The sequence below is a fragment of the Ornithodoros turicata genome, chromosome 1 (assembly GCF_037126465.1).
Source record: "Ornithodoros turicata isolate Travis chromosome 1, ASM3712646v1, whole genome shotgun sequence".
Classification (NCBI taxonomy): Eukaryota; Metazoa; Arthropoda; class Arachnida; order Ixodida; family Argasidae; genus Ornithodoros; species Ornithodoros turicata.
The window spans coordinates 105,173,873-105,295,768 of NC_088201.1; the positions used below are offsets into that span (position 1 = coordinate 105,173,873).

The 121,896-nt window shown below is 45.1% G+C and overlaps 2 protein-coding genes across 7 annotated transcripts; both read right to left on the reverse strand.

Moving 5' to 3' along the window:
* Nucleotides 1-20,511: 20,511 nt before the first annotated feature.
* Nucleotides 20,512-60,897, reverse strand: LOC135367364 (uncharacterized). Its single transcript, XM_064600589.1, has 7 exons — nucleotides 60,760-60,897; nucleotides 50,087-50,227; nucleotides 49,949-50,005; nucleotides 45,629-45,753; nucleotides 42,814-42,958; nucleotides 42,645-42,738; nucleotides 20,512-20,749 (listed from the first exon to the last, which is right to left on the reverse strand). Exons 1-7 carry the CDS (start codon nucleotides 60,845-60,847, stop codon nucleotides 20,716-20,718), a joined length of 684 nt encoding a protein of 227 aa, XP_064456659.1. The 5' UTR covers nucleotides 60,848-60,897; the 3' UTR covers nucleotides 20,512-20,715.
* Nucleotides 60,898-70,249: 9,352 nt separating this feature from the next.
* Nucleotides 70,250-118,106, reverse strand: LOC135378534 (zinc finger protein 501-like). 6 transcript variants are annotated; one of them, XM_064611587.1, is made up of 6 exons: nucleotides 117,981-118,106; nucleotides 111,578-111,643; nucleotides 111,382-111,495; nucleotides 95,615-95,656; nucleotides 90,428-90,502; nucleotides 89,208-89,990 (listed from the first exon to the last, which is right to left on the reverse strand). In XM_064611587.1, the coding sequence occupies exons 3-6, from the start codon at nucleotides 111,485-111,487 to the stop codon at nucleotides 89,281-89,283; spliced, it is 933 nt and encodes a 310-aa protein (XP_064467657.1). In that variant the 5' UTR covers nucleotides 111,488-111,495; nucleotides 111,578-111,643; nucleotides 117,981-118,106; the 3' UTR covers nucleotides 89,208-89,280. The 6 variants fall into 6 exon arrangements, with proteins under 6 accessions (XP_064467655.1, XP_064467654.1, XP_064467657.1 ...); XM_064611586.1 differs by having other exon boundaries at nucleotides 89,208-89,993; XM_064611589.1 differs by lacking the exon at nucleotides 95,615-95,656.
* Between the last annotated feature and the right edge of the window lie 3,790 nt (nucleotides 118,107-121,896).

Here is a 121,896-nt window from a genome sequence, read left to right on the forward strand (position 1 = left end):
CCGTCCTGGATAAAAGCTTGGTGCAGTACCGATGCCTTTTGAAAAGGCAAGTAAGTGTTGTTAAGTTTCAACACCGTTCTCGTCACAGATTTGGCATACACAGCATAAACATTTGTCAGGCGCGTCTTAGCACCAACACCTGCATAGAGAATGTTATAAGCTACAACGTTAAGAATAAGTTATTAAACGAATCGCCAATCCCAACTGGGTCAAGTCTCACCTGAAAATCTCACCTTGCACCTCAAACAAGCGCTGAGTATTGTTGTGTCATCTTGCACAATTGTGACGTCGGGAACAAGTGACGTCACGGAGAAACCGGATCTGGGTCAACCGTAGGATTAAATTATCTAAAGCCTGAAAGCTTTCACCCTCTCTGTTTTACGTGGATGATAAACGCGTGGAGCACAATCGAATGGAGTCGCAATCCGAATACCCTCCGGAGGTCCGGAATGTCGTGTTAAGAAGCCATACCAGTCGGGGAGCAACTCCGATTCACGATTTTCCCGATTCTAGATGGCGCCACGCTCGTCCTTATCACGCCGTTCGCCACCGACTCACGAAATAATCCCCATTGTGCATGGTTGACCTCGCGAGTTTAAGGCGGCCCGCGCCGTCTGCGCTGTTTGTCGAGTGGTAAAGTGTCGGACTTTGCCACGAAAGGTCCGTAGTTCGATTCGAGACATTCACGTCTTTTTGCTTGTCTCCTATTGCTACATGAGTACTTTTTTTTTTCTTATATATTCATGCTACAATTATTGTTTTCACAAGTCACTACCGCCTGTACTGACTGATTATCGAATTTTTAGTTGCTCTTCGTATTGTTTTACTAGTGCATACTTACTGTATGCCGCCGTACAAGTGTGATCGGATAGTACGGATGCCGGTATCTCGGAGGCTCTCAATTGGATCTACCAGCGGCTGTAAATTAGGCTATAAACATTGCCTACACACAGCGCTTACAATGCCAGTCTGGAAAATCTGCTCGAAACGGTATTCCTTTTTTTTTCTGCACTCGCTTACATAATAATAAGAATAATAATAATTAATAATAATAATAATTTTACTCAAGAAAGCAAACTACAAATATAATAAAACAGGCCCGTCTAAGCGGAAAAGCTTGTGGCACTGGGCCTGAAGCAGTCAGCGGCATACAGTTTGACAGTACATGAACATATAAAGGTACTACATCCCATGATAAAGTTGCCGTAGCGCTTTTTGTAGTTTGTACTTCGATTCCAAAGAAAAACTGTCGAAGGGGAGCACATTAAAGATACGAGAGAAATAGCATTGCCTGCGACAAAGTCCATATTTTGTGTGTGAGAAATGCACAACAGGGCAGCATTCGCTAACCGGGGTCCTATATGAGGGGTCCCGAAAATGCTTTTACAACATGCAATTTACCTTGATAATAACTCTATTATTCATGCAAAACTGACATTTTGATATGTATATTTCTGGTAAGTAAGCATTATCAAATATCTGAATTCATTTACAAGGCGTTTGTGCAAAAGACTTTTCAAAATTTCCGTCGTAGAACAGACTTCTAATTATTACCCGAAAACTTCAGTAACATATTTGAAAGGCTCCTTTCCTCCATGTTCTCCTTTCTTTTTCTTTCACTTTATACCCGCTCAGAAAAATGATGTCAGTCGACAATCCCAGTGACAGGGGACTCCCTTTCTTCCGGTGTCCGAGTTTGCAAAACCGTACAAAGGGGGTGAAGGGCGATAAAGGCTTGGGGTTGACACACTGAAACCAACCAAAAAAGATATGGGAAGGTCGAGCGGCAAGGCCTTGCAGCGGGAGTCGCGATATTCCCAACACAGTATTTTTTTTCTTTTTCTTTTTTTCCTGAACGCCAAGAGGAACGATTCCACAAAAAATAAAAGGACACATTGTAGAAAAATAACTATGGTCACCTGACAACATAACAGGTTCTTGTTTGAGTGTGGCAAAAAAGTACAGTTCGGCCTCCTTATTATGTGGGGCAGAATAATATATGCCTTCTTTTCTTTTTTAAGAATAATTTCTGAAGCGTAAATTTTTACTGCAGATTTCGTTGTGTTGGATGCTGAGGTCTCAGTTAATTCAATCTAAACTTGAAAACGTGAAATTCGTTCGTGGAAAAGCTGAAGAACGGGACACCATGAGAGCCAAATTTATGCGTATTTTAGGAAAGGGAAATTTTCTATTTCCAAAGTGCTGTCCGTTGACAATACAAAAAACCATCAGCTGTACACCTAACATTTTATTAATATGCGCGTTGCTCCACACATGCGCATTGCTTAGAACTCAGTTGATGTTGCTGTTGACGAAAAAAATAATAAGGAGAAATAGGAAACTCAGTAACATGCCTCATACTCTAACGACCCTCGTTTTGTGGTTGTACCAATATAGCAGCTGTCTATGAACCAATCAATGTCAATCCGTATTACAGGTCACTTCTTTTTATTTAGTTATTTTTTTCCTATTCAAAGAAGTACCCGTGAGGTACCGCGTTAGCATCGTAACAGCTCGTTGTGTATGGTTTTCTGTTGGATGTAAAAGGTCGTTGTGTGTACTGACTTATGGATGTATCGGCCAGAAATGGAAGTAAAGTCTCGTTGGATGTAACGGTCGTTCGTGTGTAAGAGCAGGGTGGATGTAACGACTCGTTTTCGGAAGTAAGAGCATGATGGACGTAACGGCGCGTTGGATGTAGTGGCACGGAATCGCTCTAACCTAGGTTCCCACCGGGGACGATTTTTCCGTATCCCGGAAATTACAGGAGCGCCGTTGTGAACAGCTGAGGAAACGGATCATAGCCGATCAAGTGCTATCACATTATTTGTTTAAATTGGGAGACGGGATTTTTTAAATTAACATGCATGCTAATGCACAGTAAAACCACTGAACAAGGAACATAAATGCGGCTACACCATCCCATTCAGTGGTCATTCACTGGAGTGCTCACCCGGTGTCTCTCTGGCCTTTCCATTTTCAGCCTTCTGACAGTTCGGCGTTATGATTTTTTGGTCTTTTGGCTGTCGGCCTTCTGATAGTTCGGCGTCATGATTTTCGGCCTTTTGATAGGCTCAATCAGCCTAAATAAATGCATTGCATTTAGCAACACCTATTCAAAAAAATGAAAAAAAGGGAGAAGAAGGAAGCTCCTAAAACCCCTTGGACTCCATCTTTATGTATAAATGAACAAGATAAAATCAAAGGAACTTGACGCGCGACGAGGTCTCGGAGCATGATTTCCGTCTCATAATTGCGCTGATTATTACACGGAAACTTCAGTACTATATTTTTAGACACTGCTTGGGTTTCACAGGGTACTTCACATTACATTTACACCAGACCTTTCGTTCAGCGTAGACACTAGTTCAGCGGAGAATCCCCAGTGACCCGGAGCTTTTCCTTATCTTCCTCAGAAGGCCTCCCTTTGTGCGCCGTGCAAAGACAGACGGGTACAGGTTTTGGGTCATCCAACGTGCAACTAGCAAGGATTGTCGAAAGATGGAAAATCCAGGGAACCGGTCTCGAAAGATTGGCCGTATCTCAAAATAACGTGATCGAAGTCCCCGTTGCAAAATAAATTACTGTAAATAAATGTTATCTGGCTGTTTCTGCGTGGAAACTGCAAAAGCCCACTTAGACTAACCTGAACATGAAAATGCAAACACCGAACTTTTACTAACCTAATAATTAACTAACTAACGTGCTGTTCCGTCGCGTCCGTTTCATTTATCCCGTATTTGTTAATTTTATTTATTTATTTATTTATGTATTTTTGGAATAGCAAGCCGACGTCCCGTTTGGCTGACCTTTAGCCCGTTTTTTTTTTTTCTTTTCGTCTAATAAATATATCCCCCTCCCCCGTCGCTGTCGTTGGTTGTCGTTGGTTTTCCTTGCTACGCGAATGTGAATTTGGGTTCCGGAAAAGACTGTTGCTCATTGCGTGCGCGGAAATAATTGTGCAGCTGCCGCTTGATCGATTTTTCTTACTGGTTCACGTGGAGCGTTCATGAAAAAAAAAAGAAAAAGAAAATAATAAAGATAAAAATAAAAATATATTGATCAATAAAAGAAAGAAAGAGAAACAACAAATAAAGCTGCAGTTCTAAGTACCGTTATCCTAAGAAACATTTATCTGTGTGTAATCCGCTTGCTGGCTGTTTCAACATTACGAACATTACAGGGCAGTCCTGTTGAACGTTACTGGAATGTTTGTGAAGTCGGCCTTCCACTAACCGTAAATACGAGAGATTCTCGTTAGCCTTATGAGACAGTTGACTGAGTAAGCACAAACCCGAAACGGCAAGATCGAGCAAATTGACGTTTCATGTCAAGCTAACAAACTCATCTCACTTCTCTATGGGCACCGTGCACTAGCGAGAGGACGCTGCGGTCGCTTGATCGACAGCGCCACCCGTGGCGATTTCGCGCGTAACGGTCTGGTACTGACGCCGTAGTATCGGCGCCTTCGCGTATGTAGCTTTGGTGCGTACGGGTATTTTCCCGAATTTTATATATCGGCTTTGGGGCTTTCGACTCATTAACCCGTGAGACTACTTGTGTGGAAGTGGTTTGTCACGTAAAATGTATGCGATGGGGAAGCCTTTTGCACGTGGAACATTATGTGTCTATGCACAATGTGTGACACAGTGTGTAACGCAGACACGCGTGTAGTATTCGTGGCCCGTATTTACGTGAAGTTAAGTGCATTTATCCGCAAGGGACTACCAATTATAGACTACACATCAGAGACTAGCTACGTCCAGTACCTGCGCTATGAGGACGGAAATCTCGCACTGAAGAATTCACAATAATACAATCAACAACAAATTGTAATATACATTACGAAGATAGCGAGAAAAAAAAAACGTTCTCGTTTCTTTCTTATGCATAATCCGTTAACGTGATGATGCACTGTGAGGATAAGTTTCTTAGTCAAATTATTCCCAATCTTGCATCGCTCAAGTCCGGGGATTCCCTTTTAGCCCTTTGTGCCTGCATTTGATGCACAGTCATAGTAATAAAAATCAATCAGTCAATCAAGATTGTTTCAGGATATAAATAAGGCGTGTTTTTGTTTGAAACTGGATGTGTAATGATAATAATGTTTTATTAGTGCTAAACAACGACCACAGCGGCCTTAGTATAGGTGAACATAGCGCATCAGACACATTGTCGCAAATTGCAACATAGAAGCAGCCAGAAATATCACGCAAAAGAAACACAAAACATAAACTATTGTTGCTAAAGGTTGCTGTTCGACAAACGCATGATTACTTTTGTGTGTGTTTGCGTGTGTGTGCGCGGACGAATAGGAAGGAGCAAAGAACCACTTGTAAACCGAGATCACAAGATTTGGCAACGATAATAAGATCATAGGGACAGAATGCACCTACATAAAATGATGACGGCTTGCGAAACGCAGCTCGGGGAGGACAAATAACTCCCTGTGTTCGCATGCAAGCTTTATATTGAAGGAAGACGAGGTCCAAATCCAGTCTTCGCCGACACGCCGCAAAATCAGGGTCCGAGTAAAAGAGATAAATACTGTACGACATATGGCAGACACTAATTTTAGCCAAGCTCCACGATGTTCATTGGTCATTCATTGGTGTATTTCGCAACTTTTTCACGTCAGTTACTGTGCTATAAGTCCGCATCGTGATGCTCAACTGGTCATTGACAAATATACTAAATGCAAGGAATAAGTTGTTTGAAACAACGGATTTGAGCGGCACGTTGGGTGGATTGCCGTGAAAGCGCTCTCTCAAATACGTGATCGGCGGGACGATACAGCGAGAAGGACGAAAACTTTACGGCAAGTTGCCTCTCTTTCACAGTAACTTGGTTGTCGTGGCAGATTACCACATAGAATTAGTTTCCATTTTGTCTTCTCCTTTGACTTTCTATGCAGGCAGCTTCAAATCGCTCTTTTCGAACGGCGAAACTAGCACAGCACTGCTAGACGCTGCTGGCTGGTACCAGGGCATTACGCCGCGTTTCCCCGCGAGGGGCCGCTGCCGTCGATAGAAAACTCTAGCGCACGGTGCCCATAAGCGCACCGAAAAAAGAAGAGGTTTATTGGTCTCGGTGGTCTCTTACACGGGCCGCGACAACGCTGGCTCGTCTACCCAACGTTCCCACCCCCCTCGAAAATGCTGGCTGACGATAATCCCTTTACGAGCAGCTAAGTAAGCTTTTGTTCTGGTCTCCAAGGCCATGCTCTAAGTCCGCTGTCCATGAAAGTAAAGAGGAGAGAGGGAGCATTACAGTGCGCTTGCGCGCCGCATGGTCAGCGGATGGATACGGTCAAAATGTTCCGCGCGGTTTTTCCTGTGCTACGGCTAGAGGGCGACACAGAATGACGCGGTTTACGGGGCTTTGAGACGGTATTTATCCGTACTCACTTTTCATGCTTTTTTATAAAAACGGAAAGTGGTAGACATATAAATTTGATGTCTATCGATTCCTGAAATAATTCCAGAGAAAGTAAATGGAAAGTTTTTTCGAAATGGCTATAGAAGTTTAATAAAACCTGTTCAAAGAGGGAGGAGAAAAACTGTGTATTTTTTCGCATTCGTGACGTCGCCGTAAAATAGATACGACATATATGAGAAATCCTGTAGCGTAAATAGTTTCATCTCCTCTTCCTCTTTATGATGAAAGCACCCGCGTCAAAATTTGCGCGGCCGTTACCGAGAGAAAGCATAAAAACTGTTCCATAGGAAATACATTGGGATTGAGAGCTGGTATGCCCTCTTAAAGGGAATCCACAACCAGCGCCATATATTGAATGCGGAGATCAATATCGCCTCTCGGCACCCCAAAATCACGGCGCATGCGTATAAACCGTTGCGGAAAAGGACCCCAAGCAGCACAATGTACCGAAAGTCGAGTGCAATAGGGGTGGACGGTATGTGTCTTATCAATGTTCTTCAGTTGCGAGAGCGTGTTCAAGGCCTTCCACCTACCCGTCCACCCCTATTGCACTCGACTTTCAGTACATTGTGCTGCTTGGGTCCGTTTGTACTTGACTACGGTTACTGATGTGAATTCGTCAGTGCGAGCGTTCCAACCTCATATTGCAGGTACTGGACGTAGCTGGTCTCTGGTTTCTAGTCAATAATTGGTAGCCCCTTCCGGTAGTACCTTCCGCAATTAACTTCCAGCAACTTTTACAAATACTACACGCTTGCTGTGCTAGACGCTGTGCCTTTTATGTTCAATCTGGTAAAACTTCTACTCTGAGACGTGTTACGTGTTCCCCATTGCGCAGCGGATGCCCTTTCTAAAAATCCCTTCCACAGAAGTGCTCTCACGGGTTAATAGGGTCAAAGCCGTCATTCGAGAAATCATCGTTAGGAATGCTCTATTGGGAACTAGTCTGCCCCGAACCCTACTGGCTCCACACGACACAGGCGAGAAATCCTAAGCATCCACAGCCGGAAGGGGAGCCGAAGCTCCACACAACACAGGCGGGAAAAACTTAGCCTCCACAGCCGGAAGGGGAGTTTACCTCTTTCCCGACTTCCACAGCCGAGGGAAGATAGAAGTCCTCACACAAGGCGGGAAGCGGTGCTAGAGAGGCAGAGTGACAAGAGGCCGAGACAGTTTCCAGAGATCCAACAAACGACCCCCGGCAGTGGCCCAGGACGCTGCTTATATAGGTCCAGAGCATGGTCCTGTGCCACTGCGGAGGCTACACTTTATTCAACTAAATATATACAAAACAAACACTTCGGGAGTGAGTGCGTGCCGGAAGGTGGTTTCGCGTTACAGTTACGAAAGGAGGAGAAAGTCGTTGGCGGGAAAGGCGAAAGTTGAACAAAGAGTTAGGCAATAATATTGGCAAACAGTTATATAGTAAGTCATGATAGTGGAATTGTCTGAATATGTGGTTATTGAAATTGTACTTTTAAAAAGGTGCTCAAAAATACCACACAAGTATAAGTATAAATTTAGTATGGCACGACAGCCACACGGACCTGCACGCACCGTAAACTCCACACACGATGGTGTGGATACCCGTGGGGCAAAGCCTCCCAGCTCATTTTGGCCAAGGTTGATACCGTTACATCCACAGTGTGAGGCCAGTGATTGTCACAAAGAAGAGCGACCCTTTCGGACAACATCCGAGGCCTTTTCTTGCAAACTGCATTTCGCATGGCGCCCTTCCTCAACGTGTAGCACAGTACGGATCACGTGAGATGATGTGGGTTGTCATCCATGGGATGTCATCATGGGTTGTCATCCATGTGGACTTCTGTATTCTTCTTCACGGGCCGTTTGTCCCAGAAGATACTTCCCATGCAATCCCCAGCAGACGGTTGCATCTTGCTTTTCATTTGCGGCGGGGAAGCCTTATGTCGCCATTCCCAGCTGCTTCCTTTTGCCTCTGAGGCAAAATGATGCATCCAGGTTTCATCACATGTGACGATTGATTGTAAAATTGGACCTCCACGAATTGAAACCAGTTCAGCAGCTCCTCAGAGACTGCCATGCACTCTCCCTTCTGGTCACAAGTGAGGTGTCAGGGAACCCATCTCGCACAGACTTTGCAGAACAGTAAGTACTCGTAAGTGATTGTCTCCACACTGCTGACACTAACGAACTGTTACTGGCCAGTTCTTGATGATGACTTGCTCAATGCCTGCGATGTTCACTTGTGTGAATACGGAAGGGATAGAGAAGGGGACGAAGAAAAATACAATAGCTTCCTGTGGGACCTGACCGTAACGACGGTGCGCCAGGTCGTAATTGTCTGTCGTCATTCATATGGGCGTCATTCCGGGCGTATGAGGCTTACATGTTTGTGTCGTCCTTAAGTGTGGTCTGCCTCGGCCAAATCTCGTTGTTTACGTCATTCATATGTCGCTGCAGAACCCTACGACGATCTATTTGGCTCTTTACCATCCTAAATTATTATGCGTGTCTGTAAATACGTCTCATATTCATTAAACGTTTGTATTTGTTGCAACTCCGGCTGCCGCATCATTATTTCAAGAGTTTGGCGGAAGAAGATGTCTTGGAGTGAGCCGCGCCCGCCCACCTTCCTCCCCCGCTTGGCGACCTAGGACGTTCCTTTTCTTCATTCCCGCCTCACATGGCGCAGTTCACAGGATCGGCAGCCTTTGGAGTCAAGTCTTCATAGTTCAAAGGCAAGATCGATCGTTTTTCAGCGCAGTCCATGACCTTTGTCAGCGGAGGCGTCGTCAGTTTTCATTACACTTGTTGAGGCACAGTACAAGGATGTCAGACAGCTCCATCAGCTTGTGTGCCTGAACCGTAGACTTCTTTATCATCGTTTAGTTCTGAACGTTTTCAAAGCAACCGCCTGGATTCGTCTTCCAGTAACCAACAGTCGCTGCAACGTTGTCAAAGTCAGCCATTACCCCGTCCATTAAAGTCACTAGCGTTCTCTCTCACAAGACTAGTGTCCTGATCGCGTGTTTCAGTCTCGGCAGTCATCATTTCGAATGTATGTTTTTTGCACTTTATTTAGCGGTGTAGAGTAGGAAATTAGAATAAAGAACAGTAAAAGGAATAGGAGTAGAGTATCCGGCACATCCGCGGGTTCGGATTCACTGCTATATATAAACCCATTTATTTAATTATCCATGCAAGTTGCGTACACTCTTACTACTTCGCTTTTCACTCTTTTTTTTTTACGTATACTTAAGGCAGAAAGTTAAAATAAAGTATACCGAGACATTGTTAGTTCTAACATTAAAACCGCGAGCTAGTTTATGCGTTCGTATCACTGTTCTTATTTGGTCGGCCCTACTATCACCTTTTTGTATAAATTCGCTCAATAAGAAGAGCCCCCCGTTCCGGTCGCTTGGTTCACGTTCAAGTACCAGAGTGCACTGTCCGTTTGTCCGTGTGTGTGTGTATAGTTTCCTACGACTGCCTCAATGGTCCGCACCCAGAGGGGTGTACTGCTCCAAAGGCCCATTGATCAGTCGTAGGTGTATAACTGTATATTTGTCTCCGTAATTACCTGTTTCGCCAGTTTTTTTAGTACTCTTAACACTCGTTTATTATACAGTAAGTCTTGTAAATTATTTTGGGTAAACTTACCCGTTAATCGTTTTATTTTACCGCAGTACTCCTTGGATTCGACGCATTCAAACACACAGAGCATATTCCCAACCTCGACAGCATTCCATTTTATTTCAAATCTTCTCAACTATGCCGGGAAAATTACGTGTCCACTAAACCACAGTCTAGTATAATGATGTGTTCGTGTGAATGTCTCGAAGTCTCACAGGTGTGGAATCCATAGTTTCAGCGAGGAGTCCACCTTCGAGCCCTGCACCATCCGCGGATATAAGCGGATATCCACGGATATCCGCAAGATACTTGCGGATTCGGATGAGAATTTAGCACTCTCGGACGCGGTTGGCTCGAGGTCGGATGCGAAGGCAGCGGATCGGTAGCGGACCGGGTGCGGATAAACCACGTGCTGTAATTTTCCATCAGCAATTTTTCGTACTGCGCGCCGACAGCGAGCGCATGCTCGGGTTAACCTTTGACCATGGACGGCCAAGACGGGAGAGGAGGCATTCTGGCGTCTCGAACCGCGCGAGCACCGGCGAGGTAGGGTTCCACACGTTCCAGAAGTCTCTACAAATCGCGTTTGTTGAAAGGTTCACCTTTGCTTGTTGTCGTGAGTCCTTCCGTGACAGCATGGAGGTGACATTTGTGACCTCATGAACGAAAAAGGTGATGTCGTAGAAGGCTTCGTTGCATGCAAGCGATGTAAGAAAGTGTACCCTACAACAGTCACAAGACAGGCACCACCAACTTGAGAAACCATACGTGCGTTTCAGGCACCCAGCTGTCTGTTAAAGCAATGTTTTCAGCAAGGTACGCAACAGTAATTCCCAGTGAACTAAAGGAAAGGTCGACACAGCAATGTGCGCAGCAATGTGCGCAGCAATGTGTAATGGACTTGTGCCCTTTCAAGGTTGTCAGAGGTGACGGATTTCTGAACCTTGCACAGTTCCTTATAGACGTTGGCGTACGTTTTGGTAAGGCAGACGCCAGGTCGCTCCTTCCACATCCAACTACTGTTTCAAGGCACCTCAAGACGAGGAGTGACGAAACACGGGCAAGGGTTAAAACCGAAGTCGTGAATGCAGTGGACTGAGCAGGGGCTGGCGTCACCCTAGACTTCTGGACCAACGACTACAGGGAGGTCAGCTACCTGCGTTTCACGATTCATTACGTCAAAGAAGAAAGCCTAGTCGAGAGGGTCCTGTGCACAGCCGAATTCGACAGAGAATCAAAGAAAACCGCGGAGAATGTGAGATCTGCAATTTACGAAGCGTTGCAGGTGTACGATCTACGCGACAGAGTTGATCGCATAGTCTTCGTAACGGACAGGGGAGCAAACATTGTGGCGGCGTTAAAATTTCATACCCGACTTGACTGTGTGGCCCACGTGCTAAGCACCGTATTGGAGCACTCAACACGCGTGACAACGCAAAGCGAAAACCAAGAGGTACACGACGTTATTTCAGCTTGCCGTCTTCTCGTCGCGTTCTTCGAGCGCTCTCGCCTTCAGTCCTCCCTAAGACTTCTCTTAAAGCAGATGTGGAGACACGATGGAACAGCAAGTACTACATGTTTCGCAGTATCCTTGATCAGTGGGATCACATATGTTCCCTCCAAGGCAAGAATGAGATGAATAGGATGACCGATATTGATAGAAGCACCCTAAAATCGCTAACGGGCTTCCTTTTGCCGTTCAAAGAGGCCAGTGACGAGATGGAAGGCTCTTCAAAACCAACACTGCATCTTGTGCTGCCATGGCGACAGCGCCTTCTTAACCACCTGGAGCCAGATACAGCGGACAACGACTTCCTCCTACTCCTGAAGCACTGAGCATTGAGCAACTGCCTTCCTCCGGAAGAAGCTAGAAATTTATATGCTTCACAAAGTCGCCGCCTTCCTTCACCCGCGCCGGAAAGGCCTTCGTTCTCTTCTTCAAGAAGATGAAGTGGAAGCTGTGCACAATGAAGTCAGGAAGATGGTAGCCACAATCAAGTCCCAGCGAACCAAAGAAGCAGAGCCCACTTCAACCATCACGGAGCCTGAAGGGGAAGATATGCCAGGTCCGTCTCAGAAGCGGCGTCGACATCCCTACTCGCTATCGGACTTTGGCGATTCCGATGCAGAGGATGTGCTGGACGAAGTGGACGACTACTTAAAAATGAAAGCCACTTTAAAGGACTTCGACCTGCTAGGGTGGTGGAAGAATGCATCGTGTCAGGTCCCCTGCTTGTCCAGAGTAGCCTTGTTTGTGCATTCAATAGCGTCATCGAGCGCCCTTCTGAACGGGATTTCTCGCTTGCTGGTTTCGTTGTCCAAGGGCGAAGGAGCAGCCTAAAGCCGTCATCAGTCGACAACATCCCCTTCTTGCACAGCAATCTACACAAATGATCACTGATAACTTTCTGCACTAAGATAGTGCTGGTTATACTCAAATCTACTGTACTCAAAGTTCAAAGCCGTCTGTACTCAATGCCAATAAATGTTATATCCGGAATTATACCAACACACTTCCGGCCGTCTTTACGCGTCCTTCAAAACGTGCGGATTTTACGGATCGGATGCGGTGGCGCGTTATGCTCAGCAGATAGGATGCGGATGTAAACTGTTGTGTATGCTGCGGATGCGGATAACGTGTGCGGATGCCAAAAATCTCATCCAGGGCTATAGTCCACCTCCTAGTGCTCCCATTGCCAATCACATTTTGCTTCTTTTAGTAATTGCTTCTTGATACTCTTTTCTTTTTTTTTTTTTTTTTTTGCTGTACACGATTGGGTTTCCCCGTCTCCTAGGGGCTCCTGTTTGCCAGTCGATCTGCGAGATGGTTTCCAGTTATCCCAGTGTAGGACGGAATGTAAGCTAACCTTAGGTTTATTACTTTTTGCAGCTCTCATAGTCTTGCCTGCAGATGTCGTACCCTAGAGCTCCCGTGAGATGCGTTATTTAATGTCATTAATACGACAAGCTGCCCGCAGAGATAGTAATTCGCTTACCCAGCATGTCCGTTCCAATCCTTTCTGACGCTTTATCCATTGGGCGTGAGGACATATGGTGGCAGCCCCTGACCCCCTGACGTTCAAAAGTAGGATCACATGCTCCATCCCCGTTGCTGTTGCTATTTCATATGTGTCAGTTAATCGTGAATTTTGTCTGCATTGTCACAGAACCATCGCGCTTGCTCTAACTATACGGCTCGATTATTTGTCACTCAACTCCTGTATGCACCGTTTTATTTTGCATATATAGATTTTTAAAATGTTAAACGCAGCACAGCATTAAATTTCGATGTTGGTTGAAAACGCGGTTTCTCTCCTGCATTTAGACAATCTAATAAGACATGCATGTTGAACATTAGAGGAACCTCATCGTGAGCTTGTCACAGAATATTTGTTCCCCAAAGGCAGTACAGGAGTGAGCACTGACATACACATTGTGCAGCCATTCGAATTAGACGAAGTGGAAATATCGCAAGAAGGAAAACTGAAGCAGTCTGCCAAAACCGCATCAAAGTTTTAATTCAGCCTACAAGTGCCCTGATCGTTACTAAGCGTCTTATAAGCATGCCTACCATCAGCAAGAAAATTGTTTCTTGGCTTACTTTATTTTTATTTTTCATTCCTTTCACAACTGAGTGTGTGTGCCATCTCGCGACCCTATTCACAGCTCCAGCTGCATGGATGAACCAGTCCAGAAGCAGACTCGATCGTTGAGTGGCAAAAACTGCTTATCGTGGCAAGAAAACGTTAAAATACGCGACTTGGGCACCAGGCAACCAGCAGAATAAGAAAGAACATCGAAATAGCCAGGCTAAATGCGCGAGCTGTGCATTCCGCTCGCATGTACTATAATACCCATAATCTTTGTAAAATCTCAGATGGTTCGACGTTCCCCTTCACGAGAAGCTTGATTATGCGTAGCCCGTCTCAATGATAGCTGCCTCTGCTTCGCCGCTGACCTCATGAGGGTCGCATTTTGTCCTCCGAAAGTTTCACTGAATTACATTCACTCACTGATTTTTTTCTCAAGTAAAAGTCTCGGTCAACCTTGAATGACCCTTGTATATGTACAAACTCCGGTTGCACCTCTACAGTTGGTGAAAATGGGCGGTGGACAGTCGGAGAAGATTAGCTGTGCCGGCTATATGGCAGAACCAGCAAAAGCTATCCATACTCCTCGACCAGCTGATCAGCTGCACTGTGGTCCCCAATGGAACAGACAATCAAATCAACCGCGACCATTCGCGACTACTCGCCGGGTTCCGCAATAAGTGAACAGTGCAGCAGCTGCGAACTCATTCGTGAACCAAGCTCTGTGTGATGTTGTGACTGGAATTTGTCGTTTGTGTTTTGTGAGCACGTACAACTTGTATCAAGTCGCGTCTGCGTTAGCCCGGCCCTTTACATCATTTGCCCATTGTAGGGACAATTATCGGAAATTGACTGACGTTTCAACAGCAGTTTTAGCAAGAAAAGGCCGACAGCGTTTTATTTTTGCAGGAAAAAATTGTGTTACGTACTTGAGAAACCGCATACTGCTATGGGACAAGTTTTACGTACGATTTACCAATGTGCAACACCGTCGACGATATTATGGAACGACGAGCGACGTAAAACGAAATACAGATCACATTTTAAACTTTTTGTGGGATTCTGTACATGTTCCAGGAGCTTTCTTTGAATCACACACTCCCTTGTCATGCTGCATCATGTGGCACGCTACAAACTAGTGCATTTCATGTCTAACATCTGGATATTGTTTGTAATGAGCACCGTAGCACAAAAACATGCACACGAAAGCTCCAGAAGCCATGTGGTTGCACATTATGGCGACGCAAAAGAAATACCAGAGCCTCGACTGCCTCTTACCTTTACAGTTAGAGACACATTACCAAACCATTCGCAAAGGGCAGTCTTACAGGGCCCATGTAACTTGCCTTCATGGAAGTTAAGCGCTAGCATACCCACTGCACATGAAGCACAATTATATATGCTTGGACATCTATCTAATCTTCTGAACCATATGTGTGGATGCATACGAAATTATGTGCATGCTGTACCTTCCTAGCCCTACATGTGGACATGAATAACAGTGAATATATGTGAAGTAGCAAAAAACAATGCTAGACTACCATCATTGTGCCCCTTTAATTTTTCCACATTTATGTCTGGTGAACAATGAATATCTCACTAGAAAAGACGACATTTGTGTATTGTTTGGCAAGCAAATAAATCTCTCTATTTACATTTTTCCTCAATCAACAATGTTGGGGCCCTGCTGCAAATATAAATGTCAACAAGGAACGTACTTACAAATTATTCCTATGTATTCAAATGTAGATATGACAATTCTCTTTTTGTACCTCAGCACAGTACAGTTTCAAAATTAACACACTGCACAGCATCAGCAATCTTAAAATATCTCAGGAGGGGAATCACATAAGGCTCCAATAATAGGCTCTGCAATCAAAGTGCGAAAAGACAAAGTAGCAAGAAAAATCTGAATAATCGGTTGGCATTGTGATGTGTACTACTATGTACAGTGGAACATGTTGAATGAACATGTGAATGGAACATGTTACCTCATTGCATTGCCTCCATGTGAGCACTAGGACAGGGAGCTTTCCAGGTTGCTGTTTCTGTTTTTCTATGCTCTTCTTTTTTTCTTCTTTTTTTTTTTCAATAGCAAACGTGGCCATAGTGAAACACAAGCAGCCAAGGACGAGATGAGACAGCTACAATGCGACCGCTAGCTCTCAACTGATATATTTATTAGCAGACTCTGGAATATACACATATATGTTGCAAAACAAATTTAACCAACAGAATAACACACAAGAAAAAGGGGTTATATATATCTTCCCCCTCTCCTCATTCTATTTCACAGGCAGCTCTAGTATGATTCTGAGTGTGCCCGTGCGTCCCTTTTGAGATAACGTATCTCGGACAGAAGCAAATCCAACCACGGTCTGCTTACACATGCAACTGTCTTGGATTTCTCTAACCACTTTTTGTTTAAACGCAGCCTTGACCTCTGTGTTCTGGAAATTTAGGCAGCATCCAGAGTCCCTGCAATGTGTTGCCAAGTTTCTCGAGGGCATCAAGAGTCTGTCCTTGGCTGCCTATGTTTCACTATGGCTCTCAGATGCAAACTACCCCATTTCAACACAGTAGGAAACAGATTTGTCAACAGCGTCTGTTGATTGCACTGTACATACCCCCCATATAAAGGATCATAGTGGATACTACATCTAGTGCAATAATGTCAGGAACACAAGAAAGCTAGATTTGAAACCACTCTTATGTCATAGTAGTATTTGTGTGAAGCTGTGCAATTCCTGTCCTGCAAATAATTTAAACCATAGGTTTCATCTGCCAGCATGATGATCCCCTGAAAAGCAATTCTCACTTGGCTGGAACTACCGGTCCTGAAACCTATCCCTGACATGTGTAGAATCAGGGAGGAAAACCAAGGGCAGCAGTGGAAAAGACAAACACACACGAGCTATGTTCTCACTGTGTAACAGCTGCTCTAGCTACTAAAATGAACATGTTCCAAATTAATATAACATGGCTTGACACAATACGCCGGCGAAAGCTAAGAAATAAAATTAGTAGTAAAATGTACAATACATAAACACTTGCCACAACATGACAGTTACCTTCCAGCATTCATGTGCTGCCATTCAACCCACTTAAAGGAAGTACTGAACGATATGATAGCATTACATGCTCGTGTGACAGAACTTCAACAAGATTACATAGCACAAGATAAAAGTAGAGTGAACATAATGTGCAGATTTCCATTTACGCATAATGGCCGCAGCAGTAATGCATGAAGGCCACTGCTAAGTTGTGTTGAGAAACACCACTTTCTGTTTGCCATGTCTAAATGAAACGTACCTGACCAATTCCAAAGTAACTGTTCTGAGTCTGGAACACACAAAGAGAAAAACAGAACACACACCGCAACATTAACAGATAGGAAAATGAGCTGTGGCGAGCTCCACCTTGGGACAAAGTCAGCAAGTAATTCACCGAAAGTCAATGAGTGCCTGAAATTCTATAACATCCCTGACTGGTAGCAGGACAGTCCACCTTCAATTCCTGGTGCTAGCACTGACTGGCTTTTTCATGAATTATTTGTTGAAGTTTCCATGTGCCTGAGAACATCAACTATTCATCAACCACTGCATCCTCTTGAGGTGATGAGGGTTTGTCATCCCAAAGACATCCCTTTCTTGCATATGTCCTTACGGTTGCTCACCACTGCAGAAAAAAAGAAAAATGATTTAATGACAAGAAATGAATAGTCATGTGTACTTTATAATGATTGTGCACAACAGAAAGAAGACTTTTGCACAGAAGGCTGTACTTCTTCAGGTCTAGCATGAAGTTATGAAATTGCAGAATATATAAGACATGTTGTAAGGTAGAGAGCAAGTAGAGCGAGGGTTGGTACAAATATAAATATAAAAATACAAACATAGTATAATAAAATAAAAGAGGGTATGACGCCATTAGTTTTAAACAGACAAGAGATGAGTTGTGTAGCACAATACATGAATGACCACGGCGGCCAGATAAGTATTTGGCACAAAAGGCGTTCACGAGTGAGACATTCAGGGAAACAGTGCTACAGTGTCTTGTCAACTCATCCCTTGCCAGCTGGAGTTGTACCCCCTTTTTATTTTATAATATATGTTTGTATATTTATTTTTATGTCTGTACCAACCCTTGCTCTCTACCTTACAACATGTTTTATATATTCTGGGATTTTGTAACTTCACATTAGAAATTAACAAGAGCAGCCTTGTGCACGAAAGTCTCGTCTCATTAAAATTTACATGCCCTCAACAGTCTTCTTTCTGTTGCGAATCTCTATCGCAGGATACCTGCACATTGTTGTTCTATGTACTGTTACTTTGCAGGAAGATTATGGACTTCGGGTAAAAAGACTACACAGCACTGCTCAAGTATTTTTGCCTATCGAACAGTATGTATGTATGCAGTATGCACACAGTATTTGTGCAGTGGACCCACTAAAAATGTAATGAATGTGGCATTGCCCACGGTAATGCACCAAGTTCAACACAATTACTGTAGAATCCAGGTATTTTAGCTTACATGCCAATCCAGAACCACATCCAGTGTGAAGTTGTGACAAATAAATAGTTCCCATTTTTCCTAGCTCTCAGAACGGTGACAGTGAATTAATAAGAGTAGACAATGTTAACATGAATTCTGGGCTATTCTTCAATCAAACATTCACAGATAGTAAAAGCACCTTCCTCAATGGACGATGATGACAGTGAAAATCCTAAAAAGTTATCAGAGACGACATCAGCTTTTGCATGTTAGAAAGGATTGTATGTCCAACAGTAATCCAGCTAACAGTAACAAAAATGTGCAAAAGACAAATTAACTGAACAAATATAACATACCTTCTATATCAGACAGTGAAGCTTGTATCACCCCATCCACAGGAACCAGTGTCCAGACAGCAAAAGTGCTTGAACTGGGAGATAGCAAATAATCGGAATGGCGACCTTTGTTTTCCACCCTGAAAGCACAGGTTGTAACGTTGAGGGCAGATTTAAGAGTGGTGTCAAGATGTCTGCATGAGGGCGCTCATGAAAAACGGAACATAGGTGAATACTCAAATTAAAACATCACCTTGTCATACCTGTTGGTGGCAGCTAGACTGCAACTAACGTGTCAGCAATTTCTTCATGCACCAGATGCAAGCCAAATCCTGCTTCATTTCCGCCTTCAGCGTGCACCTGTGGTAATTCACAAGTTAGATTATGAATACTGTTGTGTTGTTAGTCGTGGCTATATCAGAGTAAGTGCAGTAGGACAGCTGCACAATCGATTCATGAAGCTTGCTATTTTTATATCTGAACCTCGACTTACCTTTCCGCTCTCGTTCTTTGTCTTCATCCTCCGTGGCACGTTCAAAATTTGTGTGTCGGGCATCTCAGATTTTCATCAGACGATTTCGTGCCCAGATTCCAAATTGCCTCTGGAGTCGCGCGTAACCTATGATAACATTCGTGCACGAAATCCTTGGAGTGGAACTTAGCAGGCACCGCTGTCAGCCAAGAGCTTCGCACTGCTTGGTCTTTTGGCAGCTTATAATAGGTAACACTTGAATGCTCCGATGAATTGTTCTAACAGCATAGCACTGTCGCATTCTCGACAACTTCGCCGTGGCATATCACATATCACACCGCTCCAGCCCATAAAAGGGCAAGGTCAGAACAAGGAAGTGCACTTTCCAAACGACGCTGTGGCAAAAAAATATTCACATGCTTTGTTTCCGTCTTAGCAATAACATAACAGCTGTTCACTTATGTACGATGCACAGAGGACGAAACGAAAGAAGCCAAGCGGCTAAGCCAAGAGTCCGTGCCTAGCCAAAGACAGATAAACCGAGAGCAGTGACGTAGGTGCGCCCGTGCACAGGGTTTGCAGACGCTCTGACGGGCGGGCGCGGGAACTAAAAAAAATTTTTCTAAGAAACTACGAACAGTTGGACCAAGATATTTCACACACATATTCAGTGATTGCTAATGAATACACAGCGCGAATATCGCTCAGGTCTGCGGCACTTCAAAATCGGCATATCTGACCTTTGAAGTTGGAAGTCACTGGACCCCACCCACCCCCTTGATCAGCACCTAAGGGCAAGACTCCAGTCCCCGGAATCAACGTGCAACCAAGCCAGCGAAGGGGGGATCTCAACATGGGAGCCGCCATGATCGATACATTAGGGGGCGTACGTTGGCGACAACGTGTCTCCATATTATGCCACCCAGTTCTGCCGCGAGCAACGAGGGAGATACTGCAGCCTACATCATTGTCTGCCAGACCAGGGGGATCTCAGGCAGGCAGGTGAACATTGATGAAAGAAGTCTGCAGAGCTTTTGTGTAACAATAAGCTGCCTTAATTCTTTAACAAGGAAGTTGTATGCAACATTTTTTGATAAAGAAGGAAGGAAACGTAGTAAAGGTTGGAACAATAGTGTATAAAACACGCCAGCGGCGTCCTTTTTCTTCGGTCCTTTTTCCTAGCAGCTGCCAGAAGCGGGTGAGTTCACTGTTTCGGAGGTGTGGAAGTGTTCGGTGATAGCGACACACAGTAGTAGTTCCGGTGTCGCTTGTGTGTGTGTCTGTGAACAAAGGTAGCGCTGTGTGTCGCTAACAGCATACCCTTCCACCCCTCCGAAACATGAACTCACCCGTTGCAGGCAGCCGCTAGGGTGTCGTACCGAAGAAAAAGCTCGACGCTCGTGTGCGCCGTGGACTTTTGTCCTAACCTGTAAACCATGAACCATAGCGGGTTTATTGCAAGGGCATGTGCTGATGGCACTACTCTACATTTTGTTTCTGGTTGTTGTAGGTGTGCATGTAATAAGTTGACATCAACAGATGGGAAAAGTATGACTAACAGTGATATAGTGATAATCTTTTATTTGCCTTGTCAGTTCAAAGCAGTTAGCATTCAGTTAAAAGCACGAAGCTAAAAGCAGTCAGTTAAAAAGGATGAAGCATAAGAAGGTGCATTCTGCAGCACGTTGGCAATTCTTCATTTGGTCTGGCAGCAGCGTAGTGCACCTTGTTACTATGAATATGGCCACCTCTTCAATCCCATTTGCTACTACTGTTGACTACGTTGGGTGGTGCAGCTTCCCCTTCAAAAAGAGATCGGATAAATTAATTTTGTCTACACAGAGAACACATTAAAATGGAACTCGGCTTGTTTTGCTGCGTCGTGCAAATAGTTGCACACAATTTGACACAAAAGTGCAATATATTTTGCAGTAATTTTGTACAGCTACGTACACAGCAATGACAAGGAGATGAACTAATCTGTAACTATTAACTTGCCCATGTCACACGGGGCAAATTGAATGGCATTCCCAGCGAATGACAAAAACAGCTTTATTGTGAGATGATGAATGGGGACTTTCATCGCCAGCGAATGACATTCGCCCCGAATGTCATGCGTTTGTATTGCATCGAGCTACATGAAGAAAAATAATGTCATTTGCAAATGACGTCACTGTCGACGATGGAAACACCAAGGCCAAACACGTGAAGCTATAAATAGGGGTGCATTCGATATGTTTATCTTTCTATTTCTCAAGACCTTAGATTATTTCACAAAATCGTTACATTTTGGACGACACTCGGGATACAAAGTACCACAAGCCAAGAGAAGTAAGAAGCCTATCTGGAGGACGTTTCGTAACAAGGCGACGAGGAACAAGGGCGGTCCTCTGATCGTTAAACCTTTCTTGCTTGATGTCAAAAGTTATTAATTTGTGATAAAATATTGGAGTACAGCTTTTCATCCCTGTTTAATTTCTCATGACGAGGGTACGCAGTCTGTGCAAGAGGGAAAAGCAAATGAGTTTGTCGAACACATTCGCTGGGCGAAAGCACGGTCACTCAATACTCTTTCTGGTCAGGAAACTCGCGCGAGAACTTCAGTTCGGCGCCCGAGCGGCGAGTGGTGGCGCGGCGATCGTTCGGGGGGAGACTTTCGTGTCCGCCGGTGCCTGCGCGTATGGCTTGCAGAGTGTTTCTATGGGTGTTTGGAAGTGTACACTTTTTCTGCTTGCGTTTTGAGTGCGTAAGCAAAGGTTCTTTTTTAAATATCCTTGAAGTTTACTGCAATCTTCGCACTCTGTTCGTATGTAAGAATGATCTAGACATATAAAGGAGACTTCGCCTGATTCGAACGTGCAGCATTTCGTGATGGCTATATGTTCTTCATGGAAGGGGAGCCTTAACTTGACGAGGACTGAATTAAAGTTTTTGTTGTTTTTTTTGTAAAAAACAGATGACTTGGTCTACGGGAAACATTCGCTAATAGCCTTATTGTAGATGTACTGCGATGAGCGTGGTTTGTTGAGCTTCTTCAAGTTGTTCACTGTGTGACATGAGTAGCATCAAACACTAAGAACCGTAAAATTTTCAAATATACATCATTCAACATGATATTTATACAATAACTTGGCTTGGCGGTACAACTTGGGGGGAAAGATGTAATGCCAAGTCGGCTTAGTAAACGAAGTCCGCTCATACCTATTAGTTTTTGCTGCACCGGAAGCAGACAGAGGGAGGGGTGACGTTTTTCTCATTTTATCTATTCATTTTTCCTTTTTTTTTTCTTTCTGTAATGCTTCTGCAAGGCGTCAAAAGCTTCTGTGGACCATAAACTACAGACTCTAGAGCCAATTCATGACCGTGTATAGTGCTAAAAATATAGTTTCCTTCATCCTGAATTTGAAGAGAAAGGCTAACACAAGAGATTTTGTCTCCATCCCCCTGCTTATCTCTTCATTTTTATTTATTTTATTTTATTTTACCTTTCTTTATTATTTTTTTTGTTACCAGATACCACCTGTTGTCCTCGTAAACGTAGTGTTTGGGCAATCAAAAAAATTTTCTTCTGACCTCCCAAGTAAAACTCCATTACACATTTTAAATAGTTTGTTCAGTGAAATGTCCTGGAACTGACCTGACTCATATGCCGAGGCTATCTACAACGCGATGATAGTGTAGCCGTTGAGTTTGACATCTGAATCTTGCCAGTCAAATTCTATAGTCTGAAAGCGATATCAGGCACCACTTCAGCAAGAGCAAATTCTATCGTGCTAATTTAATAACCCGGCTTGAATCCTGTTGGAATCGGCAAAGGAACATATCGTGTCCTCCGTACAGAGTATTCGTCCAAACTACATTCAGGAGGCACCAATCATTGTACATGCTTGTTTTGTTCTGATCTCTCACAACATGTTTTCCCATCATCTCATCCCAAAGTGTGTAAAAATTGCACTCTACGATACGTTAAACCTTGTGCATGGCACTGCACCACATCAAAAAACAATATAAGCTATTTCCTTGCCGAAAACGATCGAGGCATAAGATTTGCAGCATGTGTATCCCTCGGCTCTCATACCGCCAGATATCATTTTAGGCGATTAAAATACAGGATTTCTATACGTACTTCTGACGTCTTATCTGTCTGCGCTGAAATAGAATCACCTCGTCATTTTATCTCTGTTCAAGTTACAACAAACTGCTATGGGGAAAACAAAAAAAATCACGCGTTTGGAAAGTTTCGCCCTGACGCAATAACTACGGAAAGCGTCATTAGCTTACAATATATCACTGGATTGAGTGACTGTGCAACAAAATGCAATAATATGTTTCTCGACCACCATGGAGAGCCCCGAGTGAGAGGAAAAGTAAAATTTTCCGTGTCAAAGAAAGACAGCAACGTAAGTTGCAATATACGCAGCAAATCTGTAAATTTACGTTCACTGAACTAAAATGTGCCGGCTCAAATCATGAATCGTTTCGAGAATTAATTATTTCTGCTATGAACACGAAATGAACTTTAAAAAGTAGCTCATCAAATATTCTCTGAAAACACGCAATGCTGCGGAAACGTCGTCTGCTCCACGAGGGTGTCTCCCCCCGAACGACGCGATCGCCCCAAGCGGGAGCAATTGTCCCTAAGTGACCTAGTCTATTGTATTCGAGCGGAGTTTCCTGACCAGAAAGAGTATTGAAGGACCATGGCGAAAGCAATTCGCATGTACTCTAAATAAGTTTCACGGTGTGACACGGGACGAATGCCGTCATTTACTGGGAGTGACACACAGTTTGCCGTGTGACAGCGGTATAAGACTGGTTCAAGCCAGAGGTGAGCACTGAAATTGAAGCACGGGTTTTGGAGATGTTGTCATAAAGTACGATAAAATCCATATGCAATTAATGTTCCCCATTTGCAGGATGAAGGAAATGCCAGGAAAAGGCGACTGTCGGGAACACTCTTTATTATAGCGTGCATTTCCCTTCTTGCCACTTCAAGTTAACCCATCTGCTTCCGAGGCCAGTGATCAGCCAAAACGCAAGAAGACTGCGATTTGCCTGTCTGCAGGAAATTGCTCCATTTGAGTGCTTGTCTATAGATAGTGACACTGAAAACGCTCCTTGTGTATAGCTTATTGCAGGACATTTTTGATACCAGATGACCATCTAGTATTTAGAAGGATATTTACGCGGGACAACGATAGCCTTGCGTCGACTGTAGCACAATTGGTAGAGGATACCACTCACAGAGCCCATGGCTAGGGATAATTCATGGAACACTGCCTGCGACCAATCAGAATGAGGTGTAGAAGTCTTCCCATTCGATCGCTTGGTTTGGTTTCAAAGCTCAATAGGTGCAGTGTGTGAACACAGGCAAACAAGAAGCATAACTTGTGTACCAACGATACACAATGTTCATAAAAATCTGTGATCGTTTACTGCACACAGTTAACATAAAACGGGCTGTGACAGATCATCCCAGATAAACATAAAAGTCGTAAATGTACTCTGTCGGCAACAGATGTTGTTCAAACCGCAACAAAAGTAGAGTACCTGGGTCTCATAATCACATCTAACGTTAATTGAGAGAGCCACATTGAATATATGTGTGCTAGGGCATTCAATTCAGGCATTCCACAATCGTGTGAAACCCTCACAAACTTAAAAGCATATAAAAAATTTAAAGAATTCAGCATTCATCAGCCCACTTCATAACAAGTTATCGTCCTACACCATCCATCAAACAAATGATTAAAGGGGCCGTAAACAGGTACAAAAGGTGCACATTTCTTTGTGTTATATTATTGGAACTTAGTCAGTGAAAACTCCTTGCAATTACTAACGCTCAAAAACAAAAGGCGCTTGCATACGGATGAAATATTCACTGCACTCTTTCGCATTTTAGCTCCGCCCCGCGCTCTAACTTTACGTCATTTTGACGTAGCGCTTTCCCCACCAATTACGATTGAGTGTTCCACGTACGATTTTATTTCAAATGCGGAATTGGACTAGATGAACGTGAATCCTCTTCTATTCAAAATCTAAACAGTTACAGCCTCAAACTGAGAAAGAAATGCGTTTAATTTAGGTATCATACGCACACTACGTTTTCTGGGCAGTAGCACGCAGCACACCACCTGCGCGAATGAACATCCGGGACTACAGTTCCGGAATCTTAGGTAGGTGCGCGATGGAACATCTTCGTCATCTTCGAATGGTTCCGACAACTGGGCTGCCGTACTTTGGTTTGATACACGCGGCATTGCGTCACCAGCTCGCGTGGTACAGTGGATAGCGTGCTGGCCATGTCACGTCGTGACTGGGAGGAACCCGGGTTCGAATCGCGTCATGTGATGGCAGCCCAGCTGTTGACGTTTGCGCCAGCCGGAGATGCTGAAGTTGTCATGACGTTGAATTTCGGAGCCACGGAGCGCAAAACGTCGTTTCACAGCAACAAACTGAGCGCTCCGACTCACAGCTGATAATGAAGTATGTTTATTGGCTGGTAATTTGAAACGTCATGTGTGCGGCTCGTCCGCCCGATTGGACGGCAAAACGCTACGTAGCCATGTGACATATGCGTTGTGGAGAGAGTCTCGCTGGTTACTCATCTTTGAAAGCAGTTATACGGCTCAATGAGCTGGCACGAGCCGAACGAAATGTATATTTGGGTATTATGAGCTGCGTTCTTTCATGAGGTATCATTATTTCAGAAATGTTTGGTGGCTTGTTTACGGCCCCTTTAACCATTTAGATTTAGAATCACTACACTTGTGCATAAAATAGCTGGACTGAAATTCCTATAGTTTCTATACAACGGGCATTTACAAGTATAGACCAGTATCTTTTACCTCCTTCACACCACTCTGCGGGGTTAAATCATTCAGAGAGTATAAAACCACAAAAGGAATATGCGCATATACAGATGGGACAGAGGACAGCAGGCACACACACCGAGTGTTTGTGCCTCCTCTCCTTTTGTTGACACACCGTTGTTCATGTCTATCAGACAAACTCTCCTTTTGGACACAGTTTAGTACAGTATTCGAACACAAACGTTGCATTGTGGGTCAGCAGATTTCGTGGACCTAGTACCGGAGCACAGCCATTTATAGGGAGAGTTTGGCCATTCTCTGACCCTTTGCCACCCCATCAATGGAGCCTGTTTTGGCGTCAGAATAGTCGCTGTGGTGCCTAAAAAGCCTGAATCCAAGCGGAATCCGCTTATCAACCATCTGGCGCACGCCGTTTTGATGTTGTCCACCAGCTGGTCGACAGCTTTGTGGTGCTCAATGTGATCTACAGGAGTATCTCTTCTGCATTTAGTTGTCTGGAACGGTGTTGCTGAGAATCCGCTGTGCGGACGGAAAACTTTCGCCCGTGAATCCCTCCTACCTTTACCCAGCGGTTACGTACGGAGGATATTTTGCCTGGTGCGATCGCCAGTAGGTCCTAGTGGTACAGCATCCCGGAAACCTACTAGGTTTCCGTGTCATAAATTATCTGACGTCCGCAACAGGGCGGGCTGTTCACATACATTGAGATGGAGAGGAAAGGCGCTAGTCTAAAATAGGGGGTGTGACCTTCCGTATAAATCTGAGGTCCCATTATGGACACTGAGATCATAGAGAAACAGTGCTAATGGGCAAAAGTCTGGGCCTCGAAGGAAAGGAGCTCCGGGAATGAGGGAAAGTAGAGCAAGCAAACGATGAACGTGCAGCGGAGCGACAAAGAAAAAATGAAGAGCCTGAAGCCGCAGAACGGTTGAAAGAACTAGAGTTGGAACACTTGGAGAAAAAAAAAAAGAATTAATCCTACTCAGAGCCCAAGGTTGCGGAAGTGCAGAAAATATGACGAACACGTGATCCACAAGGTTTCAGGGGATAAGTCCCCAGAAGCTATTACGCCCTTCGATGAGCGGAAGGACAATCTGGACGCCTACCTTATCAGATATGAAAAGGTTACTGAAGGGCAAAAGTGGCCCCGGCAAGTGCACTGAGTATTTGTCCGACAGGAGGTCCATTAGCCCTATGTGGGAGAATGGCTCCGGCCGACTCTGTCATGTATAACTAGGTGAAACAGGCCTTATTGCATCGGTTTCGAATGACGGAAGAAGGATTCCGCGAAAAGTTTAAGGATTCTGGACCAAAAGACAGCAAAACTGTTCCCAGTATGTAGCCCGCCTTGATAATTTCTGGGAAAGGTGTAGGGATCTATCGAACACTAAGAAAAGCTACAACGAAGTAAAATATTTATTGCTAAAAGAGCAGCTGTTCAGCAACTGCGAAGAAAGGCTACCTCTCTATATCAAGGAACGAAAAGGAGAAAGTCTCCAGGAATTGATCAAGGGTGCCAAGCAATACATAGAGGCTTATAACCTCCGAAACTTTGGGAAGGAACAGAAGGGAGTTAAAGACGAAAGTAGGGGGATTGGAATGAAAAGTCATGTAATTCAACAAGTGAGTAGAGGTAAACGAAAGAGAGCCGCCGCGGTGCTACATATGCAACCAGGTTGGGCATCACCCCCCCAAAACGTCGCAGCCCCGCAGCTAAGGGTCCGCCACTAAAGTGTCACAAATGTGCTCGCATCGGCCACACAAGCCGGAATCGCTGGCCGCGAAACGACGACCAGAACAAGAAGACCAGGACGAGAAGCCCCAAAGGAATCTGCATCATTGTGTGTTGAAGAGGGACTCGTCAAATTGAAGAATGGCATTAAGATACCCGTAGTGCAAACAGCAGTGTCCGGTCAATAGATACCCTACAGTAATAATAAATTGCCAGTGACAGAGGGGAAGCTCCATGATCACCTGATAAACGTCTTTAGAGACACCGGCTGCAATACCATCATCACAGGGAAGGAAATAATTAATGAGGATGAGCTAACAGGTGTCGTACAAGGGTGGTTCCACAAGTTTCCTGCCCCAGATAGATAATGCGCGCGAATTTGAAAATGCGATTAAGGACGCGTGGCGCCATCTGTTGGAGGGCCGAAGCACCACCCTCAACCCATGCTTTTCTCCATGCTTTTGTCGGTCGGAGAGCGGCATTTCAAACAGCCAGGGTGCACTCTTCAGTTAAAATGGAAACATCGAGTACCGCGCTGTCATAAAATTCTTGACAAAAGAGGGACTTTCGCCTAAAGAAATCAAAGCGCTACTGGACAACGTGTACAGGGAAGCCTCTCCGTCGTACACAACGGTAAAAGACTGGGCTAAGCAGTTTCGACTGGGGCGAGAGTCCACTGAAAATGATCCACGCGATGGTCGTCCAGTGGAAGTGGTGACACAAGAAAATTTGTCTCTTGTCGAGGAGGAAGTGCTGAGCGACAGGCGTCTGAAGGTGAAGGAAATCTCAGAAAGGCTGGGGCTTTCCAAAACAACCGTTTTTCGCATCATCGGCGAGGGCCTTCACATGAAAAAGGTCAGTGCGAGATGGGTGCCACGACTTCTCTCGTCGGTTCAAAAGCAACAGTGCGTCGTCTGTGCCAAAGAGTTTTTGGAGCTCTGTCAAGAGAACGAAGAAGAAATATTGAAGTCAATTGTCACAGGGGATGAGACTATGGTGCTCTACTATGATACCCTTTCGAAAAAGGAGTCGATGGAATGGCGCAAACCAGGAGAAGCACCCCCAAGAAAAGCCAAGGTCACACAATCCACAAAGAAGATCATGGCAGCAATATTTTGGGATTGCCACGGGATCCTCCTCATCGACTTCAAAGAGAGGAACACCACAGTGAATGTGACTTATTATGCTTCACTCCTGCACTGACTGCAAGACGCCATCAAGGAGGTTGAGTCGAGGTGTCCGGTTGCTCCAGGACAATGCCCCTGTCCACACGGCCTCTGTTGCCAAGGCTGCACTGAAGGAGTGCGGTTTCGAAGAATTCCACCACCCACCCTACAGTCCAGACTTGGCACCAAGTGACTACTTCCTGTTCTCAAACTTGAAGAGGGATCTCCGAGGACAGAGATTTCAAAACGATAGTGAGGTGCAAGAGGCAGTTTTCCAGCATTTTGCGGACAAAAGTTCGGACTATTTTTTCAAAGGTATAAGAATGCTGGTTGAAAGGTGTCAAAAGTGCATCGAAGTTAAGGGTGACTATGTCGAAAAGTGATACACTTGTTTCGTCTGTATGACTATTAAAAGTTGGTCGGGCCGGAAACTTATGGAACCACCCTCGTACATCCAGTTTTCCTCGTCGACCATAGCGTAAGAATGCTCCCTGAACCCGAAGTCTATGAGCACACCACATTTTTCACAGGTTGAGTGAAAGCCAGAAGCATGGATAATCCAATGTACGACCTTTTCTTAGGCAACGTAGAAGGGGCATGAAGCGCCGAAGACCCTGATCCTCCCTCATTGGGTGGAGGTGAGCGACACAATGACTGTACGGGAGGCAGAAACGATTGCCTCCGCCTATAACTCGTGTGAAAGCGAGGAATGTACTGCTCGCGACACGGCTGTCTGAAATCGCCGATCAGTGTGTCCGCAGTCCGCGCTTCGTTGGTTGCTCTCCGAAATGTTGAGTCAATATTGTATTTAATGGTAGGCCACATGCCGCACATGTTTGTTACTCAAAACTGGAGATTTAAAATGGGACGAATTCAATATCTTCCGTTTTTTTTTCTATAATCAAACTCAAACTCAAAGAATGGGATAAACGAGCAGTACAAGTGGGGTCCGACACAGCCCCCCACCTTCAAACATCAGCACGAGTGGCTCAGAAGAAGACCATGCCATCGCTACGAGATTACAAGCGAGAGACAGGGAAAGCTGCTTTCGAAAACCAAGTGTCCCTGAACTTGGAAGGGGACTTAACGCAGATAACTTCCCACGAGATCAAAGAAAAGATACATCGCTTCAAAAGTGCTTTGCTGAGGTAGGAACGGCTAAGCGATCCAAAAGGAAAGGAAAGAGTGAGACGAGCTATGTGATCATTGAAAACAAACTCTACCGAAAGTGCATCACCCAGGAAGGCGGTGAAGAAGTGTTGCAGCTCGTAGTGCCGATGAAATATCGTCATCCAGTGCTCGAGCTGGCACGTAACGGCATGATAGCCAGGCACATTGGTAGTGGGAAGACCACGGAACGAATTCTAAACAAGCTCTACTGGCCTGGCCTCCAAGCTGATGCCAAAGGCTTTGTCACCAGTTGCGGCATAAGTCAGAACGGCGCCACGGGGGAGGACCGGCAAGGCACCATTATAGAAAATGCTTGTCATTGACATACCCTTCAAGAGAGTAGTGGTCGATATTGTACGGCCTTCACAGCCCCCATCTTCGAAGGGAAGCAGATTCATACTCACCCTGATGGACTATGCCACACGATTTCTGGAGGCAGTGGCGCTGCCAGTTATACAGACTGAACGAGTCGCAGAAGCACTGGTCCACATCTTGAGTCACGTGGGAATTCCTGAAGAAATCCATAGTGACCTTGGCTCCAACTTCATTTCGGACTTAATGAAATAAGTGGCGCGGCTGTTGTCCTTACGTCAGCTCACCACTGCACCGTATAACCCAATGACAAACGGATCAGTGGAAAAGTTTAATGGAACACTGAAAACAATGTGCGGCAGATGTGTGCTGAACGCCCAAAGGACTGAGGTTGCTGCTGGACCCTGCTGCTGCTTGCGTACCATGAGGTACCCCAAGGAAACTTGGGCTTAGCCCCATTCGGGCTCCTATACTACAGGAACGTGTGGGGACCCCTAACTGTACTGCGGGACAAGGAAGAAATTGAGCCGGAGTTGAAGACAACATACCAGTACGTGTTCGACCTGCGTAACTGACTGGAAGAAACGTGTAAAACCTCCCACGAGGAATTGGAGAGATCTGCAGAGCGTTACGCCAGATACTTCAACGCTCGAGCACTGGAACACAAACTCAAGTTGGGCGACAAGCTGTTGCTGCTTCTGCCGACGGACTCCAACAAGCTGCAGTGGAAAGGTCTCCCCCGTCGCTGAAAGACGAGGCGCCGTCGATTATCTATAGGCCACATGAGGAAGATTTTTCACATTAATATGCTCAAGTAGTATGAGGAACGAAAAGACACTGCCTCCCCCACACCGCCTCAGGTGACTATGACGGCAGTCGAGTTAGACGAGCCGCAGCCCAACAATGAGGTGGACATGCACGAGCCTAACTATGAATGCAAAGACACACATGAAGATGTACGAACTGCGGATTCATATTGTACATTGTACATTCCACTGGTGAAGAAGCCAGATGGAACGAATCGGCTGTGCATTGACTTTCAAGAACTCAACAAATACCTAGTACCTGACGCCGAGGCTATTCCCAGAGCAGACTGCTTGCTAGCCGACGTGAGATGTAACATGTACTTCTGGAAAATGGATTTGACGAAGGGCTACTGGCAAGTGCCGCCAACCCCGAGTCAAGGCAGCTCACCGCATTCTCAACAGCGAATGACCATTATCAAATCAAGAACATGCCATTTGGTATTTAGACAGCACATGCCGTATTCGCCAAGCTGATATGTATCATTCTACGAGACATATCCCATGTGCGTCACTATTATGAAGACCTGCTTATTGCAACCCCTACGTGGTAAGAACATATGAGAACATTGGAAGCCGTACTCACACGGATAGCCGAGGCTGGGCTGACGATAAGACCCACCAAATGCGAACTGGGGTTCAAGCAGCTCCCGTTCCTAGGACACACTGCCGGGAAAGGTAACCTGTCACCCCAGGACTTGGTCTTACAAAAGATCCAGAATGCCCCAAGACAAAGAAAGAAGTCCGGTCGTTCTTGAGCTTAGCTCGGTATTATCAGGATTTCATGCCCAATTATGCCTCACTCGCAGCACCACTACGGACCTCACGAAAAAACGGGCAAGCAACGTCGTTCAATGGACGGACAAACACCAGGCAGCCTTAGACGCCCTCAAACGTGCGTTATCGGAGCTGCCACTCCTGTGAGCTCCTGACTTCAATAAATCCTTCATACTGAGAACAGACGCCTCCGATGTCTGTCTTGGCATCGTGCTATCGCAGAAAGGTGACAGAGCTGCATCCCGTCACGCTTGCAAGCCGCAAGCTAACTGTACCGGAGCAATCGTACTCCGCCATCAAAAATGAGTGTCTTGCAATCGTATGGGCAATAAAGTGACACCACCTCTTCCTATACGGTACCCATTTCGTGCTTCAGACCAATCACCAACCACTGAAGTACTTCAGTGAGACCAATTTCTCAACATGAGAATCCGACGGTGAGCCCTACTACAACAAGAATATGATTTCCAGGTCGATCACATACAAGAACATGACAACATTGGTGCAGACTACATGAGTCGGTTGGACTAAATGAATAAGCCAGATATTTGTTTGTTTTTACTGTATTATATGCAAGCTACTACGTTGGAAAGTTTTTTGTTGTTGTCTTTTGCGTTGAGCATTAACTTTGGTGCTGATGTATCAGTAGTGTGTAACCAGCCTCCGTGCTGCCTCTGTGTTATTATGATATGCTGTGCAAATATTTCCTACTTCCGACGTGTCGGATTTTGAAGTTTGTATTACGGAATGTAAACGTCAATCGGATTATGTTTTGCTCACTCCAACAGTGGAAGCATGTGCTCACTAGTACCTAGTGAGAAAGGGTGCCATTTAAGTATTTTCATGTTGTGTCATAGCCGGAGTAATGTGGCTCTAGTTGATGCTTCAATTTTGTGATGTTTTCAGGAGGCATGCTGTATCATGCAGTATTTCATACCTTGAAATCTGATATGATACGAAAGTCAATTTTTTTGTTCGAGTTCATGAATATTAGTTACTTGAAAATTAATAACATTCTTAAAGAAGGGGCAGTGTAACAAAAGCCGGCCTTCGGTAGCTTCAGTGTTTCTTCAAATTTTGGGAATGTTGACCTTGCTTCCCCCAAACTGTGTGACACCCACATATGCCTGGGGGCTATGTGTGGCTCTGCCACTCCCCTTCCTCGAACTTTGCTCGCAGACACAGGGTCATTATAGGTGGCCCTACAGTCACTATATAAGCTTACGCTTACAGTATCGACACGCTTTCCCCCTATTCAAGATTCCACTCCGTGCACCCATTCGCTCTGAGACATCACGTGATCTGGTGCGTGCCGTGTGCGTAGCCGTGGACGCTGCCTTCTTATTGCTTGAAGCTGCTGCCGTGATTTCGCCGTTTTGTATGCATTTTTAAGGCTTATTAGTCAGTGAAATGTCGTGTTCCATGGCTTTTTACTGTAAAAACAGCACAGCGAAAGGCCATACGCTCTTCAGGTTTCCCCTTGGAAAGCGAGATGGTCAACGTTTCGAGGCGTGGCTTCGAATCGTGAACAGGAAGGATTTCCAAGTTACAGGACATTCGAGGCTTTGTCAGGTATGTATATTTAATCTTATTAGCAGTATATTGCCACTGTTCAACGCAAGTACGCCCCTCGCGTTGTAAGCACCGAGCTACTGCTTTAAATCAATTCCCTTCTGAAGCGGGGCATAGACGGACGATAGCCGTTCTTGAAACGTAACATGCAGAAGCATATTTTCTTCTTTTTCTGTGTCGTTTTCAGCAAACTTCCCTGCGATTAGAGCGCCCCCGCGGTCAACTTTGTCATTTCCCCGCGCGTGCAAAACGTAAAATGCCAGACAGGTACTTTTCCCGTCTTAGCTGTCCCATCGCAATTGTTATGTAAGCAAGAGCCTTGCACATCATTCTTGAGTGTACATGCACAAGAACAGCTTCTGTGTAACATTCTGCTGTAAATTTCTGCTGTAACATTCTCCCCAAACGGTGTAGGTACTGGGCCTCTTCCATAATGACACCTGCCTGTTACCACTTTACCAAACATCTAGCATTGCACACCTTTTAGATAAGAATGAGATCTGCTACAACGTTTACAGTTCCCTTTTGTAGCACCATTTCGTGCCGGAGCAATTCCAGAAAGGCAGAGCTGACGACAGGCTGTTCCTTCGTTGGAATGCCATTCCCACAATACCCGGGGCAGACACGAGTGGAAGGAAGTGCATTAATAAGCGTCCAAGGAGCCCATCCCTGGCACCAGTCACAGCACCAACAGGTATGGCTATATGCTGCTGTCGTAAAACTTTCTAATATAAAATCAATGTTCAGAATGGATCAAACGATTAAAAATGTGTTCTACAAACTTTAAACAATATCTCTCAGCAGCTCTGTTACCAGCTGTCGGAACTGCACAGACTTGTATCATTGATGATGACGAGGTGGGGGAACCATTGATGCATTCTAATAGGTTTCTGGATGACATTGCATCATCACATGATGGTAAGAGGCACGCAACCTGTCACACCACAACATGCTTAGTGTGAACAATACTGTCTTACAGCATGTTCCTTAATGGTTGAGGAGCCTACTACGCTACAAGAAGTCACGGAAGTCACTGTCTCCACCAGCGGTACGATATTATCATCCCTATGGAATGAACCGCCATGTAAGACTATTGGATCTCTTTGCAGCACAAGACGAGCTTCAGAAGCCCCCAGCTGTTTGTGCAGCCACTGCTTCCACCAGCGGTAAGAGATTGTTATCATTATGGAATGAGCCGTGATGAACATTTCCTTCCCTGCTTTTCTTCCATTCAAAAGTTTGCTTTACAGCTGCTTCAATTGAAGTGGAGCACATACTGCTCATCGACCCTACATCCGCTAATGCCGACAAAAATGACACATCATTGTCACTGAACTCGTCGACAGTTTCGGTCGAAGATGGCTATGTTCCCCCAAGTCATGAACAGCTATTCTGTGGTGGGAAACCATGTGAGCATGAGCTTCAAATCATTGACTTGCGACGGACAAGGCGCTGATCACGTTCCAGGCAGATCAGAGGCTTGTACTGCTCTTCACCACCATTGCACACGGCCGCTTTTTGCGGCGTATTTTAATTCAATTTCTGGGATAATTATGACTCTGTGGTGTGAATTACTTCGCATGGTGCATCTTACTGGCCTACTTAACAGTTATATAGGATGAAAACAGGGTGTTCAAAATTACTTCTGTGCTACTTTAAGGGATCCGGAGAGTACGGTTCGGGAAGGTTGGTAGTGTGGGCAATGGAGAAGAATGTGCTCTAGATCTTCTACAGCACTGCAGTGACTGCACTGGGGAGAGTCTACTTGTCTCAAGCAGTATCGCCACTCCCTGTGCTGCAAGAGCCACATTGAGGCGCATTCGACGAACTAATGCGGCATCTTGACGAGAGGTATGTCGAGGCATGTGGAAAGCAAGCGCTGGATCAACTCTGTTCAGCATGGCTGGGGGGAGAATGTAAGTGGTCCATTGGCAGGAAGCCAGATGAGTCACGAGGCGTCGAAGTACGGAACAACGATTTCCTCTCAGCAGTGCAATACACGTCCGTCTCAGAGATGAAGGAGCTGCTTCAGCGGCACTGTCACCCTGTTCGTTCCCTTCGACACTGCAATGGGCTGGAACCCCTTGGAGAATGAGCCTGTGCCCTGCTTCGTAGACAAGGTTGTAAGCCATTAACACAACCGTCACCAATGGTGCAGATGAGCCTCAGATGACAATATTCAGATGCTTGCAGCGCAGATGTGGAGTCAGCGAACACGACCCATTCCCGCTGGGTAACAGCAACAACAGTAGAGTATCGCCGTTGGCATTGAAACTCGCCATTCATCATCATCTAATAAAGTTGTTAACAAGAGACATCATGTTTCGCCCTCACAAAGGGGGCGGGGTTGCAAAAGTTTGGTACGAAGGTCTTCCCATGGCCCAGCGAACTTGGAGGGAGTGGAAGGAGGAACTCAAGAGAGCTTTTCCATCCAGCGTCGGGTTTCAACATGTGAGTCGTGAGATGGAGGCACGGAAAAAGAAACATAATGAGAGCATCAAAGCGTATTTTTATGATAAGTTGGCAATGGCACGTCACTGAAAATGAGACGATTCATCCTCTATCGACTACAACATCACCGGACTTGATGACGAGGACAAAACCAGATCCCTCAGTGTCCGCGAATTCGACACGCCGCAGGATTTGTTGAAATGCATGAGAAGACTCGACGAACGAGTGGACGCTGCTAAAAAGCCACACTGTAAAACCACAACAGCAACCACATCCACGGAAGAAAAGAAACTGCAGAGAAAACTACGTTGTGAAATTTGCAACAAAGCGGGTCACGAGATGAAAGACTGTAAAAAGAGTCTGACAGCTCGTTCTAAGCCGACAGTGCTGACAACTTCCACCAACGTAACAGGTGACACTCACCCAAAGCAATTTGAACAATTGTATAATGCAACTGTGCTCACCCAAAAATGCACAGAGACGAAGAACGATCCAACAACAGTGAATTTCATGACTGCACTGCTGAATGTCACAGAAGTGAAGTCATTTGTCAGCATGGGAAGTCAATGTGTGACACTGCTCAAGAGTGACGCGGACAAGCTGGAAGTCCACTACAATACATTGACAATCCTTAACGGTTACGGTGCAGGAAAGACAGCTGCACTAGGACACACGCGAGCCAAGCTCAAGGTTGATGAAGCCACAGCCGAAGCAGACTTTAACATTGTTCCTGACAGCGCCCAACTTGTCCTCGCCTCAACTTGTGGAAAATCTCGCAATATCTTCCCAACTCGCCTCAACTTGTGGAAAATTTGAAGAGGATGACGGAAGGCTTCAACGTATCTACATCTCGGCCCTTTCTCCCAGACGCGTCAGTCTTTGGGCGAAATAAAGCATGGTGATTCCACCAGACTATGTCGGATTTGTTCAACTCAATGCTAAAGAAGATCTCCATGATGATGTCCACAACAACAACCAGTGGCGAGGCTAGAGAGTCGAACCGAACCTGAACCCGAACCGAAAACCGTTATTTTTGGCCGAACCGGAACCGGAACCGAACTGAACCGAACCTAAACAGTCGACGCCATCTTGGAACTGAACCGTTAAACAAAATACCAGTACCCGGTTCAAATAACGGTTCACACGGAACTAAGAGCGAAACTTTGCATGTTGTTCCTGAACATAAAAACTACTTTTTTCGTCTTTTTTTTTCTTTTATTAGCTTCTTAGCCTTCCTGTTCGAAAAAGTCGTGCCCTGCAGGAATGCTTTGGATTTTCTGGAGTCGCAAAATTAAAACAACAAAGAGAAGGCTACAAAGATAGTGACTTAATACTGTTACGACTCCTAATGTTTAAGATATACACATGAGTATACAAGGATTAGGGATCAATTGGTAGCGTTCATGAAGTGAAATATAGCCTCAGCTATACAGGGCGCCCACCCTAACTGCATAATTGATGGCTGATACATAGCGCGCGTGAGCTTTCATAAGCACCCTTACAAAGTAAAGGGCCAGCCACCCTCATGCTGGCCAGAACGAAAAGAAAATACCAAGCACACCAAGTACTGACTGGTAATCAATAATTTCAATGACTTAACTGACTTAGACTAATCTAGCAGGCTCGGTTGACTGTTATATTCCTGTCGAGATTATTCGAACAACCTGGTGGGTTAATTAACCACCGCGACATGAGCTACGTGCTGCGACAGTCAACCCAAACCTGTAATTCATGGTTATGCTTCTGTCGTAACCATGATGTTGTCTTTCATATCGCGCAAAATCTTCCAAAATCTTGAACGACTGTTAACACCTTTCTGTCCACTTCAAGCACTGTACCACACAAATGGAAATTTGCTTTCAGCTACCGGTTATGCTTCATTCCCTCCTGTGACCCCTGAACCGGTTCGTGAACCGAACCGTTTGAAAAGAAAAAGAACCGGTTCGAACCACTATAATTGCCTTCTGCAGTTGAACCGGAACTGAATCCTTATCATCGAACCTAAACCCGAACCGAACCGATAAACGTTTCGGTTCGACTCTCTGGCCAAAGCAACTCAGGTCACGAACATTGTATCCTGGGTGGTGGGCTTTGCAACAAGTACACCCTATCGGTGGCAAATGTGTCCAACTATGATTTACATATCGATGAAGGCAAGCGGTTTGTGGGTGGAGAGATGTGCTTGGAGGAAGCTAGTGTTGACGAATCAACCTCCATCCCTGGCAACCAGCTTGTAAAGAGGGAAGCAATCACAGCGAAACATTTGGATGTAGGCACATCCCTGTCTGATAAGAACCTCAGCAAACTGTTGTTACTCCTAAACGAATATCGAGACTTTCGCCTCGACCGCGGCTGAACTTGGGTACACGAATGTGTGCAACACAACAAACGATACTTCACGAGCTTGGGTTTAGCTTCTGGCTATTATGAAGTGCAGATATCAGAAGAAAGCAGGACCAAAACGGCCTTCGTGACACCAGACGGGCCCTACGAGTTTACACAAATGCCATTTGGAGTGTTTCAACAGATGACAGACACCATACTAGGGCCTTTACGGCACGGCACGGTGATGGCATACATGGATGACCTCCTCATACCGACAACAAATTTGGAAGAGGGACTCCAAAGTTTGCAAAAAGTGCTTGACATCCTACGGGATGCAAGACTGACACTATGTCTACAAAAGTGCTGATTTTTTCAGGAACGGATCACTTACCTGGGATACGAAATATTCGCCTCAGGGATTTCTCCAGACACCGGCAAGCCCAAGAGTGCCGCTGAGTTTCCCAAACCGACCAACGCACACGAACTACAGCACTACCTTGGTCTGTGCGGCTACTTCAGGCTTAATCATGTCGTTGGCTCACTCAAGTTGATAGCATTGCAAAGTAATTTCTTCAGCCAGAGTACGTGATGGCTGCAGCAACCCATTCAAGCTCAGCTGGATTGGGAGCAATAAAAAGGAAATGAGAAACGGCAGGGTGTGCGACAAGGATACGAGAGACTTGTGCGACCGCAGTCCCACATGGATCATGTGTCCGATGAGGAGTCATGAGATGATGCCTTATTCAAAGTGAAGACGTGTCATCCCTTCTGATGAGCTGGAGCGTTGTAAATTCACAGAAAATCGCAGCATGGAATTCCCACGATCAGGTAGGTGCTTGTACAACATAACACTGCCATTCTGTCACCTGCTTCAGCTGAACAGGTATTCAGTATGGCAAAGGATGTCCTCTCAGGCAAACGAGCAAAGCTAACAAATGAAAATTTCGAACACCAACTACTGCTGCACTGCAATAATACCTGTAGTGTGTGCACATGAACAACATTTCTGTGCAAAATTCCTTGCACTCATTTGCGAACTATCCTCTAGTGACTCTCAACAAAAATTTGGTGATTATTATAAAGTTTTCTAATGAAGTAATGCAAAATTAATGGCATTACTTATCAGAAATAGTGGCATTAGTAACACATTACCTACTACGCAAAATTACTAATGTGATGCGTTCCCTCATGAAAAAGTAGTAAGCTACGGTAGTGAATTACAAAATAAAAGTAAGCTCCCGACCACTGCTTAAGTTAACTTTCTATTTGTTTCTCGTTTTGAAGGTAAGGAAGATGTATCACGGCTCTGGTTGTTTAGTAAATAAAGACAAAGTTACAGGCTGGTTCGTGATACCCATGCTGACGTGTTCTCAAACGACTCCAGTAATTAGGGTTAGCTCGGGATGACATAACGATACACTCGTCAAATCCCTGCCAACGACGCGAAACAAAATGGGTCTAACCAGTTTGTCGAACCACGTCAACTCAATATCAAGTATGGCAAAGCTTGGATTTCATCGCCGAAACATGGGGCACACTCCAACTTCTGTTAAGCAACTAGCTCTACAGTCTTTTGTCTGAAGCTAGAGTATGGCAGTAGTGTTTGGGACCCTCACCCTACTACAATCACCTCAAGGCATGACAAAATTGTGCCATGTACGTATATTGCCGCATATAAGTCGACCTTTTTTTCTAGAAATGTGGTCACTAAAATCAGGGGTCGTCTTATACGCGGAGTCGACCAATACGCGGAGCAGTCTGACAATCTTGAGGCCCGATACCCCACGTGGTCATCACGTGCGTCATATTCGCTGCGCCGGCCCCCAACCGCAGACGTTCTCGGTGTTTCGTCGTCGCGATGGCTCCAAGAAGGCAGTACACAAGCGCATTCAAACGGCAGGCAATCCTCTACGCTGAAGAAACGAACAACGTTGCGGCGGAGCGGAAGTTCGGTGTGTCTGAGAAGTGCATACGGGGATGGCGTGCGCAGCGCGAGAAGGTTTTTGCTTGGCGCTCCTTCCGTGGTCCGAAGCAAGGCAACCACGTGGAAGTCGAAAAAGAAGTTGCCGACTGGATTGACCAGCAGCATGACCGGAGACTGGCAGTCAACTACGAAGACATAGCCACGAAAGCTAAAGCCATAGCGAACAGTCTGGGAATTCCGCGTGACGTGTTTAAAGCTTCGAAAAAGTGGGTAGCGAACTTCATGAAGCGGAACGGACTTTCGCTGCAACGGAGAACAACAATCAGTCAAAAGCTGCCTGAAGCATACGAAGAAAAACTGCTGGCGTTTCAACGTTACGTGATCAGTCTCCGTAAGCAGAAGGAATTCCTGCTCGGCCAGATTGGCAACGCGGACCAAACCCCTGTTTGGTTCGATATGCCATCGCGGCAGACCGTTGCGAAAATGGGCGATCGACAAGTGAGTGTCATCGGCACAGGGAACGAAAAGACGCGATTGACAGGGGTGCTGGCATGTACTGCCGATGGCCACAAGTTGCCGCCCTTCATCGTTTTTCGGAGGAAGACGCTTCCAAAGGACGAGAAATTTCCTCGGAACGTCATTGTGCGAGCCAACGAGAAGGGCTTTTTCAACGAAGACACCGTTCTGGAGTGGTTCCGTTTGGTTTGGTGGAGGCGTCCGGGGGCGCTGTTTCGGCCGAAAAACATGCTGGTGTTGGACTCCTTCCGCGGACACATCAGCGAGAAGATGAAGAAGGCAATGTCTGATGCCGGCTGTGACTTGGTCGTCATTCCGGGTGGACTCACGCCGATCGTCCAACCCTTGGACGTCACCTTAAACAAGCCGTTTAAGGACCGCTTGGCAGAGTCCTATAAGGAATGGATGAGTCCCGAAGACCTTCCAATGACTCCATCCGGTTGCGTGAGGCAGGCGTCCCTCGGCACTATTGCCCAGTGGGTGAGCGACGCATGGCAGCTGCTGCCCCAAGAGATGGTGCGGAAGGCATTCTTGAAGTGCGGCATCTCCAACGCTCTCGACGGCACCGAAGACGACGAATTGTGGGAGAACAGTGCCGAGGAAGAAGACATTATCGTGGAAGAAGTGTCCAGTGATGACGACGAATAAGTGCTCGTTTGCAATAAAGACGTTATTTTCGATGAAGGCGCGGTGGCGTTATTTTCGATACACGTTGTCGGATTTAGGGGGTCGACTTATACGCGGAGTCGACCTATACGCGGCAATATACGGTACACGTTTCATATCTAACACAGTTACCCTCCCAGTATTGTATCTATTAACGGCCTCCTTTGATATTGCTTTATGCAGGAAACACATTCCACTTCATGTATATCATAAGTTTCTTCATACCCAATCTTTGACATCCCGATTTCATAGTACCAGCCTCTCACATAGCTCACGGGTTCACCTACTAGTTGAGAGCTTCATGTACCATTATGCCCAGTTTTATCACTCATTTTTTGCATGATCTAATGTGTGGAACTGTCTTCCTCAGCCCGCTGTTGTACCGTCACATAAATCACCACTGTCAGGTTCAGGAGCTACAATGGAAAACACTAACAGCATGGGGCAATGTCAAATACGAAAGCTGCAATCATTTGTCAGGAATGGTGGGTTGCACAGACAGCTCACAGTGGCGGGTAATGGCTGGCAGCTACAATAATACAGCTGCAGATTTAAGCTTTCAGTCTTCAGGTTTTTAATTCCAATTACACCAGCAAATACTACACAAGCATAAACATCACTGTGTCTTTCTGTTGCTTGTATCATGGAGCACACAGTACACCAAATGGGATTTTAGAACCACGCTGGAGTACAGTGAACCTTATGATGTTGCTGGAAAATTTTGCTGGAACGAGGCACACACTCGCGCATTGTCAGCTCAAACATGACACTGTGCTGTGTACTGCACAACACTATACACAGTGTGCTTAGGGTTCTTCGTGCTATTTACAGATAAGAATTCAGAGAGAAATCGGGCACTGCAATCTGTTTGATATGTCATCGAGGAATTTTTGGGTGAAACGAAATGCATATGAAACAAGCCACTGCTGTGACACTGGGACAAGAAACAAGAATCCTTATATTTCTGCCCGGAACTGGGGCAGAGAATGACTGCTGTATTTAAACACTTGCCCGACCTCTACAAAAGCTAGTCTTTGACTCCTGCATTATAAAAGGGGACAAACAGGTTGTCACAAATAGCTCTCTTTGCTGATATTATGATTCACTTTTAGAACGGTTTACCTAGAACAACATGTTGAAGCATCGCAAGGATTTCGGGTATATGTTCGGTTTTACCTGAATTCTTGAAAACTTGTTTGTGGCGAACTATCGTGAAAAACCGGCAGTAACACAAAAACGAGGACCCCTAAGTGTACTGAATGTAAGATGCTGGTCCAGTTGCCATCCATTTAAAAATATGCTGAACTACAGGGACAGAAAAGCACAGAGCAGGACAATGTTCATTATGTCCTGGTACCTTAGTGCACTCAAACAGGTATTATACTGGACTTTACACTCATTGGGGAAAGTACTGCTAGGCTCCAGTGCTCAGCACTCCAAGAGAACCCACCTTTTCTTTGCAGCAGCACGTAGCTGCGACCTCTGCATTGTGCGCAGCACTGGCGTTTTGGGGGCCGTTAGCTTTCGTGTTGCCTGCTTTCCATCTATGGTACAATTTGTAGAAAAGACAATGGAATGAGAATGCCATAACTGAGCCAAGAAAAAGTAGAAAAGCTTACGTGTCTGGAACTGTTTCCTGTTCTTGCATCGCTCTGGCGATCTTGTGTGGTAGTTATAGATGAACTCTGCAAGAGTTGGTGACTGCTGCCTGGCCAGTGGCTTGAATGTAAGTGTTCCATTTATGTACTTCTTCACGATGCTTTGCTTAAAAAGGAAACATGCATGTGTGCTCATAAATTTGCTGAAAATTTCACCAGGTCAACCAGATACTGTGATGGCTGAGCAACGATGGTGTCAGAGAAAGCCTATGCCACGGAATGTTGCACAAGGAATGTTGCGTCCTCAGAACATAAGTAAATCTCTGGATCTTTAGAATGGTCGGATGTTTGCTGTGGGATGCTAAAGTAACTTTCGAACAACAGTACACTCATAATGTGACAAAAATGGGATCATGGAAGTCACCTATTCCTACTTCAACATGCTAGCACACACTTCGACCAGGAAGGGCATAAGTAGAGTATACGACTGGAACATAGAACCGTTGGAGTGCTCTAGGCTGTCCATATAAGGCAGGGTTCTCAAACTGGGTTCTGCAACACTCATGGCATACCTTTCAAAGGCATCATCAGTAACCCTTTTCAGTAGCCATAACATCATTCAAATACTAAAAACTATTGTTGTACAAGTTGCATTGTAACATAATGCATCGTTGTACAAGGTAGATTGTAACATGATGTATTGTTATACATGGGTGTTATATACGGTGTCACGTGTCACCTTCGCTCGTGTACCTATGGCCCCAACAGCCTGCAAGGAAGGCAGCTTGCTAAGCTTGCCCTACTGTAAGGACTTGTACCTACCATCATATGTCATGCCCTCTAGTTGACAAAAAAAAGAAAAGCAAGCAAGCTTCGGGGACTCTTCTAGATGTAAGCGTTGTACAGAGATGTAAGCGTTGTACCGACTAATCAATTTGTAATTCTCAACTTACATTCCAATACCTTTATACTTGCTTCTTATCAAATGATCGATGGTTTCAAAACGACGTGCGACGTCACCAACATCATAATACACTGTTCCAAATGTTCAGACTGGGCATTCCTATATAACATTGCTTTGACTGCATAGTGTACTACTATAAAATAAAATAAGATAGACTTTGACCTGCTTTTCCCTCTCAGCTCATAAGCAGACTGGCTATCAGTGTAGTCAGTCTGACATCTAGAGGGCTAGTCTAGCAAACGTTACGCATTTTGATCGCATCATAAAAATGGAAGATAGGATTTAGCCAACACCAAATTTTACAAACTGGTAGCCATTTGCCTCAGGTACTTTTTTTTTTGTGCGTTATGGTCCTGTAGAGAGTATGGCCCTGTATGGACATGTAGAATTAAAAATCAAGTAAAATCTCACTCCATGCATTTCGTATGGCCCGCCGCACTAAAAAGACTCATTTTCTCCTGTGTGCGCTTCGTTTTCATTTCACCACACACAGGTGGTACCAACATACAGAAGAAGAGGACTAGTGCATAACATCAGCAGGGGCATGTTGCATCATTGTAGGCAGCGCTGCATGTGTGAGACGATGCAAATGTGAAGCAGACACAAGAAAAAATGGCGGTTTTGTGTGAGACAGCCCACTGAAAATGAATAGGGCAAGAATTTGCTTGATTTTCCTTTTTTTTTTTTGTACATGACCATAATGCCTGCAAAAAATTACAATAAAAGTTCAGACAAATGGATATCAATCTGCAAAGTTTGGGGTGTGCCAAACCCAGTCTTCTATTTTTACAATGTGATTGAAACATATAACGTTTGTTAGATTAACCCTGTAGTTTCTCACTATGAAAGTTAAAAAACACAGCAAAAAAATAATGGCATCCAACCAGTCTGGTAAGTCATTCAAGCAACATTTAAGATCCCCTGCTACATGGCATCAACACTGAATTTCTGTTTGTCGACTAACTAAATATTTAGGGGTTACCTTGAATTCTAAACTTTCTTGGTCTCCTCACATAGAGAATGTATGCTCTAAAGCTACGAAAATGGTAGGCTACTTGAGGAGGTCTTTGAAATTTTCAACCGTCGAGACTAAGCGGCTTGTGTACAAAACTCTGTTACGTCCAGTTCTGGAATATGCCTGCGAAGCCTGGAACCCTCACCGCAACTCTGATATTGAAAAGCTCGAGCAGGTCCAGAGTAAGGCAGTCAGATTTATCTTGGCGAGGTACGCCCCTTTGTTTTCGCCAAGTAGAGCGCATCACGACTTTGGTCTCAGTCCACCTAAGGCCAGGCGCCGCGCCCTCTCTCTCAGTACTTTTCACGTGATCATTAACGATAAACTGAAGATTTCTTTTGATAAATACCTTTCTTATGCTGAAGCGTCTTCTCTCAGAAGTGCTCATCATCTAAATCTCACTCAGTTTTCAGATCGCGTAAACTGCTTCAAGTATAGTTTTTTTTCCATGTTGTGTCACCGTCTGGAACGCTGTGGACGGGCACTGTTCGCAAACTGCCTATAGATCCTTTTTTTTGTGCACTCCTGCAATACCCTCTAGTGAGGTTGTGGTATATGCAAATAACTAACTAAATAAACTACATGTGTGGTAAGTTAGCATCCTTCTGCAGTATACAAAAATGAAAATATTCCAGCAGATATAAGCAATGCTTGCCTGTGCTGAGCATGGCTTGAAATGGTTTCGTAGCAATATTTAAGTAGAATAAAATAATGCGTTATTTGACACACTACTAACTGAGGTTATGTTTGTGCACTTCGCTAATGCATTCAAATTCACATACAGGGTCCACAACCTTGTTACTTTGCCTAGTATGCCACGTGCGGTTTACCCTCTAGAAAAAAAAAATCACGCTTACAGCTTTGTAGGGTGGAATACTATTTGACACTTTCATGTGCTTTGGAATTTGTTTTCCAACAGCACGATCGCCATTGCGCAGTCCAAGTGGCTTCCTGGCACATTCCGTTGCTGATGAGCTGCATGCTAGAAGACAACATGGCATGAATTGGTAATACATCCTCCAAACAAACACTTCAGTGTTTTCTTCTGTTTGTTCCTTTACAGATTTTTTTTTTTAAAGCTGTTTGAACAACACTAAGGCCATCTTTGCAGGAAGGCAGTGCAGCAAAGCTGACATCTTGTGAAAAAGCGCATGTAGCTACTGAACGACTAACTGTTTTATCTTCATTAACTAACTAGATGTTTAGTGAAACAAGCTAGGCAGCAGAATTGAAGACCATAATTATTTGAATCCACTCTCCCTTCTTAAAAATCCTATAAATACTCAAATTTTGATACACAAATAAACCAAAACATGAACTACGCAATTCGAGCACAGGAACGGCATAACTTTAGACTTATGTGGGCCGAAAAGTGGTCTATGTGGCCATCAAATCAGAGCCTACCCATGTCAGCTCCACATGGAAAAAGTATGTGACCCTCCAATTAAACTCCCACCTCTCCTCTTGCACTCAGGGGCACTAATCTTGTCAGAAGTAATCAACTTTGATTAGTACTTTACGTTACGCTCGATGTCGCATTCAAGGCGCCTCCTCGCGCTCCTCCCACGCTGCCAGGGGTTACTACGTAAACTTTCATGTTCTGTGCTTCTTGCACTGCAACTAGTATTGAATCATTACTTGTCAGGAAAGTGCTAATGCCATAGTGACCAAAGCCATGCTGCCCCTGCACTAATTTTGTATTTCTGCCATTCATCCCCTGAGCTTTGTTAATGTGTGTGTGTGGGGGGAATGTTTATTAATGTTGTTAATGTGCTAAACTATCAAGATATATAGTTTTTGTGTCAGGAAGTATCTCCTCAAACCAGCAAGAGCAATATAAATTTATCTTTCAATTGGCTACCAGAACCAGTTTGTGGCTCGACCAATATGAATGGTTGTGGTGTGTGGTTTTCTGTTCTCTCTCAAGATCCAAGGCACGAGCTCATTAACATTGGGAACGTGTCATGATCGTCTGCCATCTCACTCCAAAAATAGGGCAACAGACCGTTGTCTGGCTTCCCCGAAGTGTTTGGCAAAAAGTCCATGTCTGTGCCTGGGGGAGGGGGGGACTCTGTTTATAGACGTCACTGTACAAGTGATCCAGAGTCTTGGACTTACGGCTGTCAGGATCAATAACTCAAATCGACTGGGGCCGGCAGTTGGATTGTTTAAGAGAAAAGCATGTTGTGCCTGTGTGTATCCACTATATCTTCCCAAAGTGTGTAATGGGAAACCTATCTTTGCACACTATGTCTTCGTCCCGGCGGAACATAATAAGAAGCCTGTAGACATTAGGGCACCACACATGGAACAAGTGCTAAAAACAAAGAGGGAGAAAGAAAAGAGAAACTCTGGGAGCATAGGGGGATGAAGAGGGTAGCAGGCAAGGTGTGGCCGCGAAGTAAGGATGGCTGAGGCCGTGGAGTCGACTCCAGACTTTGTTTATGAGAACTCTGCAATATGATAGACTGAGTGAGAACATTGCACTGTCTTGTGAGTGTGAAAGCACCGTTGTCGTTTCTCATGACTACCACTTTAAAACGGCGCGACTCCGACAAACACCTACTAACAATACTTAATAATGCATTAATAACAACAAAACGTACACAGTTTACTAACACAAGGGCTGGGGAAAAAGAGTGCATGCTCATATCCTGATGTAGGATGTGGCTTGAGAAACCTGGGCACATGATTGTTAGTGCACCTTACTGGGTGCTGTCTCGTGCGGCACTCGCGTAACCATGTGGGACATAAAATTTTTTTTCTCGCACTTATCGAAAAGTACCTTCTTAATTTTTTTCTATGTGTTAGTATAGATGTTGATCTGTCATTTCCACTGATTTCAGTTGTCCTCGGCCGACCGCTTCATTTTCGAAAATGGCGTTGAAAACGACCGACTTTGCCAAAAGTACGACATTTCGGATTAAATGTGGCAAAAAGTATTCTGTGCTCGGTCTTCTAAACATGTGATATTGAAGTATGGAAGGTCCAGAATACGCTGAACTTTTTTGGCCCTTCCAGCTTGTGCAAGAAGTGCCCTTAGCAAGGCACAAACTTGTAAGAAACAGCACCAAAAAGCAGCTCTGTCTCGCATGCCGAAAATGGACGACGGAAGAACTTGATATTGTCAGAATGTTAGAGCCACGCTCTTTCATTCTACGTCACTAATGTCCACCTAGATGCAAAACGCTGCTCACTAGGTCACTTTTTTCGCAGCATGACTTTAGCGATTCTGACGAACTTAGCCCCCGCCTAAATCGACAGCGGTTCAACATGGTGCAGTAAAATTCGGGGAAACTGTCTTTATTTGCAGTAAGGAGTCCATAATAATTTTTGGGGCAAAAGCCGAGGGGGGTTGAGCACGACCTTTTGGGTGATTTGGCCTGGAATGACCCAGATGAAAATAATTGGTGGTTATTTTTCAATAAAGCATCATTCACATGTGGCATTTCGACCATAGCGCTTCCCACAAAGTTTGACGCCACGAGCCTTCATAACTATTTGACATATTCAGCTGAATTTTTTTTCACCGTACATTCAATGTAAATTTCTAACAGGTATAACGAACGAGGCAGCGTGGAGCCATTAGTTACGCCGAACGCTTTTCCCAGCTGCGGCGCCATAATAGAGGCGGTACAACACGGTACTTTTCCTATTTTATAGGTCGCAGAGCAAGGCCATGATCTCCGGCTGGAAAGTACCAGTCACAGCACGTTGCAGCCAATCGTGTAGTACGCATCTTTCACCCTCACCACCCCGTCACTGTTCACACGGTCCACTGTCAGTTGGCAGCCGTTGCAGTAGGGTGTGTCAACGCATCATCTTTCTTTGTTCTTCCAACACAGATGAGCCACGAGGGTAGTGGGTTGGCGTGGAAACGCTGAGGAACTAACCCTGACACGAAGATCTCTATCATCAACGAGCTTTCGAGAGGCAATAGAAACAGCGAACTGGAAAAGAAGTACAGTTTGTCGAAGACTACGATTTCAAAGATCGTAAAGGATTAAGAGAAAATCTTTGCAAGATTAAAGCATCTTGGATGGAAGTCCGGTGGGAGACCCTACAGAATTGCTTCAAGGAAGCTAGGTTTGTCTCCCTGGACGGCAGCACCTGCGACAACTCTGAAGAAAACTTTGGCAAGTGCGAGAGTGACAGGTTTCTGTAGGAGAAAGCAGAGACTGCTTAACTAACTGGCGACTGTTAATCTTTCAATGGCTTCGCAGCATCTGATGATGATGCTGAAGCCATGTCGGCGATTAGCAAAGAAGCCGTTGTTGACGAAGTGCATGCGACGTCGGTGACAATGAATAAGCTGTTGGAAGACGAGGATGAGTGATTTAGAGAGCACCGTTGTTGCTTCCACTGTGTACAGGCAAAGTGCAATATCTAGCTACTTTGAAGAAATACGCTACGTGAGCAATTTCCCGTTAGCTGAGTACTGTCAATTAAAACGAACTTCAGTTATACTGAACTCATTCCACATGACGATCAAGTTTGTTATGTAGCCACTGTATCGTTTGTGTGTCAGCGTGCCAATAATTTGTCTCCTTGCTGCCCCTTGCAGAACTGCTGCAAGAACTTTGCAAAAGCACAACACAGATATCATTAAAAAATACAAATTTCAAGGTTGTGCATGATTTCTGTTTAAAGACGCATGGTTCCAGACCGGTCACAACAGGGTGTTCTTGTGAGGCAGTTCCCTGGTACAACAACACAACTGCATGCTTAAACATTTGAGCGTTGGTTGAGAAGGTGTGAGGTTCCATTGATACTGTTTACGCCTTCTTTCTTTGGAGGCCAGTGACAGCTCACAGAGAAAGTAATCAGGTAGATTACTTTTGACAAGAATAGGACCACACCAGTGCGTGGTTTCCAGTTTCAGCTCATTTTCACGGCAAATTTCAGCAATTCATCCCTTGAAGTACATGCTCCTTTCCGGATTTTTAAAGAAGCAGGTGGATTTCAACAGTGGCTCGCTAATTCTGCTGTCTTGCATTTCCCTGAGAACATCCAATTAATCTGATAAAACGTTTTAGGTAATTAGTCGGCCAATAGCTACGCTTCTCGACAGGATGTCCGCCTGGCTGCATAACCCACTTCGTAAGACCTAGGTAACTCTTATAGTTTTATTATAGAAATTCTGTAAAGAATAAAAAACTACCCTGCGTAGCACTCACCAGCATCAGGCATGACTTTGGGAACAGTCTTTGAGGTGGATGGCAATGCCATGGGAACTGTATTGAAAAGTAATGATTACTGTATTGCTCACAAGTGTAAGAGCAGATGGGAAGCTCATAGTAAAGAGTGGCTCCTACCTCTGCCAATGTTGCTTGCTGCTATAAATGGACGCAGTGGTTTTTTATCTCCAGCAGAAATCTTACATTGCAAAGGCTTGGTGGTGGTGGTGGTGGTTGTTGTTGTTGTTGTTGTTGTTGTAGGGGTGTCTTGGTGCTCATCTGAAATATGCACAAAATACTTATATATTTTGTAGATAGTTCTGAAAGATAGTTAACAACATAAAGAAGCTCCTGAAAACAATGTACATTTATTTGCTGAAATTTCACCAAAGCATGTGTTTACCACTGCAGCCTCATAATTTTGGGCAATAGGAACAACTTTGGGTCTCTCAACATCAGAAATACATTGTAGGTAGGTTCTGACTTGTTCAGGTTAGACCCGATTCCTCCTGAATTAGTTTAGGACCAGTTGGGGTTCATTTGCTTTTTTGCATAACAGATGTACATATAATAAGAGTGCAAGAATAAACTATTTGGAAGAACATTTGATCATGTCACTATAAACTGTCAGGTATGCCTGCTTGAGCAAGATATACACTTCAACTGCGAGTTGCTTTCTGGACAGAAAGCAAAAATATTGCTTGATAACACCCAAATGTATCATAGCACCTGATCCCCCAAATTCCAGAAAGGCCATTTATGTCAAAATAGTCAGATCCCAACTATAGGGTATTTCTAAATATACTTAGCCTTTCTCATGAGGCATATCAATGTGTGGTCCCAAAACCTACAAATGATATGGCCAATTTACACAACTGTAACACTACGATGCAAGTGAAAGCATAATGCAGTCAGCGACTAGTCCGCACTTCGAATCTGCCATCTGAGCTGGCATTGCTATTCTTAAACATGTAGAAAGGTAGTACGGGACCAAGCTTACAGATTTGATAAAAACCAGCTTTTCTCAAAAATAGAATAACACAACAAATTTGGACAAAGACTGCACTCGATACGGCAGATGCAATACATATCAATGAGGGCTAAATTGGGCCTACCTGGATTCCATATCCAGAATGCACCTTTTTCACAATGGCGTATGCGCACGTGCATGACCTTGAGGCATCGCAGAGGGTTATCTCCGTGTTCATTAGATGGTACAGTATGGGGACGACAGAAGTGGGGACCAATGGGGAGATCGTACGAACTGTAGGTGGCTTTATTCACTGTAACTGATTACATAGGTTAACAGAATACAGATCGGCTAATACATGTCCGCCCGCTACAGCGCAGAAGGAATGTCCAAGTACGCAGCTGTACGTGATTTTTCTTCTATCGAACCCTGGATGGACTTCGCTCTGTCTGCTCCTCTGTTGCGTCTGCTCCCTCTGCGGGGCCCCCGTGTTGGTGGGTTACAACAGTCGGACAACCTATATCTCGATCGTCCCAATCGACAGTCTGAACAGTATTAAGCGGTTACTTGTTGTCCGGCTATACAAGCAGAACGTCAGACTTCCAGGCGTTCTTCCTCTGATTCGTCTTCCGAATCCGACGGGTCATCGCTGGGCATCTCGAATTTCATCATTTTGTAGACATGTGCTACTCCGTGATATCATCGGCCTGTCCCGTTGACTCCTTTGATCCGGTACCTATCATGAAGCATCTTTTCTGTGATCACGTAGCGACATCTGTATTTGTCCTGGAGCTTTCACGACTCTACTGAAGCAGCAGGTTCCCCTTCTACAATCACCAGGTTGCAAATGGCAAACTCTGGAGCTCGACTTCGTGTTCTGCTGTAGGCCAGTTGCTGACGTTGTTGGTCTTCTCGTATGTTATCCGAGGCTTCCTCTTGTCGCCGCATTCGAGCCTCGTTGCTGGGTGTCCTCAGGACATCATGCACAGCGTCACCGTTCAGGCCTATCGGTGCATAGTCAAATAGCAGGATGAAAGGGGTTGTCCATGTAGCTCTATTGTATGTCAAGTTTATTCCCCATTGGACTGCGGGTAGGGTTTCGTCCCAGTCTTTTCTGTCTTTGTCCTTGGTCAAACTTGAAATTGCTGGAAGAATCGTTCGGCTGTATCTTTCCACTTGACTGTTGGCTCTCGGTGTTGCTGTTGCATTCTTGACGTGTGCAATATTGAGCGCAGTGCAGTATTCCTCGAATACACAGCTCGTGTAGCACGACCCACGGTCGGTGATGATTCTGACTGGGGCTCCGAAGCTCGTGGCAATCTCCTGTAGCGTCCTTTTTGGCTAGGATCGCACTTGTGTTGTGAACTGCCTTTAGAATAACAAATTTCGTGAAGACATCTACGACCACGATGACATAAGCGTTGCCTCGTTTGCTTCCCAGGAAAGGTCCAAAGTGGTCCATGTGTACAGTGAGAAAGGGCTCCCCGTTCTTCTCGATACTGTAAGCGTATCCTGGTCGTTTCCCTGACGGGTGTTTGTCATACAAGCACTCGAGGCAGGAAGCAATGTACCTTTTTACGTATCGACGCATGCGTGGAAACCAGTATGTTCTTTGGAGCATTTCCAGCGTCTTTTGGATAGCGAAGTGTCCCATGTCGTCGTGGCCTTTCCGTACCACTTGGAATCGTGCCCTTGTAGGGACAGCCCACAAGATTATTTCCTTGGCGTCTGTGGTGTTTCAAAAAAGACTTCCGTCCTTCATTTGAAATTTCCGTTTAATGCGCAATGTCTCCTTTGTTCGCTCTGAGCTGTTTAGTGCTTTCATCATCTTCAGTATATGTACGCGTCAGTACACTGAGAGGCGGCCAACCAATCCTCTGCTGTCAGTGATGTAGCAAAGATATGTACACCGTTCACTATATCCATTTCTTTGGCCTTGGACACAGGAGCTCTGCTCAAAGTGCCAACGTGAATCATTTTTCCCCCGTGTCGATGCTCGACATTGAAACAGTATTCCTGCAGGCGGAGATACCAACGTCCGATTCATGGGACAATATCAATTAATAATAAAACTATAAAAAGTCACTTTATATAATGCACTTTTCCTACCGTTGCTTAACTACTGCCATCTAGTTTGGGGAAGCACTACCTTGTCTAACATTTACATGATACAGACCATACAAAAACGATGTATATGCACTATTGGGAACATTGATGGACGTCAAACAACTCAACTTATTTCACCAATACGGCATAGTTCCACTGGACAACTTTTTCAGATACAGATTACTTTGCATGCACAGTGCGTCTCAGAGAAACAAAAAACTTGCGTTCCTCTCGACTGTCAGGCTTTTGCCAAAGACCAAAGGCTACAATACTAGAGGTGACACTGTGTGGTATTGTCCTTGCAGACGCACATCTTATGGAGAGCAAAACTTAGCTGTGTTATTGCCGCGATTACTAAACCAACTGGGTTTTTCTCCGTCATACACCATGCCTGTGAAGGAACACATTAAAAATTTATTCTTTGATTTGTGAGTGTATCTCGCAAGTTAATGCCTTTTTTTTTCTTTTTGCTACATCAGCGTTTCCTAGTAAGCTTATTATTCCTACACACTTGCGTGATGCATTATACTAGTCTTTTACACCTTTCTGCACTGTAATTATTGTAAAACATGTCTTTTTTCTTACGTCTACTCTTATACATCATACTAGTCTTTTGAACCCTTCTGCATTGTAATTCTTGTATAACTGTGTTTTTCATGCCTACTGTATATGCAAAATGCCAACATGTCTCCGACTGTAGCAGTCCGGGGCCTTCGTCAAGCTACAAAGTAGCTTTTTTGCCTCAGCTCCCCCACTTTAGTGGAATAAATTGAATAGAATTGAATACGGTTCTTCGTAAACGCCGTGCGCAAGGAGTTTCAATCGGTGACAACTGTGAAGCCAACTCCCAGTAGATAAGGCCGTAGCCTGTCTACTGTCCCGAACACTGTCAATGCTTCGAGTTCGTAGAAGTGGTACTTCTCTTCGTCCCTTGTAGTTCTCCGGCTTACGAAGATAACTGGGTGGAGTTTTCTGTCATCTTGCTCTTGCAGCAGGACTCCTCCCAGGCCTTGGCTTGAGGCATCTGTGTGAACTTCCGTTCTGGCTGTGGGTGAATAGAGAGCCAATGTTGGTTCCTCTTGCAGATGTTCCTTGAGCTTCTCGAAAGCATTTTGCTGCTGGTCAGTCCAACGTTAATCTTTGTCTTTCCTGAGAAGTATGTGTAAGGGCTTGGCGATCGTTGCAAACCCCTTGATGAAGCACCTGAAGTAGCTGCACAGACCAAGGAAGCACCGTAGTTTGTGCACGTTGGTAGATGTGGGAAACTCGGCAACACTCTTCAGCTTCCTGGTGTCTGGAGAAATCCCTGAGGGGGACATTTCGTACCCCAGGTAAACAATTCCTTCCTGGAAAAGTCAGCACTTTTGCAGACATAGTGTCAGTCTTGCATCCCGTAGGATATCAAGTACGTTTCGCAGACTCTGGAGTCCCTCTTCCAAATTCGTTGTCGGTATGAGGAAGTCATCCATGTATGCCATCACCGTTCCATGCCATAAATGCCGTAGCACGGTGTTTATCATCCGTCAAAACACTGACGGTGCATTCACGAGTCCAAATGGCATTTCTGTAAACTCATAGTGCCCACCTGGTGGCACAAAGGCTGTTCTGGCCTTGCTTTCTTCTGACATCGGCAATTGATAATAGCCAGAAGCTAAGTCCAAGCTCATGAAGTATCGTTATTGTTTGTTATTATTTGTTATGTAGACGATCCAGCAGGTCATCAGTTAGAGGCATGGGATAGCGTTCCTCTCACATGATTTTGTATAAAGCACAGTAATCAACACAGACATTTTTCACCATTCTTCTTAGTTATGGGAACAATCGGACTTGCAAAACTTGAATTGGACTCTGTTACGATACCTGCATTGGACTATGTTGCGTACAGTCTCTCGTTCCGAATGTGCGAGACGGTACAGTCGGTAAGTTACTGGCGTACCGCTGGTGAAGGAGATGTTCATTTCTGTAACGTTCGTGCACCCAAGTTCAGACGCGGTCGAGGCGAAACAGTCTTGATATTCGTTGAGGAGTAACAACAGTTCGCTGAGGTTCTTATGAGACCTATATCCAAATGTTTCACTGTGATTGCTTTTCTCTTTGCAATTTTGTTGCAGGGGATGGAGGTTGATTCATCAACACTACTTTCCCCCAAGCACATCTCCACGCACAAACCATTCGCCTTCGTTGGTATGCAAGTCATAGTTGGACACATTTGCCACTGGTAGCGCGTACTCGTTGCGCTCATTTTGTGTGAAGCACACCGCCTGGGACACAGTGTTTGTGACCCGAGTTGCTTCTGCACTGGTTGTCGCTGTAGACGTCATCGTGGAGATCTTCTTTAGCGTAGAGTTGAACAACTCCAACTTAGACTGGCGGAATAACCACACTTTGATCACCCAAAGACTACCGCGTCTGGGAGAAAGGGCCGGGATGTGGGTGCGTTGAAGACTTCCGTCATCCCCTTCCAAATTTTCCCGTTCTTTGAAAATGCGTAGGGTGTTACTCCGTCAAATCGCAGTGACATGCCTTTGCTCAGTGAAAAGGTGTCCATTAAGCAAGAGGACCGGTTGTGCATTATCGGGAACAATGTAAATGTCCACTTCGGCTGTGGCTTCATCAACCTTGAGCTGGGCTCGCGTGTGTCCTAGTGCAGCTGTCTTTCCTGCACCGTAACCGTTAATTAAGACAGGCGTTTTCAATGTATCGTAGTGCACTTCCAGCATGTCGGCTTCACTCTTGCGCAGTGTCACACATTGACTTCCCATGTCAAAGAATGACTCTTTGTCATTCAATAGCACAGTAATGAAATACTTCGCTGTTGTCGGATCGCTCTTCGTGGCTGTGCATTTTTGCATCAGCACAGTTGCGTTATCAACTTCTTCAAATGCCTTTGGCTGAGCATCACCTGTTACATTGGTGACAGTTCTCAGCACTGTCGGCTTAGAACGAGCTGTCGGGCTCTTTCTACAGTCTTCCATCTCGTGGCCCGCTTTGTTGCAAATTTCACAACATGGTTTTCGCTGCTGCTTTTGGCAGTCAGCGGAATAATGTTCGTACATGGAACAGCTGAAACAAAGAGGTTCGCCTTTATCGTTGACCCTTCTTAGTTTTTCCAACTGAATCCACACGTTGCTTCTTCTCTTCCATGGATGTAGTTGCTGTTGTGCTTTTAGGACGCAGCTTCTTAGCAGCGTCCACTCGTTCGTCAAGTTTTGTCATGCATTTCAACAAATCCTGCGGCGTGCCAAATTCGCGGACACTGAGGGATCTTGTTTTGTCCTCATCGAGTCAGGGGATGATGTAGTCTATGCAGGTTGCTAATCGTCTAATTTGCAGCGACGTGCCATTGCCAACATATCATAAAACTACGCTTCGATGTTCTCATCACATTTCTTCTTCCTCACGAAGCAAGTGTTGAAACCTGACTCTGGATGGAAAAGCTCTCGAGTTCCTCCTTCCACTCACTCCAAGTTCACTGGGCCGTGGGCAGACCTTCGTACCATACTTTTGCGACCCTGTCCAGCTTTGTGAGGGTGAAACATGTTTGTTTCTCGTTCCACTCTTACACTTCAGGGAGGTCATCATCTTTCACCATCCAGGCTTCAACATTCTGGTGCATCTTTCGTTGGGTCAAATAAAGGGACTAATATGGCACTTTCGATGGCGAGTTGTGTGTCCGTGTGACCACCCGTGTCTCGAACTGCATCAGTTCTCGTAAGTCAAACATGCTAGCTGACCTTTGTTGCGCGTTGGACTCTTGACTTGTAGGGGCGTTGCCGCTTGTTTACATTTCGTGTGGCTGACCTTGTCCTGTGGTAACCTGCTGACTTAGATGCTGACCCGTCATGTGACCTTCAGTGACAGATTTGTTGTCACTGATGTCGTCGGCCAATGTGTGATCACACGTCTCCGAACCGCTGGCTGCATCGTCCCCGCAGTCCTTATTCCGAGTCCGTGGCATGATTTTCGCCATTGACATTCCGATAGTTGTCAAAAGACGTGATACATTGAGTTCCGATTGCGATTCCGATTGTAGTCCCACTTCTGAAATTCTGTAGGTGGCTTTATTCACTATAACTTTGATTACATAGCTTAATAGAATACAGATTGGCTAATACATGTCTGCCCGCTGCGTCGTCGTCAGAAGGACTACATGCAGCCGTACATGCTTTTTCTTCTATCGAACCCTGGATGGACTTCGCGCTTTCTGCTCCTCCTGTTGAGTCTGCTCCCTTTGCGGGGCCCTCGTGTCGGTGGGTTACAAGGGAACGGCGCAACCTTGTCGGTCCCATTTGGGATCAGTTTTGGTACTTTGTCCAACCCACGTGGATTTGTTTTGACATGCTCCGAGTGTAGTTCGCAGGAGAGACGCTAGGATGCGACGCGTATGTGAAAAAGGCCCATTGGATTAGTAATGTAAATTGCAGAGGATCAATGCCCTTCCGCCGCGAAACTTTCCATGCGGGTTCACAGTTTCGCGAAGAACATTTATCTGGGATAACCTGGATGACTGCCCCACCACATCAGTCTACTGACGTAGTAAGTTCTTTCCCCCTTTGGGTGAGGAAAACAATATATTGGGCAAATTCCGCAATGTCTCAACAACCACCTCCAACAGCACAAAAACTGGATCGCATCCCTTTTGGATGACACACCACAAAACCTTTAAAGTGCATCAGTGCAACTGTCTTAGTTGCTGTCAAGTTTTCAAGGATGCCGTCGTCAAGTAAGGACATTCCTTCCGACTCAGTACGGACACTGTTAAGGCAAAGTTCAATGAGCTAGCTGAACCCAGTCAGAATTCAGCCATTAGTTTGTCAATAAACTGTGTTGCAAGTGAACACATCCCTTGCTCAGCTTTTTTTTTAATTTATTCCGTGTTAGCGCCACGAAGGAGCTGTGGCTATGAGTGGCGTACAGATGTTGACAGATGGAGAGAGGACAGCAGAAAGAAGTGGGAGACAGGGGGTTAGTATGCATCCTGAGCAGACTTCAGGCGGAACTGTGCTGACATTCGCCTGGAAAGTCTTCGGAAAACCCAGGGGAAAACGTCAGAGGGCACAGACAGTGGTTGGATTCAAACCCACCACCTCCCGGTCTTCAGCACGACCTTGGCTACCACCAACTAGCGGGACACCTTAACCCGCTCAGCAATCTTACTGGTGTTTGTCCACCCATGTTTTTCTGTGTCTTCTTCACCATGGTAGCGTGCATGACAGGCAATCAGAGGTGTGTGTGTTCGATTTTCCCCATCGACACTCACTGCCATTTCATCGTCTACCAAATTGTAGTCTTCACATTCCCTGACTTTTCCAGGTTTTCACCGACTATTACAAGCAAAATCCCTCCACGAAAACAAAAAAACAACTTGCTCTCTGGTCCAACGTTTTCATACAGATCACCTCTTGAAATCAAGCAAACACAATACAAATAGATGTTTCTCAAATTTTTTTTCCTGCAGTAGGAGGCCTAGAAATGCGCCTCATTTATGACCCTTGTCTTTTATTGTTAGAGGTCACTTATTAGTTTGGGTGGCCCACTTTTCTGCCTCTGAGGTTGTCCTCATTCTTTTCTTTTTTTTGCCAACTGTTACTCGCAGCAATGTTGCTGCGGTGTGGCCGCTCAGCTGCACTGATCGGCACCTGTGATTCCCTGTGTATCGTCATGGCACTTGTCTGCGATGTTCTCTAACTACATCTGCTTTCCCTGGCAATCTCCTAACTTCTCCAGTCCCATGAACATTCCCTGACAATTCTCGGTTTTCCAGGTAGGAACACACCCTGCTTTCTTCAGACAACTGGATTAGTTTGCTTCATTTATTCACACTGCACATTAAATGAAAGCCTCTATCTGGCTGCACATCCCTCCCCACGTCCAAGCAGCAGCTACAGTCTTACATATAGTATTGTGTAAAAAGTACGCAGGATGTCACTACAAATACAAACACGATTCATTTCCGTATCATTACCTGTCATGGTTCATAATGGTATAAACAGTGGCCTCCTCAACAGGAAGTTGTGAATTGCTCCATTCAAAGTAGCTGTTTCTTGGGCCATTATCATTTATTACATGTAGCTGCTACTACTTACTACTTATTTCCCACCTCCAACGTGTCTCTATAGGCACTGTGCAGTGCGCCGCAGTGCACAGTTAAGTCGTGGGACACACCTCCCTCTAGTGCAGTGCTTGTTATAATGTTGAATGTGAACTGCTGCGTCACTTTCTGTGTCCTGTGAACAGTAGCTACCAAAAGGGTATGTGCTTTCACCAGTTTCCAGGACACAAATGCGATGTGGATTGAAAAGAAATGTCGAGATGCCTACAAATACGATTTCGCATTCAAAATTCTGGTCGGCAACATTACGTCTGTGTCAGATGTCTAAGGGTGGAGAACCAATGATAATTCCTTCTTTTTTTTTGCTGTAAATTCTGGGCTTGCATGTTCCTTTCAGCCGTTCGACATGACATAAAACCAAGGATTTTCATCTCAGGGGGTGGCGGAACTTCGTAGGGGTGTCGTGACAACAGTATCTATTGGCTTGTCAGACCTTTTTGGTCGATTTCTTTTTCTTTATTTTTTTTTTGTTTTTGTTTAGCAGGGGTGGGTGAAGGTTGGGAAAGTATGTGGCATGAACCATTCACAAACAAAGTGGTATCTTGTAAATACGTTCCAAGTGCCCTGTTTGCTCGGTGAACAGGCAGTTCTCAGTAGCAGAGATCCAGAGGATATTGCCAATTGCTACCCACGGTAATCACGTCAAGTGCTGCATACAGCTCATTAAGGTATTTTCAGTGGTGCAGACTTGACGAACAGGACAACATTCGCGTTGTCTTTCCTATTCTGTTCCATGGTATTCAAGGAATATACTATATCATAGGGAATAGAAACCTAAAAAAAAAAACAGCTGCCAGTGTCAGTAACTTCCCGGTACAGACTTAAACAGACTTTTAAGACACAAACTACATAAACAATTCTTTGGTTGTAACTTCCCAACCAAAATTCGTTTCTAGTATATTTTTACATCATCCTGCAACATTTCGTTTGCACAATTACCCTACAGTATCATACCGGAAGTGAAAGGAGACCCACACAGTGTGAAGATATAGCATTCTCAGTATTTTTGAAGGTAAGCAAGATTTGACAAAAATAAAACAATTGTGCAGGGATATTCTGTAGCTATCTACACACAAAGTCCATTTCATTATCCACTTCATGTGCTAATCTAAATATGGTTCACGATACAAACGAACATCGGTATTATAATTAGGATAACTGCATAAGAATAAGTACAACATATACTCAGGATGAAGTGTGAAGTACCCATGCTGAAGTACTGCTTCAATATTATCAGTTTGGACCACACGCTTCCCGGGAGATACAAATAATTTTCAAATAGGTTAGGCATCCTCCAATTACTCTAACGCAACACGATGCATGCAATAGCTGCTTGCTCTTGATATGCGCAACATTTTCTCTCTTTGTAATGAGTAAACCTAATAAATAGTGATGTTGTTTGCTGCTGAGTAAGTATTACGATGGCAGTGAACATTTTCTTGGTAATAATTGATGCCGTGACATTCAACGACACATTTAGGGAGCCGCTAAACGTACTTCCCGACGTTCGCAGACTCACTGTAACTTCGCAGTGCTCAACAATAGAGACATGGAAAGTTCCAACGAAGCTTCATTTGAAGTCTTACATGATGTGAAATTGAGAACTGCACAAGTGGCACTCACCAAAATATGCTTCTGGGTTCCCGTCCTCTTGCTCAAGGTTACTGAAATCGACATACTTGGGACAATTATATTCCCATCTTTCCGCCATACTTGAACGTGAAGAAATCAAAGCAACGTCCAACTTCAAAACTTTGTAGATAGCGCCATCCATGAGAAGGTACAGTGTTAACAGACTGCGCACCACGAAATTCTCCGTGAGCCTGTAAGATTTCCCCAAGTGAGAATTTCGCTCCTGCATTTCGTTCACGCCTTCGCGCTAGAACTAGAGTAAACAAAGAAAAGAAATTGGTTACAAGCGAACTACAGAGTACGGCACACGAACAACAACTGTGTCACAAAAGAAAGCATTTGGAAACCGTACCCCACAGTAAGCTGTGAAGCCTAACGGAACAAAATGCATGTGTTGCGTTTTCAGAACAGAAATTTTTATACCAACCGAGGGGTACCGACCCAGGGTGGAAATTTTTCTGCAAGTGGTTTATGAAAAGATTTCCACTTTGGAGAATCGCTTGGAAATCACGAAATCACCCACTTGAGTGGTTCTGAAACAATAACACGTGCATTACCAGACCGAAATCATAGGGCACCGTGCGCTAGAGTTTTCTATCGACGGCAGCGGCCCCTCGCGGGGAAACGCGGCGTAATGCCCTGGTACCAGCCAGCAGCGTCTAGCAGTGCTGTGCTAGTTTCGCCGTTCGAAAAGAGCGATTTGAAGCTGCCTGCATAGAAAGTCAAAGGAGAAGACAAAATGGAAACTAATTCTATGTGGTAATCTGCCACGACAACCAACTTACTGTGAAGGAGAGGCAACTTGCCGTAAAGTTTTCGTCCTTCTCGCTGTATCGTCCCGCCGATCACGTATTTGAGAGAGCGCTTTCACGGCAATCCACCCAACGTGCCGCTCAAATCCGTTGTATCAAACTAACTTATTCCTTGCATTTAGTATATTTGTCAATGACCAGTTGAGCATCACGATGCGGACTTATAGCACAGCAACTGACGTGAAAAAGTTGCGAAATACACCAATGAATGACTAGTGAACATCGTGGAGCTTGGCTAAAATTAGTGTCTGCCATATGTCGTACAGTATTTATCTCTTTTACTCGGACCCTAATTTTGCGGCGTGTCGGCGTAGACTGGATTTGGACCTCGTGTTCCTTCAATATAAAGCTTGCATGCGAACACAGGGAGTTATTTGTCCTCCCCGAGCTGCGTTTCGCAAGCCGTCATCATTTTATGTAGGTGCATTCTGTCCCTACGATCTTATTATCGTTGCCAAATCTTGTGATCTCAGTTTACAAGTGGTTCTTTGCTCCTTCCTATTCGTCCGCGCACACACACGCAAACACACACAAAAGTAATCATGCGTTTGTCGAACAGCAACCTCACTGTTTCTTCTTAATTGTTGTCATTTTTTTTATTTTTTAGCATAGTTTATGTTTTGTGTTTCTTTTGCGTGATATTTCTGGCTGCTTCTATGTTGCAATTTGCGACAATGTGTCTGATGCGCCATGTTCACCTATACTAAGGCCGCTGTGGTCGTTGTTTAGCACTAATAAAACATTATTATCATGACATATCCAGTTTCAAACAAAAACACGCCTTATTTATATCCTGAAACAATCTTGATTGACTGATTGATTTTTATTACTATGACTGTGCATCAAATGCAGGCACAAAGGGCTAAAAGGGAATCCCCCGACTTGAGCGATGCAAGATTGGGAATAATTTGACTAAGAAACTTATCCTCACAGTGCATCATCACGTTAACGGATTATGCATAAGAAAGAAACGAGCACGTTTTTTTTTTTTTTTTCGCTATCTTCGTAATGTATATTCCAATTTGTTGTTGACTGTATTATTGTGAATTCTTCAGTGCGAGATTTCCGTCCTCATAGCGCAGGTACTGGACGTAGCTAGTCTCTGATGTGTAGTCTATAATTGGTAGTCCCTTGCGGATAAATATGCACTTAACTTCACGTAAATACGGGCCACGAATACTACACGCTTGTCTGCGTTACACACTGTGTCACACATTGTGCATAGACACATAATGTTCCACGTGCAAAAGGCTTCCCCATCGCATACATTTTACGTGACAAACCACTTCCACACAAGTAGAGTCACGGGTTAATGAGTCCAAAGCCCCAAAGCCGATATATAAAATTCGGGAAAACACCCGTACGCACCAAAGCTACATACGCGAAGGCGCCGATACGGCGTCAGTACCAGACCGTTACGCGCGAAATCGCCACGGGTGTCGCTGTCGATCAAGCGACCGCAGCGTCCTCTCGCTAGTGCACGGTGCAGAATTAACGCAGCCTTCAACACATGGGCGTGGCCAGGAAGGGAGGGAGGCGTAAAGGAGGCTCAAGTTCAACCCCCGAAATCGAACGTTTGGTTGTGCACTTGGGAAAGGGAAGCACCACCTCTACCATGTAAAGTCCTCATAGACCCCCCCCCCCCCCCCCATACATAGTTACCCTCATACACGCTGCCCTGGCAACGGGTTCGTATTTCACATCTTTCTTGTGGGTTTCCTAAAATTGTTTGAGGTTAGACGAGGGAGAGAGATAAAAATCAAGAGTTAATTTTCAGAGCAAGAAGAGTCACGTATAGTGACCCATAAGATTTAACTTTATCAGTCAATACTAAATCACTTGACCTGCGCTTTCGGTAGCAAAATTTCTTGGGAGTACCACAGTCCTTACGTGTTGGGATAAAACTACTTTAACCCAAGGTCACTGGTGTATCCCGAGGGGGGGGTTCTGGGCGTTCAAACATGCCCCACTCCAAAATGGTACCTTTGGTAGTGCAATCGAAACAGGGAAACAAGGAGAAATCCTCTTCTTCCATGATCTAGGTCCCCACGGAACCACACTCGAAATACTTTTCTTGCAACGCAGCTGCCTATAAAATGCTGACAGATGGCAAAAGTGCAAACAAAATTCAATAGAAAGCCTCAATGAGTATAATTTTTTTTAGAGATGCGACGAATCCAGAATTTTGCGAATCCGAATCCAGGGAAGGTTCTGCGAATCCAAGAATCTTACGAATCTCCAATATTTCGAATCCTTTCTTTAAAGGGAGTTTAAAAAGCCAAGAAAAAAAAAACTTCTACCGGAGAGTTTTTTGATGCAGAATATGATATAAAATTGTTTAATGAAAACAAAAATAAAAAACATAGTTCAGTTTCGGGAGAAAGTATACCCATACATATTTAACATATTGTTCATTGACTACAAGACATACATAAATTCTCGAGTCTGAATTATTTCCATAAAGCTAAAGCAACAATCAAAAGAAAAACCTTATTAGTGTTGAAGATGAGACAGGACAGAGAGGGATGATGATGTGTTTATTCCGTTATAGAAGGAACTAGAATGAACGCGATGTCTGTCACGCGAGTGTCACAGACAATGAGTCATCATCTTCTTTGTTGACAGTAGAATGTTGACATAACATTCAACAATTACTTTTAAACTTGCCATGTAACAGTTCCTGCCTCAATTCTTTCAGTCCAGAGCAATGTAAACAAACAAACAAGAAAACGCCCGTCGGTCAATGAGGCTTTCGGCGGACTCCAGAGGCGCTAATTCGAAAGAACAAACGAACAAACGTGGTCTGTGGATTCGAAAAATTCAATTCGCCGTTTTGGGCACTAGGAGTCAGATTCCCAAGTCTTGAATCCCCGCCTAGGATTCGCGGATTCGGTTGGCACGTCCCTATTTTTTCTTTTTTTTTTTTTCTAAATAAATAATTACAATACGATGTCCGCCATATACTGACCCCTTCAAATCGTCCCTCATACCTATAGTCTGACTTTTTCGGGCTTAACCCGATTCCGCACGATTGTACCCTCACCCCAGACAACACGAAACTTTATTCGGACGTCCTAAAAATGTCCCAAAGTCCCAGGTCCCACAAGTTGCGTTCCTGGGACGTGTCCCTTGTACAACGCAGCTCTACTTGTTGTTTTTCTTTGCTAAGGAAGCCCAAGAAATGTTAGTCGGAGTGCGAAGCAGCGCGAGCTCCTCTCACTCTCGCAAGTTGTTGAGAGAAAGAGGGAAAGAGCAGATGGTCTGATGGTAGTGAGGCCGTGAGGCGTCCGCGCGACAACGGACAACGGATCCCTGATGCCATTTGGTTTGATTGAGTTTCCATCGCATTTCCGAGCAGAATACGAAGCACCGCTGCGGTCGACATCAATCTTCTCTGTGATGTTTACGTTTGTGGTAATACTTCCTGGTGTTTGCTCATGTTATGAGGACGAGTACAGACGTGTGTGTTGCTGAAACTGATCTTTGAAAGTGGCGGGAAGGCAAATTTCCGTTGGCATGTTCTCCATGTTGGCAGTGCGTGTGCCGGCCTATAGCTTGTGAGGTACAGGCGAGAGCAGGATGGCGAGTAAGGTATGTAGCCGATTCCTACATTCGAATTCCTTAAATGTGAAATTATGTACTGTTGTTTGATTAGCAATGATCTGGTCGCTCTACACAACATTGTTTGTCCGACTCGGCGCGTGTATGATCTTGTTTGATCATTGCTTCTTGTTTGATCATTGGCGCTTGGTTGATAGGACAAGATTCCTGGAATGTGCAACACATAAATTAGGAATGGATTTTGCAAATATTGAGTACGTTTTTGCTTTGTTTCCAGGCTGCTTGACAGAAGGTCAGGGTGCTTCTTCAATGATGCCACCCTTGAAGTTCAGCAAGCGTTCAAGCAAGTTCAGCATGGTTGCACGGTGCAGGTTGCACCACGCACGACCAGTTACTGGGGGAGTGCAACACACAGTGAATCTGAAGGAGGACAGTGATGATTGTTGTATGCATCGGATATTTTTTCGTATTACTTTCTGATGGGGATTTAGTGATGCAATATTTATTGTGTGTGTTTACAGTAGTGATCTGTGATGAAGTAGGCCAATAGCAAGCTACGATGCTTGATGCAACCCTGGTTTTATACTCTGGTAAGTGCAGTGACGTTTCTGGGAGAGGGACGGTTGGGCTATCGCACCCCCCAAAAAACAACAACATTAGTTTATGCATTGCATTTCCATTTCTCCCCTCCCCACTACGCGCTCCGACAAAGGGTCCACCCTCTCTCCTAGCCAATGGTCTGGATCCGCCACTGCCTTAGCTATTGAATTTGTCACTGTTATTATACATGTAAACTCGTTTGGGTAACTAATAAAGGACAAGCGTTGATTATGTCGGAACAAGTGAGCATTTTCTGTTGTTTGATGACCGTAATCTCTTCAACAAGGTTCCTCTCATTCAGCATCGATCAGCACATGTCCTGATCGATGCTGTTTGAAAACCTCTACCATGTTGAACGCTGTAATAACAATAAGGCTAGCACCTCTGCAAAGCTGACGTGCTGTCCAGGGAAGCCCGCTTCGAGTGAATGCATAACGTCCCAATAAGGACTCCTAGAAGTCCAGTAGAAATCACAATGGACGTCCCTGTAACATTTAAGCGACATCCATCGGAGTTTCATAAAGACGTGTTTCGGACTTTTATTGAACCAAACTCGCACATCGCTCGGACGTCCTCAACATCCGCAGAGGGACGTCCCAAAGACATTCCTCGGATCATTTTGTGTTATCTGGGACGAATCAGTTTCAAACCAGTTCGGGTTAAGTCCAATTTTTCTCAGAATTCCAATCACGTTATTACACTATATTACGTATCATGTACACGATTTAGTAGCAGTCTATGTACATATCTGATGAAAATGTTATCTGAGTGCAAATATAAACTATGCGGAGACACATTTACACTATATTAAGGACATCATGTGTTGTTTGTGACGATAAACCGTGAGGAATGCGTGTTTGACCAACATGTGCACTTCTAACTACGGGTCGTGTGCTGGACAACTAAAAAGACCCGGTGGTAACACTCTATTGTATTAATAGCACCTGGTTTCCCCCGCCGCTCCACCCTTGATCCGAATCCTGGAAAGACATTTAACCGAACATAGTCATGCCCTAATTATACCTCACTTATGTTAAAAATGAAAAAATGAGTGCATGCCCATGGTGGTATACTTAACATTAGATAACTTGAGTAGATTCCTAGGTTGCTGAAGCAACATGCATTCAAGAAGTCATATTTGTTGCTTGGCATACCAGGGAATGGTTTCAAAGCATCACTTGCGTCACTTGTACCAAGTATGAAATGCGTAGTGCAGGTGTCATGTCTGCCGTACACAACTGTGATGCTTTGTGTGGTCACTCTCACATATGCTAATTCGTCACCATATGAACACTAGTGTGAGCATGCTCACGTGAGGAGCTCATGCCACTGCAAGAACAATGCGGCAAAAAACACTGAAAAGGTTAGCCAGCTGCACGACTCGAACCCACATCTTCTGGATTACCGGTCCAGGGCTCTACCAGGTCTCATGTATAATTAATCGTCACTTTTGAGTTGCACATTTCATATCTGCATATACTACCAGGTATTGCGCGGATCGCGGTGTGTGTGTGAGCTTGCCGAGCCTCACAGGCGCGAGAAATGAAGTTTTAGGCGTTGGATTTAACGTTATTTACGAAGCTCGTGCTACCTGTCATTTTCTAATGACATTAAGCACCATGGATGCAGATGCAGCCCACTCAATAAGTAAAATGTAAATTACGCTACTTTACAAAACGTAACTTAGTTAAACGTGTTGAAAATGCATGTAATATTAAATATAATATAATAAGCAAGTGAGCATTCAAGTGGAGCAGATCTAATGTAATTGAACAACATGCGCAGTTTATGCAACACGCTGCTACTGGAGCTGGATACAGAACCAACAATATGGTGGCATCTCAAGCGTCTGCGTGATGGGTTTTGAAGTTGAAGTCAGTATGGTGGGATTTGAAGTTGAAGTCAGCGTGTGTGGGTTTGGAAGTCGAAGTCCGTGTGTTGGTCCGTAGGCATTTTATGGGCGAATTACTTGTGGGGAATTCAGTAAGCACAAAATGGCATCAAACTGTCCGTGTGGCACAGCATGAGTGATATCACAACTGTACTCACTAAGCACCTAATGTCATATGTTTCGTGCCCGTGTCCTAGGGGTATTAGACTATTGGAGACCTCGAGATCCAGTACCTACGATAATGAACAAGCCTCATAACGAAGCCAATGGAACAAGGAAAACATTTGATATAGGCAACTTGATAGGAGCAGATGTGCCACAAATGTCTCACATGCACACAGAAACATTGCTTGAGCTCTAAAAATTCAGGCAAACGTAGTCAGAGAAGCAAACAAACACTCTCTGGTCAGAACCTGCGCAGCCCTTCATTTTGATACCATTGCATCATCAGGCTTTCTGTTTTTCGAAAATCAAGGCAGTAGGGATCGGGTTTCATTTCTGGACCTGTAAAATAGGGTCAAATCGGTCTATGTCAGTAAATATCAGGTGGAATGCAAATTCTCCAGTGGGAAAATCAACAAGTACTTGTACACACTTGGGTACACATTTGAAATGCTTTGCACCGTAGGAACAGCACAAGGGCAGAGAGAGAGAGAGAGCGTGTCTCTCTCTACCCTTGTGCTGTTCTTACGTCGTGAAGCTTTTCAGTTCGGAGAATCAGCAGCTTGCACTTTAGCCATTCTGGTTTTTTACCATAAGTGGCTATGATGCAATCGGGGTCAAAATGGGTTTTACGAAGTTTTAACTGGGTTTGCTGTATGGGCTCTCGCCAGCTCACCCTTTGCACTAAGCAGATGTGGCTGTAGGTACATTTCGAATAATCGGGTTCGAAATGCACGCTGCATTTTGGTTGGACAGCGTGAAAGTTTGATTAAACTGATAAACAGAGAGAAAAGAAAGTGCCTTTGTAACAGTAAGGGCCTACTGTTCCCATTTTGTTTGCATTGAAGCGTGTCGTTCGGCATTAAAGTCATTTAGTTGAGGGTAAGTACTTGTCCTGTGTTGTCCTCTACGTTCCTGCATCTGCCTTTTGCTGCTGCCTTCTTCATTATCATGCACATTAATGTTGTGGGATAGCTCTCCAGTCAAGCACACTGGTCGCCGCCATCATAACTACAGTGAAACCCGCGTATAACGATATTGACGGTAATCGCGAATTCCATCATTGTACGGGGTACATCGTGGGCTGACCTAAATAGCGCCACCCCGCGTGTAGCAAAAGAAAAAGAAACAGATGCTAAAAAAAAAAAAAAACGCGAAGCTGTGTGACATCGCAGTGGCTTGGGAAAACAGCGATCAGAACTCGTGGAGGGAACCAGACAACATAGCAGGACAACTTCTGGCAACACTACACGTCACCATTCCGCAAGTCGGCTTCACCTAACGCCTGCGTGCTCTAGGAGAAGCTCGCTTTAGAACACTGTCGCGCGACTCGCGGGTGGAAAGCACGTGGTAGGCCTTTTGAATCATCTCGCGAATTTGAGCCAATGCGGCCGAATACGGAGACACAAAAGCGTTACCACCTACCTCTTTCACTGACAGCATTGGAAAATGAACAGTCGCTGTCTACTTTCTTGCCTCAATTTTTATTCTGGTTTAATTCTTTTGATGTGAATTTCAGATGATACGAATTTTTTCCGCTACCCCGTGAGATTCGTAGCATCGAGACTCTACCGGATCTTATCGCGGCGAAAATCGCCGCGTGGTTACGCGCACGGGACAGCGTCCAACATCGTTATACGAATACTCGGAACCGCGGTCTCCATCGCTATACGCGGGTCGTTTCCCCATAGAACCAATGTATATTTTGACGGTAAAATCATGAACCATCGTTTTATGAGTGATATCGTAATACGCGATATCGCTATCCGCGAGTTTTACTGTACATTTCACGCCCATGCCACTAGTGTACATCTACAAAAAAATTGCCACATCCAGTTTACATTTGCAGCAGAGCAGATGTACATTAACAGCCTTTTAGGCTTCTCTAGCTATTTCAGTAACACCTTTGGAAAAATGTTACTTTTTGTCCGAGTACAAGACTAGTCAATAACGTGGACCAATTTTATGGCCCTTAGGAGTACAGAAAAGCGATGAATGACTGTATTTCAGGTGTAATTTGTGACACGATGTCCGTAATATTTTGACCCTTGTGTTTTTTAGCTTTATGTTTTTTTTTTCAAAATCAGGGCACAAATTGCGTTTTAATTGAAGAGGTGTAAAGTATGGTAAAACTGGGCGATATGAGCTAGAAGAACAGACATAAAAAAGCAAATTTAGTAAAGGGGACTCTCGCATTAAGAGGCCGAGTGGTTGTGCATAACGCACACCGTCTACTGTTGTCCAGTGCAACGGTGGCTGAATTTGCACTCTTGCAAGTTTGTCTTCGGGATTTTCAGAGTTTTACTCTAATTGATGATGATGCATTCAGGGAGAAAGTGGGACTTACCTGATTATAACCAGGTTAAAGCAGGTAAATCATGCTTTTCCCCCGACACACCAAGCTACAAGGATGTTTGAGGACAAATGTACATAAGAGATTACAAACGACCACCAGTTCATTACACCATTTTAAGCGCCAAAGCTAGGTCTGTACAACGGTACAAAAGTTCACATTTAAGTCGCTCGTGGCTCATGTGTTCGCATGTGAGCCTTCAGCATTTGAGACTGAGAGAACTTGGCACGACAGAGCCCACACTTGTATGGCCTCTCTCCAGTGTGGGTTCGTATGTGGCGTTTCAAGTCCTGATGCCGCAGGAATGCGATGGAACAGTGTTCACATTTGTGGCTCTTTTCACCCGTGTGTGTTTGCATGTGCCCCTTGAGAGTTTGAGGGCGAGCAAATGCGGCACCGCAGAGCTCGCACTTGTAAGGCTTTTGTCCCTTGTGCGTTCGCATGTGGGCTTTGTGTTTCTTGGAGAGGGAGAATGCGGCAGAGCACAGTTCACACTTGAACGGCCTATCCCTCATGTGTGTTTCAATGTGGCGCCTCAAATCTGCCAGCCGAATAAATGCAGCGGGGCAGAGCTCGCATTCATACGGCTTCTCTACTGTGTGTGACTGCATGTGACTTTTCAGGAGTGCAGATTGTGCAAACGCTTGCTGGCAGACTTTGCACTTGAAGGGTGTCCCTCCCGTGTGGGTCAATAAAGTGTGCTGTTTCAGCTCTGGGAGTTGAGCGAATGCTGCTGGGCACTCCTCACACTTATAGAGCATCTTATCGGTGTGTGTTCGTACATGACGCTGCAGGTCTTTGTGTTCAATGAAGACGGCACCGCACGTCTCACACTTGCATGGCATGTCTCCCATGTGCGACTGCATGTGATCTCTAAGCTGTGCAAGCTGTGCAAACTCTTTTGGACAGAGGCGACACCTATGCAGCTTCCCTCCCATGTGCACAAACATGTGCCGTTTCAAAAATCCGAGTCGAAGGAATACGGCGGGACAAAGTTCACACTTGTGCTTCACACTGGCACCTTTTGCACTGTGATGTGTCTCATTATTGGAGCTTTGCGATGAGGAGCCAGTGATTGTGTCCTCTCCTATGTCCTCGGCCATGCTGGACCTCGACCCTGCTGAATCTTCTTGCGCTGGTATCAACAGTGGAGTGCCGCTAGGTTGAGATACCCCTTCTGTCAGCTGAGTGGCTTCTTTGGTGGCAAGGGGAGACGCTGCATTATCAACAGATACCAGCACTGCATTTGAAGGGCCGTAGGGCAAAGGGATTGAGGTGTAGTCGTCTTTGAAACCTTCTTTGACGGAAGGCGTACCACTGGAGCATGCTTCACCTGAAATATCAAAGAGATGTTGTAAGTAACAGGAACAAACTTGAAACAAATAAATAACTCAGGCCATACCTCAACCTAGCATTTACCACATGCCTAAAAATATGGCCACTTGTATCTATATGTCCACACTATACATACTACTCTAAAATTGCAGAGTGGCCCTTAAACAAACTGAGGAATGGAGATGTTGTGTGTTAAATGGTCAGGTAATGTATTGCAATGGATGATTCAACAGAATTACAAAAAACATGTCATGCCTCATCAACGTTTGCGCAGCAGCGAAAGGGTGGCAGTTGACTAAAACTCAACAAGACCCAGTGGTGGGACATGAAGCCAGTCAGCCATGCTACGGGGGCCTCACCTGCACACCAGGGCCTCATTCAGACAGACATAAAACACATTCACCCTCTCAACATTGACCCACATAGATCTCTGATTTCAATCCCACACCAACAGGAACACACAGGTCAAGGTAGATGTCAGTTTTTAGATAGTAATGTAAATTCTGTTGGTTAGTTTAATAAAATAGGGACACACACAAAAGCAGTGACAAAAGGAGAGGAGTTGTGCTGAAGCAGCCTCAGCATTGCATTTAAAACTGCTGCCTACCTCAGTTCATATTTGTTTGTTTGTGGGCAAATAAAGACATCTAAGGAAGAATATCGATATTGTGAATGCATCCGGGTCTATCTGAACAAGTCTTTGGTATGTTGATGAGAGCATGATATCAACATCCCACATGAACAACATCAACATGATGTGACAGGAGCAGCAGGGTAATTGTCAGCATACATGGGAGAGGTGAGAGTTCCACCACTGGAACAAACTGGCTTTCTGCCACCTGCCATTCTTTCTAGGCAAAGTCACACTGTGGCGCTCTGGTGCTACATTATATGCATGTGTTATCCTGCAGGAAGGTGAAAATTTTCCAAAAATTTTCAGGAGCTGCTGAGTGAAGTAGTCAGCAACTGCCTTCGCTTATAGGGTAGGCCGGCACTGAGTCAGAGACAACATCCAGCCTATACACTTCATCAAGTGGAGACAACAGCCTTGGGGAATTTCCTACTTCCCCACTGTACCCATGTACCACACACTGACCAATGGAGTGCACTACGCACGATTCACTGAATAGCAAAAAATTGTTTACTTGCAAGAATCTGTTCTCTATTGTGGAATCCATGTTAGACAGCTGAGGACCACACAAGACGACAGTTTTGCGGTCAATAATGACTTGCATGATGACACCGGCAGCATGATTATAGGGATGAAGGTGTCACCTTACTTCCAGCATGAATCCAATGACAGTAAGCATCTCAGTGTCGCACCTCTTGAGAATGAACAAAATGCAGAGAGAAGAGAATGCAAATGAATAATATCTCTCAAGCTAACATCCTCAGTAAGAGTTTACAGGAGCTGAATTTTATGCAAATGATTGTAGACACTTTCCTATGTCCGAGACAGCCTTTGATGACAAACGAAGCCCCCCTCCCCTCGTCTACTGTAGAGTTTAATTTATCTGGTTCCCCTGCTACTTTGACATTTTTGCAGGAACCGGCCAGTGCTTGATCAACAATTCGTACAAGTGGAAGTTGAAAAAAAATTAATATGACTCCAGCTCCACCAGGAAGCATCGTTTTAGACTCTGGACTTCATAGTCATACATAAGCTCAATCCTGCTTTATTATATCTAACGCAACCTGTAGTCAAATTTCAATATGTATGGCAATTCAATTAGCATTGTTGTACAACTGTCCTTCTATTGTTCCGATTCATCTCCATCTCAAATAGCATTTGATCAGTATACCGTAACAGCTTGCACATCCCTAATTTTTGCAAAGTTTGTGAATTAAGAAGTTTGCAAATTCTAAGGGCACACAAAAATTTCAAGCAAGAATTTACACTTTCAAATTTTATTTTCACCATTGGTAGTTGATAAGCATCGGCTGAACCCCTTTGCCACACAGGCAAGTGGGATGCAGCTTTGATTAAATGCGTGTAGAAAGGACAACTTCACGCATATCATAAAATAAGGCTATCAAGCTACAGACGTTAGCATCTCAATTTTGCGAAGTTTACTGGCAGGAATTACGTGGTTTGTGCCAAATTTGCAAAAAAATTCAGAAGAAAAAAAACTAATGGGTTTTATGGCATGCATGTCCAAGTAAATGTGTTTCTGATGTGAAAGTTACACCTGTGCTTGACCTCTGGTCCTTTCCATTCTCAGTTTTCCAAAAGTGAAAACTGCACCGGTTCACTGTCCAGACCTCAAACTTTCATTTGTGCAAACAGGCCTAGCTCAATGAGAATAGGCACAGCCCTTGAGAAATGGAATCTTGTTTTTCAGGCAGCTCCATGCTCCTAATTCCCCTGCTGTGTGTGACAGTACTAGTAGCTGAGGCAATGAAACACGGGAGGACAAGCACAATAACACTGAAGCCCCACAACACCCTATTTCATACTGTAATTAAATGGTGGAATTTAATGTGATGGCTACCGGCGATTGGATATAAACCCGCATCTTCCAATTTCTGAACTATGAGTAAAGTATCCGAAATGGATGTAGCTGAGAATTGTGAGGTATCAGTATAGGGTTCTCCAATTATGGGTGTTACGATTTGTGCAAAACGGGTGAAAATCAGGTGATATATTTTCACACAGAAATTCAGGTACATATTTCTTTCCCCATTTCGTATACCATCATCACCATTGTTTAGAGATTCCCTTATAAGACAGCTCCACACTGTCGCTGATTGGCTGAATAATTCGAGGGAAGAAAAGTGTTACACAAACTCGAAATTGACGAAGTGCTTGTACCTTGCCTCGCTTCTTTGACACGGTATTGTAATGGCCCTCATACATGACAGAGAAGCTTGGCATGTTTGGAGGAACACATGCGAGTTGCAGTTTTTATTTTTTTAACACAATAAAGCAATTTTGTTTCAACATTAGAACTATTATATGATCATTAACTTTGAAGAATGAGTGTACTTGCATTTGCTTTTAGATGCTGTTGAGTGCTGTTGTGCTACCATTCATTTCGATGTCACCTACTATGTTAGCAATTTAGTCACAAGGTAAGCGATGCCCATTTAAATTAAGAAATAAATTGTGACAGAAACTGGCCTGCCGTAGACGTTGTTAATTACTCGTAGAACGTATTTGTTTTTGTTTTTTGTGGTAGCACTGGCTTTAAAATTCATTAAAGGGAGCTTAGCCACAAGAGACGTCAGAGGAATTATTTGGATCTAAATAAACATTTATGCCACTCACACTTCACAATCTTCTTTGTGCATCCAAAGGCTGCAAAATTGATAATTCTATTAAATATGACAATTTATGTTGCTATTTCTTCTTATAGGCCCTCACTCGGTGTCACATCCTGATCAACGTGTCTGCAGAACAACAGTCACCACACTATAACAGGAGAGACCAGCGCTCCATTATCCTCCACGGCTGCTGCGACAACACATGACATTCACCCATGGAAGCATCGGTTGCCTAAGACGAATGAATGTTGTCTTGTGTGTGTGTGTCCTTGAGTTCCGGAGTAGAGGAAATTCTGGAAAGGCTTCCAGGGGACATGCACACGCATGGTGACCCTGCTTACCCACCGAAGAGCAACTTAATGAGCCCTTTTAGGGATAATGGGCATCTGTCACCCCTGCAGGTGGGACACAATCTCAGGCACAGCAAAGCCAGGGCCGTGATATGGCACTTTGTCGTATTAAAGGGGCACTAAAATGCAAAAACAACTTGATCTTAAATTAAAGTCTGTGTTTCAATTAGTATAATGCAAGCAAAATCAGTTCACACAGCGTTACCATTTAGAAGAAAACGCAATGAAAAAAGAGTCGTCTTTGGCGGCAATGAATAGTATTCCAAGGAGGCAAAGGTTGGCGGCATCCAATGAGACAGCAGTGGAAGCGTGCGCACACCTATCGTGGGCATGTCGGTTTGGAACGGGTCCGATCGTAGTGTTCCATATATGCGCGGCATGTTGAGCACTGCTGCATCTTTCAATACCGATTCACTAATTGTAGCCAACAACAGTTCTCGCGAATGTTCCACTGACAACCTTTACCTTCACGTCCTTTGGACATTGACGCGAGTTCGCTTCGCAACGCGCACTATGTTTTTCACCGTGACTGCTCCATGGCTTGGCATGCGCGTGCACGAGCAACATGAACTAAAAACACCTATGCACGAGCTGAAACGACGTTCACTGCTTACCGCCGAAGCAAGAAAGAGTCCAGTAATGGAATCAAAGTTTCAAATTATGATCACAAGGACGAAATTAAGATAGGATGAACGTAATTTGAAGTGAACTTGTTTTTGCATTTTGGTGCCCCTTTAAGGCAAAATTTATGAGGCTCAAATATATCGACATGTCCCGAATTGACCTTATCCCGAAGATAGTTGGGAACAGAGGCAGATTTTTTTGGGGGGTTGGGGGGTCCCCCTGATCCCTCCCCCTGAATTTCAATTGTTACATAGAGTTTCAATTGACCTTAGTGGTATAATAGCACACTGTCCAACGCAGGACCACCACCCCAGAAAATCCTGGATCCGCCTCTGGTTGGGAGTGCTCGCTTCCTTCATAACTTCATAATAAACAACAAATGAAAGCGACAAAAAGGTAACGGTCGAGGATTAGGTGGAACCAGGTCCACAAGAGCAAGATAGCTCACCAGGAGATGAAGCTGCCAGTGTCAAACGCATGAAAATTGCAAATGCTGTGCAGGCAGCAAGTAATGAAAATGAAGTATTTTTACTTATTGCCATTGCACACAGAGTTTGACTGAGCTGTCCACGTGCATCACGAAAGATTCTGATATTTATAGAGCTTGTTATTCTTGCAACATATGAAAATACGCTTTTGTTCCTTTGTGCCCCATTGATGTCCTACTAGCACAAATTTGTAACCTTTCTTTGCAGTAGGCACTACCCCGATTGGGGTATATACCGTAAGTGAATGGGACCAGTTCCGCTGGCACAGTATGATTGCTCTCCACTCAGAGACTGGGAAGTGATGCGAATTCCCTGGGTTTTCCAGCAGTCTTACCAGACATATGTCGGCACAGTTTCTCCTGAAGTCAGCCAAGGACACATACTAACCCCCCACTCCTTCCTGCTGTTTTCTCTCAATCTGTCTACGTCTCTATGTTGCTCATAGCCACAGTTGCTTCACGGCGCTAATATGCACTTTAGAAAAACGGAGGGAAAGAGTACAGGCAAGCTGGTAACGATGCACCGTGGTGATAGTCGCGCCTCTCCATTTTCCTCGAGTATGCACTAATTCAAGTGTTGATAATTTCAACTTTTTGTTAATCCACACAAACTTTGCCTGACATGTGATCAATGTATTGATACACTGCTCAATTCAAACAGCACTCTTGCTTAATTCTAGTTTTTCATTCCTCCGTAAAATGTGAACCCCAACAACGAGGTACACAACTTTAGTTTCACAGAACCCTCAAAATGAAACCAAGAAGGTATGTATTGCTGACAAGTGCTTGCCATCGCACATTTGCACGATGTTAATCTTCGAAATATGCTATATTCCATAACATGCTGACAGCCTAACAAGGTGCCAACACCCTGAAAAGGCAGCTAGAACAGCTGGAGAGAGTTGCGGTCTGCAAAGTGGTCGATCCTATCAGACAGGTCTTGAACTAGCCTTAATGCAATGACATTTTGATTGTACAGTGTAAGGCAAAGGTGGGCTGCAGTTAACTACTTGTAGTTACTGCACACTGCTGCACAGTCGATAAAATCTAGTTAGAAACTACTTGCAGAACTGGTAGTTGCAACTGCTAGTTACACTAAATTTCTTGTGGTAAACTACAGTAGTTAGGTTAGGTTAGCAATAAAAACACATGCTGAATCAAAAACAGAATTGCATACTGTGCTGCAATGCTCAACGAAGATGCACACAGAAACGGATACAACACTGCGCCTAGCGGAATAAAAGCATGTGGGATGAGGAGGTGCTTCATATGCGTGGTGTCGGGAACTCAGGATCCAACACTTTGTGACAGAACCAGAACCGCTAGTGCATTGGTTAGAGTAATTGAAGTTGGAGGCAGGAGACATTGGAACAGTGGCAGAATGGAAACATTTGTTGTGAAGTTTGGATAGAAAAATGCATCGGTAGAGCCTGATGGAAAAAGCTTGCGTATTTTGCCCAAGTAAGGCGATATCAAGATATGTGAAGAACTAGCAAATTCTGCAAGCATCTCAAGGTCAGTTCCACAACGCATACTTTCGCATGGCCTCATTCTTTTTCCCCCAGAAGTAGAAGGGAGAAGTACCACTCCGCGTGAGGAAGCTCCCGTATTCCAAACCCATATCCTTCCTTCTCATGGTGTGAGTCAGAAGGGACCAGAAGCCCATTGTAGGAGGCCCACTTGGTGCCTTCAAAGCGGATTAACTGATGGCCAAGGTAGATAATACCCGCCCTCGGTAGGCTTGCCAAGTGAAAACGGGTAGCAGCCTTTTTGTCGGGGACGTCTCCATCCACCAAGGAAACGAAAGGAAGCACACATGTTATATTACCAATTTCGCTTTTGGTAGCGGAAAAGACAAAATAAAGCAGATGAAAAACTGAAAGCATAAAAGGTTATTTAGAGATTCCCGTAAATATTCCAATAATCCGTGCGTTGTCAGGAACCAAAGGTGGAAGAGGGGCATTGTAGCGACGTGAACGTTGTCAGGAATGCTTGTTCAATAAATACCGATAAATGTATGACATATGGCACTGCCTCATAACAGAGAACCATGTCCATTTTTATCGAATGATTTCTTGTTATCTCTCGGCGGAAAGTTGTACGCGAACGTTTCACGAGTATTTATACGAATTAGAAGCGTATGTGTATGGCTCAAGATGAAAGCTTCGATGAAGGTTAAAGCATCAAGTTTAAGATCAAGGTAGAACGGCAACAGAAGGTGGTTTTGTGACAAATTTACAAATTTGTGACAAATGTCACGTCAGGAAACGTGTCACATGACTCTATAAGAAAATGACTCTACGGGGAAATTTTGGATTCTTTCCTCCGGCACATTGGTTTGCCACCGTTGAAAAAATATTTGTGTTCATATTCAACTGAAGTAAATTTGATTTCTTGAATTGAACTTTGCCCAGTCAACCTTTTTCTAAAGCGTCGGCCGCGACAGCCCACGTAGAGGCCAAGGAGGAGACACAAGAGGTCGCGTTGCGTGGCTCTCCTTTACACAGCGTTCTTTTACGCAAAGGTTATAACACAGAGGTGAACGCCACATTCCCAGAATACCAAAAGACTAAGACGTGTCTAGTTATCTCCTTTCTACTGTTTTGTGCATACGGTCAGCCACGTTCTCCCCTGGAACGGTGAACGATCCCGTGGCGGATCTAGGTCGGTGGTCAAGTGCCGGGAGTGCTTTTACATTCACAATGTGGGGGAATTTGACCGAAATTTATGCTGCCGATTCCACACTTCTGCTACCTCTCGTTGCGGAAAGTTCTCCAATTCGAAGGATGGTCCGAAGTTATGTCGTCGGTGCCCGTAAGCGAAGAACGATAGCGCAGTTGACTTCACTTCGACGTGCGAGAGCTCAGCGGAAGACGAATACTGAAGCACCAGGTCGACATGTTGACGTGTCTTGCGAGGAGGGCAGTTTTGATCCAACCAGCAGCAACGTGGAGCACGATTCTTCAGCTGAGTCTGTTGACGCTGCCTTGTCTCAGGCTAGTGAGACACCCTCCAGTGAGAATCATTGCCATGAAGATTCGGATGCAATCACTGGACGACGTATCATCAACATTGGACATTTCTTCTCAACTCTGAAAAGCGTGTCGAAACACACGCTGTTTGACTGCGGCTTGGCTGATATGGACATCATATCAGAACAGCGGAACGGGTTACGTAGCTCGTTCACTCTTCGCTGCCAAATGTGCAACAAAACTGTCATAGTTCACTCTGACGAACGATTTTCGAGAGAGAACCAGTGCCGCATCGACGTCAACACAGCTGCAGTTTCCGGCATAATCTCTATCGGCTCTGGCTTATCTGGTCTCCAGGAGCAGCTTGGCTCTCTCGATATCCCGTGCATGGCGAGTGATACCTTTAGTAGGTGCCAGGATACCGTTGCTGAAGGAATAGAAAAGGCTGCGTGGGAAGAAATGAGGCAGGCTGGCGTGGAAGAAGCCAGGTTAGCAAGAGAAGCTGGTGAGGTGGACAATGAAGGCTATCCATTGATCACTGTGGTTGCTGACGGCGCATGGGCAAAGCGGTCGTATAAAAACAAGTACGATTCTCTTTCGGGAATGGTAAGTGGATTCTATTCACTCCTTTGGTCTTTGGAGTGCATTATCCGAGTAAAAATCTATACAAATGAACATGCACGGCACTACACGGATTTGTCCAAATGGAGGATATTTATAATCGTTTGACATTTCACCTGTGATTTATTCCATCGTTTTCTACCTTTCTCTAAAGGCATGTAATTTTGGCCACCGCAATCTGCAAATATTATACTGGTTCACTTTCAGGGCGCCATCGTTGGTTACCGCACGCAAAAGGTTCTTTTCCTCGGTGTCCGCAACAAGTTCTGTACCATGTGTGCCCGGACAAAACCCGGTGATACTCCGAGACAGCACGTCTGCTACAAGAACTGGGAAGGAAGCTCAAGCAGCATGGAGAAAGACGCGATCGTGGAAGGCTTTCGGCGCAGCATCGAGATCCACGGGGTAAAGTACATGCAGCTGATTGCTGACGGTGATTCGAGCACGTACAAGTCCATCCTTGAAGCAGCCCCATACCAGAACCAAGTTGTAAGGAAGATCGAATGTCGAAACCATATTCTGCGTAATTATAGCGGCCGACTGAGGGATATTGTTTTGACTAAGAAAACGGCGGGTGTCCCATCTACCATGAAGAACCTCCTGGGTAAGAACATAGCCCCAACATCTTAGGGCTGTACAAATCTATCAAATTTCGCAAAGAAGAGACTCAGCACTCCCTTCGACAAAAGACTCAAAATCTGGTTGCGGACATAAGGAATGGCCCATGTCATGTCTTTGGTGACCACCGAAGTTGTGCAAATTACTTCTGCAATGGTCCAAAGGACGGGGAGAAAAACCATGTGCCCGACCTTCATAAATGCGGACTCTTCAATGAAATCCTTGCTGCAGCCAATCGTGTTGTAAACAATGCGAGTAGCTTGATTCTCGATGTTGATAACAACGCTGCTGAACATTTCAATTCTGTTGTTGCTAAGTACATCGGCGGCAAGAGAATCAACCATACTCAGAAGCGTTCGTATGGAACCCGGGCATTAGGCGCTGTCGTCGCATTCAACTCTGGACAGTATCACCGTTCTCTTCACAAGGCGATGTACAACACCAGTCCAGGAAAGTTCACAAAGTGTATGCTCAAGCACCGTACTGCTGTACACGCTGCGAGGAAGAAACACCGTATCTCAGGACAATCTCGTTGCAAGCGTTCCCTGTGTGACATGTTCGGGAGGTCAAGTGGGCCTGATCTGGACTATGGACCTAACGCACAGAAGCCAGACATGGAACAGAATGAGTTACGGTTCGCCTGTGAGAACTACAAAGCTCGGCGCTCGGGCTGTCACGAGCAGCCGCAGAGCAGCTGCAGAAAGACACCGCTGGACCCGCATCTCGGCCTCTCTGGATGCAAGAAAGAAGGAAAAGGCTCACTGCATCTATGTTTGGAAAAGTGTGCAAAATGCTTCCTACGACTAGTTGCAAAAGCACTGTTCGTTCAATCCTGTACAGTGACGTCACATCAAAATCCTTGGAATACAGCAGTGACAATGAGCCGTTTGCAATTGCGAAGCTGGAAGAGAAGATGGGAATTACTGTGGAATCATGCGGTCTATTTGTTGACGAAGAGCACCCATTCCTTGCTGCAACACCTGACGGGCTTGTAGGAAAGGACACATTGGTAGAAGTCAAGTGCCCATATTCCGCACAGTCCCTGTCCCCATTGGAGGCTGTGAAAGCAAAAAAAATTCAGTACTGTCGTGAGGCTGCGAATGAGCGAATTGAACTGAAGGAGAATAGCGACTATTACTATCAAGTCCAGGGACAGCTGCACATCGCCCAGCGGCAGTGGTGTCTGTTTGTAGTATTCTCTGGGAAAGAGATATCGGTCCAACGCATTCCTAGAGACGACGTATTCTGGCGAGAAAAGATGTTGGAACCACTGGAGAAGTTCTTCAACAACTGCCTTCTTCCGGAGCTCGTTGACCCCAGACAGAGCAGAGGAATGTGTATTCGGGATCCGAGTTACATTGTTGAGGCACAGCTGGCAAGAGACGAGAAGAAACGCAAAGACGCCCAAGGAGCAACCGAGCAAACTGACCAAGAAGAAACAAGACCAAAGAAGAGAACAAAGCGAAGTGGTACAGACAAGTAGCGAAAAATGAAATGCCTCCGAGCACAGTCAACGTCGGGACATCTGGGTCCACGTGGTGATGCTATATACGTGTGACCTAGACGTCTCGTGTTGGTGCCTTCGCTATACGTTCCACTGCCCTCCGAAGCGTCGCAGCATGTACAGCTGTTATATTTTCCCCCTGGCAAAGTGTGAGTTACAGTATCGTCTGTTTGCCCGTTCAGTCCTGGTTTTCAGCACTGTGCCCTTTTTCATTTAGGATCCGGCTCGTCCACCCCTGAATCGTCCACCACGTGTGTTGCCCGCAGTCAGCAGCTCCGATTCATCAATCAACATTGGGACGCCTAGGTCCACGTGCTCATGCTGTATACGTGTGATCTACATTTCTCAGCATTGCATCGTTTTGTTTTCGAGGCGGTGTGCTCCTTTCAAAAAACGTAAGTATTCATTCTGCATTTTGCTCTGCAGTAGACTAAGGGCCGATCCCTTCACTGTTGCAGGTACACGGAAGCATCCTGGTCGAAGTACCAGGATGCTTCCGTTCGCAGCCGTGTCACGTCGGCAAGTCCACGCTCGGGCAGAGGAAGACAGGACAAGAAGAAGGAAAGAAGAAAGGACAAGGAACGACGAAGCGAAAGTCAAAGTGGACGAAGGGCGGAGCATAATGGAAACGGAAATAAAGAATGTAGCAACCTGAAGCTTATCCAAGTTTGCGTGAAGTCACGTGATTTCCTAGTTTTGCAAACAAATTCCTCTTCTGCCAAAGAAATCCTTTTATTGCCCTACTCGTGAAGAAAAATAAAAAAGGGGAAAAAGGAGAAGACACACAATATATGCTTTTGTATTTCGTTGTTGCTTCCTCGCGTCTATCGCCATATTCAAGTCTGCCGCCGGTGTTCATTGTATGTTTTTCTGCTCCATCGCTGTTCAGGTTAGCCGTTGCTGTGCGTCGCGTATTCCTTGTATCACAGTCCATTAGTTTCATCCGCCTGTCCATTTCCTCCGTTTTCAATTTTTCACGTTTCGCGCTCCCACCTCATGTCATGCCATTTTATTACTAGTTTATTTTATGAAATCAATAAATTACCGGGCCTCCGTGAAGCGCGTAACACATATAGCTGTTGTGTCGAAGATCATCATGATGTTCGCAGCAATAATTGAATCAGTGGTTATGTTCACGAACAGTGAGCATAATACATTCCATTTGAAGACAATGCCAATTATAAAGGGGATTTTTCATAAAGTGAGCTAACGAAAGACGAGACGTTTGTAAAGCTAGTTTATTTGCAACAAGTCTTACAGAAAAGGCACCAGTTTTCCTTTCATAGCTCAATTTGTGAAGCATCCTTTCTATACTTGCGGCGCGTTCCTGTAAGCGCGTGAGCACCGTAACATCGTTGCGCAGTCCCTGCTTTTGCAGTGAGCGGCACTATGATGCTACGGCGCTCACGCACTAACAGGAACACGCCCTTGGAGTGGAAACCCTGAGTAATGCAGCTGTGCAAGCCCACTTCCTCATTCACTTCAGGAAGTCCGAACATTCACCGTTGTCATGGCCCTTTGCATAGCATACGTTGCAGGACTTCGGCCTCCTCCTGTAGGTCCATGGCTGCGTGCCTTTAGATTTCAAAGGCGCCCCGTACCGTTTCACCAGCGCCATTGCAATTATGCCGCCGATACAGGACAGGCCGCGACCCTGAGAGATATGGTAGCCGTCCTTGTCCAGCATGCCAGGCTTCGGCACCCTGCCTTTCGTCAGGACCTTGTGCTAAGGAGAGAAACGTTCCATGACCATGATTGAAAAAAAAAAGAAGGAAAAGGTTCTGCACGACCCGCGGGCACCCGCTTTACACTGCGGAGCGGGTTCTGATCTAAAATTTAGCCTGAACAAACCTAAACAATGCAGCCGTGCTTCACGTGCCGTGTGTGACGACAGGCGCCGCTCTTATTCGCACCTCTTCACTCCCTTCATGCCCTCGTACATGTTTCAGCTTATTACATCCGATATAATTTCTGCTGCGACATGGCAAATGTTAGCGTTAACCTTGATAAGCAAGAGCAACCGTTATAATTAGCGAACAGGGTTACTCGTCTGTACGTATAGGGGTTACGTTCAGAAGTTTTTGCTTTTTTCATTTTACTTTTTTCTGAGCCGGACTTTTATATGTATACAATTCTTTACCATTCCGGGACGTATTGTTGTTTGCATAAGGTGGCTACTGTTTACTTGCGTTTGCAAGGGTACTTGTAGTAAACGTTTGCAGGTCTGATAGGGTCCGGTGCCTTCGAATAATGGGCGGGCCGCGGGTTGGGTGTATGCTCATGTGGGCGCAGGTCGAGTGAGGATGAAAAAAGTCGATCCGCGCAGGACTCTATACGGAAAACGGTGACTTGCAACAGTAACTTGCGGGCTAGCATGCGCATTACTTGTAGGACAAACAATGAAACAGCATCGAGGACTTACGTCAACATTCAGCAACGTGACGTATCCCAAGGACACCTGGTGGAGACGGGCCAGCAGCTTGTTGTACCGTCTGATTTCGCCTGACACGGCGGGATTTCTTAGCTGCGGCATCAGGCGAAACAGAAAGACATGTCCCGCGTACCTTCGGAGCTCGTCCAAGCATTCCTGGAAAAATTACGCATTATTGGCATATATGCGGAACATGCGGAACCAGCGGAGATGAACTTGTACTAACCGAGATGTCTTCGATGAGCTGCGCTGCTGTTTTGCCGTCTTGCAAGTCATTACCGCCAATATAGGCAACGATAAAGTCCAGTCTCCGAAGCCCAAGCCTTCGAACCTTCCCCGTCAGGCGCGCAACTGTCGCTCCTGGATAGCTAAAAGTCAGGATGTTCACTGATGGTTCAAACAACCTGGCCCTGTCGAGGAACTTCAATTGGCTACTGCCTACTAGAGCACCTTTCATCGCAATGCGTCTGTCTCAGCTGTCAGCGTAAGGGTCAGTGTGACTCCACCCGCTACACTTTATGTAGGGAAGTCGTGACACATTTTGCACCACCCCACTTTCTTCCCCCTCAAAGGAGGTCAACGTCACAACTCTGAGAAGGCTTCGCTGGCACTGTACAGTGTACACTTGCAGTGTCCACGCGCCACAAAGGGTTGACGTACGTTTGACCGTTGCAATCCGTAACCTTTACTTCGGTGTGTCTTCTATGCCCTTGTGCAAATTCAAATACAAAGCATGTTTCTCCTTTTGGACGTGGGAAAACGCTGGAATACACAGACACTGTGCACATGACGTCACGCGAGAGGATTTCTTTTCTGTGGGGTCTTTCAGTGCACACTGCTTCTCGCCTATTCAAATTGAAGTAAGCGTGAACAAAAAAAAAAAAAACGATCAAACGACCGCTGCCATTTCGATCAAACGGCGTTCGATCAAATGGCTTTCGACCAAATGTCCCGCGTTCGATCAAGTGACCTTCGACCAAACGGCGTCCGATCAAATGTCCCGGAACCTGAAAACACTGCAGATGATTTTCTATCGACACACCTTTTGTTTTTGCTGCTGCTAAGTTATCGAAATAAATAAGGTACTCTCCAGAAGGGGTGGCAATCATAAGGCCGAAAGTCAAAAGGCAGAATTATCAGAAGGCCGAAAAATTAAAACGCCGAACAGTCATCAGGCCAAAAAGCAGAAGGCCGAAAATTCAGAAAACCGAACCATCAAAAGGCCGAAAAGTCAGAAAACCGAATTATCGAAAGGCCGAAAAATAAGGAACCCAAGATACGAGGGGAACCGGAAAAAATGTCCCCGGAAAAAATGTTCCCGGAAGAAATGTCCCCAGGAAAATATGTCCCCCGGAAAAAATGTCCCATCGAGAAACATCCACTCTTGGTGCGCGTGGAATTTTTGCGAAATCCCCGGTTGCGATATTGCAGGTCTTGAAGTCCTCCGGCTCAAAATAAATACTAAAATTCCTAACCACTTACTAAGGGTTTTTACTTTGAAGCTCGACCAACTTTCACTTACGATTTCTCGTAGGGAATACACTGCAATCAATTTCACGTTCGTTGATACAACGTGACACGGGTTCGAATCCTGTCACCAGGTGTGCTCCCTGAGGTTTTCCCTGGGTTTTCCGTCGGACTTTCCTGATGAATGCCGGCTCACTTAGCCCTGAAGTCGGCCCGGGATGCATACTAACCCCCTGTCACCCTCCCTCCTGCTGTCCTCCGTCCACGCCTGTACACCGCGTACAGCAATAGTTGCTTCGCAGCGCTAACACGGAAAAACATTTTCTCTGCTAATTAGCACAAACGTGAAGTGTCACAGAAAGTAGTACGCCGTCCTGTTTCAACAAATCAGGAGAGAAGACGCCATTCGGATTGACCAGGAGCCTGTCAAGTTCTTTTTTAGAAGTGTGCAGATCGACGTGCACGGTGATGTGTAAAGAGGAAAATAAAATGCGAGGGGAAAGCAACAAAATTGACAGACAAAAATATATTCCAGTATGTCTAGCGGTATCACATCTCAGGAGCTGTACAGGCTGTACAGGCCGCATTGTTGCAAGACACAATGAAGTAAATTCACCAAAACTGACGCACAGCGACTACCTAGGCACAGAAATGCTATGTGTGAATAGTCATTTTAAAATGGAAATGAATACGAATAAATTAAGTGACTCGTTGAATACCCGTAATTGGATACATATACAACATATATTGGAGTACAAACATGTACGGTACGTATACAGGGTGTCCCAGAAAACGTGTCATTGAATTATAATAAAAAAACTACGCCACCTACAATCATGCGGTCAACGGCATTTGTTTTTATTAGGTTTTTGCTACTTCATAATGTGAATGTCATGTACTCCGAGTTTAATTATGTAAATATTTGCGAACTGAACTCGGAAATTTGCCAAGTAAAGGTCACTTTTTTACCCCACCAATATGAAGAGCGTGCCGAATTCACTCAAATTCATGATAATTGACAGTGATATTCACGAGCTATCCCATCGGAAAAAATAGCCGAATATCATGCTTTTTGGAGCATCGGACCATAACGCGCGATGACTTTTTGAGCGCAATCGCTGTCAATCCGACGAAAGGAGGTTCCGAAGCCAGCCCACAGAGTGATAGTAGAAAAAGTAACAGTTCCTAAAATTGGGAGAGGGAAAGTATTATCCAAGCGAAAGTCGGACGTGATAAGCAGTGCCTGTTTTATCTCTTTCTGCGATGTCGGGGAGGGCTGGGTTTCCAACCTCCTTTCGTCGGATTGACAAAGATTGCGCTGAAAAATTCATTGTGCGCTATTCTGTGCGACCTCCGTAGAGCATGATGTTCGGCTATTTTTTCCGATGGGATAGCTCCTGAATATCCCTGTCAATTATCATCCACTTGACAAAATTAGACACGCTCTTCACATTGGTGGGATAGAAGAGTGACCTTTGCTAGGCAAATTTCCGACTTAAGGTCGCAAAAATGTACATAATTAAACTTACGTTACACGACATTCACAACAGAAGGTGGCAAAAACCCAGTAAGAACAAATGCCATTGACCGCATGACTCTAGGTGGTGTAGTTCTTTTATTAATTAATCTTTTATTATAATTTTAATTAATCAATGACACGTTTTCTGGGACACCCTGTATGTATGCGTAAGTATAGCGCTTACTCTTTTCTTTTTTTGTCTCCATGTGCCGGGTCTCTTCAAATATATTCAGTTTAGTAGAAGCATCAATTCGATTTGGAATTCGAACATTGAATTCCATATTTGATTAGGAAATGGAATAGGATATACGATTACTCGCTTCGGTGCTCAAAAATCCAAACATTCACACCGTCCTATATAGTAAAAAGTCAACGTCCGAAGTCAACCAGTCCACGCGTACCAAAAGTGAATTTTCCTCAGGGGGCATTTTTTCCGGGGACTTTTCTTCCAGGGAACATTTCTTCTGGGGACAATTTTTCCGGGGGCATTTCTTCCTGGACCCCCATGAAAGGGCACCTTCATAGGTTTCCATTTCTTTCCCCTAAGTGATCGAAAGCAGGTTATTAAAGCGAAGTTCGGTGAAATGACTTATTTGCTGTATTAATTCACGAGAAGTCTATCCTACATAAATTGTACAGCTAATTTTAATCGCAGATGTTGGGATAACAGTTCTCGTATCTGGGTCCAGGAAGACTTCTCGTGAATTAATACAGCAAGTAAGTTATTTCACCGAACTTCGCTTTAATAACCTGCTTTCGATCACTTAGGGGAAAGAAATGGAAACCTATGAAGGTGCCCTTTCATGGGGTACATGCTCGGAGACCATCGCATGCGAAATTCATAAGTTAATTTTTATTCAATTGGTGAGAGTATGCAAATAAACGTTACGCGGCATATCTTGTAGCCGGCGCATCACTAATACCAACCCAAAAGAAATTATTTCACCAGCATGAACCGTTTTCGAGTCATCCAGTCGGGAGATTTTAGTCAGGAGCAGGCTGTAAGTCAAAAGCTGCAAGACGATACACAAGTCGAACAGAGTGCGAACCAAGGAAGAAACCCCAGACACATTTGTCCCACAAAGCTGCATTCCCTTCAAGAACTCCTCTTTTCTTAGGAGATTAGCCGTACATTCTTGTCGATCCGAACAAATGCAACAAGGTCACGCGTGTTGATGGAACTACATGCCCCAGCGGCGTATTGCGGACTTCCTGAACAACGGTACTGGTTACGGCACCCGGCGCCTATAGCGCCATCTGGTGGCTGTCTAGACCCCGGCGCCATCTCGTGCCAGGAGTCGGCGAAACGCCGCGGCTGGTATCCCCTCTTAAATTAATCAACACATATCCTGCCTTTCCTTTGGCATTCTTCGTTGTCAGTTATCTAACTGTCAGTTAATGAACTCTGGACACCAACAAATGCTTGCATGCTGAATGACTGAAGCTTTTACCATTACATTGCGAGGGCTTCAAAATTTTGCATGCTACACTCTATTTTTGGGAACCAAATGACGTCTGAACAGACACCTTGGGTTACTCCAACGTAGTCTCGAACACTAAAAAAATTTCATTTAGTGCCCAGTATAGTCATATGGTGTGGAGGCAGCAGGCATGTTGCAACGATGCTCACTGAAGAAACCGTCCTGCTTAAACTGTCGGTGTACTTGAGAACACTGTGCACAAAATGCCAAGGTAGATAAAAATGTAGTTAAACTACATGTCCAAGTAGTTACAAAGTACTGTTAAGTAGTACTGGTGCTATGATGTAGCTACACTAGTAGTTAAACTAAAAAAAAAGTAGTTACTACCCATCTCTAGTGTAAGGAATGGCCTAACTTAAGCACAAGGGACATGATTGTTACAATGACTGCATGTTTTCAAATTTAATATGTGATATGAATGAGATACAGATGCAATAAAAAAGAACTGTCTATTTTGACATCACGTATCATGTTGCCTATTTACTAGTTGCTGCAGCAGACGGAGTTTCATTCTTTGGATTTTCAATTGTTGCCTGTATCTCCTTCTGTCCTCAGCCTCCCATGCATCCATCCTTTGCAAAATTTCCCGCAGGAGGGTAGCTGGCCTTTTTCTCCTGGGAGGGTGATCAGAAGGTGCTTGTGGTGCAGCTTGCGACGCTCCTTCTGTTGCATCAATGTCGTCATTTTCTGTTTCCAGAGCATCTGGTAGCCTCTGTGAGTAGGTCTCTCCAGAACCAAAATGTTGCCCCTGTAGAGTTGGATGTTCTGCTTCTGTGATTGCTGAAGGTGGGGTTGCGGACTCCACAGCTGGCGGAACAGTTAATAGTGGGGCGTTGTTGAGTACGCGGGCACTTAGTATAGCATGCATCTCCTTCATGAAGGGCCATTCCCTTCTGCCGCGACCAGTTACCCTCTTGTTCTTAATCCGGCTAAAATACGTCCGCTTTAGCCCCTTGAACTTGTTACGGCACTCCAGTGGAGCTCTGTGGACGTTACGCCTTGCAAGGACATCACTGACTGCCTTCCACACTTCTATCTGTTTCTGCTTTGGGTCATTGAAAGCTTCCTTGTAGTCGCCACAAGTAGCAATAAATACTCTAACTTCATTTGGCAGCCATGCTCCTGGCCCTGTTTCATCAGCATCTTGGTCTGCTCCTTCATCTCCAGCATCTTCTGGGATGTCAGCAGCAAAGCATTCAATGAAAAAGTGGTTTAATAGACATTAAAATTCATAACCATAATAACCCCTCTCCCAGTATAACATAGCTACAAGCATCGGAAGAACAGTTGGCAGACGAAACATAGTTCTGCATCACGTCTTATTAGGAAATTTTACATGTGGTTCTCTATCAATGTTTACTCTTCCATTTTATGTACCTCATTATATCACAACCTGCCTGATCTACATCATGATGGATTAAAATGCATCGAATAAAATGAACTGAATTGATGAATGAAAATTAAACCAATTACTGCACTTCCTATGCAAGTGTACGGATAAATTTTTACTGCTAGAACTTTCATTTTGGTTTGATCTTGCTTTCTCTCCCAGAATGTACTATCCTATTTTCTTATCATACAAGCAGTGTTTCTGCCAATATGCTTACCTGGTAGATCCTCAATGGTTTCATTTTCAGTGTGGATGTTTTCAGAGTAAGCCAGGAAAGCTGGCTCCGCACCACCTGCAAAAATAGACACGTAAAAGATCAGTTATCATTACAGCTGGGATTAGTGACGCAAAGAAAGTTATTGAAATTGGGACAAACGTTGGACAGGAAACACTGAAAAACGGAAATGCTTTCCGGAACAACGCACCCGTCTTTGAATATGTTCGTTTGAATATAAACGACAGTTGCATTCTTGTGACAGTCCTCTTGCATTCAAGGATATCGCCAGGAACACGTCTGGTATATTTTTGCTTAGGCTGTGCCTGTTCTCCGTTAACAGATTCTTGAATTCGGAGAACAATCGTTCCACTTTTACAGAGACAAGAGGCAAAACTTTCAGTGCTCGTTTTGTATCCAAGTCATAATCGCCATTTAGAGTTCTTGGTGAATGCACCCACATTACAACAGGAATTTTGTCAAGTGACTAACAAAGTTTGCCTTTTATTGGACCATCCACTTATAAGTAGGGTTCCGGGTTTTCGGATTTATCCGAAAAAATCCGAAAAATGTACTCCGGTAAAATTTTAAGCAATTCGGATTAATCTGAAAAATTCCGCTTGGCAGATGTTTTCCCTAATAACCGGGTTATTGTTCTTGGCCTCCTTTTATGTCCTTGGTTTCTTCTGACCTCGGATGCTGACCCCACCGCAACATAACAATGGTTTCTGTGACCTAGCATTTCCTTCGACGGTTATCTCGACCACTTGAGGATTCACCGGCCGGGTTTTTCCCTAGCCTGTTTCGATTTCCTTGTCCTACATGTGACATAAGCACTAAAATAAGCATCGAACCGTGGTCATACAGAGTTGTCTTTTTGAAATTGCAACTAGTTACAGTGCTGACGACAAGATGGGACGCAAGCAAAAGCTGCCCTGCGACTACGTCAAGTATGTACCCTGATTTCGAGGAGTTCACATCGTCCCTCGATCACGATGCAGAGGTTGTCCCATGTAAGTATTGCCGCGTAACAGTGAGCACACGGAAAGGGTGCTTTCGGAATTGCGGAACACCTCAGTGTGCGTCGCACGAAATGTATTGTTAAGCTTATGTCTCTTTAGTGTTGAAGCAATAAATGTGACAACTGCGTTTTCGCTGCACAACTGTGTGTGCGTCGTCAAGTGCTCTCCGAATTTCGGATATTAACTGAGCTGTAAATGATACACTCCGAAAAAATCCATTTTTTGAAAATAGAATGAACTCCGAAAAACATCCTCTGGTAATACCCAGAAATAAACTCCAAAATCCCGGAAACCTACTTATAAGCCACAAAGTCTAACACTTCAACGTGCTTCTCAATATCAAGCCCTGCTGTTTCCAGCTTTGCAATCACGCTCTGAATAAATCAGTATTTCTCTATAGTACTATACAGTCACTGGCAAGAGCGTCGCTGTTTGCAATTCCTTGCAGATGCTCTGCGGCAGTAGCTGTCGGCTCTAATTTCTTCACAAAGTCTACAACTGTGCCAAGGTTTTCTGCGTAGTACAACGCTGCTCTTATAAATATGCCCCCATGGGGGTCATCACATGCCCAGGAAGCAAGGGAAGGTGGAAGGGGCAGGAAGGGAAGGTGCAAGGACGGGAAGGTGGAAAGTGGTGACGAAAACGAAATGATGCTTCACAGGTTCCCTGAGCACCTTTTTAGTCTCGGAAATAATCGTATTTACCGTAGGGTATGTCTTATGAATCTGCTCTGTCACACAATACAGTGCGTGAGCAATGCAAATAACACGCTTTAGGTTAGGAAACATGCTTTCGGGAGATTGGATCGCGGCTTTCATACACAGTCAAGCACCTTTATAATGAACTTCAGGAGACTGCAGAAAAGCTTGTAAAGCTAACTTCATTAAAAAGCATGTTTCAAAGAAAAAAAATGCCTTAAAATGCCATAGCATAGCAAAACCCCCGAGCTTGAGGGAACACGAAGGAGGACGACACAACACTTCTTCTTCGTGTTCCCTCAAGATCGAGGTTTTGCTATGGATTTCCACCAGCTTGCCATGGTTCTCTCAGTCCTCTCAACTTAAAATGCCAACAATCTTGTTAATCGGTAGAATTTCGTTGCTGTGATCAAGACATACCTCTGATCTGCTTGCAGCATAAAAATACTGCACCATTGTATGTTGGTATGCTAAGATATGACAACCTACAATAGACATTCAATTGCCATTCATAGGGAGGTCAAGAATGCTTTGGTGGAGCAGATTATGCCCTGATCAGGTGGCTGCAGCAGGGATGTGCAGTCTAAAGGAAGCATAACAACCTTCATGTTGCTCATGTTCGGTAACTTTCACTGCGCTGGGTAGTTATTTAAGATGAGCAGGATGTTCACGCTCTCGTTATTTATTTTTCGGGCCAATCCGATCAGTCGGACCATAAACGTGCTTGTAGTCATCCATGCCATCTTGTTGAAGTCGTAGTCAACTGGAAGGCTATGTACGTTCTTAAACGCATGCAGCTCCCGCGACTTGCCGATCACTAGCAGTTTCACTTCAACATATCCACTCATGTTACAGCATAGTAATATGGTAATTCCTTCCTTGGATCTTGAGCCTTTTTGACTAGAGTCGCCTTTAATCGCCATCGTCTGCTCGGGAATAACGCAGTTTCATCCGTGTTGAATATATTGACGAGCTTGTACTCCAAAAGCACCTTCCTCAGTTCCTGCTTTCAATCTTTGATAGCAAAAATCCTACACTAATCAATTTTTCTATCGTGGAGACTCAACACACGCATGCAAATAAAACAACAAATAGCTATGTTCTTAATTTACATCGCCCTGCACGGCTGCAAAGGGCTTTCTAACGGGGCTTCAGAACTTCATGAAGGCAACAATGTGCACATATCCCTGCCCGATAACATAAACTACCTCACCCCAAAGCATGTAGAGCAAGCAGTCCTGTAGAGCAAGCATGTACAGCAAACAGAAATGTGACACACAACGCAGATTATACGAAGAACTTACGCCCTAGGTGTTGTCAACACTGGGCAGATACACCGGGAGTAGTTAACCGGACGTCACAATAAATGGCAATACAGCTGAACCTCCACGAAGCGAAAGTCTATTTAACAAAATCGTCTGTTTAACATATTATTTGTGTTGCACGTATATTTCCGCATAACCATCAATGCGTTTCTGCACTCAATTTAATGAAGTGTTCGTTAAAGTTCGTTAGTTCGTGAAGTGTTCGTTAGACACATTCCATTCAACAAAGCTTTTAGGCAACGAATACTCGAAACCTCCTCCATGAGCCGTCGCACGTACCTCTCCACATGTGCGGAAGAGAGGATGAGTCCTGCCTACAGGGGAGGGAAGGAGTAACATCAACATGACAACGTGTTCCTATTGGTTATTGGCATCGAACCCGCATATTTCCAATTATTGCGTATATCGAACAATCAAAGAATCCCCTTAGAAATTACATATAAAAGTATAGCATGGGTGTACGGCTTTATCAAACTTTGGTACCGCGGTTACCCGATATATTGAACGTCGAAATCCTGAAAGGCCACCTCTTTTGGGCACCCTCGCCGGCGCGCCTGCAAACTCACACCCTCGGAGAGTACAAAAGAGCGAAAGAGGGCAGAGGTGGTGAGAGCATGTGAGGCGGAGAGGGCGAAAACACAGAAGAGGAGGCGCCAGGGGCGCTTTGTGAACTCTCTGTATTTCCGGACGTCGTTCTCCCATGCGTGAGAACTACGGACTACATGGGTGCAGACGATGCCACGGAAGCTGTAGTGAAGCGGATGGACGCGGACATCGTGGCGGACATAGTGGTGAAGAGCCGGATGAGTAGGTGAAGCGGATAGTACCGACGATGAAGAAGCACAGCCATTGCTGACAGCCACAGAGCTCATCTCAGCGTTTCAAGTGATCCGTCGCTGCTCCATAGATATGGAAAGATCCGGCCTTACAAAAGTGGAGCATCTTGACAAGATAGAGACTCGTGTGCTCGATTTCTTGGCCCTCAACAACAAGTCACAAGGTCACCGATTTTTTTTTTCTGTAACATAGTGTTTTTTGCTACTTTCGACATCTGTCATGGCTGCGGTTGGGATTAGTGTTAAGCACCGCTGCTTCAGTCACCGCTAATGTAGCACGTCTGATACGTCGAATTATGGATATATCAAACTATTTTGCAATCCCCTTCAAGTTTAATATATGCGGGTCCACTGTGATTAGCTGATCAGGCATTCATCACTTTTCCACACGCTTTTGCTGTGGGAACTGCACAATCGCTCCCGTGATACATTCGTTCTTCGAATTTGAGGTCAAGTGGTGCTTTATGATTAGTGTGGTCCAAAACGTGAAGATTTCTGTCAGTTGATGAGGAACATGATAGTGAATATCCTCTCTATGGCTGAAAAGAAAAGTGACATTCCTATCCCCAACTTATGAACACCCTGTGCTAGCTACTGTTGCGACTCAGCGAGCTACCTGGTCGCATTGCCATGTGCAGCTCAGACTTTCTCGACTCCAGAGCACCATCGTCCAGGCATATCCTTTATTCCCGTAGGATTATGTCTACGAACAGGGATAAGTCGCCCATTCTTCAAACTGACCAGACAGACCTTGGCAGCCGAAACAAGAGAGACGTGGCCTTCTTCCCACGGATATGGTGGACCTGACCTGACGCACGAGCGCGACTGTCATTATGTAAAAGTGACATCAGTTTCCGGTCTGTTTGTTTAAAAGCACTCGGTTCCAGCAGCTAGTTGTCTAGTCTAGTCTACACATCGAACAATAAACCTCTGTTGTTGTTGTTGTTGGATACGGACCCCTGCCTGACTACCTCCGCTACGCTACCATTTAGATCCCAACACTAAGGTAGAGAATATGGTTAATCACAACTTACTTTTCTCGTACGCTTGTCAATGACAAGTATGACGATGATGTTTGTACTAATTGAAAATCATGCAACATTCAATAATAAGCAAGCACCCCGTGTTTGGGGCGCATGGGTTGGTGTTTGGGCCATTTTTTCTGGACATATTTGATTTAACAAATTATTCTATGTAACAATTGAAGCGCAGTTATAAGCGCATTCGTTATATGGAGGTTCAACTGGTAATAAACTTTTCGTTATATTGTGCCGACCAGCCACTTTAATAGTGTAAGTTGTGCACTTACCGACGAGGACTGATGATGATGAGTGTTCCTCCACCAGGACAACTACAGCACGAGAAACAACAGCAACTGTCACTTTCTTCTTCATCTGAGTACAAATGAAGCAGAGTGCGTGCGGATAATATAAATATAGCACTTACATATCTGCCTTCCATGTTCGACAGAAATGCAGTAGTATTATGATGTCATATTTAGTCAAAACTTTTAATGAAACTCAAAACTCATGCTCAGTGTGTATTCAGGCAGTCCGGTGCAGACGATTGTGCCCGCCTGCCTGTGGAGCTCAAAAGGAAGTACGTCACGGAAAATCTCAAGCACCCGGGTGTTTCTCGTCTGCTCCCATGCACCAGATGAAACTGGAACGCGAAAACGGCTCGGACTCTCACACTCCCGGGTGCACGAGTGGCACCTGTGTAGCGCTAAACGAGTGGTGTCTTAAACACTCCCACTCGCGGGCGCCTACTTAACGCACCCATTGTGTTCTGTGAGATTATTACCTTTTGTGGCACTCACACTGATAGGAACAAGCTGCCAGACAAGAAGCATTTGAACCTGGGGCACTGAATAAACAGAAGAATTCCAACATGTGTCCCAGCCTCATCAAAGCTCGCCTCGATTGGCAGGGCAAAATGTAAAAGGGGAACACGTTGGTCTCCCCTGGGTCTATTTTGGACAAGAGGGACAGTTTGGGGTAGTTGGTACAAGTTCATATCAGCTTGACTGCAGCAATAGATTCGGCCAGAGGTAAGTTAGAACATAAATCGGACAAACCAGCTACCATTTCCTGACGATTTTTGTTCGCGTTTTCTGTTTCGTTAGCAGATTTTCGGTTCAGCTTCAGTTTTCTCCAGAATCTGGGTATTTAACGCTTACGTTTCCAGTAACAAACCATATGCCATACTTGAAGCAGGAAAACACAGAAGACGTATTTGGAATTCCCTGACCACTCATACAGGACACAGACTCAGGCGCCAACTGGACACAACTTTGGTGCAAAGACGAGCACAGCCAATAGTAAATTGTGGGCTGATGGCATTGCGGTTTCGCACGGATTGCAACAGATTATTTTAGTATCCCAAGAAGCTTGTGAGTCACACACTGGAACATCTCTGCATGAATCATTCGCGTCGTCTACATGTATTTCGTGATTAAGCTGAGATGTGAATAAGAGAATACTTATAGATCCATGTTTATTTATTAATACCCTGAAGGCAAAGCACTACAGAGAGGAATGGTGGTTAGTATCAGTTATCATAGCAAGCAGTAACAATGGAAGGTGGTTCAACTGCACGCTTGTTCTAGGTATGAAGGAATTAGAGACATTATTGCATGTATTGTAAGATGAAAGGTAGGAGGCTTATGTAATGTGAATTCCATTAACATTTTCAGGCTTCAAGTTCGTTTTTGTTTCGGTTTCTGGGAGAGGTAACGGAAATATCTTGGGCAATCTCAGCATGTAGTCGTTTTTTCGCCAGTTCTTCTTCAGCTGCAACACGATTCCCGGTACACCTTGCACGAGCCTCTCACTGCCTTAGTCACTGCAAGTGTGATTTTAAAACAGCTGGGGTCACCTCCAAACCTCTTAGCATATGACACAATGTGCCGTAAACCGTTGACACTCTGAACTGTCAGCCGTGCCCTCGCCTGAAGAATATGGCGGTTCTCCCCCATCCCCCTGAAGATCTGAGTTGCCGTGGGGGATGCACAGCAAGGCTTTTACACGCCTGCACAACAGAGGAAATTTGGTTGAGCTGTCAGCCCTCTTCAGTGCAAAGATGTTGCTCCAGTATTCATCAAACCTTGCAGACGATAGTGCTTCGATGGGTTCAAGTTGAAACAACGTGGATTCATCCATTAGGGACGATACATCAGGAGGCTGAATCACTTGTGGGAGACACGTTGCTAGGGTTCTGAAGTCACCGGACGAGCTCTCCTTTTCCCTAGGCGATGGGTGGAGACAGCGTAGGCTTCAAAGCACAGCATTGTCAAAAGGTAGTCGTGTCAGGAGGTACAAGTGCACTTGATGTAGAAGCTTCTTGCACCCAACCTGAATGCTTTTTTCTCTGCTGGGTCCCAAGATGACATAGCTGCCTCTGTGTCTTCCTCAACCTCAATCTTTGCCTTCCAATTTACAGCTGCTTGAGGTTGCAGTGAGGGCAGCTCACTGCCCTTTCTACAGCCATATGATTCAGATTTCACTAATCGCCCACAAAGTTTTCGGACAAGAGCCACCATCTCGTCGTACAGCAGATGAACTAAGGGCTCAGTGCGTTGAAACAAAGTCAGAAATTCTGTGAAAATGTGTGCAACATTCCTGACAGAAAGCAATTTTTGGTAGAAGTCCTTGTTCGAGAACGCCTTCCGCAAGCGTTCACGCAGCTGCCCTCCTGAACGACACTGACTTTCCGACATGACAACATTCTTCATTGCCGAGAACTGCTCAATCAGTCGACTCGCTGCAGGCCCCAGTGTAAGCCACCTTGAACTTAAGTGACGGAGGAAGACATTCTGAGGCAGCCCAAGCACTTCCTGCTGTGCTTTCTGCACAACAGAATTCTTGAAGAAATAATATAGGTCCACCACTGCTGCCTCAACATCTGATTCAAAGGCGTCTAAGCCATGCCCAAATGCATTATGAACCTTATGAAGGCAACACTTGCCTACATCTAGCATATTTGGGTGTGTTTCCTTCATCTTTCGTTTCAAGCTTTTCATCACGTTAGGTCCGTCGCTGAAGAAGCAGATCAGGTTATTTTGCGGAAGGTCCTGAGTCGCCTTGGAGATTTCGTTGAGCCCTATATCACACGTCGCGGAACCCAGCCAAAAGGACTCCAAATGTTCAACAATCACCTCTTTCGTGACATCAGAATAAAACCTTGCAACAACATCTAGCTGTGGGCACCGCTGCTCCACTACAGGTGTTTCGTCCACAGCGATTGCGTAGAAGACAGATGGTATGTTCAGTGATGGAACTGCCTCAGAGCCCACGGGCGCTGGCGCACAAAAAAGCTGCATTTGGCGCAGAATTTCACAGAATGGCGCACCTCCGCCGTATGTATCCCACTGCGTCCCACCGCAATACTTCGTGTTTGCAATGCATACTCTCCACTTTACGGCGAATATCGGGGTTCAGGACATCTGGGAACAATTATCGGCACGTACGGTTTAAGTCCTGAAAGCTCAATTTCTCGCGCTCTCCTTACGCGCCTACACTCTGCGAGCACGCGCGATGTTACGTAGTAGCGGAAAGCGTGGAGCGATCCATAGTACAGGCGCTGGCAACTCCGGAATCAGCGTTGTCAGTTATGCCCATCCACAATTAGTTAAAACGCGGTTGTTTACAAACAACTCCCATGCAAACGAGCCAATATTCCATCGCAGGCACGTGGCGTGCCCACATGTTCAGTAAATTTGTACAGCCACCTTTCGTCCAGGACGCAAACACTTGATGCACTAACAGTGCGCTTTATTGTTCACAACTTCTCTTTGAAGTACAACAACATAATATGATTCTTGTATTACATTAACATAGAAAACATATTGCACGATTCCACGTTAGGGGTGGCGACACACTGCGGAGAACGGGCAAAAGAGGAACGTACAAACAGCGAAAGCAGTGACTAGTGAGCTGCTGGGGGAACATCGGTAGTCTTGTACATTCCTGTGTACAAGGATCGACGACACAGTGTTCAGAGCGAGTGCACTGCTCATTTATGGTTGCGTTTTTTCTTGGGGCCTGTGAGGCTCGCAACTTTCCCTAGAGCGTCCGACAGCTGCCGCTGCCCTTGTTCGAGCACGGCGTATCCGCTCTCGATATCTCCGAAGTTCCTTCCCTTCATTCCTTGTTGAATTAGAAGTTCTGCGTTCTTCAGCATTCTTTCGGCATTACAAATATCTTTCTTCAGGTCGTCTTGCCGATCACTTGTACGGCTGTCCTCTTCGTGTTGCTTCATCCTCTTTGACGACATGTCCCGTTCCTTCGACAGCCGTTCCATATAGCGCTTGTGCGACCCCCTAACTGCTTTCAAAATATCTGCAGTCACAGGCATCTTCGACGGATCGCCATCAAAGCGTCGTGCATGCGACATGATCGAGCGAAGACCGTTTGTGCATTCCAGTGATAGCCTACTCCTATCGTGTAGCATTCGTCGGTTCTAGCTGAACCCTCGTTCAACGTCGGCATTGCCGTGAGGAAGACAGATAATTGCCTTGACAAATTTTCCGAGTAGAGGGTACTTCTGCGCTCCGTCACAGGTCTTTATGTCGAATATCTCCTGCCAAAAGTGGTCGAGGCGGTCGGACGGATCGTAACTTTTGTCCTCGCTTGCCACCATCTGTGCGAATTCGTCCATCGAGCTTGACACATTCTGAGGCGAGATCACTTGGGGTACTTTTTTCGCTACTGTCCTAAGCGCGCAGGCTGAACGTTCTTCTTGAAGGAGTCGAGGATCCAAACATTGCAGATTACGCAAGACTGGGTTCTCAAGTGGCAACTTGGCAATGAGGTAGCTGGCTGCTTTCACGTAGAAGCTTCTCGCTCCCAAACGGAACAGTTTCTTCTCGTCTAATGTCCACGACGCAATTTCCGACTCTGTATCAGATCCGATCTCAACTACTTGCTTCCAGTTCCGCGAACACGAGGGGTCCAACTCACGAAGCTCTTCGGGCAACAGGTTGCTGAAGGCCTCTACAGTTAGGAACCGACCCAGGATACACTTTACCAGTGTGTCCATTTCAGCATACACGATATGTACAAGAGGCTCAGTACGCTGGAGAAGTGTCTTAAAAACGACAAAAAGCTCTGTCACATTCCGGATAAAGAGTGCCTTCGCAAGGAAGTCCTTTGCACCAAACGCGTTCCGCAGCCGAACAAACATCTTGCCCTTCGCGCGTGTGCTGTCGCGCGAGGATATCACTTTACTCAATGCACTGTGCTGCTCGACCAACCTTTGAACTGCCGGACCTAGTGACAGCCACCTTGAACTGACGTGCCGCAGCATTACGTTTTCCGGGAGACCAGCGATTTGTTGTTCTGCAGTGAGATTCGCGCTAGTCACTGCCGAATTCTTTAAGTAGTAATAGACGTCCAACAAAGCAGTCTCGACCTCACTACCGAACGCTTCGATTGCCTTTCCAAAAGCGTTGTGCAAAACATTCAGCAAACAAACGCCGAAATCGATGAGGTTTGGATGACGTTCTTTAAGCTTCCGCTTAAGGCACTTCATAACATTTGGGCCGTCACTGTAGAAGGATATCATGTTGCCCTCAGGTAGGTCTTCAATCGCTTCGTGAACACAGTTCATGAGAATGTCAGAAGTTGCAGAGCCCAAGCGAAAAGACCGGAGGTGCTCGACAACAACCTCCTTGTGAATGACAGAGTAGTACCTCAGAACGACATCAAGTTGCTGGCAACGTTGCTCTGGGATGGGTGTTTCGTCCATCTGAATCGTGTAGTAGAGCTGATGTTTGTTTACTTCTTCTATTACCTTATTTTTGAAGTAAGGCCCGATCCCATCCGAAATGACATAGGACAGCTTCTTCCTGCCACACTGGAACGTTCCAACTATCTTAGAGTCCCCAAACATTAGTTGAAAAATAGCAGTCGCTGTATCGCCCCACGAGAACGGGATCCCACCTAGGACGACACCATAGACAAAGTACGATTCTGCAGCAGCTACTTTGTCCGCTTCGCTTACAAACCCTTTACTGGCTACGAAGTTCTCCAAGACAGCCTGCTGCTGTGCCGGCCTTGTTAGTACACCGCTGCTGCTCCTGTGCTTCAAAGCTGCATCTCTGTGCTTTTCACTACCAGCATGGCGTTTGACAGCTGCCACTCCGTGCTGGGCACAATTTACGGTTGCATTGCAAAGTAGGCACCACGCAAGCTCTGGTTTCGATCCAGCTCTGCACCATGTAGCGATAGCGTCTCCATTACAATCGACTTCATGAAGAACTTGAGCACTGAACTTGCTTTTCCGGCCTGAAGTGAACAAGCACTCAGTAACGCCACAGTAATGTGTCTAAGTGAGGTCGCAAAACGCGAGGCACCTAATAAAGATCCCCTTCAACAGCACAGCTAGAAGCAACTGCCAGATCATACCGAGATCCATGAGCTAGCGTTTCACAATCAATACGGCTGAGACTCCCTATCAAGAATAGCAACCATTGCTATTGGACGTAATTGCATGAAATAACCTACCTTTTCAGTTCAGCAGTGACATCCCGGCAGTTTAAGAATCTTCGTCGACTTGGCGGGCTCAGCCGAAACGACACGGCTTGACTCGGCTTTGTTGTCCAGAGGCATCACGAGAATAGAGAGGGCGCGGGAGCATCGCTCGCGGTTTTTGTTTCGTTTTCATGCGTCCGAACCGGGGCATCTTTGTTCACCGCAGCTGTGGCGCAGAATTAGGGGAAATTGCTTTTTCGGCGCAGGGTGGCGCAGGCAATCCCAAATGGCGCACTTTGGCACAAATGGCGCAGCAGTTCCATCACTGTATGTTGAGCTCTTCCACAACTAGCTTCTTAAATGAGGCCCGAGGCCATCAGACACAATATACGACGCCTTACTCCGTCTACACGAAAATTGCCTGGCGATTTCCGAGTCCGGAAACATTAGCGGATAAAGGGACGAGGCGGTATCGGCCCAAGAGTACGGAATTCCTTTCAGCGTCATTCCCAGCACGAAGAGAGTCTCCGCCTGCGTGACGCGGTCACTCCCAGATAGCGCCCCTCTGTTGCACGTGAAGTCCAAGCCTTGCTGCACATTGTTCGGCCTCCTTAGTATTCCAGAGTCGTTCCGGTGCTGCTTGGCACATTCGACGTGCCGCTTGAAGCCTGCATGGCGTTTGACGGCTGCAACACCGTGTTGCCTGCAACTGATACTCTGGTTGCACAAGATACAAAAACCGCTGTCTGGAGAACTCTGACGACACCACATTGATATTCGGTCACCATTTTCGTCGATTTCGTTGAGAATATCGGTGCTGAACTTCGTGGAACGACCTACGCAAGAAGTTCCATCAAACGGCACAATCGTGGGTCGCAACGTAGTACCCCACAGTTCAACTAAGTGCACACGAGGTGAACCATGCATTTCCAACCTCTGAACTTACATTTCATTTTGGAGAGTGACATTCTCAGAGGGTCGCTCGTACGCACAATATGCTGTTCGTTGCGTTAGCTCAAGTGACGCGTGTGCAGACAGCGTTTCACTCGCTCGCGGCGACCGGTGAGTCACTGTCCTCGCCCTCACCCATCTCGCTTGAATGCTCCAAACAGCGGGGGAGGGGAAGGGCAAGTCCCGACGCGTTCCAAGTGTTGTTCCCCGATGACGGTGGCGCGATTTTGGAAAGCAACGCAAACTCAACGTTTTGTGCAGGCTCGGCACCGATTACTAAAATTTGGGTAAATTGGTAGCAGGATGTAGCAGGGCTGGGCCAATGGCGCAGTTTGTCGCAATTGGCGCAGCAATCACATCCCTGCTGATGCTGTGTTATGATGCATCCCTTTGCAGGCTTACTGTAGTACCTCATGCTTGAGGACGTCAGGGATTCCCAGTAGAAATTGTGTTGTACCCGAATTTCAGAAAGTGTATTCAGGGTGCAAATATTGTGAGAAATTAGGTTTAACCTGGAATCGAAGAACTGTACTTCAGTGTTACTGTTGACCCTATGTGTTGTCATAGACCCAACTCTGTGTCACCTTCCACAGTACACAACCCCAGTCCTTGCGATTATGCCATGCAGTTTTACTGTTCTGCACAGCGGACAGTTCCCCGGAATGCCTTGCACCAAAGCATAGTAAGAGTACCCTATGTCGGACACTCGCGGTACAATCAAAATATGTCGTAATGAGGAAGGTGTCACAGATGACGAATTAAGTGCAAAAAACAATGAAGAAACATGTCATGTTGCAACAATATGCATGCTTAATGAGTTTACTCCGTGTCAAATGCAGGAGTGCAAGAATGTGTAGAGCATGTTGGTTGAGACTGAACATGGTGGAGAACACACAGGGACATGGACAACACATATGGAAACGCCCAACTAGCAGCTGCCCGGGACTTTCCTGACTAGACTTGTTCATCCAAATAAATCAGTTGCTAGTTGAAGGCTTTCCGTGTGTGTTGTCTTTGTCCCTGTGCATTCTCCACCATGATCATGTCAAATGCAGCAAGTTTAATATAGAAGTGCTGTGATCACTGGACTGTGTCTTGTGTGGTATGTTTAACCGATGCACTGTCACATTTCAACTTCAAGTGTGAAACTTCACCAGAGACATGTGGAAGTGACTGGTGTGCCTATTACTGAGGAACATAGCTTACACGCTATTCAAGTAGGTCAGCTGTCTGCACAGCTACCCCGATTCCCTCTCTCCCCTATCACCTGTGGAGCTACCGCTTGGTCCCTCTCCCAAATAAGGAGGCTCTGTGTTCAACATTTCAAGGTTGAGGCACAAGTGGAACTTCTGCAAACTTTACCCTCTTCCTGGCGCAAGGATAAGGTGTCATAGTAGATGTGCACAAATATTCAAAACTTCAAATACGAATTGAATATCTGCAATATTCGATTCACATTCGCATTCGGTATACGAAGTTTTTGAATATTTGTAAAAGTTATATTCAAATATTCAATTTTTTTTTCTAATATGGTAGCAGCGCATTACAAGGCTGTTGAGGGCTGGAATTTGTACATTACATTATAAGCGATGAACATGTATGAAAGAACAGCTGCAAAGCGATGTGCGAGTTTTCATCTGCGAATGCGTCGCTACACATTCGGTAACTGAAACCGAATCTAGTACACAGTTGTCTGCAACTGCCATTTTAAAATACACCCTAGCCAAACGTGAAACTGCGGTAAGCTTCATGCATCGTCAGCTCAGTCACGGCTGAGGGCTGCCAACAAACTCTGAACATTCGTGTGAGGCCTACAGTTCGGTGAAAGTCCAGTTAAATATCGAAATTTTGTTGGCATTCAGCTGAACACCACTGTTCACCGTGCCACTGCATGCACAGCTAAAAGCAGCGTGTTGAACTCGTTTCTTCAGTTTTGATTTGTGTTAGTCAGCGATATATAATAGAATCATGGTCGCATGCGACGACGTCGATAATCGAGGAGTAGGACGTGATGATATTTCGACGTAGTTTCTCTAACTCTGGCGCTGTTCGACCGTATGTTAAAAGTGCTAAATAGGACGACAATATAATGCTGCAAAGTCATTAAAACTGCCATAAAGGTTGTTACAGATGACAGCAAGACGCGTATAGCCTTAAGTCCGACCTGCATGGAGTGATTTTGCTCACAACCCCCGTGCGTCGGCGTGACAAAGTTTTGGGGGGCGCACGCAGATTTTCACCATGAAATGAAAGAAGCGCTGATCACGAACGTTGCGGAAACAATCACGCGTGATGAGCACAGCCATACAACACTGTCGAGGATCGCAGTTTTACTGCACTAATGAATGCGGCTGTTCCAAACTATGCATTGCCGTCAGGAGTGATGGTCTCGCGTGTGATGTCACGCATGAGTGCAGTTCCGCGCCTACACGACAAATGCGGAAGGCGTTGTCAGTGCAAGAAGAGAGCACTTGCCACCTTCAATTTCCTTCTGAGATGTGCTCATCACTAAGCCATCCCACCTACTGTCATTGCCCTTTACTTTCATTCTGTCTGTTTCACCAGCACTTAATATGCCAACACACATGTTCACTGTTCATGAAAGATGTTTCAAGTGCAAGTTGTTTACAGTTTTCAGCTTGCCCCATGAGAAGAGCACATTGTTTCATTGTAAAAATAATTTTAGTGTACAAGGGGTGTTCAAGTCAAACTGAGACTTTCTGTCTCCTGAGTGTATAAATGGCTCGTGCTACTTCTTTTCCGTCATTTTCACACGCGACAGGCCTCCGCGTTCACCACGTGGTGGTCCAAAGTTCGTGCAAAACAGAAGATACGTACTGAACAAGATGGCAGACAACGAGGTGAGCGCGCACATTGAACAGCGAATTGTCATGAAGTTTCTCGTGAATGAAGGCGTAAAGTCATCTGAAATTCACAAAAGACTCCAGGCTCAGTATGGCCACGACACACTTAGCCGCAGCAACACGTTTGAGTGGTGCAAACGGTTCCGAGACGGCCGTATATCAGTGCAGGACGATCCCGGCTGGGGCGGCTCAAAGCCCAGTGTCAGAGTTCCTGAGAACATCCAACTTGTGGAGTGCCGGATCCTCAAGGACCAACGGATACCGTGTCTCGAACTGGCTCGAAAGACGGACCTTTCTGTGGGAACGTTGAACACGATAATTCATGAACACCTCCGGCTTCGGAAAGTTAGTGCCCGTTGTGTCCCGAGCAGCTCTCCGTGTTTGACCGGCAGAGAAGACTGGAAATCTCCCAAGAGCTAAGATACCGTTTCAACACGTAAGGACATCCGTTCCTTGATCGGATCATCATGTGCGATGAAACGTAGGTGCGCCATTTCACTCCCGAGTCTAAACGCGCATCAAAACAGTGGAAGATTCCAGGCTCGCCAGCTCCCAAAAAGTTCTGAAGCACCCCGTCTGCGGGTAACGTCATCACCACGGTTTTCTGGGACAAGGCTGGCGTTGTTCATGTAGATTTTCTGCCCAGTGGAACCACCATCAATTGCAGATTGATGCAGAACAACAATTTTGCAGATATTTATGTTCGATTCTTATTCCAAAATTTCAATGTTCGCACGCCTCTATGTCATAGTGTATTGCCCTTGTACGCAGTGGAATCTCAATGACATGATGGGTTGATACAAATTTCCAGATTATACAGAGTTTCCAAAGATAAACTTTGGGGTTTCTAATGGAGATAACACAAATAAAAACAGTGCCGGGAAGCTAAAGTAGATGTTAGAGGACGTATTATGCACCAGAATTTTATATTTACAATTTTTTATTTCAAGTCCCAGACACAGCGCTTATCCTACATATGTGTATTATTTTTTGGATAACTCTAACACACTTTCTAGACCTTGTTGGATGATATGAACAAAAGTGGCACACGAGGCACAACAACAAGCGAATGGAGGGAGCGGGAGCTCCTTTCTCCCTAACATCACGTGACACACGCATGAATCATCCTGCCCCTTTTGTTGAAGTTTGTGTTGAAGATCCTAACCTCTTACTTGGTTGTGCAAGAACAATAATCCTCTCTAAACTGTGTAACCTTTTTTTGTGATTTGGAGATAAATCAGCCTTTCCAGAAGACAGCATAAAAGTGAAAACTGCAAATATCGAAATTAAAGTTGGAGGGCAATCGAGAAAACTGTGATACTCTCTAGTTAACCATTTCCCACAAACAAAAAGTGCAGTCCTTCAAGGGGAAAGGGCTTGAAGTTCTTAGCAGATTTGACCAGAACCTAGAAAGAAGACGAATCGACTTTGCAATGGAACTGGAACTCGCACCATTAAACCTGAGCACAAGTGTCGGTCTGCGAGCGTAGATCATGGAGAACGTGAAGCAGTTTGGAGTGAAAGAAATGCAATCTAAGATGGCACAGCACATTGAAGAAATTCTTCTGATGAGGTTCAAGGAGATGATGGCAGCCAATGTCAACATTGATGGAAAAATTGTACAAGAGAAGGCAGACAACCTCACTCTCTCCCAGGGAACTTACAATTTCTACACATCCGGCTGTTGGCTTCACCCTTTTATGTCAAGGCATAGACTGGTACACAACACTGTCTGCAGTGAAGGGAAACGACTGGATAAGAACTTCGCCTATCGTGGGTGTGAGTTGCACAACATCTTCAATGCTGATGCTGCTGGCATCTGAAACACTGGCTATAGATGGTGAGAGGACATGTGGAAAACAGAGGAGACGATCTCGCACCTGAAGTTACAATATCGCATTCAAGCTCAACCCTCTGAAAAGACAAAGAAGCTGGAGGTAACATCAGTGCTGCTGCAAGACCAATTAAAGGCTCGCAGCGCAGCCAACAAAATTTCCATTTGAAAGAGAAGGAACCTGCCATCCAGCAAAGAAAGGCAAAAGAAGCAAGCCAAGTTTCCGGAGATGGAAGAGAAATTGTCATTCTGGATATCGCTCCAATGAAAAAATGGCTGTCGATGGGGGGGAAAAAATTGACCTTGAATTCTGAGGCACAAACACCAGCTTTTGGAAACCTCAAAGCTGGACTCCCCCCATTTTTGAGGCATGCCGGCTCAAGCGGAGGAATACAGTAGGATGACAAGAGGGTCCACGAACCCCTTCGAAACAGGAATGCAAATCATCGAAGCGAGAGAAAAAGGTAAAGGTTGTGAAAGGATTGACCTGTCTTCAGACTTCTCAGCACAAACGGTTTAGATTGATAACATAGAGAGTACATATTTGTCTGACTTTGCATGAAAAACCCTGTCCTCCTTCTGAGATGGGGTTGTTCGACACAGATGTTTCGTTCCCCGTGTATCTTCAATAGAAGCCTGCCAGTGCAACAACAAGTTCAACAGGGGAGTTGTCCGAGGTAGGAAAGTATCCGACTGGGGATTTTTTACCATAATTTTTACTGCTACAAAGCTGCACATGAAAAAGATGCAGCTTTCAATCTTGAACCCAAAAATATTTGTGGTGAGAACAAATAATGGCTAGATTACTTTCAACAGCACATAATGAAAATTGGAGCAGGGGTGTGATTGGACTTCGCAGTTTTGGAGCAGAAATCAGAGGAGAGAAAATGCCTGTTTGGAGCAGCTCAATAAACCGACAAAAGTGTAGTTAGATTAATCTTTCACGAAGCATTTACTAATCAAAACATTGTTGAAGCGCCGTACAACATAGAGGCTCTGCTTTAAACAACAATAAAGTTTTAGTAATCAAGTGCCAAGGAAATAATAGGGTGTCTATTTCTATTGCACTATCCTTTCTAGGGTAGCCACAAGCTTGGTTCTGCTTTATGATAGGAGGGTCTGCCCGCTCTCTATGTTTCCAAAGGTTGATGGGTTCATACCTCTGCAATGAGATCCTCGGCATGACATGACATTCTTCTTGCATTTTCAATGTCATCCCTCAGTTTTCATTCCGTATTTTTCTGATTCGTACCAATTCATAGTAAAGAATTAGGATACTGAAAGCTGACAAAGGCACGGTTTAAAGCACGGTGGCACCATTGCCTTTGAATATGTTTTCAGATATCGACGAAAACAAAACAATCTAGCAAATAATGTTCTCAAGAATGCCATGAATTGAGTACGTATGTTTTTTCCAAATAAAAGTCCTAAACAATATCAGTATGAGTGCGACCAACATCTATGTACAATCCACACTAGGATATGGTTTTTAAACTTAAGCAGCCCCAACAAAAGACCCCTCCGTTCTAAATTCTTTTGCGCAACAAAGTTTAAATACTAAATTGTTGTAAGCCCCCGAAAATAAATTTGTCGTGCCAGCCAGGCCAGTGTCAAAACAAAGTGCGACCGAGAGATGCACGAGCATATTCGTGATGGACATTCTCTTCAAGGGTGCTGGGCTGTAATAGCGGCTACGATGGTCCCGCTGCAATACTCAAATCGATGAGCTGATTACCTGTTACTTTCGACACCGCAATGCGTGTATGAGCATGCCCGCAGATCGTATCACCAGAAGCACAACCGGAACCATGTGACCGCAACATGCACACAGCACAGTAAGACTCAGGTTGCGTCTACTAAAGCAACGCCACTGCCAGCGGATGAATAACTTTCGCCTACTACAGCAGCGTGCTTGTTTGGGGGTGGACAACCTGGTGCGACAGCGCCCTGCTGCTCCCGCTGAGCAGTGCAGATAGCAGGCCAGGATATGCTGAGCGTGCTGCTGCTTCTTGGTGTGACGTCACTGTAGCAGACGACACACAACAAACGTGTGTAGCTTAAGCGTGGCGTCCACACCATACAGCCAATCGCCATCTCCATACGGATGTCGAACAGTACAATAGATTAGTATCTGCAGAAGAGGCGATATGACTGCTAAAATGGTGTGTATGCTTCAAGTGATAAGTTAAGACATCCTAAAGTGATGTGGAGGTTGGTGAGCATTAACACATGGAATACTTTCGGCAAAGCTGACCTGTACACGATTAGAGTAAAGATCTTCAGACTCCCTTTCTATTCCGGCTTTTACAATTAATGCAGACATCATGCCACCAAAACAAGTCTCTTCGTCTATCATAGCAGTTTCTGAAATCAGGAGCTGCTTCTATCGCTTCTGAAACAACGTCAGCTGATCGTGCGAAGCGATATTTCTCAGCGAACAGGCATCTACTAAACAAACAGCTGCTGCCATTAGCAGTTCCCCTTCCCAGTGCTGCCCGCGCTGTTTTATTAAGGAACAACCTAGGATAGGATCAGACAGATGGGCTAGCATGGCTTCAAATGACTCTCTATTCGACCATGTTATCCGGTTGTCATAAATAAGCTAGTACAAGCCAAGATTTCTGTTTTCGTCATTTTGTTGTTCAAAATGAAGGAAAAAATTGGACTCGGCGCACAATGGTGCAGGCAGTTCAACATTTTGGCTGTTTGTAGCAGAATCTCGCGTGCAGCACAAAAATGCGCAATCGGCATAGCAATTGCTCCCCTGTTATAGTGATGAAGTTGTTTCTCTCCACATGCCATGATTTTGCTAGTTCTTGCGACGAGCAGCTTGGTAACAACTTCACGGTTTTCCACAACATATTTTGAAAGGAATCCCAACAGTGTATGAAGGCGTATATGTGTGAAGGCATGTATGACATAACAGTGGTGGATCCAGGAGGTGGGGGGGAATGTCCCCCCCTAAACATCAGTTTATACAGAACGTTTGGACCCGTCCGTGACATATATTTAAAAAAATGGCGTGTAACTTACGCAAATTGTGATAGCATGCCTAAGGCCCCAGGTTTTCCCGAGATTCCGCGAAATCCGGAATTCATCGCAGAATTCCTCGTTTGACACGGAATTTCACGGAATACCTTATTTTTAGAGGTGTGCGGATATTCAAGTTCTCGAATTCCAATAAAGTATCAATCACTCGAAGTACTTAATTCGCGAGTCGAATACCCAATATCGGGATTTCCGAATATCCGACTGTTTGTCGAATACGAACGACACCTCCCGAAAGTGGGCTTTCCCTGCATGAGGGGAAGCTCGCTTTACGAAACTGCCCATGCTGCAGAACCAGCACAGACAGATTGTACTTTAGGTTAAGATAATGTTAGCCCAAGTTTATTGTGCATACTTTGCCTGAAAAAGGGGCGGCACCCCTCCCATGTGCAGTTTAGCGGTGGCAGTGGGGGACTTGGATTTGATGTCTGGGAGTTTGCCTCTAAAGACTGTTAAATAATGCCTACAGCCGAGAAACAAAAAGGGTGTCCTGTAACTTCCACAGGGCATGTATTGGATGCTCCTTCCTATAATCTTCCTATCAAATCTGTAGATGCCGAATGATGTTTTAGCAAGTATAAAATTGTTGAAGGTGACAGACAACATTCTTTGTCAGGGGAGAACACAAGGTATCATGTATGTAATGTTGAGCTACAACAGTGCTTCGAATCTGTAATTTTATAAAATATTTTTTGTTTCCACATTATCAAAAAAAAAAATGAAGTGTTCCCATTTCAAGCAGCCGTTGACTGCTTCCCGCGGAAAATTGAGGAATTTACAATTCGGTGCTGCGGAATTTTGAATTTGTCGCAGCAGAAAACCAGGGGCATTAAGCATGCCACATCACATTGAGTCTAAAAGAGGCAGCACACACACTGAATTGTGTAGTTTGACTTAAAGTGCTCACCGGCTACAGTGTCATCTCTAGTAGCTTCTTCTGTGCCCTCCTGGTTCCCCAAACAGCCATTTCTAACTGGGGCATCCTCATTGCATGCAATATCGCATGCTGCCATTGTAGATTCTAAAAGAGGATCAAAAAACATTTACATTATAACAAGGATACTTACCTGCACAACCCGTCTGTTGCACAATTTTCCTCTTACCTACAGGATTGTTGGGTTTCGTTCCGGGTGCCTTTCGTGTTCTTTTTGCCTGTTCCCGTCCACTTACTGCAAAATAAGAGGAAATGTTAGCTAACTAGGAATGAATTATCACAATTCTAGTGTGGAGAAACAGTACTTCAAAACCATCTAGTGAGTTACACGCAGACATTAGGCTCTGGCTCTTTCTAAGTAAATGCTCGACACAAACTTGGGGCTACCTTCTAGTAGCATGTGAAATTCCGGGTGAAATGTGGCGCTGCTTATACACGGAGGCGGCTTTGCTTCTTTTTTTGTTTGACAATTTAAGCCTACAGTGGGTGGAGTCCGTATCACAGATTCAAATACTTTTATTGTTCCCACTAACTTTTGGAAAAATTCTAAGGTTTTTCAAGGACCTTTTGAGGTTCACATGTCATTTTGTCTGGATGTAAAACACAGTTTATTACCAGGGCTTCAATATTTTGGAGAAATATTTATACGCTACAAGAATCACATCAGAAGATACCTGGGAACTATACAATATCGCTTCAAAGATTAGACTGACAACTAATTCTAATCACCATAGTAGAGAGAGAAACTTTATTTATAGAATAGGGGATGCCACTCATTCCTTGCTGCTGATCATTAAAAAAAAATCCAGGTTTTCCAGGCCCTGAAAATTGCATTTTTAAATTCCAGGGTATTCAAGGGTTTCAAGAACTAGTGGGAACCATGTATTTTATATTAACAATCCTTTGAAGTGTTTAATAATGCACTGGATAGCAAGAACATGGTTAGTGTGCTGCCCACCCACATGAAAGAACAAGCTGGGAAGATAAAGCGGAAGCAGATGAAAACAGTTTCGTGACAAAGAAGATTAAAATGGAATCACCCATAGATTGAACATTTTGTTAAAGTAGAACAACCTAGGGACTACGGTAAGTATATGCAGAACATTTCTGTGACACGGCTTGGCCACACTGGGAATGCTGGGTGGTCAGAATAGGGGAACACAGAACCACTTTGTAACCACAAGTCAGCTGCCAAATAAAGAAAACCTCAATATCATGCAGGGATACACAACAGGTCGTCCACACACAATGATTATGTTCTTTGCGATTTTTGTTTAAATTCTGTGAGAGTGCAGCAAAGCAACTGTGGATATAAGCGGCATACAGATGTGGACAGGTGAGGAGAGGACAGCAGGAAGCAGAGAAGGACAGGGGGATTAGTATGCGACATGGGTCAATTTTAAGGGGGAACTGCTTTGATATTCTTCTCAAAAGTCCACTAGAAAACCCAGTGTAAACCCCAATCAGCACAGCTGGTGCCGGGATTGGAACTCACGTCACCTCTCAGTGTCGGCGTGGAAAGCAATCGTCCTAACCACCATGTCACGGGAACTAGTTGTTCATCATGTAAGATCAATTACAATGTTACATATGTGGCAGTACGTATTTCTACCTTCTATTCATCTTACTCCTCTACAAAAGCTCCAAGGGGCAATTTGCAAAATACTTCAAGGAAATTCAGAGCCAATTATTTATAATGGAACTATTGATAATTACAGCCTGAAGTTTTAGGGTTTAACCCGATTCTTCCTCGAATTTGTACCCTGAATTTAAGGTTGCCGCTTTAGGGTGAATCTCAATTTTTACCCGGCAAATTGTGTTCACTGAGACATCCGCAGGAATGCACACTAACTTGTTTTCAAGCAAATGCAGTTACATCACTATTTGTACGAAACCAGCACAGATAGTTCGAGCAACTGAGCCAAATTTCTCCCCGAATTTGGCATACTGGAAGTTTTTCCACTCAAATTCGCATGAATCTAGAGCATAAGTTCATTTACCCGATTTTTTATCCCCAAAAAATATTTCCCAAGAACTTCAAGTTCTGTTTATAATATACAGTCAGTGGCCTTGCGATTGTGGCTGTCACTTGCTTCTGTCTTTTTGTTCTGCCTCGAAGCCTCCGCCATCCAAGACAAAAACTTTCCTCACATCTCAAAACAGCCCTCTAAAATGTTCATTTCTTGTGTTTGTGCTATTTACAAAAGTACAGTGGCTCATGCTTATGTCACTGTAAAGCCGTAAAAACAGGACATGAGCACACAGTTTGTCTTGCTTGTTTATTTTAAAAACTATATGTAGAAGGACAGTATAATAGTAACCTAAGCTAACGATCTGTCAACATCTCCAGACTGTCCCTTTCAAAGTATTCATCACCGAAGATCTCTCACCATGCCAGATGAGGGTGAGGACTTCCTCATCCTCAACTCATGCACATTGAGGGGAGGTTAGGAAATTGTTTGATGCCAGGTGGGCCATTTCAGCCAAAGCCATCAAGAGGTGTAGCTCGACCCTCTTTAGATTTCGCTGAAAAAAACTGTGTGCATTCCCTTAGGGGTGTGTATGTCAGTTATAAACCCTTTTTTTCGCAAGATTTTATTGTCTTGAACATTGGGGGCGGCTCGAACTTATTTACGTCGAACTTATATGATTTACGTCGCCTTCACACTGTGACGCAGGATGAAAGGAAGCAGCCGAGGCAACAATACAAAGTGTGGCTGTCATGTAGCACACCTTTTTTTTCTTACACCTTGAGTCACAAAAATGTACAGGGATGTCGTGGAGTTGAGGCTGTAGAAGGCGCATGGACTCACCACTTCTTGGTTTATCCCGCTCTATGAATTCCGCAAGATTCTGAGCAATGCAGGGAGCTGGTGCGTGGCAGTTGAGTAGGAAGGTATAGGTGTTTTTAAAGTCTGGCGAACCAGTAACCGCATCATGTTTTTTCGGTTCAGTTCCAGTTCGTTCAAGGAGAGAGAAAAAATGTTTACAGTTCAGTTCGGGTTCGGTTTAGCAAAAATTCACTTTTTTTTGCAGTTTTCGGTTACGGTTCGGTTTCGGTTTCGACCCCTAGTCTGATAAAACGTAACAACATTTGGAAACCGTTTATGGCCTTGTGCGCAATTCTACCACAACAAAAAGTAGAAAATAGGGAGAGAGAGAGAGAAAATATAAGAAAAGAAAGGCTGTACACACTGTCCTTTCATTAGAAATAAATATTTTTACTGCATACACCTGAACAGAAAGTGGACACCTTTTTATACCTTTACCTGGACGGATCAGCCTTATTGATCTTCACGTTCAGTAATTTCCTTCTCCAAACATATGTCATCGGCAGTAAGCCAGAACGTATGCACTCTCTTCAAGCTCTCTTTCACCCAAAGGAACAGCTCTGCAGGTGTGAGAATATATGCACTAAATAGGAAAACTGCAAGCTAGCCCTATAGCTGTGCACCTTCTAAATGACACTCTCAACACAGTCGCATTGCCCTCTACCACGGGATAATGTAAAAAAAGTGCCACGCAGAATTTATGCCAAAGTCATGCTTCTGGAGACAAATGTTAGCAATTGCATTTTCTGTTTTTCTATTGCAACACAGTGCCATCAGAGGAGTAGTACATTTCTCTAACCTTGCTCAGTCAACAAGTGCTGCACGGTGTGTACTGTAACAGTGTCATGAGTTATGAGTTAGCCAAACACAATGACAAGGTGTGACAAAGTAGACGCTATGAGTGCTCACAAAAAAAAAAAAAAAAAAAAATGAGGAAAAGTAGAAGGCTAACTTCCTTCAAAGGAAGGAAGGAAATAATGATACCCTACAGATGTGATGTGAATGTGCTGACTATTCCTTTTCTCGCCTAAAGGAAAGTCCAGAGGCACACAACTTTGTTATTGTTTTTGGTCAGTATAGAATGTTAGGCAACCGAAAATAGTTTTCCCACAATTAGTACAACCGTGGCAAAATTGGGACGCCTGCTATAGCCCCTGGAACCTCCCATGCACGAAACACCCTCCTTCACCTTCACGATAGATATGTGATGAGCGCCGCCATGCGTGTCACTATGCGACGTGAGTGTTAGGGATGCTCTTCATTGGACCTGGGATCCCATGATCAAGGTGAGCAACATCGTGCAAGCCGGAGCATCTGCTACCGCTTCGGAGACGCTAGGCTTTCTCCAGCTGCGTGATGTCCGAAACGGAGGCTATCAACGACACGACCTCAAATTTTTGGGACCGCTGACACCACGGGAAGAATGAGAGGTGCAGAATGAATCTAACTGTGTGATGTACAGCGATTCCCCAATGCTTCCCGGCAGCGTCTGGCCTGGGTGACTGCTTTCACCGCACAGTTGGTTCAATGGCTGACAGGTGGCGCCACGATAGCACCGTCATTGCTTGCTTTCTGCTACTGTGTCTTTTATGAGCAGCGAGTGTGTCCTGTGCCTTTTCCTGGTGTGGTACTGATAACTGTGCTGTCAAACCAGAAAGGTCTTCAGCAACGCCATCGAGTCGTGCGTAGACGTGTGTGTACGTGCGGTAGAGCACTGCACGGGCCCGGGCCCCCGACCCGGCCCGGGCTGGGCTTGTTATTGGCTGTGTGCTCCGGGCCGGGCCGAGCCCGGGCCGACAAAATACGACAGCACCGCGGGCCGGGCCGGGCTGTTAAAATACGCCACCACCGCAGGCCGGGCCGGGTCCGGGCCGACAAATATGTTCCCGAGAGTCAGGCCCGGCCGGGCCACGCAGCTAATTCCACACATTGGAGATGCATTAGTTCATATCATCATGTGCTTGCGTCATTCCTGTGCATATTTTGCAAAGACAAGCAAAGGGTACTGCATTATGCATATGATTCGACCCTCTAGAACATTCTCCAAGCCACTTTACATTGCTCCTCACTCCTCACATATTTCACAATCACTTTGGCAAAGCTTGGTGAGAGGGATAGGGACTGGGAGAAGCAGTTTGTCGACAGCATGCTCTATCTCCGCAAAATCTTGACAGTGTAACGATAACGCCCCGTGCGTTCTGGATTTAATTTGGTCTCGTGCGGTTACGGTGTTAAACCGCCATCACTTGTATGTTTGTCTTCTCTCCTTATAAATTTACTTATAAAGTTGTTTGATAATCGCCAGAAACGCGTACGTCGCGGCTGGAAATACTAGGCCGGGATCTACTCGCCGGGTCACCGGGCCGGGCCGGGCTCTATTTGCTTAGACGCCGGGCCGGGCCGCATAAAAATATGAAGGTCCGGGCCCGGGTCGGGCCGGGCGATTTTTCGATGCGCCCGGGCCGGGTCGGGCCCGGAAAAGTCGGCCCGTGCAGTGCTCTAACGTGCGGTAGTTGCATCGCCATGCCAACCAAGGGGGAATATGTGCTGCTGTTCCATTGTTGACTCACGAAAAATACGTTCGGGGGTGGTTGATAATCGGATATTACTCTTGTGTTTGCAATCTTATTTTGTCGGGCTGCATATAGGCTGTGTTTTTCAGAAAACGTGATATAAATTATGTAATGAATAGCAGTCAACAAGAAACAGCTCGCAATCTTCATAGCAGACGGTTTTTTCTACGAACGAATGAGGGGTCTCTCTACCACAAACTTCACACCAGAGTGGGTGTGGTCTGCAGTTGGAGCGCTCCGACCCGTCGCTGCAGCAGCGATTTTGCAAATTAACTGCGCCGCAGTGAAACTACTTTGGACAGAAATATTTTGTGGGAATGCGGTTCACATACTGCTTTACAAGATGACAGCAGATTTTGGCCATGTTGCGTACCACTTTATTGCTCCTTTAAGAGAAAGTACACATGTAGACCTTCAAACTCTTATGGGAGAGAATCTGTTCTACAAATGGCACAATTTCTTTCACTTCCTAGACGAGCTCAACTATGTAAAAACATGATCGGGAAAAGTGTGATTTTTTACGAATGGTGGAGATTCTCGAGCACGTAGTTAAACAATGAATACAGATCAGCTTCATATCGTAAAGCAAATCTCCATCACTAGTTTATGAGCGTAAATAATCTGTAGCTCCTGCCAGAATGCTAACTTGCCCAAAATTCATCGGAACTTGCCCCAAAACACACTCTGTTCTTGAGCTCTCAGCATGTCACTAGATTAGTTCCTCTTTCTTATGCCCTTCAGGAAGCTCGGTCCACCGTTCCCCTCTAACACCACCCAAAGGAAGCCCAGAAATGACGTCTGCATGTGTCAGAAGGATGCGCAGAACGGACAACGCTTTTTCATGTTTTGGCCAAGTTTGAGGCAACCCAGATGTTCACGAAAACAAAAACAAAAAGTTTATGTGCTACATGCCTACCCCTAAGCGAATACACATAATTTTTTCAGCAAAATTTATGAGAGACAAACTAGACTTCTGGCTGGTTTAGGCTGGAATGGCCCAGGTAAGTTTCCAGAAAAAAAGATTGATTTGAGAAAAATCCTTATAAACGAATTTGACGTGAAGTGACAAGAGGGGGATGTGAGGTGATGGCACTTGCCCACTTTTGATCATTGCTGCCCATGAGCAGCCCCTTTCGATCTGCGTCAAGAACATTTACAACCCACTTACAATGTGCTCGTCAAGAGTTCCACCTTGTTCCTTGTTTCCACAGCATCACGTCTGCGTGCTGCCACAATGCCAAGGATCACAAGCGTAAAGCTGCTACAAGACTTCGATGACTCTCAAATGTGTCAACTGCATGAAACAAGAAAAATGTCACATAGACATAGAAAAGAAAAGTGTCACGCACAAAACTTAAGGCATACGTCGTTCTTTCTCAATGATAAAATCAGCCACAGAGTTGCAATCGACATGTCTCTATTTGATACATACCAACTACTGCATATATCCGCATCAGGGACATTGCATATCGATTAATTTTAATGCCCTACCTATTATGTACTTTTGCACTGTATCTCAGAACTGCAACAGGAAAAGCTGAAGAAAAAAAAAAAAAGGCTGGATCTTCACACATTGTGGCAAACGTGTTTAAATGCTGTAGATCTATATGGACATCGTTGACTGTACATTTTATAATGCTTGCCACAAGTTAATTTCGAATTACTTTAAGAACTGTGTTGATTTCATTGTGGCCATTACAATCTAAATTTTCACTAAGTTACAAAGTTAAAATCAAGAGTGTAACAACCTCTTTCTGATCTTGTCACACCATCGCTTGACTTTGCACATTGCGATGTTGCACTGCCGGATGCATGCGCACAACTGCTTTCACTTTAAAGGAATAGTATGACCTATAAATGGGGTTCTGGGTTTTCGGAGTCTATTTCTGGACGTTACCGGAGGATGTTTTTCGGAGTTTATATTTTTCTCAAAAGACTGAGTTTTTCAGAGTGTATGACTTAAAGCTCAGTTAATATCCGAAATTCTGAGGAAACGCAGCGAAAACGCAGTTGTTACATTTATTGCTTAAACAATAAAGAGACACAAGCTTAACAATACATTTCATGCAACGCACACTGAGGTGTTCCGCAATTCCAAGTGCACCCTTTCAGTGTGCAGTGCTCACTGTTACGTGGCAGTACTTACATATGACAACCTCTACATCGAGATCGCGGGACGATGTGAACTCCTCGAAACCTGGGTACTCCTTAACCTAGTCGCAGGGCAGCTTTCGCTTACGTCCCATTATTAGCACTGCAATTAGTTGCCCGTTCAAAAAGACTACTCCTGTGACCTTGGATCAATGCTTATTTTAGTGCTCAGGTCACGTGTAGGACAAGGAAATCGGGAAACAGACTGGGGAAAAACCCGGGGAGTGTATCCTCGAGTGGACGAGAAAAACGTTAGACACGGAAACCATTACAGTTGAACCTTTCATAACAAATGTCGATTTAACGAAGCATTTCCATTGCACGTACACGTCCCCATAAACGCCAATGTATTTTTGCGCTCGATTTAACGAGATACATTTTTTTGGTCACCTCTATTTAACGAAGTCTCTGGGTGACGAAAGCCTTCTGCACGTGTCTTTCTTCTTCACCATGAAGAAGGGGAGGAGGAAAACCTTCCCCTCTCCCGTGTCCTCACGCAAGTTTTTGTTGGTTACTTCGGTTGTCACGTGCTGTAGGCACGAGCGTCAAGACATGTGCATTGCCGCAGGCGGTAATTTTTGGTGCTCCAACGCCGTTTCGAAACCGGCGTGAAGGCCGCCAGAGGCCGAGGGCCTCTTCGCACCTGTTTTCGGGCAAGAAAACATGCATTGCTGACCTCTCGTGAAGTCTATGCAGAGGACGATGGTCTGCCTCTACATGAGTCCCGACCGGCTATGATGGTATGCCACGGAGAGGCGATGACGGTGGCCTATCTCCATGGCCGCGCCGGTGGAACTCAGAAGCGGGTGCTCCATGCGCGTGGCCATCGTTGTCGTCGTCCAGCGTCCGCTACAGGGGTCCCCCGGCCGTCAGATGCGTTGCGGACGCATCGCAAAAGCTGGAGTCCAGGTAACGCGTCTGGGAAAAGCTGTAGCTGAGGGCGACCGTGGTGGACGTGCAGACGTGGTGACGTGTGGTTGAACAGGGGCACGGCACACGTTGGCGGCATTTCACAGAGGATGAAGACGGGAACAGGGATCCGTCAGGTAGAGACCAGCGAGAGAGTGTGAGGCGCTCGGTGGTGTGGTCCTGGGGTGCCGCGACCGGCACGGGAGCCGAAGCTCGAGAGTCCCAGGTGGAGTGAGTGAGGTGCCGAGACGGGCTGAAGCGTGCCAAGGCGTCGACTGCTGCGACCGGCAGGAGAGCGCAAGGCTCGAGCGTCGCGGCCGGCAGTGAGAAGCGGAGGAGTGAAGAGTACCGAGATGCGGTAGGAGTGAAGGCGGGCCGTGTGTGCCAGAGGTAGTGCTGCTCGATGGTGTCGTCACAAATTTGGGATGGTGAAGGGCCGAATTGCTCCGGACGTGATGTTCTTTGTCCGGGTCACCAAATGTAGAGGACGATGGTCTGCCTCTACATAAGTCCCAACCGGCTATGATGGTATGCCACGGAGAGGCGATGACGGTGGCCTATCTCCATGGCCGCGCCGGTGGAACTCAGAAGCGGGTGCTCCACGCGCGTGGCCATCGTTGTCGTCGTCCAGCGTCCGCTACAGTCCAAGTTGCTTTTGTTGATGCCGATGACAGTAGGTTGCGATTTTGTGGGCTTTTCTACTTGTTTTTGTTCGCGCCGCTGACACAGATAGTGGTAAAATGGGCACGGTGCCGTCGCCATGCAAAGTTCCATCGGCACAGACGTCCACGTGATATGTACCTATTTCTTGTTCTTTTCGTTATTCAACGGCGGTGTACTCTCATTCTTTCCGAACGTCATGAGTGCAAGTGAACCAACCCAGAAACGTCGATACTCGAGCGCGCAGGAGAAAGCAGTAGAGGTAATCCGGAGTAACGAAAGTTATGAACGCTCAGAGCGATACTGTGCACAAATTACGTATTACCGAGTGTAATGTGGTGAATAAAGCTCAATATTTTGTGTCCTTCTTAGCTTGATACCCGTTTTATGATAAATGGCATTTTGCGGTACGCGCGGCGCAGGTAGTGGTGGCGACCATCTTTGTTTCACTTGGAGTGTTCCATTTAACGAATATCTCTATTTAACAAAACAAAGTGCCAACATTTAGAAATTCGTTATATAGAGGTCCAACTTATTATGCTGCAGTGGGGCCAGTATGCGAGGTCAGAAGAAACCGAAGACACAAAAGTAGGCCAAGCACAATGACCAGGTAATCAGGGAATATATCTGCCAAGCAAAGTTTTTCGGATTATTCCGAATTGCTCAAAATTTTATCGGAGTATGTTTTTCGGATTTTTTTTTATAAATCTGAAAACCTGGAACCCTACCTATCAAGTGGAATAGTGTCAGCCACTGGTAAGATTTAGAGATAATTCGAATAATTTGCTCTCATTAATGTTACCAATGGCAATTAAGCGTTTGGAACACACTGATACACAACAGACTCACAAGCACATGTTCTGTTGCATGATTGGCATTGGTTGCATGAGGTCTTCAAAACACTTGTGCCGATATAAACACTTGTGCTTTCCCGAAGTCCTTGTTTCATAATATCAAATCTTCCAGATTAACATGAACTAAAATACTACATTTGAAAAATTCTCCTTTCAAAATAACAGATCCTGTTTTTGCACAGATATACCAGATTGCCCAAAGAACACAGTACTAAAATTAACTCCCAAAACACAGGTCCCAACTTTGGAACGTAGACAGTTGTATTAGTTCTTACACAGCTTCAGGGCGGTAAGCACAGCATAAACTAGCCACAAGCGAAGAGCACGACAGGACGAACGCGAATATGAACATCGTGCAGAGTGTGCTGACAGACTAACCTTCATTATTTGCAAAGCATGTGCAGACTTGCAGTGAATGTGAATGCCACACAGCAGCGGGATTGCAACCACACGTCTCTCTATTAATGTTCGCGTGCCTTGATCAATTCGACCACGCTGGCATCTGCAGTC

What these genes read in the sequence shown, in the direction of transcription:
- LOC135367364 (XM_064600589.1), bottom strand. Translation starts at nt 60,847, where the DNA reads ATGGCGGAAAGATGGGAATATAATTGTCCCAAGTATGTCGATTTCAGT. An exon ending in GAACCCAGAAGCATATTTTG is followed by an intron (nt 50,228 to 60,759) that starts GTGAGTGCCACT and finishes TGCATATTTCAG; the next exon opens with ATGAGCACCAAGACACCCCT. An exon ending in CAAAGTCATGCCTGATGCTG is followed by an intron (nt 45,754 to 49,948) that starts GTGAGTGCTACG and finishes GTTGTCTTCTAG; the next exon opens with CATGCAGCTCATCAGCAACG.
- LOC135378534 (XM_064611585.1), bottom strand. Translation starts at nt 111,487, where the DNA reads ATGGCAGCATGCGATATTGCATGCAATGAGGATGCCCCAGTTAGAAAT. An exon ending in TAGAGATGACACTGTAGCCG is followed by an intron (nt 71,481 to 111,381) that starts GTGAGCACTTTA and finishes TTGATATTTCAG; the next exon opens with GTGAAGCATGCTCCAGTGGT.